We start from the raw sequence: 142,224 nt of genomic DNA, 5'->3' as shown, positions 1-142,224 counted from the left end.
TTTGGATGTAAATAATCAGTGTAAATCTTGCCGTGGTTGGATGAAGTGTGTCTTGGTGTATTACTGCTGTAAAACTCAAGTGAGAGCCTAATATAGTTGTAGGAAATTCATTCATTAAGGCGATTATAGATTGTTAAATAAAGAAAAAGCATTTTGCCTTTATATTAAAACAAGTATTGCCAAACAACTGAAAGGTAAACACAAACAAATATGTTGCCATTAGTTGAACCTGTTTTGTTTGGAAAGCTATGGAAAAAGCCATGGACAGACAAAAAGAAAAGGATGTAGATCAGCCACTCACCTAACAGGAGTAAAGATGCTAACGGATTAGCTAAAGACCCCAAGTGGGTACATTTTTAAGTAGGGAAAATGTTGTTTGCGTGTGACATTTCACCGGAAATCGGGAATCGATGCTGTAAATCAGGGGCGATATACTTATGAAGTCAAATCTAGGCCAAAAGTTATCATCATTTGAAAAAGATCATTGAAAGTCAAAGTTTCAGTCTTGAGAATTGAAAAATACCAAACATTAAGAATTTTTTTTTAAAAAGAATAAAAAGTATTTTTTGGAATGAAATATCAATTTTAATTCTTTGCATATGTATTTTTTTTTATATTTGAGGTCTTGAATTTGTTCAGTTGTAGATTATATATTTTCAGATTGAAATCTTATTTTTTTCCCTTTTAAATTTCACTTTCAGATTGTAAGGTTTTAGTTTACTCAGTTTTCTTTTTCAATGAATCAAAACCTTTGGCCTGGATTTGACTCTTTACGATACACTATTCCAGTGACCTCATGGTCAAAGATCTTCCTATAATGGTATTAAGTACTCCTGTCTGTCAGCAATTATTCAAATGAAAGTACCTGTACTTTATATGATGTTGGAACCCGACCCTATTGTGTAGGTTGCCTGTATACCTGCTGGCAGGATCTAGTTATCCAAAATGGTCCTTTGTGTTCTCATTTTGTTCTGAAAATCAAATTTGGTTCACTGCAAAACCCCATGCTAATGTGTATACTCCTACAAAAAGTAAATGCATTGTAAACACAACAGGTGTGATGGAAGATAAAACGAGGCATGATGATGTGTTCTGAAAAAGGAGGATGAGAGAGATAACAGACAAACCGTATTATCTGTTTGTTACAGGTGTAATAGAAATTCTGCTTTGGCTCAGACTATGAGAGACAGAGAGGGATGGAGGGGGAGCAATGGAGAGAGAGAGAGAGAGAGAAAATAAATGTCCTCAGGGTGATAGTGGTCTCTGTTCAGTGTCTGAACAAAATGCCTGGTCTGAGTGAGCAAGGCCACTAACCAGCATGGAACCCCACGGCATCAAGCCGGCCCTCATAACACTTACGTATACGCTGCAATTTGTTTAAATACATACTTCACGTCAAACACAAGCAACCACTCTGGTGAAGCAGAAGGCTTTATTATGAATATAAATGTAGACTTTTGTCTTTATTATAATTATTTATTTATTTATTTATAAATTGTCTTTATCGCAGGTTAGAAAATAGGTTAAAAATTCCCCAGCAAATCTTTTCATTGTGTTTCCTCGCAAACGAATGGTATAAAAGGTGCGATATAATTTGGAATGAAGTCCCGTGGAATTTACAGCAGGTCAATAAGGTTTAAAGGGATAGTCAAACGTTTTTGGAAAGTAAACTTCTTCGGTATCTGGCGAAGGGTTTGATGGGAAGATTGATACAACCTCAATTTTTTGTGTTCCAAACATGAAGCTTGAGTCAGTAGCAGGTTAGCAAGAGGGAAAGGAATCAATGCGAAGCCCAACAAAAAATGTAGTGGTGCTGAAATGTATTTATCGCGTCATGATAATTACATTTTTTACCTTTGACCAAACTAGTTTTTACTGAAGAGAGCCGGAAAGCACCACAATAAAAACGTTAATTGTTCGCTCCAAGCAGGACTGTGTGGTTTTCTGGCTATTAAAAACAAACAAAAAAAAAGTACTGTCACATTTTCCAAATTTTGACAGTTCTCATGAAATGTCTAAATGCAGTTCACTTTTGCTCAATGAACGATAAGCAGTTCTAAACCAAGCGATCAGCCCACAGTGAAACAGATAACAGCCATAATACAAAATAAAACATGATGGATGTTGATATTGCATTACATGTACATGTCCTTTAGCTTTTATCCAAAGTAACTTACAATAAGTGCATTTCCACCATGATATTGTGGCGAGCCGCTACGAATAAATTAAGGTATTGGAAACACTGGGAAAGAAAATATGCTCAAATCGGGCTTCTGAAAACCCTCCAGTTGTGTGTCTGTGAGTGAGTGTGTGTGAGGAAGGGACAAGGAGACAAAGGGGACACTGGTGTGGCCGATGGGCTGCTTGGTCTTGGCTTGGCTTTTCTTGATGCTTAACCAAGAGGACAGGAGGAGGCCCGACCATGACGCTCATCACTTCTGATGCCCCCATCTGTACTGGTGTCTCCCCACCAGTCAACTAGCCAACACACACACACACACACACACACACACACACACACACACACACACACACGGCTCTAATCTCTTCTGACAGTGCTCACATTCAGTTAGGCCCCACAGTGCTTTTGCATGTCACTGACCATAAACAAAACATACACTCCTCTACAGGAGACACACCACAGGACACAGGGCGCAGATACCCGAGAAACACCACAAGACAGAGGTGTGTGGGGGGAGTGTGTGCGTTGCAAAAATGTGTGTGTGCCGCCTTTGATGGCTGCGTGTATGAGAAGCTTCTAGGGAAGGAGAACAGATGCCTGCAGGTCATGTCCGATCTCGGACGATCGGGCAAATCGCAAGGCTCGGTGATTCCTGCGACGCGGAAAGAGGGAAGGGCGGTAAAAGGAGAAGCTACGTGGAATATTGTGGATTTTGCCAAGATGCATTTTATGGAAATCAACCAAGGCTGAATGAGCAGAAAAGAAATATGCTCCTCGGTTCAATTTGCAGACACAGAGGGACGGTTGTAGTTTGCAGGACTATTGCCCTGATAAAAGAAATGTTTGCGTAGCTTTTGGAACTTTTGGAAACCCCGGATCCGAGACGGCGAGGACGCGTTGGGCTCGTCAATGACATACAGCCAATGGGAGCGCAGGATGTATGTTGGGGGGGCGTTTTGTGGAGGTTGTGCCTGTTGAAATCACTTTCTTTGATTTAAAAAAACAAATAATCTAATAAAAGCCGGAATGGGTGCCGGATAAATCCAATTACCTTCACCTGCACTTCTGTTTTCTTTTCAGTGTTTGGTGGCAGCTTGTTTTCGAATACAAATGAGTTCACGGGAATGTCGTCCTAAACCTGTAAGGGTGGAGCAAAGGGCGGTTATATTCAATCAAGTAATGTCACCCAGAAGTCGGCACCATGTGAAACTAACTGCAATCACAAAAAAGGCCACACTGATGATTATTGGGGAATTATCCCCATGGGCTCCCTTAGCAGTCCATTACATCGCATGCTGGAAACGTCAAAGCCAGATTTAAGTGCCTTTTACTTTAACTTTTAATTTGTTGACGCATACTTACATTTCATGCGCCTTCTTTCAGAGTCCGAGAATTTTGTCCGTGGAAAGAAAATATGTCGTGGAATCAAAATCAGGAATCAGGAAACATTTATTGCCAAAATATGTCAAACATACAAGGAATTTGTCTTGGCGGTTGGTGCGTAACAGTAGACACAAAACGGACAATAGACAACAAGACAGCAGTGCACAAGTAATAAAATAAAATAAAATAAAATGAAATGCAATGCTAATGCAATGGGTAGTAGAATAAGGCTATAGGTTAGAATAAAATAAGAGAATAAAGTTAAAGTTAAAAATGTAAAATATTTTAAAAATATTAAAAATAAAGTGCACTATCGAACAAGTGAAAAAGTGACGAGTGACGGATCTAAATATACCATGAAACAGAAATGCACCTCTTGTCTTATTTTAACAGACCACTCGAATAAAGGTTCAAACATGAACTCGTATTCTTATAAATATGAAGCCATCGCTCATTTGAAACCACGTTCAAATTTGAATGTACCAAATATATCTGCACATCACTTCCATGGGAAGTGAAACAGGACAAAAAGCCACACATAGTTGTTTCCACATATTTATTCACCCGTGTTATATCCTGAAATCTTCATCAGATACCCGAGTTCATCGCTGTAATCATGCAGTGAGGTACAATTTCTTGTGCAGATTGTACGTCTCTTCTTTAGTTCAAAAGCTTTGCAAAAATGATTTTCCTCCACTTGAGAAACAAACTATTGACACTCACAGACTCCCCTGGGGTTGTTTCTAATATTTTTAGCTCCTGTCAAAAATTATTACTTTAGGTTTCGCTGTTGTGTTTTGTGTAGATGCGCTTCCAGTGTGGGTCCCTGGAGAAGAAGGTTGAATCCCAGTGAGCAAGCAGCTCTTTGGCTGCTGGCTGCTTAGGGAATGGAAACACAGACAGACGTTCCCACCAGAGAAACAGTGCTGTTTACAGACGGTTTTAAAGCCGTTTTACTTTTTTAACTGAGCGACACTCGTCGTCGTGTGACGGGAAAGACAAGAGTAGGCGGCATAAACAAAAAGATCCAAGTGGATGTGAACCAACAGCATCGTGTAGGTGACACGTACTCTAATTATTCAGTCCAACAAGTCCTCATACCTTAATGAATGAATACCACATGAATGTGTCGTTGTGCTGCAAGACACGGCTGTCGATAATTTACGGTAAAGTTTAGGCAACTAGGTTAAGGTTAACGACTTAGTTAAGGTTTCGGGGGGGATCGCCTTTGTTGTTCATAGAAGCAAACAGTGAATCTGGAGATGGGGGGACGCAAACCCCCACGCTGTGTGATAAACAACCTAAAAATAGCGCCGTGGTAGAGCACTCGCATGGGGGACTTCACGGGTTTGGTGAGAAGGTCGGATCCTGCATGTCCAGCTGGAAGGACGCACCATTAGCGTTCCAGGGTCACATGGCTGCCGAGACCGGTCGCCGTTATCAATGACGTTGGCGTTGAAAATGCATCGGCAACCTTGAAATCAACAACTTATGTTATAGTAAGTTTAAAGTTTGAAGGAGTTAATGATGATTATAATGATAATACTGATGGTTTTGACAAATGCAAAGCATGGAAATACGAATTAAACAGGCTTCAAATTCATAAAAGGCTTTCTGAAGAAGAACAGTTTTCTAACAAAGAAACGATTATACCTGCAAGGAGGACAAAAACTCTTCTGCTTTATAAGATCCCTCCCAAGTCAAATTGGCCTCGGATGACAAAGGACATTTTCTGACTCATCTACTCCCCACAAAGTGTGAGGAAAGTCCTGCAGCACCAATGGAGAAGACACCTTTAGAGTCTGGTTTTAGGTTACTTTATCACTGTGTGCACACACACACACACACAACGAACAGATTGGGCATGATTGGCAGTGCTGACCTGAATGTGCAGATGCCCCCCCAGCTACAAACGAGCAAGCGAGCATACAAAGAGGCACACACACACACACACACACACACACACACACACACACACACACACACACACACACACTGCTATACACAATGGTGCACATATTATCTTGCTTGTAAGCATTCATCTGCCCAAAAAGGAGCAACAGAAATAAGTCCTAAAACCAGAAAACGTGTTGGCATTATCACACTAGTTCTGCCTGAAATGATTTGTGTGGTTAATTCCAGAGTGAAATGAACTGTTAACAATTGTTAACAGTTCATCTCAATCTGGAATGCTCTAATTGTCTTTTAAAAAGGTGGTTGTCAGCGGGGGGGTTGGATGAGACTATGTCACTATGCCCTGTACCCCACCTTCAGCTCAGTGACGTGGTGCAGTGTGTTTATGTATGTATTTAGGTGTCAAAATTCATAGTCGTGGTGTAAATATTAACTTGCTGATTAAAATGTGCACGTATCATAAATTTGTTTTAGCCCGAGGGCTTTTTTCTGTAATAATCCAACGGAAGAATTTCCAATGGGATTTTTATCGAGGGAGCTGGAGGTTTACTCATTTCATGGTTGGCCGTCATGCAGATGCACCGATTCCAAATATTTTTGTGGATTACGATTTTTGAATAAGTTTCAAATGTTCATTCAGATTTTTACAAATTCCGATGGTCTTCCTAAGGATAATAGACAGCAAACCTCCAGACTAACTTCAATGTTGACAAGGTGATTGTCATCCATAACAGTAAAGTACAACTAAAATGATTTGCCAATTAATAATTGTATTTTGTAATTAGTAAATTGTCAGGTTTCGTTGTGTTTTTTATTACGTATAGGAGATTCTGCTCGGGGCCGTCGTGTTGAGCTAAACTGGTCATAATTCACTCGCAAACTGTCAGGGTTGGGTAGGAAGGCAGGACTCAAGATGCAGACTTAAACAAAAGAGACTTTAATAGTCAAAAACTCCAACAAAGTATAAGGCCATAAGACAGGAAGTGCACCACACCGTGACACAAACACCTATTTCACATTTCAACACATCATAGTAGCATTTTATTTTACTTAAAACTTCTTTTGACAAAGTAGAGGTTGCCACACAATCGAGCCAATAAATTGTTTCCTCTCAGCTCTTCCCCAAATGGCTCCGAGTGAGTGTTAACAGGAGGGATACCAGCCGCTTGCAGCCCTGAGCCTCGGCCCCCCCGCTGCAGACAACAGTGGGCGAATATTCATCCCTGCTCATGTAATCATTGTGACTTCAGTGTGGTGGATCTGAGGGGTTGTTCTTATGACCTGCAGGGCTTCAGAGGAACTCCAGTAGCTTGTTTGGATCATGTGAGCTGGAGGGATGAGGATGTTTCATTTATTTGTTTTTCCCAGTGGAGGGAATATATGCTCTGTCCTTGATGACTTTATGTCTTAAACTTCAGCTTTAAGTTTCAAGAATATTCTTAAATATCTTTTTTAATTGCCACTTTTATTACCGCATAAAAATGTAAGGGATTTGAAGGGGAACAGATACAAACATTCACACTGTGTAACTCTGTTATGTTTGGCAAAAACTGAGAAAATTATGGCCTCATTATCCTGAAATCACTTTTTAATTTGAATTAATTGACCTAGGCGTAAAGATATTACATAGCATGTTGCTACTGCGTCATGCAAAGCGGTGATAAAGTGTAATAAATCCAACGTCCCCTATTTCTAAGTTTTTAAAAACTGTTTAGCCCTGGCACTGTAAGCTCATGCACACACACACACTCACTCTCACACACACACACACACACACACACACACACACACTCTGATTGCAAAGGCGGAGCAGAGAGTAGCAAAGCAGAAAGCGAGAGGAGGGCTCACCATCTCCTCCGTTAAGCCTGGCTGACTAATTCTTGCTGCTAATTTGCGTTTGGTTAATTAACTAATTACTGAGGATGTCTGAGGGCGAGGCTGTCTGTCAGCCTGTATCAGTAATTATTTTCAGCGTTTTAATTAGACTCACACACTCCTAGTCTCAATTTCTCCCCTCCTACCACACACCCGCACACATTCTAGCGTAAGTAAACAGCCTAACAACAGCAAGGAGGCCCTGTAACGTCTCTATCTGGTTTTCTGATGTTTAAGGTTTCACGATAATTTACATTTACAACTTTATTTATATAAAGAGGAGGGTATTTTACTGACTTGCTGTTGGAACGTTATCAATATCATGAATACAGTGCAGGGACGTCCCACTAGAGAAAGACTGTTTAGATTTATCCCCCATTTCCTCCCTGTGTGCTGCAGAGTTTATTTTAAAGGAATAGTTTGGCATTTTGGACAATAGGTTTATTGGCTATAGAGTTTAATGAGAAGATTGACACCACCCTTAAACCGGGGAACAGCTACAGCCTGGCCTTTTCACAACTTTAAAAGATCACTAACCAACACTTGTGAATCTGCACAAAAATATCTAAGAATCACACCTGGTGCTGCTATGGGGAGCTATAGCTGGGACTATTTCTCATCTGGGTGGAGGGATTTCCTGAAGTCCTATCGTACTGGGAATGAATATGAGGATTGTATGAGTTTGTTTAATTCATTCTTTTTAAAAAGAACCATGTTACTGAAGCACAGTTTCTGAGAGGTATTGGAATAAAACACTGCAAGTCAAGTTAGAGGTGGGAGGTGAAATATGATCCGAGTCCAGTTTGAGGGTTACATTGTGTGCTTGTACATTGACTGCTCTATATGACTTCTCCTTCCGGACTTGTTGAGTCCAAACTCCTGGACGAAGCCCAAGGAGGACTATTAGGGTCTCAATCCCATTTCACTCGCTAACTCTGCAACCCAATGCGCTCGTAGGTCCTTCTCATGAGATCAAACAAACATTAAGTGCAACCACTTTTCTGGACAGTCTGTTTCAGAGGCCTTTCCCCCCCTGATAGGAATCCCCCGCTGGGGGAAATGGGGGCGCAGCGTTTCTTATCGTTTAAAAATCTGTGGAATAGAAATACAAGGTTTGCTGTTAAAGCGCATGTGCAGAAATACATCATAGCTGTCAAAAACCATTACAGAGAGATATCTTAACTGAGCAATGACTGAGATTCATGATGTAAAATTCTCAATGAAAAGAAGTCTTGGCAAAGATGAACTATTCTGTAAAGCTCTGAATTGTCTCATTGCTTTACTGTAGAAATTGAATTGATTCCCTTTTTTAATGTATTCTTGTTTTGAGGCTTCAATGCCAAAATAAGATGCCTCATCAGCTTTCTGCCGGGTCAGATCTTGGCACAGAGAGAAGGAGAGGAAGAGAGAGAGAGGGGGGGGGGTTAAATAGTGAACGGATCTCTGCAGATTTCATACCAAGAAGCCAACTTTAGTAAACAGGCAGAACTAATGAGGACACTGAACACACACACACACACACACATGCAGACACCCACACCCACATCCACACACACACACAACTTAGTGTCTGAGTATTCGGAGGCCCCCCAGGCCCCGGGGCCAGAGCAGCCCAGATACCTGATGGGAGCAGGGACATCAAAGCTGCAGGATTAGAGAGAGGGGAGAGCGCCGCGGGGAGGAAATGCTAACTTATTATCCGCTTCCCAGCTAATCCTGTTATCTACAGAATATAGCTGTGTTTAACCCCCCCTACACACCTCCCTCTGACAACACACACACGAGGTGTACACACACACAGAATTTGGTGTTCGGGGGGTTCGGCAGCCTCCCAGAGCGTCCCCTGGTTCTACAATGAACCCCCAAAAGCCATCTGGTTGTGTATCTTAGTTTAAGATGATGTACATGCAATTGACCCCCCACCACCACCACATGCTCAAGTCCCAGTCCTCTTCGTAGATCCTTCGTTAGTTGGGCCAATAAGGTCGTCCTTAAGTCCACTTCAGTGTTGGGGGCCACTCAGGTGATGTAACGCCCCCTCGGGCAGACCAATCGGAGGCCCATGAATCAGGGCCCCCCCCCCATAGGCTGAGTTTGGCACCCAAGCTGAATACGATTTAGTTCCCACAATTCACTTTCATTTGTGCTCCAATGTTCACAAACTGAATTCAATACGGAATTGTCCTTTTTGAAAATGTGTACAGTATTGTGCTACATTTTAATTCATAATGATTTAAAGATATTTGAATTGCGTAGCTGAAGAACATGTGAAACAAAGCTCATGTGGGTTCATGTTTGACAGATTTAAGTTCAGACTGAGCATATGTTCACATGAGATGCTCCCCAAACCCTTTTAGAAAGGTGTATTAATGTCCGATTTCATCACGTGAGAGATGCATTAATGCTCACACTATCTACTTTTCAACGGAAGAAGTCATCTGGCACACAAACAGTGAGATGTGAGAGCTTCCACAGAGGCAGAGTTATAGTCGGACGTTTCGTTAAAGCAGGATAAGATCTCAGCTCTTCTAACATGTACTTGTTCTTGTGCTGTGAATGTTAATCTGTACCAGTAAATAAACTTCATTTGAAGAATGCTGAAGCTGTTTCACCTGCACTGAACCAACAGAAATCACTCCTTTTTTAGGCTTTTTGTCTTACGACTGATGAAAGCGTTGAAATGAGACTTGTTTTGAACCTAATGGTGCTCATTAAATATAAGTCAAATATCTGTCAAATGTACTTTCAGATCCTTCAGGTGGCAGATGTTTGTCTTTTGGGGCTGAGTACAACTAGCTTTTATGTTTATGTTTATTTACTCCTTACAGAACTTAGTTTATTTAAGTATAAATGCTGTAGAGACAAATGTTAAAGGACCAATATCAATGCTATACCTTCAAGTGCTGTTCATTAGCACCTTCATTAGAGTTCAGCTGTACAAATGACTTGTTGCACATCATCTGTCTCTGCTTAATTATGGTAATGATGTTAATAATTTATAGATAAAACATCCTAAGAGGTTATTATCAGAAATGAAGATACGCATTACTACAATCTATTAAATTATCAAAGAGGAGGAATATAAATTGGTTTATTGTTTGATATGTAATTGATACTTTGAATGATTTATCAGACAATTTATTAATTCATTGACAATTTGTTCTCTTTCCAAAGAACACAGAATAAACTTGACTAGCCGTTTCAAACATCACACATCTGCACACAGAGACCGTTTTCACAGACTATTGGACGATGCGAGGGAATTCATTATATTTATGACAGCATGTAGGCAGCATATGGACCGCTAATCCTCCCCGATTAAGCTCCAATAAATTGAGCTACCACAAGATGATAAGCTGGCAAACAAACAAACTCTTGATTGTGGATCTTAACCGGCGTCAATGTTACACCACGATGAAATACAAACGCCACAAAGGACTTATATTACCACCATAACGTGGCTGCATGACCACAAACTTATAATGCAAACGGGTCCTGTACATTCATTTACTGGTAGGCATAATTAGCTAAAATAAGCTAAAATTAAAAGGGTAAAAAAGGGGAGTGGGGGGCATTTCATTGCAGGTAATGTTTATCTGAACAGAAGTGGTAAAAGAATATGATGCGCTAATACATGTAGATGAAGTAAAATTGTCATTAGGCTAATCAGCACTAAACTAATTGGGAGTCATGGACCCTTCATATCTGCTAATTCTAACCCTAAACCCCAGCTCATATCTGCAAGCAAATACAGGAGGAGAGAGAGAGCAAGAAACGTGGAGGGAAAGCGCTGAAAATGAGAGTGAGGTAAGAAGAGGAAGAGAGAGATGAAGCCTAATTAAGAGTGCTGGGATTTATGCAAATGAGACGGTGCTGATATGGTAATCAGAGCCTTCAGGGCCGTAACAGGCTGTGTGTGTGTGTGTGTGTGTGTGTGTGTGTGTATCTAAGAGGCTGACAGCTGGCTGTGAGGAAGGTCAGAGCCAATCAGGCTCTTACTCTAATGCACGCTGCCCTGTGGCCACTCCAGCATCTCACTGCGCTCGCTCGCTCTCTTTTCTTGGTATCTCTCTGCCCCTCGCTGTTATCCTAACCCTCTACAATCATTCCGTCTCTGCCTCTCTTTCCTTTACATTTCGCCGGTTGTCCGTCTCGGTGCGTCTCGATGCCGCGCACGAACTCATGGACAACCATTGTTTTCACACATTCACTGACGATTGGACGTCAACGCACGTTTGTCACTTCCATCTCGCCTTATTCTATATCATGAATATTTATCTATGTGGACGTTGCTAGACTTTTTGGTACATTATTCAATATTCCCTTAGTGTCTCTCTGATTATAGGTGGAAGAAACCTGAAATAAAACACGCAATTATCTGAAAAGAGTTTGTAAGTATCACAGGCCACATTGTTGCCTGTACTTATTGTCATTACTTACATCAAATACATTGTTTATTAAATAAGCCTCCTATGACTTCTGTGACTTGTCAATAAGTTAATGTAACCAATTGATGGGTACAATTGAGTTTCACTACAAAACAATAAATCATGCAAAAGCACCACTTTTAATCATGTTAACCAAAGATGTGCTTATGAATCTTTTAAGTCATTCAGCATGAAAGAAAGCATGAAAAACGAGTTATCAAGTTGAGTTGTCTGATTAGTTTTTAATCAGCATGATATTTATACTCCAACCACTGAAAGCATCCATGTGAGCTGTAGATCCAAGGCTCCGTGCGTCCACTGTGTTACAATGCGTCATGCTCGGCCCAATACAATAATATGAAAGCTTCTAAAGAAAGAAAGAAAGAAACTACAATACATTCAGAACTCAGCTGCCGGTCTACTCCTGCACCAGAGATCACGCCCCCCCAGCCCCCCAGAACTGTTCAAGATCATTCTCATACCATATAAAGCCCTTCACACCCTCGCCCCCTCATACCATTCCTACCCCTAAATTTACACTACTTCTTACCCCACCTACTCTGTCAACGCATCGGACCTGTGGGGGGCAGGGCCTTCTCTATCGATGCCCCCTCCCTCTGGAACTCCCTCCCCCAACACCTCAGATGTTCTCCGTCACTCGCCCTAAAAACTCACCTGTTTAAATCCGCCTTTACCACGTAAAGTGTTTGAGTGCCTTTTAAAGCGCCATATAAATAAAGTGTGTTAATATTCAAATGCAACAAAAGGATTGAATTAGTGCAATAAAAATAGACAGGTATTATTATTTGTTAACATACGATACAGTGTTTGTCAACAGCGCAGTCTCTGCCTGACGTTACACACTTACAACGACACGTTGAGTGGATGGACGGGTGAGTGGGTGAGTGACTGAGTAGATGGGTGAGTGGGTGGATGAGTAAATGGGTCAGTGAGTGAGTGAGTGAGGGAGTAGACGGGTGAGTGTGAGGGACTGAGTGGGTGGGTGAGTGAGAGACAGTAGATGGGTGAGTGGGTGAGTGAGAGACAGTAGATGGGTGAGTGGGTGACTGAGTACATGGGTGAGTGAGTGACTGAGTAGATGGGTGAGTGGGTGAGTAGATGGGTGAGTGAGTGACTGAGTGGATGGGTGAGTGAGTGATTGAGTGGATGGGTGAGTGGGTGGATGAGTAAATGGGTGAGTGGGTGAGTGAGGGAGTAGATGGGGGAGTGGGTGGATGAGTAAATGGGTGAGTGGGTGAGTGAGGGAGGGAGTAGACGGGTGAGTGGGTGAGTGAGTAAATGGGTGAGTGGGTGACTGAGAAGATGGGTGAGTGGGTGAGTAGATGGGTGAGTGGGTGAGTGAGTGACTGAGTAGATGGGTGAGTCGGTGAGTGAGTGGCTGAGTGGATGAGTAGCCGGGTGAGTGGGTGGATGAGTAAATGGGTCAGTGGGTGAGTGAGTGACTGAGTGGACGGGTGAGTGGGTGAGTGAGTGACTGAGTAGATGGGTGAGTGAGTGACTGAGTGGACGGGTGAGTGAGTGACTGAGTGGATGGGTGAGTGAGTGACTGAGTAGATGGGTGAGTGGGTGAGTAGATGGGTGAGTCGGTGAGTGAGTGGCTGAGTGGATGAGTAGCCGGGTGAGTGGGTGGATGAGTAAATGGGTCAGTGGGTGAGTGAGTGACTGAGTGGACGGGTGAGTGGGTGAGTGAGTGACTGAGTAGATGGGTGAGTGGGTGAGTGAGTGACTGAGTAGATGGGTGAGTGAGTGACTGAGTGGACGGGTGAGTGGGTGAGTGGGTGACTGAGTAGATGGGTGAGTGGGTGAGTAGATGTGTGAGTTGGTGAGTGAGTGGCTGAGTGGATGAGTAGCCGGGTGAGTGGGTGGATGAGTAAATGGGTGAGTGAGGGAGGGAGTAGACGGGTGAGTGGGTGAGTAAGTAAATGGGTGAGTGGGTGACTGAGTAGATGGGTGAGTGGGTGAGTAGATGGGTGAGTGGGTGAGTGACTGACTGAGTGGATGGGTGACTGAGTAGATGGGTGAGTCGGTGAGTTAGTGGCTGAGTGGATGAGTAGCCGGGTGAGTGGGTGGATGAGTAAATGGGTCAGTGGGTGAGTGAGTGACTGAGTGGATGAGTGAGTGAGTGACTGAGTGGACGGGTGAGTGGGTGAGTGAGTGACTGAGTAGATGGGTGAGTGGGTGAGTGACTGAGTAGATGGGTGAGTGAGTGACTGAGTAGATGGGTGACTGAGTCAGTAGATGGGTGAGTGGGTGAGTGAGTGACTGAGTGGATGGGTGACTGAGTAGATGGGTGAGTCGGTGAGTTAGTGGCTGAGTGGATGAGTAGCCGGGTGAGTGGGTGGATGAGTAAATGGGTCAGTGGGTGAGTGAGTGACTGAGTGGATGAGTGAGTGAGTGACTGAGTGGACGGGTGAGTGGGTGAGTGAGTGACTGAGTAGATGGGTGAGTGGGTGAGTGACTGAGTAGATGGGTGAGTGAGTGACTGAGTAGATGGGTGACTGAGTCAGTAGATGGGTGAGTTGGTGAGTGAGCGGGTCACAAATCAAAGTTTCATTCAGCGTAAAGCACAAAGCTCGGGTGTCATTATTATTTTAATTGACGATTGACAACCGGACATTTTAGTTTCCACTGATATTCTCAATTGATATTAACGAATAAAATAACCCTCTCAACAAGAAAGAGGATTAATTACATGAACTCTATGAAAAGGCCAATTTGTTCAGTTCATCGTCACCGGGGAGCACGGATGACTTTAAAAGTCTCACTGAACAGGTGGGTCTTTAATAGAAGAACCTCTTCAGCACTGTGACCTTAAGCAGAACCCCCCCCCCCCCTCCCATCAGGCTCTTCATGCGTCAGTGTGCTGCAGGATTTCCGTACCTCATAAGTGGAATGAAACGCGGGGCGGCTTGATAATTGTTAAAGTCTCACCCCGTGTGCGTGCGCGCACACACACACACTCACAACCCAGGGCCATGTGGCCATATCAACACATCTGAGTGTAATCCAGTTAACTGAGTGTCCCAAATGACTAAATTAATCAGAGGAATAGTATCAGGCCCATCTCTCTGTACGGCTTTGATGTGTGTACACACACAGAAACTCAAACAGACTTGTGTACATACACACAGACACACACACACACAGACACACAAAGACAGATACAAGACACATATAGAGTAGAAATTAGTGTGGAACATTGGTCGAACTGAGGAACGACTTTACCTGCTCTGATAATAAGGCCTCAAACCCACGGAGGGGCCTGTGAGATACTATCATTAAACTGGCGCCCCCAGGGGTACGGAACACACACACACACACACACACACAGACGTCGGTTGTATGCATGGGAGTGAGAGAGATCAAAAAGATGCATTGATTCACGGCTCCACAGTACAATAGAACAAAAAAGATCATAACTGTGGTTCTGTTGCACCTGCGAAGTACACGTGTTCAACGACGACATCACTCCTAATTGACGATCGTGTTTGTGAGATACAGTTGAGGGGTAAAGTGCTTCCAACACAGCTCTGACTTCCTTATCATCTTTCCTCCAGATGCTACAGCTGCCAACAGCAGAACAAAGGTGCCTTGATTCTGCCGTGTAGTTTTCTAATGTTGGAAAGACTTTCACGCGAATTTCACGCATTTAACTAATAACAATATGACATTTCATCACGTGCTACACTCTCTAGCAGGAATCAACATGGTTCAAGGATTTGGTCGATTTCACCTCTTTTGATCTTATTCCAGTTATAGTGATTTTCATAATAATTTTGCAACACAAATGAGCTGACAAGAGGTTGTTTGGTTTGCGTTGTCGTGGTGATTATCGGGTGCAGGCAGGCAGGAAAGAGGCACAATTGTCTGTTGTCTTCTTCCCGTAGACACAACAGAAACTCGTCCAACAACTGATTTTAGGGTTGTTGTTTTTTACAAGGGCATCACTTAGTATTAGTATCTCGGGAGACTTTTGTAAACTTCTGTTGGTTAGTTAGTTAGTTCTGAAACCGTGGGTGACACACAATCAGGAACAACAATAGTGCATTTTATGACACATATTTATTTGGTGGTTTAGGGAGTCATATCAACAGCTACAGCTACTTGCCTTAGTTTGCACCAGTTGAAACTACACACGTTCTATTAGGCTCACTTAATCCGCAGTGCAAAAACTTTTTCCCGTGAAAAGGGGTGTAGCTTTTCAAAGACATGGATGAATATTAATTCATATTAATGATCTTATAATAATAATAATAATAATAATAATAAAACACATTAAGTGAATCCGCTTTAAATCCCCAAATAAAATCAGTCAATATAACAAGCAAAGAGTTAATTATCCTTCATACAAAATATGTTTTTTTTTTTGTCACTAAGCAACGCAATCAACTTTTTAATTACAGAAAATATTTCACTGTCACATCAGTGTCCTGGTGGTGAAAAGGAGAATCTCAGTTTCACATGCTTTTAATGTTGCTTCAGAGGTGTTTCCCATCTTGCCAGTAGACATTTGTGGTACCTACAGTATCACTGTGTAGCATTTTGGGGGTTTTGTTGCATTGATTAAAAAGGAGCGTGTTAGTGGAGCCAGGCAGCTTTGAGCTAAACCAATGCTCACAAGCAGAACCCTCCATTAAAATAATGAAAGCAATAAAAGCAACAACAACAACAACAACAACAATAATAAAACCTTTGGAAAACATTTCATAAACCATCAGCAGCCAATTAGAGGAGCCGGTGCAGGCTGTGCTTTGTGTGTGAGTGTGTGTCTGTGTGTGTGTTGGGTATTAGAGCGTTACAGCGCCCAGCCCGGCTGTGCCCTGCAGGCCCGACCTTCTAATCATTATCTGTCTGTCTTATTACGCTCCAAACCGGGCCACTCTTAAATAAAATATGCAAAGGTTTCTTAAATGATGACCCGAGGCTGCGCGCGCCGCCGCTGCTCTACATGCTGTTAATCTGAGAAATGCAAATTCCCTTCATCTCGCACTCGCCTTTATTAACTTTTTTGAATTTAAAATTCCACGAACAATGAGTTCTGTCAGCTTCTGAAATGATATTTTCTCTCCTCTTTTTATGTGCGCACGGAAGCGAGTTTAGAGCATGAAATTACCAGGGGAAATATGAGCGGTTTCATCTCTCCCGCACAATTTAATTGGCTGCTTTGCAATTATTAGTTTTTGCTGCTAAAGTTTTTCTGTTTTTTTTTTTCCTTTACTGTTTCCTTAAAGTGGCAGCTCACAACAGCGTTTTATTTTTCAACGTATACATACACATAAGTGTGTGTGTGTGTGTGTGTGTGTGTGTGCGTGTGTGTGTGTGTGTGTGTGTGTGTGTGTGTGTGTGCGTGCGTGTGTGTGTGCCTGCAATTCCAAAGGCAACCCTTAGTTGGCTGCTCTGATTGGCCGCTCTGATTTGCTGGGTGATTCCATGTTAGTTACACAGCGATTTAATATTCACATTTTAAATTCAGTTTTATTGTGAGGAAAAAGTCTCTTAAGCTGGTGATAATAGACAAATGGATGCGTAAAAAGATCCCTTTATTATGCACAATAGGTTTTTTAGAGTATCTGCCTTTTCTTGAATTTGATTTTTGACATTTTGTTATTTTTTTAACTGCAGATTTCACACACAGAACAAGGTTTATTCCTCACCTTTTCTCATGCACCTCTTTTCTTCTATCTGTTCTATGTCCACATGTTCTCCCTAACATCATTCTCCATGCTTCTGTCCCTCCGTCATTCACCTCGTTCTCGTTCTTCCTCTCAGAGGTCCAAACGGCTCCAGGTGATTATGAACTTCTGACTCAACTTCTTCAGACTATCAGAGAAATGTTTTTAAGTGTTCATGCATTGTGTTCACCTGCCGTCAACTTTGCCTACAGTTTATTGCTGAGCAGGCAGCGTACAGGGGGGTCAACTAAATGACTGAGTACGACCAGATAGACAAAATCAATGAAAAAGAATTAAAACAATACTACAATTATGGTCAAAAAACAAAACAATCGCAAAGAGTTGCGAGTAACGTGGAGCCATGGTGATTATTCAGTGTTGAAGGTACTTCCTTTGAGATCTTACACATCAGGTCGTGTACTATGATCATTTGCTGCGTTTCGATGTGAAAAATATTTATTTCTAATCTCAAAGTGTGTAACCATGTTCCCCAGAGATGGATTTAAATGTTTACAACAACTGAAAATTTAAAATCTGTATCCTCCACCTCACACTGTGTTTTCCTCTCCATCTCCTCCTCTGGTCTCTTCCCCCCTGCTTGGCAGCCGAGAGTAATGGACGAGGTAATAAGTGTGTGGAGGCTTCAATTGCTTTATAGGAATAATGACTCTGAACTAATGTTGATTAGAAAGAAATAAGACGCAAACATAACGAGGGCTCGCGCCTCATTCCCTTTAATCGCCGTCCTTATTTACCTCTCTGCCAGAGTGCTGTTGCTCAGCTTCCACAAAGGAGCAGCAATAGGATGTTATCAGGAACAGGGAAAAACACGGAAATAGGAAATATATGAAATATTGTATCAGGAAAAAACAACAGTTAAATTGATTTTAGCCAGACACAATAAAGAATAGTTCATCCGGCGTTTGTGTAAAATGAGCATCCTCAATAAGACCATAGGTAAGACCTTGTTGTTAGACCCTCCTTAAACAACCTCATCTCATTTCCCCGTCTGTAGAGCAGGCTCTCTACAGATGTGAGAAATGTGTGAGGTGTGGAGCCAGAGCCAGGAGGCCACTAGTTTAGCTTAGTTTAGCTTAGCTTAGCTTAGCTTAGCTTAGTTTAGCATGGCGTAGATTAGCTTAGCCTAAAGACTGGAAGCAGGAGGAAAAGGAGGGCCTGGCTCTGAAGTGACACATGTCTACTCTTGAAGAGACAGCAAATGAGTGTTAGATGGGTTTCATATCCCACAAGGAAGGAAAATATACATACAAAGAACATCTGTCTCAGGAAAGGTTGCCTTCCTAATCATTCACCCAGAAATAATACATTATATTAAAAAGAGTAACATTGTTTGTTTATTCATGTGTTTGCTATTCGCTGTACTGCACCACATACAGATAGGCGACAATATGTTTAATAGCTTTCGGCCTATTCGTCAGTGCCTTGTACATAATACTACACTATACATGTTTTTACTATCTTGAAATATTGGCTAATAAGTGGAGTGAATTAGATTTATTTTTTAAGTGACATTCTTCTGCTCTCGCCACCTGTGATTATTTTTTACCCGTTAAACACAAAGCAAATTCCATGTAAGTAAAAGTGTCAAATGTGTTCAAATTTAAAACAGCAGCAGTTTTATTAACTACACCTGACAGGTAAAAAGAAGATTTTAAAGCAGCCTGGAACTTTAACTCAGAGAACTCTATCGTTCAGTCCGTGTTCCCAAAAGACGTTTGCACAAAGCGCCCTCCTCCTCTGTGCCGAGTTGTAGTTTCAGTCTGAGAACATTCTCCATGTAACACCCCCACAATCCCTGCATTTCTCCGCTCTCATCAAGCTCTTGCTCTTGTCCTTGCCGCTCAACTGCTGTACTTCAAAGTACTTTCACCAGCACCTTTCTCCTCCTCCTCCTCCTCCTCCTCCTTCTCCCCCACAAACCATTTAGTTTTGCCCTCAGTGTTAAAAAAAATAACTTCCACGCTGCCTCCCGACATGCAGAAGATGATGATGCTGTTTTTGCTGCAGCGGCACAAAGAAATGCTTTGTTTTGAAATACGGTAAAGACGGGATAAATGTGATACAAGCATCAGAATGCTACATTTCATGAATCTTAAAATCATCTACGAATAATCAACACTGTCATAACATCTGCAATGTTGCAGATGACGCAATGGAAAGCAATTAACTGGTGTGCGTCTGTGATGCATGGTTGTGATGCCGTTTGGAGGAGCAATTGATTAGGCCCGCCGGATCTCAGCCAGGAGCTCAGTGCATTGTGGGTGACGGGGGGGGGTTTGGGGTCCGTGGTGACGACGGCACATCCACGCAAACGCACCGATTTATCCACCCTGTGATATTGTTGGTATTGAATAATTCAATGATTTTATCAGCCCCAACCACAACAAATGACTTAATTATGCTAATCGAAGCCACAAACTCTGAGAGATGTTAGTGTGAGTGTGTGTGTGTGTGTCTGCTGGATTGACAGAAGCCTACGGGCCTCAGCACCGAAACGCTGATCTGGAATTTCACATCCTTATCCCAAAAGCCTTAGGACACACACACACGCACACACACACACAAGTGAGCGCACACACAGACACACATACACACACACACACACACACACACACACTGCCCAAAGAGCCACCGGGCGATTAGCACTACTCTACCTAGAGTCTTTTGATTTGCATAGCAAGTCAGATGGAATTCATATCAGTGTGCAGCAAGTGTGACACACACACGCACACACACACACAAACACACACACACACACACATACCTACATAAGAGTATGCACAAGCAAAAAAACACACACGCGCACAGAGCGTGTGTAAAGTGAACACGAAGCAGTTGTGATTTCTTTTCTGGCGTCTCAGTGAGGTTATAATTCACAATGATGGACTGTCTGTGTCTGCAGTGCATCACCCAGGGCAACACACACACACACACACACACACACACACACACACACACACACACCTGTGGTCTGCACACACTGACAACATGAAGATGAACAGCAGCCCGCTCAACGTTGACGAAAGAGAGGTAACAGCATCGCTTCTTTCTTAGACGGTACACATGACAGAGAGCTGAGGTCGGCTCGTTGTGAGCAGACTTCCGTTGTTTCTTACAACTCAACACAAATACCAATGACTTCAATCAGATGTTTTCAATAGCTGCTATTTTCTCCCTTAAGTTTAGATTTGATTTTGATTCAAGCCAGAAGTCGCTGGGTAAGAAGGCCTTCAGATCACCGGAGCTCTTAAACACCCCAAGCTGGTTTGCATTTATAGATTTACAGAGAAAAATGGGGATTTGGGACAGTTTAGCAAAGCTGCACAGTCAGGCAGCAAGCAACAAGTAAGTTGTTTCAAATCCAAACGACGGATATTGGATGGAATCGTGGAAATGGGATTTTCTTTTTAACTTGTGAGGGGGCCCAAAAGGACTTTTCCCCTCAGACTTACTTTCTGAAATAGTCATCTTCAATTTAGCACATCATTGTTTTTGTAAATCAACAGCCCTGGTTGAGAAGCTTTTTAGGTTATCATTAGATCCCAAAAGTTGCCAAATGTAAACTTATTTTCCTTCATCCCTCATGAAGCTGAGCGACTGGGAGGCGGGGTTAAAGGGAGCGCCGGAGTTTAAGCGCTGTAGAATAGATCCATTGATGATCTGGGAAATTTTATAGCTGGCAGTCGATCTGTATCCACATGTTTCTACGGACCCACATTGACAGCAGCAGGGTCATTCATGGGAGACATTCTATTTTTCTCATGAACCACTGTAGTTAACTGGTCTAAGGTATCTTCCAACGCTACATGTGTGCTAAAAAACTCAAATATATTCTGTATGCAAATCAAACATTTCCCCCGTTTGACATTCCATTGATGTAAATTAACAGCTTTCCTTTTCAACAAAAGCAGATTCTTGTTCGTATTACATTTCTCTTTTGAGAATTTTCCATCAACTATTGTAACAGGACAAAGCACACTAGCACACCCAGTGTGTTGGGGGCCACAAAGTCAACACAAAAATGTTTGGAGACTTAGCGATTTGCAGTCAGAACATTTGGCTTTTTCTCAACAAATGAGGTTCTCTTTTAACAATGAAAAACAAACTAGTAAACTCGGCCCGTTTCCATTGTTCTCCTGTCAAACTCAGTGTTCGGTCCACATTGTGGAGCAGAACAGCCTGACCACGAACACTGCAATTGAACGGTTTTATGGAAAACAGCTGTGTTGAATCTGTTCCAGCCCCCTTTTTTTTCACCTCATGAATGAAATTTCCCATGCTGCACTGCTCCAGGCTCTGGCACCGAGGAGGTAGAACGCTCTCCCTCTCTCCCTCTCCCTCTTTCTCTCTTTGTTTAATGCCTTCAAACACCGTATTGCCGTTTGTCAATTACTGACACACGTTTTGGCAACAAACACGGCATTAATTGAAACATTTAATTAGCATTAAAACCAGTAGTAATTAACACCTTTTTTCTCCGGCGCACTCTGAGCCAGGCTCAAATTCTATTAAGGCTCTAAGCAGCTCACCGTTTCCCTGCTCTGCACTGACTTTTTGTAGCATCGACAAATGTGTGTGTGTGTGTGTGTGTGTGTGTGTGTGGGCGTGTGTTTATGTGTGTGCACGCACGCAGGGCCCCAGGTAAGGAGCTTCCGTGAGGAGTGGAGCACCAAGGCCGGGCCCGCTGGGTGCCCAGGGGAGGAGGAGAAGAAAGGCTGTTGAGGAGGGAGGCGAAGGCGAAGTGAGGAAAAATAAATAATAAAAAGCAGGGAGCAGGTCAAGATGGGAGGGAGGGGGGTGAGAAAGAAATAAGGTGGGAGGCGAAGGAAAGGCATGAATGAGGGAGGTGGGCGAGAGGGAGCGACAGAAGGATTAAAAGCAGAAGGGGGGGTGAAGAAGAAGATGAAGAAGAAAGGGAGGGGCTTGTGAAAAGTGAGAAAGAGAAGAAGCAGAGCGACTGTTTGAACACACACACACACACCGTGAGGATTAACCAATACTTTTGCGTGTGTGTGTTTTACATACAGTTCATGTTTGCACATACTTGTGTGTGTGTGTGTGTGTGTGTGTGTGTGTGTTGTGGTGTGTGTGAGGCCTACTTGGAGCCAAAGCAGGGGCCTGGATTAGTTGCGTTTGCCAGAGCTGGGGGGCAGGATTAGCAGGCCCGGGCTGCTGTCTGACGCCGCTCTGCCACCACTAATGGCATTATTAATAGGCAGCTAAAAAATTCATTAAAAAATCTATTAAAAATAAATGTGTTTTACATAAGACTTTGCCCCAGGTAGAAGGGAGGCAGGGGGAGAGGGAGGGGGGGAGACAGAATGGGCGATTGTTAGCTTTGAGGTCAGCTGAATATCACAGTTCAGCCTCAGCAGAGAGAAGTAAACACAACAACGCTCGTGTGACCGGAAACGTGCCGCTTGTGGGGTAACGAGGACAAAGCGACGCGGCCGACGTCCACGAGCCTCAGAGTGCACGTTAAAACACACGTCCGCTGTTCCTGTCCTACACTCGGCCGGTAGATTGTGAACGAAAAAGTGAGAAAATGCACCATGAGCCGATGACTCCCCCTATGTGAACGTGTGTGGCCGGGTCGCATAACAGGGTAAGAAAACTGGGTCATTTTCCTTTTCTTTCATATGTTAGTTTGAAGCCAAAAATATATCATTGCCGTGCAAATAAATGTCACACCGAGCTCACATTCACACACTGTGTTGGTCCAAAGCATTGTCTGCATCAAAGTATTTAAAAGTGATTAGCGTCGTCCTGTGAGTGAAACGGTCAGGAGTTATAATCTGAGAGGCGGAGGCGAGGGGGGGAGGCTGAAGGTGAGACGGTTCTGCTTTGTGTGCGCCCTGCGGACATTTTAACCAAATCAGATAAACAACAATAGCTGTGTCTAAACGCACACACACACACAGATCTGAAGGGGGAGCACGGGGGGCAGTTACACGTGGCAGCTGCCGGCTGAAAGACGTTATCTTTTGAATTTATGTGTGTTTATTTCATGTTACATGCGATCAGACCAAGACAGCAACTGATTTTGGAGTCCGCCTACCACCCCCCACCCCCCCCCCCCCCCCCCACACACACACACATTTTCTATTTATCTGAAAGGAGCATAGTTGTATTCCTGTTACAAAATACGGGACTCAAAATTGTGAGATCAGTAGCTTTCACCGAATAACCTGAGCTGGTGTTTAATTAATAAGCTGCCTCACAGCGACGGGGATCCTTCTCTTATGAGTGATGCATCACGATTCAATCAATATTAGTGAACATCGGCTTAATAAACATGACATAGAAGAAGGTAGAGGCACAAATACCTGAATACATTTTGACCGATGCATTATCAGAGAGTCAGAAAAATAACCTAAAACCACAAAAACCTGATTATTAGTCTAAAATCATTTTAATACAGCGATGCAGCATAACACGGAAAAGGGGTTTTAGAAGTACTTTTAAAACCCCCTCAGCAAAGAAACAATGATAAATATAAACAAAACAAAAACCCACTGACGCACTGATCATGGGATTGTGCACCAGTGAGTCCAGCCTCATCCCTCATGCTTCATGGTCATCGGTTGACACGCGGACTATGGAACCATTTACATAACAAAGCACCAGAAACAACGGATACACACAAAAGCGTTGGGGAACTCTTTACAACATCTTCCCCCTCCGTAAGGGAGGGGCACACGAGCACACGTGTTACATCATCATGGCGAAAGGACAACGCACCAAGAATGATAACAAATACAGCACAAGTTATGTGTTTCCTGTTTGCTATGAGTGGGAGGAGCTTGCAGGCCTCTGAACCGTAAATCACACATCGAATCTCTCAGATACTTCACTGATCACATTGCCGGTCAGTTAGACAGTTGAAACAAACAACCCAATCGATATCGAATCAGAGATTTGTAGGCAAGAGCAAGAAAATCACCTACCTGATTGAATGGCGGCAGACATGGTGAGAAAAGCAGCAGCTCGCAGAAACACATTGAGATTTTACAACTTGTTGAATTCAATATTTCAGTATGATGAACATCAGCTGAACTGTAACAAGCACCGCTGCAGCTTGAAACTGAAAAAGACTGTGCAGATAAACAGAACCGTTAAATATAATCACAACCCACGTTTCTGTAATCTGAACCTGGATTTTTCACTTGATGCTTGAAACTAAATCTCATTTTACTTTGGCTCTTTGGGCTAAACTCGCACTTGGCATCACATTATCCATCAAACACTTGTTGGGGAGATATTTAAGGTCTTTAAGAATATGTCAGCAGAGGGATTCTCAATCAGAGCCGGAAAAAAAAGGCAACTTGAGTCAAACGAGGGAGGGCAGAAAGTAAAAGGCAGGAAGGAGAAAAAGACAGCAGAAAGTCAGCAACATTCACACTCAAAGCAAACATCAAACATCATCAAACACTCTGAATGAGACACTTTGATCTGCCTGGCTCCACAGGAAGCCAGCATCTTTAGAAAATCCTCCAAATGTAAATTCATTTACTACAGAAAGAAATCCCGAGGCACTTGTGCGTGCATCCCAACGCCAGACATCAGAGGGTTAAAACCCAAACTCTGCAACTCAGCCCACAGAGACGGTTCAGCCCTGCTGACGGGATGTTAAACCAAGCCCCCCCCCTGTACCCACCCCCCCAACCAACATTCAAACTGACACACGTGACAGAAATTCACATTCCAGTCCGTCCCCAAACAAGATGGGGGAATCTGTGTGATAACGATAATCGTGTGTGAGTCTACAGCCGGCCCTCGTTGTTCCGCTGCCTTTCAGGCCGCACCCGCCTCCTGGTGACCTGATATGGGACAAAGGAATTTTCATAACCGTAAACGACGAGACGTACGCATTGAGCGTGGAAGAGAAAGGACCAGTTGGGCCGAGGGGCTCGCATGCTGTTATTGTTATTGATATGGGGGGGGGGGGGTGGTAACCAGTAACCAGTGGTACGTATATTCATCCACACAAACATTCCTTACCTTACCTCCCTCCCCTCCCTTGTTATTGACGACACATTACGTTTAACATGGGATTTTCTCACCCTTTTACTCGCCTGCAGCGGATCCCAATGGGTTTAAAACAGCACCATGCTGAACAATGTTGGACTCTTAACGTCCCGTGAAGTCTTATTCACGTTTATGTCAAAATGGGATTCTCGAAAATTCAGGGTTGTCTAACCCATTTTTAAATGTTTCTTAAATGATTATTATTATTATTTTTTACTTGAGCCATTAAAAAAATGTACTTAATATGACAAATGTAAACAAAATGGCCTACGGTATCATTACACTCGTACATACTGTATTTGTCAACCTGCAGTTTCACATGACCCTTCTATCCACATCCTGATATTTTTCTAATTTAATTTAAAAATCCTATTTTTATTTCACAACATGTATAAATAAATCCAGATAAAGCATCCTGAGTAAACTGGACAAGCCACACATCTCGCTGGGGGTCACCTCACACCAGCAGCTCATTGCTAAGTGCATTTCCTTATTTGTCCCTGTGTGCAGGAAGTCACGCGGGTTTACCGCTGCAGCTCCGCTCTTACCGGTGGCAACAACAAACCACCAGCTCTGAGCTCCTTTGGGGGGGATTACATTCAGTAACTTAGATTGAATGAATGCAGTGGCATCGTCCAACGCAATATCCAGTTGTCTTCTCACGTCAACGTCCAATCATACCAGGTGAGCATGTGTGTGATAACAGGAGCGCCTGTTGCCAAACAAAGTAGTTTTACCTAATGTGCTGGTCTTCATTGTGCCTTTTGAAGAACATTTTGCAAGCCGTCAGAGAAGAAGCAACATAGCAGGGCATTTCTTTTCATTTAATATTTACTTTGGGTGCGTCACAATATGGCTTTGAACATTTCTTAGATGTTACACAACAGGATTCTGCATTATGTTTTTACGCTTTCAGGTAAAATTAAAATTGCGTGACTTTTTAAAAATGTATTTTGATTTCGTATTTTTTACAGCACATTTACAAAAATACATTATAAGTTTTGTTTGCCTTAACCTCCATTTGGGTGATGTGACATGTGATGTTTTGTTAAACAAGAAGAGGCAACAGATCAGTGCAGTTAGAGCCAAAACAGCATCGCTTCACGTCGCCTCACCTCCAGCGGGACCCCATCTGAGCGGCGCTCGCCGTGTCGTCTCACCATCCTTCAGGTCACGGCCAGCTGTGAGCTTATCCTCTGCTGACTGACATGCTTGTCTTTGCCCTGTCACTGTAGAATAGCTGGTAAATGTGAGAGCGGGACTCTCTGTCTCCGGCTCCCACGACCGCTCCGGCTGACCGAGCGCCGCGGCCCCTCGGTCCCTCCAACCTGCCTCGAGGTCCTATAATCTTTTTACAATGTGTTGAAACAGAGCAATAAATCTGTTAGCTTACAATCTAATTTCCCTGGCCTTTTCCAGAAATCCTCATAAACTTTTGGCGCCCCCATTAACGGCCCTATTGAATCAGAGTGCTTAATCTGCTTCCAGGTGAGGGGTCAGAAAATGAATGCTTTGAGATCCATCACGCTGACGGGAGCAGAGAAAACTGGGCGAGGGAGAGCGCCGGGGAAAAGGGCAGCATCTCTTCCTCATAGGTCAATAGCAGCCGAGAGAGTCAGTCACTCACTTTTTCCCTGAGCGCCGCTCTCATTTTCCATTTAATATGGACATCCAATTAATGTGAGCACGTCTGGGGCGGCTCGGATCCCTGTGAGTTATAGCCCATCATCCCCCCCAGTTATGGCGGGAGGAGAGGAAGAGGGGAGACGAGACGAGAGGAGAGGTATGGAGGCGGGGAAAGGAAGGGAAGCAAAGGTAGGAGGAGTGGAAAAGAATAACATAGAAGGAGTGAAGGGAAGGAAAGGAAAGAAGGGTTTTGAGAATATGAGAAAACAGAAGTTGAATGAAGTTAAAAAGACAAAAGAGGAGAGGAAATGATGAGTGAAGTGACTGAGTAAAACAGAGTCGGGAAAGGAAACAAGGAGACGAGAGCGGAGCCGTTTGCAGAATTAGAGATAATCGATTGGCGGTTGGGGCAACATCGAAGGCCTCTGATTGGCTGCTGGGAGGAAGGGCCAGATTAGATTTAAAGTGGAGCGACAGACACCTGGGCTGCGTGTGAGTGCGCTTGTGTGCGTTCATGTGTGTGTCCAAACAGCATTACAGCAGGGCCAGCGATATTAAACCTGGACAGCAGCACCTTATTGTCGCAGCAACACGGATTTATCATTGTAACTCATTATCCAATTAACACCATGAGAACCCGCGGCTAAACTCGGACACACACACACACACACACACACACTGGACCTTCCACTGTGACTGAGTGCAGGTTTTAATATGTGGGTTTCAACAAAAGTTTGAGCTCTGCTGCCTGCTGCTAATACATTCATACATTCAACTCTAAAGCCTCGACACCTTGGGATTCCAAAGGCGGCCGACACGGTGAGAAGATGCAGAATTGCCACCGAATGGCCTTGCAGTCCTGTGAATCGAACCCAGGCCCCTCCTGCTGTGTGGTCACTGTGCCCGACAATAGGTATTCATCCATCTTAAAGGCTTCGAATCAGATGAGACTTCATTAGAATTCAACAATAATTTATTCAACTTTCATAAAGAACAATCTCGCGAAGTCTCCATCCCGAGGAGGACAGTTTCTAAAGTTTGACAGCAGCGATGCGATTGGCTCACGGAAACGACGGCGCCCTCGCTGAGAACAACCACGGACGCATTCAGCTTCACGTTACAGCAAAATGTGTCTGCCACTGGACTAAGGACACAAATATAAAATGTCGAACAAAAACAAAATAATCTGTCAGTGTCTGTCCCGGTGTTTAATGTGATCTACGCATCCGGTGACCATAAATCTCTCCTGTAAATATCGGGTAACTTGCTGATGTATTTAACATACACACTTATAGAAACTGGGAAAGGACCGTGAAGCTGCCATGGCTGAAAATAGTCCCTGATAGTCCCTAAACGCAGCATCCACACGACATCCCAGGAGAGCTGATGGGGTCATGATGAGGCCACTTAAACAGTTAATATGACGCAGTGTTCCGCCGTCCATCTTCAACAGATAATTATTTTCCTACTAACTACAGTGTTCATGTTGATGAATATGAGTAGACAGTCAAAGCCATTTCCCTTCATTGTCTTTTTATATTCATTTATTTCAAACATGAATGAAATAGGTACAAAAAATAAACAACAATAAAAGTAATAACGGCAGACTAATAAGATAATGATTATGAACAACATAAATTAACAAATATTACATCACTCCAAAACGGAGTAGGGAGGAAAAAATAAGGAACTCCTGGAATTTATTAAATTTCAATTCCACCCTTGGTAGTGAAGTAATAGGAGCTGCAGTATCTCCGTTACACAGCGCAGGTGAAGCCGCCTGAAGGAGTCTTTATATAACTTGTGTCATCAGAAATGATTTTCTATAATCAGTGTTTTCCATTGAGGAAAAGTGTTTAGGGGGCTCATTTTAGTAAGAGTTGTATCAACCAACTGCACTATAGACATTCAAGGAACAACAAGAATGTGTAAGATATGATTTCATTCTGGTCTCTTATTAATTTGTCACCAAATGTTATGTGACCAAATGCTGGCCAGCTATGAGCCATGTCCATACGTTTAATTCATTTAAAAGTGAATATTCTGGCCTTAGAGAAAGCTGGTTGGGTCTGCAGTTGAGACTGTTGAGTGTGTGTGTGTGTGTGTGTGTGTGTGTGTGTGTGTGTGTGTGTGTGTGTGTGTGTGTGTGTGTGTGTGTGTGTGTGTGTGTGTGTTGACGGTGTGTGTCTGCTGGGCATCGTAGCATTGTTTTAAAGGCCTAATGTTTCCTGACATCTCACAGTTTAAGTATCATAGAGGCAGAATGATCGCCCCTGGCTAGCGGGAAAGAGACTGCCTGGGGCCTTTTGCTCTGGGCAATAGTGTGTGTGAGTATGTAAGTGAGTGTGTGTGTGTGTGTGTGTGTGTGTGTGTGTGTGTGTGTGTGTGTGTGTGTGTGTGTGTGTGGTGAAACAGCATTTCAACGTGCAATATTCTCTCTGTCATCAGCTTGAACAGCTAAAAATGGTGTTCAAGGGAGAATGAATACAGGAGGAGGGAGGGTAGAGAAAAGAGAGATGCAGAAGAGACGAAGATAGAAGCAGAAAGCTCAGACGGCCAACAAGCAGCTTCACAGCGCCGGATTCCTCTTCTAATGAAGGAGGAAATGAAGAGGAGGGATGAAGGCAAGAAGAAGAAAGCGGAGGGAGATCTTTGTCTTAAGTCGACTCTTATTGTCTCATTACACTTGCCTCTCTTTTCCCCTCACACTGTCTTTCTTCCAGTGTGCGTGTGTGTGTGTGTGTGTGTGTGTGTGTTCCTGCAAAGTGTGCCGACATCTACATTAGAGGCGACGCCAACAGAGAGGGAGAGAGAGAGAGAGAGAGCTGCAGTGTGAAAATCTAGTTTTGTTGTCGTTCCTGAAATAATCAGGGGGATTTATAATACTCCGTGCTAAATTATTCAAGCGTTTAAGGCTCAGAAGTTTGAGCAAATTGCTACTTATTTCTTCCTGTTTTGAGTGCAGGAAGCAGAGTGGTAACGATGTTCACCGCCGGGCTTGAAGCGAGCTACTGAAGGCCTGGTCCTGAGGTCCAATCTGCTCTCCTTCTGTTTTAACCCTCTTGCAGGCTTCACATCTCCAGCTCCTGTAAACTGGCAATTAGCATGAGCCCTGAGAAGTGTTACAATACAGGTTATTACGATGCAATTAGTGCCAAGAAAGAGAGGGCTCTTTGGTATCTAAATGTCAATGTAGGTAAAAGCTGACAGTGTGGCTAATAGAAACACCTCACAGGTGTGTTATTAGGACTCGGCTGCAGCGGTTTGTGGCCTGTAGCTGCCAGCATGCGGCCGGCAGAAAGTGAGAGGGGGTAAAAAGAGGGCCGGGGTACACTGGTGTATAACGGCGTCTAGTGTGAGTCCACACAACAGATGAAGTCATTTCACACTCGTCTGTGAATGAAATGAGCGCCTGGCGATAACATCTCCCCCCTCGCGAGCAGAGCTTTTGATCTTCCGGAGCGGCGCTGAAATGATCTTCTGTCCGAGTTTTTTTTTTCTTTTTTTCTTTTTTTTTTTTACAGCAAATCAGTGCCGGACGATTCTCTTCTCTCTGTCTCCATTTTCTGTCTCGTTCTGAAAAGCAGCCGAGCCAATAAGTTCAAAGCTGGAGCCCAGATGAGATGAGCACCACTCGCGTGGAATTACATTAGTGCCCGGCTGGGCCCGTGTGCCGGCCGGGCTGCAGAGAGAGAAGTGAATATTTTCTCGTCCTGATGACGACCTGAGAGTGTTACTGCAACACTTAAACTACTGAGGCTTTAACTGCACATCCAGGTCGACTGGAAACAATCAGCTGAAAGTGACCAGTCAACATCTCCTTCCAAAGCCCCGTCCTTTCGTTCTTACAGCCAGTTCATGGATTTGAGTCATAAAGCGTCAGACTGGATCAGATATGTATTTTTTACATTGTTAACTCAAACTGGTGGCTGTTCATATTGACTTGTATCTTTGCTTTGACGTCAGGTCGTAGCTCCTCTTAGCATGCAGTCTGAGTCCAGTATTCAATCTGCTTTTTGTCTCCACTCACTCCTGTGGAATAAATCTGTCACTTCTGCTCTCGCTAGTCAATAACTGCGTCCATCTGAGGTGGGGTTTAAAAATCTGCTTTTAGGACAATTAGGGGTCTAGCTGTCGTTGTGCGGCAACATTTCTATTGGTCATGACAAGATGAAGCCGAATGTCAGCAGCTTACTGCTGGAGGAAAGTGAGTGAGCTGTAACTTATGCATCCACTCTTGTTTCCTGTTGTCACAGAACGGCTCGCTCAAAATCATCATACGCTTTGTGTTTGTTTGGACTTTTTATGGCGATGTTTTCCATTCTGAGATCTGTGATTGTAATGAAGACCAAATCTAAAACCTAATAAAACCCAAGAACACAAACCGCAATCAACAATATTCTCATTAAATTTAGAGGTTAGTGAGTCAATGTAAAGTTCCAACGAGGAGGAAGAGAATTACCCAACGCACACGCAGAGACACACACACACACACGCGTATAACAGACACGTCCTACGGTCACGTGGAGTGAAAGCAACACGCAGGGAGGGAGAGTTGGGCCATGAATCATGACTATTATCATTAGGTTAAGCACCAACCAACCCCAAAGGCAGTGAAAGCCTCTGTGGAGAAACGGCACTCTAAATGAGGCTGATTATTATTATTGTCCTCCAAATGAGAGTGATTAGTATTGATGTCTAAATGAGGGCTGAGGTTATTATCTCCCCGATTATTATTGTTACTATTATTATTGTTGTTGTGGCGGCGGCGTTATGAGAAGCGGTGCAGCCTCGCTCATCTCTGCTTCATTCACTTTTAATTCCACAGGCTGCCTCTTCCACCCGGAGCACGTCGCGTGAATGTAATGAAAACCTACACAACCTGTGCGCAATGTCCAGGCGCACGTCCTCGCGCAGGCCGACCTGAGACTCTTCTCTTGAGGCCGGAATGGCCGCTCTGACCCCGAGGAGGGCGGCGCGCGGGGAAGCAGCAACGTCTGATGGAGCAGATGGAGGCAACAGGATGAATAAATCATCATTACATCTGGATGGGAACGAGCTGAGGGGAACGTCGCGTGTGTTAATTGAGTTAACGGGATTGACGCGAGAGGCCCGAGCTGATCGCTGTGGTGAAGATGGCTGCTTCGCTGCTTGTTTGAGTTTAGTGAGTCAAATCCTCTAATGCTGAAAATGTTTTGCCTCTTGATTTTGTTCTTAATTTCTGAATTTGGAGTAAGGAATTTGGTTTGAATCCCAATTTGGCCACAAAGAAGTGTGTTTGTGTGTGTGAGTGAGTGTGTGTGGGGGGGGGGGCACGCACGTGTACGCGTGCGTCGGGGCGGCTGTCAGATCACTTTGCTGATTGGCCAATGTGACAGGCATCAAAAAGCGCCGTGGGAAGAGAAGGAGGGAGGCGGGCTGCCCAGCTGTCAATCACTGCCAGTCACAAGTGCAGCTCAGCCAACAAAGCATCACCTGGGCCCCCAAACACACACACACACACACACACACACACACACAGACACACATACACGCAACCTTTTAAAGCCCACATGTACAAACATAATCCATAAATCTCCATGCATACATCCCGACATCAACTTCACGTTAAAAAAAAGCCACCGACTCCATCGTCACACGTCCACACCAGTCGTCAGTCTTCACACAGACAGGCGTTCAGCTTGACAGAGTAATTATGACGTCCCACTCTGAAGGAGCCCTGGGCTGAAAGGTGAGAGTTATCGATCCCGCACAGGAGGAAATTTATCAATGTCCAAACGCTCTGCTCTGACAGGAACCCAATCCACTTAGAGCGCAATGTTCAAACTGTTCAAAACACACACCTCCGCTCGGCGCAGAGGACGAGCCGCCAGCTGGCGTGAAGGCCCGGCTGGCGTCAGAGGGATCAGAGGGTAAAGACTTATTATGTGGTTGTTTTGATCCTCTAAATGAAATGACAAAAAAAATAACATTGTTTGTCCCTGTCGGATCTGACATCAGGTTGTATTTGATTTGGAAAAGAAGCTTTATCATTAATGTTTGACACCGGATTGCGGAATAGAGTTGACACCATTATCTGGTAAAATAACATTTTAGAAAAGTTCTTATTCTCTTTTTCCGTCAAATTTGAAATTTACCAAAACTTCTGCCTCTCGCTATTGCGATGGACCACTAGTTAGTGAAGCTCCCACGACGGTACCTGTAAACTATTATCTCTACTTGATTAAAGTGTCAATTCCATTTCTGTTTATACTATTAAGTGTATATGGATGTGATCTTTGGACCTTATGGTTGTGTGATTCACGACAAAGTAAATCTGCAAAATAAACCAATAAATGAAACTATTGGACTGGTATGGGTGAAAAAGCTTTATTGGGGACTAGAATGACCGTGCAGGGAGAGCTCACATGTTGCAGGTCCTCCAGTCAATGGGGCTACAGATGCAGAAACAAGGACACAATATTTATACAATATTAACTGTTCGTCCCAATTAAAAACACAAGAAGCATCCCAAACAGCGGCAAGATATCGGTACATTCCAGGTCCTATTAAACAATTACACTATGAAACACAAACACAAATATATTCACAGGGCTGTATTTTGTGATGGATTTGTATTTGAATAGTCCATGTGAACCACCAAAAGAGGGATGTTAACTTGAATTTTCATTGCGTTCAGAAAGTCACAGCGCTCGTGTCGGTCGGAGTCGGTAGCATTTATCTTTGACTGACAGATCAACTCGTTGGAGTGTGACTCACCGCGGCTCGACAAGCAGTGATTTTGATATCAAGCTCGTAGCAGACTGTAATTCTCACCAGAGGAAACCTCCCTCTGGTTCAGCTGCAGTAACTTCAAAAAGTAAAGTAATCAACACTATTAAATCAATGCCAACGTGCATCAGTAGTTGCTTGAATGCGTATTCTGCGTCTTCTTTACACGGTGCTGATGATCAGGTTGTCACAGGGACAATACTCCTTGGAAGCCTTTGGTCAAAGGGGTGTAAATATTTCCCATGATGTAGGCTTTCATTTGACTCGGGTGTTTTGTTATTTTGTCTACGTATTTGATTCCAGATGGGAATTGACAGATTTACACTCCACGGTGTTTTTTTTTTTACTTTGTTGAATCCATTTTTGCAATTTTCTGGATCATAAAGAAACAGATTGTTCTATCCATTTATACGACTTTGGTCAATATTTCTGTCAAAAGACTGCGTTCAAAATGAGATGAGAAAGGCCCCTCGACTCAGCAAAAAAGTATGGTGAGGAATGCATCCATCAGGGACGTGTGTGCATGTGTGTGTCTGTTAGTGTGTGAGGGCTCTCGTTATAAAGTTTTGATCCCAGGCCCCACGAAGCTGCACACATAGTGCCGTTTGTATGTGTGTCTGTGTGCGTTATTTGTCTTGCCGCTCATCAACTCCACCATCATACTATCCAAACACCTGTGGACATCTGCCTGCAGCCCGAGGCTGATGTCCGCGCCTTCATTTTTTCTCAGACAATGAGTGGAATCATTTCGCCCTCGCGCAGAGCCCTCCATCATTATTGACGCGGAAATTATTGATCAGGACCCCGGCCGGTAAATTACAACCTATTAGTCAAACTCTTTCCCCCGGTTTTAAAAAAGAGACCAAAGAGCGAGAGGTTTGATGGAGTGAGATTACGGAGAAGCTCTGTGAACTGCGGGGCAGTTTATGTTGCTGACGGCTGTTGTGTATTACGGAAAACTTTCCTGTTCTTTCTCCCGTTGAGGAGATTTAATAGGTGGATGCAGATTAAACAGCAGACAGACGGGCACCATTCCTCAAGGTGCTGCTGCCGCCGAGTCAACATCCGTTCTTGGAAGCCGAGGTTTCAGGTGAAATCTACAACATTGAAGTTAGAGAACACACAAGCTTCCTCACTTAATTTTTTTTCCCCTTTTTATTTTTTTGATGTTTTGCCCGAGGCCTATCCTACTAAAGAGAAGTAATTTGGCTTATCTTATCCCAGAGACCTAGCAGCTGCTTTTTATTCTTTTTTGTGAGGTCTTTTTTTCTCATTTAGTCCAACAAAGATTGTCCTCATAGATTGACCTTCTCTGTGCCTGCAGGCCGTTGCCCTCATGCCAGTAACTAGATAACACACTCTATCAGAGATTTGAGAAAATCATTGGGAAAGCAGTGGGGCTGATAGTGGCATCAATCCTAACCTGACACCAGGCTGGGTCAACCATTTATCTCCCCACACCGCCTCTGGTCACGGGAGCGGCCATCTTGCTCTGCTACATCCTTCTTTAATAACCTTGGCCGCGTCTCTTTGCAGACTGAGAGGATAAGGCACTCGTAGCGCCTCGCCTGATCGCCGGCGTGTTTTTTTGTTTGGAATCCCTCCCCACCCCTCCCAAAAAAATCCCATTCAAACACCACGTGTGGTGCTTCAGATCAACAGGATTCACGGATCACGCAAACAGAACCGCACGCACGAGAAGTGTTTAACAAGAGGGCCAAAGCGCACAAACTCGTTAGCGTGGGAGTTAATGGTGACTCCACCGTCATTAATTCCCCGTGGTGTTTGACTTAAATGCTTCTATATTGGTGGAGTGAGAGATTCCCAGAGGCCTCCTAGCGCTGAGATCATTGTTTTTCACTTACTAACAATGAACTTATGATCAGAGCGCTGCAAGGCTTTTAAAAATACCCCGCAGGATCATTACAGGCCCTCTGTGTGTGTGTGTGTGTGTGTGTGTGTGTGTGTGATGCCAATGAGGCCGGTAGAGCAGCAGTGTGTCCAGGGCTCATCTCGGTGCTCTGTGGCGCAGCCTGTATGAGAGGGGAGGTTAAATGGGGCGTCATCAATCTCAATGAAGTGCAATTATTTTCTCACTTATTAATCATTGCGGGCTAATAGCTAGTGGCAAAGCCGGGCGCGCCATTTGTCAAACTTAGCAGATTTCTGTAATTTTGTTTCCCCCGTTTCCCTCTAATGTTTGTGTAGACTTTGGCAGATATCTATGGAGGGCTGCAATAAGTCTGTGCCTCCAAGTATCTATCTCCTACCTGCACGGCAGAACTAACCGAACTTCTTGCTGTTCCTCCGTGTGAGTGATTCTCTCCATTTCAGAGCTGAGTGACTATTTCATGGTCTGTGGCAGAACAGAATGGAAAGCTTTATTTGCTGGCTGCAGCATGGAGGGCCTATTGATGGTTAAAGACACTGAATCCCCTAAAAAACTTTACCCATTACGCAAGACTGTTGGGTGTTTGTATCTAATTCTGGTGTAAGGCGTTCATGCAAATACATTTGATTAAATACTGTCTGCATCAAGAGGGAAGAACCAAAACCTCTTCCGGATTGAGAAACAGCCCTACTGTTTGGCACGTGAGATTTATCAAACAAGAGCCAGTTGGAATCAGGTCGTAGTGATGTCACCGTGTCCTGCCCGCGTCCTGCAGGACACATCTGCATCATGCTGTAAAGTCGCTCTTTAAAGCAACGCTAAGGAAGATTTTTATATTTACAGTGATTGTGTGGGATGTCCTGGGTTCAAATGTACTGTACATGTAACCCAAGTAAAGTGTACTACACACTTTACATTTCATGCTTATTCACCTTCTTCACTACACTTCACAGGAAAGTGTTGTACTTTAAATAGTACCACAGTACATTTGATGGGAGGTTAGGTAAGTAGTTTCTTGTCAATCCAACGAGACGTAAAATTATGACTTAAAATCAAATTAAATCTAAAACAGTGCCTAAGAAATCAGATTAGTGATTGATTATTGACTTATTTTTTACGTTGCTGGTTTCAGCTAGTTATAGATTCATATTTTACATACTAGCTTTATCATGATCAGCTTCCAAACTGCCACACATTGTTAAAGAATAAAATCCCAACAGCATGTAAAAATGGTTTAAAAATACACAATGCATGTGTAAAAAATAAATGGAATAATACATTAAAATACTACACTGACGGTGGGTATTCGGTATAATAAGTACATGTTGCTTTTAAGACTTCTTTGGAAACTGGACTTGCATAATTCTAATCACTACATGATTAGGACATGACTTCCACCAGTCAAACAAACTCTAAAGAATTACTATATAATTTAACTATGGGTCACTGCAAATACTTTGTCAGTAGTTTGTACATTTTAATATGAAAGAGCTCCAGGAGATTCTCTTCCATGCCTGCAGCCAGAAACGTCCTGGGGCTGGGCTGCAGGATGCGGAGGCTCAGCAGCTCACAGGCTCTGAGGCTCTGTTTGCCAGATGTGTCACGCAGGGTCGGCTGCAAGAGGCGATGTCACTCGTAGTGTCTACGGGCGTCATGTTTTCTGTCCCACTGTTTGCTTTTCTCCGTGTTTTTAATCTCCTCGCTGTTTCTCATTAATGCAGTCGAGTCAGAAATGGTCATTAGCGACATTTTTCCGTCAGTATATATGCACATGTCAGACAGATGTGTTCTCTGTGTGAATGACAAAGACTGCATGATGTGAATACAATTTAGATTTTCATATAAAAATGTAAATATTAATTGTATCCAGTGATGTGTAATTTGACTCGCAATAATGTACCCTCCACGTTCACAGCACTTGATTTGAGTGCCAATGAGAAGAAGGCAAACTGATGCACAAACAGTTTGGGTGGGATCATCGGTAATTTGCCCACAGCTAAACGGTGAGGAGCAGACAGATGTGTAGGCAGAGAAATGACACAGCCCTGTGGAGGGGTCTGGTTTGGCAGCCATCCAGAGCTATCAGGCCATGAGAGGACTCATGGATGAATGCGTGTTCCATGAGAGACATCTAGTGGCAGAAAGGAGAGGAATTCTGTATTTAATGTATTGGACGGTCTGAGTATTTCTATGATTCTTGTTGAGCTTTTCTAAAGAATGATCATTGCTTTAAAAGACTACTTATATTTACAGTATTATCTGACCCCAAATCATGGATATTTCTGTTAATAAAGAGCAAAATGATTAATAATGGACTTACAGTGTCCCATCACAAGTCAATGTCACAAACACATTTGCAGATTTCAGTGTAGCATAGTAATGATGAAGACCTGATTTAGAACTGAATATTGTCCTTTGTACACACGTGCAGTATTATGTGGCAGCTGTATCCAATATAATGGAATTTACCATTAACTTCGGACTGCCAATGTGTTACTAACTGTAGCGCCACATCAGTTCACACAAGCAGCGACAAATAGGTGAGGAGAATGAAGACTTCTTTCAAATATTCTCTGTAATGTTGCAAAACTCATGACTTATTTGTTGTCAAATCATTTTAAACAATTGTGTAGATTCTGGTTTGCACAGAGGAGCCCATGAATGGTGACAATTGTCACTTTTGCCCTGAAATATGATAGCTGATTTTTTATAGATCATCTTCTAGTAAATATTGTGCAGACAAACAGAATTGAATTATTATTATAAAAACTTATTCTTGCCAAAGCAAAAATAAAAGAATGACATTTTTTATGAAATTAGTTACCTTAAAACGATATATATCAGCCATATTTTTTTAAAGAATGTATGTCTTAATCAAACGATTTTCTCTTCCTGGCACAAGACACAGAAACACAAACTGCAGTGATCCACATAACAGGTCATACCTTGGAGAAGTCGGGTAAAGGACCATTACTTAAACTCTGACTGGCTGCTCATAAAGTTTGCACTAAAAATTATAAAAACAGTTTGGGATTTTAAATCCAATAATTCCTGCAGGAGCCCTAAATGCTCTATCAGTGTGACAGGGGACGACTCTTTTCATCCACACCCGTCTGTACATATCTGCTGTATATTTGTCATGGGATGTTTGTTACTAAACAATAACTGAGTTCTCTACACGCTGACCTGTAATGTGGGGTCGCCGCCACAAGAGGGCGCCATTGTGTCAGGAGAGAACGCGCGAGGTCGCAACAGGTGACATAAAATTGATATAGAAGACCGCTCCTGTAACAATTTATGTCACTAAACGCGACTTTAATATTTGTCAACGCCGCGTTGCTTTTGTCGGGTGGACAGACGATGCAAGTTGTTGCCGGAAACCTTTTCTCAGCTGACTGGTGATCACGGGATCAAATGACGAAACAGAGCGATTCGTTGGCAACACAATGAAATGCTTACAGCCCCAAACCCCAAAGCAATAATTCAAAAGATTCATGTCAGACATTGTCTCCTGTTTTGCATAATTCATCTTGCATTATGTTTATTTATTTCAGTATTTATTTATAGCAGTTGAAAAAATTGGCGCCTCCAACAATTGGTAATTCGGAGGAATCAGCAGCCCCCCCACCCCACCCCACCCCACGCCCTGAGAGCGGGCAGCTCCACATATGGTCTCCGTGTGGCCGCCCTGCTCCACCGCGCTCCCGCTGCTCTCGTCTCTCCGCCCAGTGCGTGAGTCTGGAAGATAACAGTGGAAACTGGGCAGAGTCCGAGACACGACACGCCGCCGCGATCCTTTCAACTGCGCCGTCACTGGGCGTCGCCGTGCGCCGAGGTGTTGCACAACTTTGGGAAGTATGCGGGTGGCGTTGTTGTTGTTGTTGTTGTGGTGAGGAGCCGAGGAGGACGGCGCGACGTTTGGCCACTGCCTGTTCCGAGTGGGTTTCCTCTCCACGGAGTTTAGTGTCGTGACCACGGGCGAAACTGCGGCGGGTAACGGCAGCGGTGCCGCGTGTTTGGCGTGTTCGCGTCCCCAGCGGCGCGCTCCACAGTCCACATGCAGGGTTGACGTGTAAAGCCCGATGCCTCCCACACACACCGCTCGCCCTCGTTGAAGCGCAGGAAGGCTTTGCGCGTCTCGCCTGTGCGGAGGCGCTCCACGGGTCACCGCCGTGCGTAAGGCTGGCTCTCCATGGGGGGACTGGCGGAGAAACCCGCTCATTGAGACATCCATGATGAGTCAAGACCACGACGGGATATCCCTACCGGTGCCCTGCTTCGGGGTTTGTCCCAGCAGGGACAGCCAGGGCGGGGAAAGCCACAGCGGTAGCGGCGGAGGAGGCGGCGGCGGACTCTTCGCTGTCCCCGCAGCCGGGACTTTCTGGCAGGACTCGGTGGTCTGCAGCGGGGGGCTCAGCCCGACCCCGCTGGGCGATCCGGTGGATACCGGGGGCTTGCTGTCCGTCGGCAAGTCGTGCAAAAACAGGCCGGTGACGGTGGCCTACGTGGTGAACGGAGAGGCGAGCCAGCAGAACAACGCCGAGAGCATGGCCCTGCAGTGCCTGAAGGACGCGTGCGACGCGGCGGGCAGCAAGCTGGAGACGGCCAACTTTGGCAAACTGGACTTTGGGGAGACCACGGTGCTGGACAGCTTCTACAATGCAGGTGAGTGAAGAAGCCGAATGCGGCTCTCTCCCAAGAAGTTGCAGAAACAAAAAAGCGATTTTTATCAATCCGTCCAAATGCATTGTATACAGGACTCTATGTAATATTTGCTCTTAACTATAAGCATCAGTCTTGGTGAAAGTCTGCCACCTCCCAAGCGCCATTACTTGACAGTGACGCTGGTTCTGTGTTTAACTAGTTTCAGGGGGCAAAGGTCACGCCTCAGCTGGATCCCCTCTTAATGGGGGGAACCGTTTGCCTGCAGGACAGGTTACTCTGCACTGAAGCAAGCCACAGCTCTGCATGTCGCGGCTTGAGGCTGCAGAGTTATTTTCACATTGCGCTGAACGAAGCTGGAGCCCATCAAGCGAAAAGAACCTTATTGGGGTTGTTTGATTTACTCCACATATGTGTGGAGAGGGGGGGGGGGTGATTGTTATATTTTCCCTGCACGCCAAGTTTCCTCCTCCGGTACTGTGTCATAGGCGATGAGGCCGGACTTTCCACTGGAATCTACGAGCAGAGAAACCAATTTGAACCTTGCGACTGAAGGCACTTTCCCCCCTTTCTCCTGTTCCTATCGTATGTGCAGTTCGTTGGCTCCTGATTGCTTTTGGAAACAATCAGTTGTTTAAATACACTGAACTGAACTTGTGCCCAATGAGACACAGCTGGATGCACATCACAGCTGTTTGTGTTAGGAGCACAATGTTATTTACTGTGTTCCAGCCCTTCTTGACATTTAAATGTCATCTGTTGAAAGAAAGGTTATGTTTGTCACACTTTGCAAAGGCTTTACAAGCTGTTATTAAGCGCTCCTTTCTGCAGGATGACAGCCAGCAGCCACGACCTGGCAGCCCAGTTAGTTCTCAAAAGGGGATGAAAATGGTCTTTAATCTGGAATCATCAAGTGAAGTAGAGATGTTTCATAAAATTAACCAAATGTACCATAAACAATTAGTCAATTAATCCATTCATTGGCATTTAATAACTTTTGAAAATCAATTAATGATTTCAGTCCTTTTTGTCAGACGAAACATGTCAAACATTGTCTACTCTGACAATGTTTCAGCTTGTTTCAGGCATTAAAATCTAAAATCTCGTTTTCTCATATTGAACATATTTGGTTTAAAGAATGTTTACTTCTCAGAACAAGCAGCATGAAGATGTCATGTTGAGCTCATAGAAATTGTATTGAAACGCAACCACAACACAGAGAAGTTGCTGAAGACCACAACTCCCATGATGCAACACTTATACAGCACCGTCACAAAAAGCTTTTTTTATTGCTCCATGCTTTTATTTCACGACTCTTCACGACAACAAATTCAAAACAATTTCAAAATGACCTAAAATATATTGATATTGTACAGGCAAATTTATACAAAGCAAAAGTTCAGTGGCACGGTTGTCGCTTTTTATTTCATTCAACCCAAATCAGCACATCAGATCCCTTTAAATTATTCACACCAGACAACTCTATGGCTTCTGTTCAACAGGCTTGTTTCCGGCCATAACATCACGTTATTAGTTGTACACACAACTCGCTCTTCTTTTTGTTTTTTATGTGGTTGTCTCCCTCTGAACTTCTGTGGAACTTCCCCATAAATTCACTTGGGACGGCAGACGCATTTCCCCAGAAACACTCTCCTCTATCCTTTGAAACACACGCTGCTCCACCCTCTTCCTGCACGAGTGTGTACGTACACTGACGAAGGCTAGGCCACTAAAACCTTTAAACAATGAGCTCCGGGCCACGCGGACAGTACGTCCATTTGGAAAAATGATTTGCAAGATTCAAATACCAGCTATTCGCAACTGTCCTTAAATGTCCTCCCCACACGATGCCGCGGACAAAGAGGACATTTGGTTGAGAGTTGGCAGAGGTCGATTGTCGAGCCTGAAAACCGCGATAATCAGGAATTGTGAGGAAATAATGCAGACGCAAAACGTATGCAAACACCAGTGAATGGCCGTGTGTGGCCATCATTGATCGCTGATTCTGCTGCTGAGGTCATTAATCAGTTGAGGAGTGTGAACTTTTGTCTCAGTGTGTTTTACTCACGTTATTGACGGGCCAATCAGCAGTGATGTGGTTTCAAAAATAACGTGGATGTCACTTGATGCTCTGGTTTTGACCATGAAAAGAAGATAATCATCAGCAACGTGGACATTTTGTTAACAGAAGGCCTTCAAATTAAGATTTGTTTGAATTAATCCCTTTTTAAAAACATTTCTTTCAAATTGCCTCGTCCATTTATTGTCTCTATGTGTCTAAGAAGTACTGTGTGAGACTCACATCATCTGTCTGCACCGCTTTGAATATGCAAAAAGATACTTTACAATGTCACATCATTGAGCTTCTGCTGCACTACTTCATGATGTTGTCAGACCTGGAGACTCAGGAGCAGAAGGATGAACAGAATAGGCTCAAAAATGATCAAAGACTCCAAAAATCACTCCATTAGCAGGAAAACCAAAAACTATAAACAGGCTGGAGGATATAATTCAGAAAACTAATACTAGAATTTCCTAGAAAGGGAACGAGGCGAGGCAAGACCAGACAGGGCGAGGCCCACCGCGTCTGTGGCGGCGGGCTCGGAGAATGGTCGGTACACTCGGCACCAGAAAAAGGGAGACGCAGACTATAAGAGACACGAGGGTAATGGGAAACAAGGGGACACAATCGAATGTTCTGTGCAGTTGCTGTTCTCTAAATTAAGGAACCATCAAAGTTTTTCTCTGTGTAGAATCTAAAGGAACACCATTTCGTATTGAAGACTAAAACACACACATGCAATGTCCCTTGATAGGCCTGTTTCTACGTAGTTACACAGTTATATGAATGAACACTTGTTTTTGGGTTGAGTTAAATGAATTGGCCGGCCGGCGTGCTACCCGACACAAAGAGTCGTGAGCATCCAGAGCTCAAAGGAGAACGTCCTCCTTTAATCACGCTGATGGAGGAGCATGGAAGACGAGCTGAGAGGTTTTGATTTGATTGCAGACTGTGTGACTCGTACTTTGAAGTGCTAAACCATTAAGGGGCCTGGCTCAATATGTGCTCGTCACTTTGATCGACATGGTGACACAATGAGTGCTCTCACCGATGCTCGTTGCAGCACGTTTCGTTTTTAGGACAAAAAAATGTTTTAAAAAAAATCAGAGATGAGACGTTAGCTGATGTTGTGGATTTCCCTTTAAACAAGGTGAAAGATGCAGCAGCTGATGTTCATCGTCGGCTGTGCAGACTTGTTCTCCATCGTCATTAGAGGGTCGGGTGTTCGGTCACAGCCGTGCCATGCGGCGCTTTATCTCTCTTCTGATGGTTACAGAGATGCGCGGATAACGCGGCGTGTTCTTGAGCTCTTTGGAGGCCACTTCAAAGCGCATGTTGGCCGCTGCCGGTTTGTGCTCTTCTCATGTTGACCCAAACAGGGAACTCCTTCACTCCCGCTGATGAAGTCCCGCGGTTGACCCCCCCCAAAAAGAGCAGCCTGGCCGGTCGGTTCCTCCCGTTCCTCCAGCGGCGAGTCGGCTGGCAGCTTCTTGTTACAACTTAGCAGGATTCGTCTGCACACTGAGCTCTGAAATCCCCATCAGCTGAGCTGGCGCTCTGCCGGGTCGTTTATCCTCCCTCCTGTTTGCTCCGTGTGCTCGGCAGAGGTTAGAGAGCACGAGGTCAGAGGGAATCGGCCCGCAGGCCACCGACTGGCGTCTGTGTGGGGGGGGGAGGAAGCGACTCCACCTCGGTGGGAGAGGTAGTTGTTCTCATGCGGATATTTCTCAACGGGAAGTGTCGTCAGTCTATTGTTCACGCGTTGCCCTTTTGAAAGCCACATTACAATAGAAGCCCGACAGCGCCGTCACATTACCGTATTTTATTTTTGCAGTATTTCAACATTAAACACTCTAAACATACTTAAAGTGCAGCATAGATCCCAGAGTAAATCTCCTCAGACAGGAGGCGGAGAGGCGGCGCACTAAAGCCGCCTTTCAGGTCTTATCCGGGGTTGATTTCAGGTGAGAGCCAGCAGGAGCGTGTAGAAAGAGTGGCTCCTGTATCAGCACCCGCGATAAGCAGCCGGGACGCAGTCAGCGCCTCTATCTACTCCAGAGGATCAGAGGTGCTGGTCTGCTGCATGGGAAGCGTATCTGGAGCAGCGGTATGTGCAGAGATGAGGAACAGTACAGTTGCTTTGATGTAAAGGGGGAAACGTTGGATAATAGAGGCGAAAAAAACAATCCCCCGTGCCTCAGGCCAGAAGTGTTTGTGTGAAGGAGCCGTCGGCCCGGACGAGTGATTTAGAAGGACTTTACGCAATCACCAGCTTTGTCTGCATTAGTGGGCCGTTAATTACGCTGACTTGTGATTCTCGCGAGCGCGCACTCACCGGCACAGAGGCGGCATTCGTTCATTTGCACTTTTTATCTGAGGTCAGCGGGGTCATGCCCAATCTGACCTGAACATTCTGCATGTGGTGGATCAACTGTCGCAAGTTGTTCTCCTCCTACATGCATTCGATCCATGGTTCTCAGCCCCTCACAGAGTGCAGCATCCAATAATGTGATTACATCCGGGCTCCGGTTGGCCGAGGTGGTGTTACTCATCGCACGTACGGCGCTTTGGGCTGCTTCGTTCCGCTGATTCTGCACATGCACCGCAAAGGTCACACAACGAAGCTGATGCCAAACTGTGTGTTTGATGAAAGTAAAACGCGGGTGGTTGTGGGAAGGAAGAAAATTCTTCTTGAGTCAGCAACAGAAGAAGAAATGTTCAGAGCTTTAGTCGAAGGCGTTTTGTTGTTACATTCCTTGTTTGGCTTTTCTCTTCGTGCCCACTTGTGTAACTGTAGAACAATTTGCCCCCATTCATCTCATGGAGCGATTTCACTGGACGGGTAAAAACGTGATGGTAACGCTAGACAAAAAGCCAGCGGCTTCACCCTCTGGGAACTTGAATGCAGGATCAAAATGTCGTGTAGTAGTTGCTGAGGTATTCCAGTGTGGACCAAAGAAGTGAACCGACCGACATGGTTACCAACGCCAGATCAAAAGGTCAAGTAATCCCTTTGGCAACAGTTCTTAAAAATACTCAGAAATCCTGGAAGGAGATTTTGATCAAGGTTCAAGATGTTCTTTATTATCCCAGAGGGGCCATTTGTATTACAGCCAGCAGCAAGCACATACATGGACACAAAATAACAACCAACATAACCCCACTCAACGCAGATCATTTCAAACAGCAGCGGCCCTAACAACATCATCTTCAGCTTTTCATTTCTGCATTTATTATTTGTACGTGGAACTCCACTGGCCAGAATCGCTAAGAATTGCCCGGCCTTTCTTTAACCATTTGACCTGTGGAGTTCAACATTCAAATCTACAGTTTGTGGAAGATGTTCACTGGTCAGCCGTGCTGGTGTGGGATGTTCCTGCACTTATGATGCAAAATGCTCCTACTGCATGTTTCCTTCAATGCAGCATGTTACAAACAAGCGCAGCAGTACCTTCATCTGGTAAAGTGAGGTGATTGAGATAAGGAAACATTGTTTACTCGGCGTAGTTACAAATCCCTCTTGTTTCAGCGAATTCTGTAAATGAAGGCGGCAGGTCGGGGGCCAACATCAGCACGAGTTTCTCACAGCGGATGAATTCACATTCTGTTCTCAGCTTTTCCCCCCTCGGGGCCGTGGCTCTGCAGTTTGTGAAATCCGTGTGTGTGTGTGTGTGTGTGTGTGAAAAGGCAACAAAGTAAAGCAGAGGTAAAAAAAAATGTTTTTAAAAGTCTGCCAGGAGAGCGCTGCTACTGGAAGGTCTTATTTCCTGCATCGAGGTGTTTTCAGGGTTGTTTCTTTCAAGCAAGCTTGTGTCTAGAATTAAAGGGTGCATTAATCGCTCTAAACTACAGAGTACCACTGTAGTATTTCCATCATTATCCTCTGGGAGTAGAGCTGCTCTTGTAAACAGAAGGGCTCACTTAAAGGACCTGCACTGTGCTTTTCTTCCATTCCCAGCGTTGTATTTTTGGGGGAATTTCTCCACTGGCTGTTTACACCTACTGTGGCTTTTTGGCTTCCCGGGTTCCCCGCTCTCAAATTATCATATTTATCACATAAATCAAACTCAAACGGAGCGTGGTTATTTTTGCACAATGTAGCTGTGTTTTGACTGTCGAGGCCCTGTTGAGTTTATATCTCATGTTGCACAGGGAGGGGAGGTATACTGATCTACTGTGGCACCAGTGGCCCAAAAAACAGCTGTATTCCAGCAAAAAGGAATTCAAATATTTACCGAGGAGAATCAAACACATTGGTTGAAACTTGAAGGATACACACAACACTTTTTGATGAGAAGTGCTGAACCGTTGTGCTTACGCAGGGTACCTTTCGTACAGCCGTGAGACTTCATCTGTGGCCCGAGTACGAGAACCTGGTGGCACGAAACAACCATCTTCTGGCGTTTCTGGAAAATTGGCAGAGAATTTGGACATTGTTCTGCAAAAGTTTCCCTTTTTAGTTTTTTCAAAGGAGAGGAAAAAGAGTTTTCGAATGGTGGAAATGATTGCTAGTGGAGCTTGCAGACAGTAATTCCACCGTCGGTTTGGGTCCTCCGTGTAGGCCGAGCTACGAGGGAAAACCACCCGCTGCACTCGGCTTTCCCTTCGTACAATAAGGAGGAAAAAACACTGCGTCTGTTACAGTTGTGTCCTTGCTGAGTTTCCTTGGTTACAACATCTTTTGTGTAGTTGTTAGAATATTTAAGTGAGTCTTTAATTTACTCACTGTTCTCTACATTCTCCGAGTCAAACACAGTTAAACGTCACTGGCAAACAGTGCTGTCGGTTTCATTTTTTAAGTAATTAAGCCTTTTAGGGTTGCAGCGCAAAGATATTGTCACAAGTGTTAATAATTAAACTTGCAAACACTTTCTGGTACCCTGCTTTGTTAATAGATTGTATGGAACATGCTATGGTGGGTGGGGTGGACTATTGCTACAATGGAAAATACAAAAAATGTATATAAACAATGCCGCCCATGATTCAACTGCTGAGTCATTACATCTGGAACTTGTTGTTAGTTAAACTTTGTTTTAGTGTTCAGTGTGTTCGGTACATTTTGCAGGCAATAAACCTAAACGCTTACATTGTTTTTAGGAGGTTAGAGGGTTGTCACGAGGCGAAGATAATGCACACAAGCGAGTCATGGATACGTTTGAAATGAAAACAAGGTTTGCATATATGATCAAAGATACGTTTTGTTTACATCCTTCAAACAGCCCACACTCACTCAAATAGATTTTCTTGCGTCTAAATGTTTGCTCTCCGCTTGGCTCCCGCCGGAGGAGGGGAGAGAGACTGTAGCTGAGGTAATCCATATCCACTTGAACAGTCTACCCCGCCATTCGGATCCTGATGCGATCACAATATTGAGAAGACAACCCCCCCGTGCCTCGTCTTACTCCAACTCCCCCCCCCCCCAAAAAAAGGATGTTTTTGGAGGCACTCGGCTGAGAAGGATCTATAACGACGAGCCCATAGACCCCACAGCGCTTCATGCACTGCTCTCCAGTCAGTGTTTGCATCCCTCCCTCCCCAACCGCCTGGTCCTGAGGAGAGAGCTGCTCGGAGCCCGATAGTGTGCAGGAGTATTGAATTATTCTCCTCCTCTGCTTTGAGAGGTGTGTACGGCGATCCATTTGCTTTTGGTCAACAGTAGCAGCTCCAGCCGTAGGAGGTGTAGCAGATTGTCTGGACATCACTGCACGTTATTGTCTTTTTTTGGTCACAATTTGTCTACCCTTCCCTGGTAAAGTTTTATTTGTTACTAATACTGATCAGGCGATCAGTGAGCACAGCGGACAGCCTTTTTTTGAAAGTTTCTGTGCTCAATTGAATCACAGGCAGTGTCCATATGGCGATTCTCATTTCTCTGCTGTTTTTTTTTATCTCCGTGAATTCAAGATTATTGTTCGTTAAAAGGAAAAATGCCAATTGTGACACTGTTGGCAGAACAGAAAACCCATTTTGATAACACCGTGTCATTGCCAGACAGATTTGGGTGTGTTCCATTACGACTACTCGGAGTGTGAGGCCGTTGGCTTGGTTGGTTTGGTTTGCTTAGTCAGATGTCCGTTAGCATCAGGCGCTCAGCATTAACAAATGTTGGCGCAGCAGTAAAAGACAAAGCACACAAGCCCAAGTACAAGCTGCGGCTGATGGGATTCTCTTAAGTATTCCAAGCATTTCGCCAATTCAGATTTGACCGGGCGATGGCGCTTGGTCGAGGTCGAGGTCTTCTACATGCACAAATCTATTAAAACCGTTTACAGTCTGAAAGGGTTGCAAATCTCTGACTTTATAAATAGTTTTGACACAAAGAATCCCCAGGCTATTATTGCACATTTTTGTCTTGTTCATTCTCCACGTCCTGGGTTCATAACGGCTTTATTTTTTAAAACCTTTTTCTAATTACCATCTAATCTCTACGTTTGCGCTCTGATAAGAAGCAGTAAGAAGTAGCTGCTCGCTCTTCTGCCGCTACCAGGATTCAAAGTTAAAAAGCATGTCTTTGTAGTGAAAGCCAAACATGAAATGAAGGATGAAAGTGCTTCTGTATAACGACAACTTTACTCAGCTTCCCGTTAACGCCAGGCATGCGTTCCTCCTTTCACGCTTTCCTTACTATGAAGCGTCAGTGCGCTTGCATCTGGAATGGAACGCGCTCGGCGCTGATGTTATCCTACGCCTCTCGCCAGCTCTCGGGGGCTTTGCTGTGAGAACAAAGCACTGTTGAGCGCCGATTGCTCCTTCCGAGTCTCCCGGTAGAACAAGGCTCACTTGTGTCATGCCCTTTTTTTTTTTGTATTCACCACTAGCATCAGCCGTGCCCCTACGACAGCAAACATCAGCTCAGACGCATTCCTGTCAAGAGTATTCCAAGAAGAACCAGGGAGAGTGAATCCACCCAAGTCATCGCTGCCTTTCTAAAAACACAACCGCTACCCTTTTTTTCCCCTCTAGCTGTGTGTGTTGCACTGCTGCCTTTTTTAAATGGCGTGTTTGCATTGAAATATCGCTGAGATGTAATATTGATGGTGTCTCCCGCCTGCAGAGAATTGAGACAAGCTTATCTTTTATTCATCAGCCTGCCCGCACTGTCTGGAAGTTGACATTCAGCTGCTTGGGTGCATAAAGTAAGAGCGCTGTGGGAGCTAAACAGCCTTTATATTCCGTGTACACTCAGATTTATTCATGGTGTGGAGAGTAATTCTATACTTTATGTCCCCTCAACTCCAATGAAATAACCCAAGTAACAGGGGAAGCGTGAGCATTCAATGAACGCCGTGCGTGACTGCGGAGATGCCATTAATAGGGATTCATTAAATGCGTCATAGGTATGGAAGTAACAAGTGCTTGTTAAGCAGAGATAAGCGAGTGAGGATTAAGGTGTACTTTCCCTCAGCGCCTTATACGTCAGAAAATGGTAACTGGTCGTGCACGCAATCACAGAGCGAGCCTCCCGATGTGAAGATGCTGGCTGCTCATCCGGAGAGACAGCGAGAACCCTCTCGATATTCTGCATCACCGCACGGAGCTGCAGAGCTTGAAATCCCTGGTTTCCCGTGCTGTGCCTGCTTGGCTGTAACCCAAAACCTAAAAAGAAGGCTGACGTCTAAAGCCTGTGTGGAGGACGGGCCTGTTGATGAGATCCTTTGGGGGCCAGAGACGAGTACCTGCTTCCCGGAGGCATTTGCATGCACTGATGATGAGTGCGTGGCCCCTGATCACTGAGGAAGGCCCTCCATGGGCTCTCGTGGGCTTCTCTCTGCACCGTTGCGTTGGCATGCAGACACAGAGACGTCTTGACAGTAGGGTTGTCACGATACCAAAATGATGACTTTGATACTATACCTGCCAAAATATTACGGTACCCGATACTTACGATACGATACCACAAATAGGATAATGGAATATATTTATCTATGATAGTAATAAATAAAACATCTGTAAGGTTCCTTTTTTTACCTGATATCTGTTTCACTGTCTGTGGGATGAACAATGCTTTATTTACTTGCATAGTTTGATATTCTCACATTCATATTTCCTTAACAAAAAATTATTAAAATAAGATTAAGTGAAGATCCACCCTCAGGCTCCACAAGCATGTAGCCTATTGCATCAAGTGTATATTATTTGGTTCATAGGCCCACATGAGTGAAATTGTAGGTTATTTTGCATGTATATATTTCTGCTGGACTATTTAGGAACTTATTTGGGGTCTTGCTTTGTCTTGTGTTGCTTGATGTTTGACTGTGTTAGGAAAGTTGTTCTCAAGCAAGCCAACAAAGCTACAGGGCTGCCAACTCTCACGGTTTCCCCGTGTGACACGCGTGTTTCCATGTTTTCACACGCACTCACGCCACACATCCAATTTATTACGCTGGTTCATCTAAACGGCGCATCTATAACCCGATTTGCTGCACGTAGCGTAACTTACACCCCCCGTCAGCCGTAGCTTCACCCCCAATGTTTTTAAAACAGTCATTATTAATGAAGTAGTTTTCCATGTTGTTAGATTGTAAATTTGGGATTTTGGGCATTGTGGAAACGATCTGATGTGAGTCCAAACATGAAATACGATGTAAAAATACACCACTAATCCATCCAGTGTCAGTTGTATTTCTAAACCAAGCAACCAAAAAAAAAGCTTTCAGTGTTTATTTTCCACTTCTCAGGCTTCTTTGTTGTTGTAACGTTACCTGGTCATAATTCTACTGCCGAAAGTAATGAGCTGCACATTTTTCTTCTCTCCAGCAGTCATCCTCTGCAGCCCAACTTTCAACCACACACCAGGGGTGAAAGATTAAGTCGTTCAGAGATTCTCTGCTCTTTAGCTCCATGTCATTTGTTGACACAAGGCGTGTCGAAGTGGAAACAGATGAAAACCCCGGGTGCGGCGTTATCTCTGTCATTGCTGGAGTGCAGCCACCGGGTGTTCCAGTTTGTTATCAGGCCTCGGGGGACGGCGTGCGCCTTCCCGCCTCATGCGTGGGCCTCCGTTGCAGTTACAGTTGTGCTTATGCGTGTTTAAATGCAACAATTGAAAGAATTGAGTCCCGGTGCGTTTTCTATGTCACGGTTCAGTTTGTCGGCACACCTGTGCGTGAGCTCTTTGGTAACGCGGCTCTTTGTTATGCCAGCGCTGTTGGTCCGAGGCTGGGAACTCCCCGCCCCTCCGCCAGAAGCCATTGTCCCCGCTGGCTTGAGTGACGCGGGGCAATATTTACTCCTATCGACCCACTGATCCACATCACATGCCTGAGTCCAGCTGGTCTCCGCGAGGGATTGAGTGTATTTACATTCGTAGACGGGTCGGACTGACTGACTGTTTTTCAAAAGCAGGCCTCTGGATTGGCTCTGCTGGCTCCTCTTGCAACAGAATGCACAGCTGATCAGGTCTAGAGTGTGAGAAAGGCTGTGATGTGGCCTTATATCTGCTCATTAACCTTTGACCTCAGAGCTAAATCTCTCTCTCTCAGTTGAGTGCACACCTATTTGAAGCATGATTAACATGTATTTAGGTGATTGGTTGATGTCAAATTGTTGATTTTTTTTTAACCAATTTCTGTATTATTTAGTCAGTTCATTCCAATTGTCTGTATGAACTGCATTTTCTCTGCCTGTTTACTAACTAACAAATTGAAAAAAAGCGTTCTACAATATGACACTGGTCGTGGCTACAGCAGCAGATAAGTCTCAGTGGTTTAAGAGTCTCACGTGTAAATACTTCTGTGGATACAGTTACACCAATCTGCTACACCAAGTTTAAACCTGCCACCCGTCCCCGTCTCCTACCACCAGACATTGCTGTCGTGGAGATGACGGATGCGTTCCGCCAGCCCTCGCTCTTCTACCACCTGGGCGTCAGAGAGAGCTTCAGCATGGCCAACAACATCATCCTGTACTGCGACACCAACTCCGACTCCCTCCAGTCTCTGCAGGTACAGTGAGCCGACGCCACGGAGCGAGCACGGGACCGAGTCACTGCTGCACACAAGCCACACAGTCACCCTGGTTCACAGAGGTGCTGATTAAAGGCTATATTTAGGAGGAGGCAGGGGGTTGACAGCAGTATGATGTGGTGGCAGCAGCAGCAGCAGCTCATGAATGTGTCAGCAATGTGATGGAAGGAAATGCTTGAGGATTCATTTGAAAACCAGCGATGGCCTCATTCAGTCTTGGACAGACATATATATATTTCTCATTTGTTTTAAATCCATTTTAGTACCACGCCTGCAGATGGAATTTATAAACATATCATTTTTTTTTTAATTTACAAATTCAGGGCATTGTGGAGTCTTGGCGGAGGTGATGAGCCGTGGTTGTGATCATTACTCGTATTTTCGAGTTCTTTCAGGAGAGGCGGGCAGCGTCCTTCTGTAACAAAAACCAACTCTGCTAACCTCATAAAAGATGACACACTGTTGTGAAATAAACCTTCAGAGCCACCGCTTTGTTATGGCATCTCCAATGGAGAGTAACGCGTCTTTAGTCGTATGAAAATGTCATATTTTTAGCTAATAAATCTTACCCAGATACATTGTGTCAACATATAGAGTCTTTCCTCTCCTGCAGACACAGTGTGGATCTACAGTGCTCTCTGACTATGGAGCCTTTAGTGGAGATAAACACAACATTGTAGACCAAAGGCACAAGCTCTAAATGTATTTTTCTCTTCTTCTTTTAGGAGATCATTTGCCAGAAGAACACTGTAAGTACACAAAGTAATCTTTGTCCCCTCCCCTTTGCCTTTCACACATTGCTCACGCGTGGCTCACACATCACACCTCTTATTTTTTTGCAAAGACTGCTTGCATGAGCACAGTTTTTAGCCCCTTATGTTTATCTCCTTGGTGTGATGAAGGTGTTCTCTTTTGGAACCTACTGTCGACGTATCAACGCGCTTCACTTATTGCAGCTGCTGCATGAGCTACAGTGACGAGCGCTTAGAAAATTCACCTTGCAGCATTCAAATGAGGTGCCACATTAAAGCTCAGGAAATCCTGTTCGTGTTTGACTAACATGAGGTTGTTTGTAATACAATCTGAATTTGATTTTGATATACATAATAAAAGACGTCCGGTGATACAGGTATCAAATGTATGCATGTATAAAGAAGAGAAGACAACGACATGCTAGCAAATCACATTATAAGCATGCACGGCTCAAAATGTAAGTTGGTTCCCCGGATCAGATTTCAGTTTTAATCTCAGAACAATTTAATTTGCAGAATAACGCCTGCAAATCCTCTCATTTGAAATGCACAAACCAACAGGTAATTTATATGTCTGAGCAAACGACTAATTCAGCTGTAGAGCGAACTATGGTACAGAAGCCGGAGTCCGCGTTCAGGGCCAAGATAAAAGGCTTAGCTCTCCTAAGTGGCTTTTTAGAGAGGAAGGAGGTGCACAGTGCTGCATGCCACGCACTGATCCCTGACTGGTACTGTGTGAGGAGAGCTGATTATCACTCACAGTGTGAACTCGCTGAGCTCCCCTATGTGCACCCACTGCCTCTGTTCTCTCTCCGTCTTGCACCCATTAGGTCACTTCATTTCCCTTTATGATGGTGCATGTGCACTCTGTGCTGGTAAGAGTGCACTTTAATAGCCTTGCAATTGCAATAACGGCTCATCTTACTGTTTACATTTTACATTCCTTATGAAGATATTAGCTATTTTGTAGCTATTTTCTTTTCTAAAATGGTCCATTATTAATAATAGAAGTGACTCAGTTTTAATGAACTTTCATTCGCATCGAAGCGCTCTACCCTTTTAGTTGAAAATACCTTTTGACATTGTATAAATCACATGAATATGCATGCACCTCCTCTGTGGGGAAAACCCCTTCCTTCATCAAAATCAATGAAAGCCAAAGCGTGACATTTCAGCCCACTGGAGTTTTTGAGAATCAACATTTCATTTAACTTCCTGTTTAAACCTCGTTTTTTCTGTGGGAAACTTGTTATGTACACTTTTTTGTACGTATTTTTCTAAAAGAAAATAGAGAGTTGTCAGTACAGGCACAGGAAACACTAACTCCTGCTGCACTTTGTTACATGCAGACACATTCACTTGTGTCTGCATGGATGATATAACGCTAAAAGACCTCTTCTGTTGCATGGTTAAGGTAGTCAGCCAAACTATTACTAACTAGAGGTTATGCTATTCTGTTTGCATTTTAACTTTTGCAAAAGAAAAAGACTCGTTTGGAGAGAGAACACTTTATTACAAGTTTGGCTTCATTACACTTTTTCATGCATTCCTCAATATTTTTCTCTTCTGTTTTTGCTTCTGGTAGAGCGTAAAAAAAAGACACAATGGTCCAAAGCCTACGGCTTGAACTACGATGCGTTCAAGCCGTAGGCCTCTGTGGAAGCGACCATGAGTGGTAACTTCCTCAATTGTTAAATGTCTGCCGTCATATAAGCCCACTAGTTGCTGTGACTGAGTGAGTAAGCACGCAGCTCCAATCCTCCTGTATAGCTGCAAGATGGACCATTGGCAAGGCTAACACACCAGATGACTCACTCGCTGGATCACTGACTCAATCTCAGATTCCCCATGAGCTGTGTGCTGTGATATGTGTTCCACTCTGCAGATGAGAGACTACCCGTAATTGACTGGCGACATTTGGCATCGATTGAGGTGGCGGCCCTGATAGACGTGGGGGCTCGGCCCCGTGAGAACAGACCTGGCTTGTGATCGGAAAACAAAGAGCAGCTGGGGTGGGGGGTGGGTGGGGGTCTTGCAATCTGTCCGGCGACACCTAACAGAAACGGGGTCGCTGCCCGTGTCATGAACCGCTGCTCGACGGCAGGAAGCGTACCACTCTGATTTGCCTCACCGGCGCGCCTCCCTTTGAGTCTCTTTTCTCTCGGTTGGCAGCGAGGGCAGAAGCGGTGCGTTTTGTCAAAGAAGCTGAAAAGCTAAAAAGCACGAGAGAATATGAAAGCCGTCAGGATGCAGCTGGGTAGCAGCCCGAACGCCTTCTCATGTTGTGTTCCGCCACATGTCTCACATTCTGGGAATAACTCTCCTTGAAAATACCTCGGCTGTTTCTTGAAGATGTCAAAAAGTGGATTCCCTGCCTTTCTACTCTCTCTCTCCCTCTCTTTCTCTGTCGTTCCCTGCGCTGCAAACACCACCTCCACGTGTTTCCTGGTTGTTTATTCAGCAGTGGAAGGCCACCGCAACAGAAGCGACGCGACCGCGGCTGGAGAATGGTGTTAAAACAAACGCAGACACAGGATACCAAAACTCTTCCTCCAGACAAAACACAGATGTCGAGAATTAGAGCCAAGTAAATAAAGAGGAACATGTTTAGTGCTACTGTGCAACTGCGACTGAAGAGGACATGAAACTAAATAGCTGCAGCAGCAGAGACAAAGAAGGCATTTGTTCAAGCGGAACACCGAGGGGCTTCTGTTTCTGCCCGATTTGAGCATAAAGTTGAATTTGTGAGTGCGAGGCTGTTATCGTCTGTGGTTGCAGGAAAGCAGCTGTAGGTGGGAGGGTCAGCACTGATGCAGACCTCCTGACGGCCGCCTGTGCAGACCAACTCACCACGCAACACAAACACTATTGTCTGCGCAGACACATCAGAGCCCAACGCTCACGTTGTTACCTGAAACTGCCTCGAACAAGGGAAACGGTGCAGACTTCCTCCAGGCAATCTGCTTCCTCCCTGTGAAATATAATGTTTTACCGCACAGGTTACAACAAGCCTTTGTTACATATGTTTTTATTTACTTTGTAGTGTGAGGAGACTTTTTTAAACTCCTTACAATGCATTGCATTTTAAATGTAATCATTAATACACGGACTGAATTAGACGACACAATCGAGAAAGACAAGAAGGGACTTTTGAATCTGTCCAATAAGTGCTTGAAATATTGTGTTATAAGTACAAGGTTCATGTCTACGGGGACCAATCCAGTTGCATAGAGTCAACATACTGCCTGTGCAATATTCAAATACAAATGTTCTCATCAAATCGTATTATTAAATCTTTAGATTATCCAAATCAGTGGTTCTCAGATGGGGGTATGTGAGATTTTTTTTAAAAATAAATTTAAAATTGGCCATAAATGTAGCAGCAGTGCTGCTGAAACCACGTCCACAAGCTGCTACCCACCCAACGCGTTGTGTTGTTTCAGTGTTATATCAGACACCGATGGCACAGCGTTTTTTCCATCAAAAAGGGCTTTGCGGTGCTCAGGGGGATTAAATATTTCTACATCAAAAGGTTGAGAAAAAATATTGCTGATGCCACGTTCACACCAAACCCACAAACGTATTACAAAAAGATCCCTCTGATGCTTCAACATACCAACAGCTATTTCCCAAAACGTTGTCTCTTCAGACGTGCTCGGCCAACTACACCTTCATCCCTTACATGGTGACGCCCCACAACAAGCTGTACTGCTGCGAGGGCAGCCTGATGAAGGGCCTGACGGAGCTGATGCAGCCCAGCTTCGAGATGCTGCTGGGGCCCATCTGCATGCCGCTGCTGGACCGCTTCATCCAGGTGCTCAAAGTGTCGCAGGCAAACTCCCAGTAAGTATTTGATATTATATAACGTGGCATTTACAGCAAATCAATGTGATTGAGGATGAGGAGGCAAAATATATATGTTTTTACAATTTTACTATAGGAAATAGGTGATGCACTGTGATGAAGGCCACATGTGGTTTGGGTTTCATTGTATTGTATAAATGCAAACTGAGGTGCCTGTAGATGACGGATGAGGCAGAAGCCATTATGGTGATTAATACCAAATTCAGCCTGTGTTCGTGTTCGAGTAGCACTGTGACTGTTTCTCTTTTGTTTTATTATCCCACTCTTACTATTTTTACTTGCGGTAATTATTTTTCATGTAGTGCGTCCCTCAACCTTGACTTGCGTGGTGGTGATCTCCTGTTTAAAACGTTTTACGCCGCCTCAGTTGCTGCGGTAATATTTTAGGCTTTGCTGGCATCAGTGGATCCAGCAGCCAGTTTGCTCAGGTTTTTACAGCCACAAGAGGAAAAAACGTGATCAAGTTTCTGTGTCCTGGAAGAAAACAAAAAGCCTTTTCAGCTCAGCGCTCTCAGGTATCAGATTAGAGAGCATCCTTTACATTGTGGGAAAGAGCATTACCACAAACGAGCAGGTTTTATTTAATGAGCTTCTTGGCACTGAGTACCTTTACATTTGCCTGCTGTTTGCTCAGAACAAACACACTTTGAATTTGAATGACATTGACCATTTACAGGTCTGTGTTGCCTTGCTTGCCGGCGTACTCACGTGGAAGAAATGTGTTATGTGAGTAAAGTGAGTCATTATTTGGCTTGAACCTCATCGCTCCCCTCTAGGATACACATGACAGAAAAGAGTGAATAGAGAAATGAATCTCCGGCAGATGATCATCATTACATGGATCTTTGGAAATGTCTTATTGGTGCTTATTGGAGTTTTACCACCAATACCAAAACTGCACACGAAGAGAGGCACGCCTACTGACTGGGACGTTCAGCTGCAATCCAACAGAAATTACATTTGTCAAACCACGAAAACAGTCATTTGTATTTTGCACATTTCGCTATGGTCTTAAATATGATGACAGGATTTCTGGTTTATTTAAAAGCCTGCTGTGATGAAAGCCATGTGGAGTCATGAATGAAGATCTAAAAAATGGCTCTTTGAAAAGCTCAATATAATCAATATAATGTCAATAAATGCTTTCCTCCACAAAGTGAGTGAAACTAATATCAGGAGCTTTGGCCGGGTTCATAATAGTAATAATCAATGAAGAACGAATTGAAAACGAGCGTAACGTAAAGCCTCTCACTCGACAGCGACCTGATGTCACGTAAAGCAGAAAATTAAATAAGACTGTAAGCATGTGAGAATTGCCCCTTAAGGAGATATAAAAAACCTAAAGCCATTTGATTCTTATGGTTTACACATAAAATATAAAATGATTAGTCCCACAACAGGGGGGGATCACAATGCGACTATAATTACTCATTGAGCTAACTTAAAATAATGGAAACTGCAGTGTTTTTTCTCTAAACCTCTAAGCTTCTCCCCTGCGTGTCTTCTTGTCTCGCAGCCAGTATTTCCGAGAGACGATCCTGAATGAGATCCGCAAGGCTCGGGAGCTGTACACCGGCGTGGAGCTGGCCGCCGAGCTGAGCCGCATCCAACAGCGGCTGGACAACGTGGAGTGCCTTTCGGTCGACATCGTCATCAACCTGCTGCTGACATACAGGGACATCCAGGTACGCCTGCTGTGTGCGCCCCCCCCCCCCGCGGTGTAGGATATCTCAGCCAATTGCATCGTTAGTGGAGGCAACTCAAAGGACAGAGCAGAAAAGAATAGGCACGTTGCAAAAAGGATGCTACTGATGTGCTATTTCTCCGATTCAATTTAAAAAACAAGCAAACAAGCGTTGCTCCAAAGTGGCAGATACGTCTTCACATCCCTGCAGAGAGCTCTGGGCGAAGCTTTTGGTCTGCTTGGTCTGCTCGTTTTAAATCTGCCGCTCTTTCCTCCCTTTTCGTCTACGTAATGCGATGGCACTCGCCGCCCGGATCCTCCCACTCACCATAGGCAGCGCTCAGCCCCATGAATCATTCACTAGATCAACCGGCATTGAAGACGTGCTGAATTATTCAACGTGCTTTTGGGTACAGTGACTACGTAGGCAAGGAGCAGCAGCAAACATATGATGAAGGGGCCTTTCAATTATTCAAGTGCTTTTTGGTGTTGAGCAGCCAGTTGAGAATCGGACAGACGGAATAGAAAGACATCAGAAGCCCCCCACCCCCCTCTCTGTCCCCCCTCTGGCCTTAAATCAGGGAAATAGCTGCAGAGTTTCTTAGACAAACGTCCCACAATGCTTAGCAATCATTAGAGATTGTAACAGGAAGCTCACTAGCGTCCTCCTCGCTTATCGTGCAGGATTACGAGTCCATCGTGAAGCTGGTGGAGACTCTGGAGAAGCTGCCGACCTTTGACCCCATGGCCCATCCACACGTGAAGTTCCACTACGCCTTTGCACTGAATCGGTAAGACGCACCTGGTGACACTTAACAAGCCGCCAGCCGATGTATTTGTATTTTAGTCATTAAATCGTAATGGGTAAAGCAAAATCTTGAGGAAAGACTTTCTCTCTCATTTCCAAGTAAAAAGACACACAGTCAACGGTGTGAGAATTTTCCTCAAGACTCCAGTTAAAAAAAAGTCACAAGCAGCAACAAATTCACAAGTAACAAGTAAAAAGGTTCCGCCCGGCAGTGGGATTATGGGTAGCATGTGTGCAGCCACTTTGCTGAGGAAAAAGACAGATGCACGACGCAGAGGGGTTTGGACCGCCTGTTTCTCGCCAGCTGCCTTCCTTGTAAACGTCCTGCGGTTTTCGTGGTGCAACGGCATCAAACGGCGATAGAGCATGCTGTTCTTTAATTTGGCAGAAATTGGAAAAGGTTTCTGCAGGGTGCCGAGAAGGCCGGGTGTTTTTTTTCCCACTGTTATCGTCTGGCATATTACCACCATGTGATTTTGAGTTTACGAGCGCCGTGCTGCAGCAGGGAGACGTTTTTGTCCGACAGATTCATACTATAAGTGTTGACGAGAGACGGCGCTCCCTCCGTTTATTGGAGAACAGGACGCCATGTGCAGGGACGAACAGCTGGGGGAGGTCTGCACTGTGTCAGCATGGGATTTATGCAATGTGCTCCGATGATGATTTTCTTATTGGTGGCACAAGAGGATTTAGACAATGACTTTGTGTTAATTCTGTTCACCTCGGAGTTCAGCGCTTTTTTGATGCACGTTCACAATTTCTTTTCAAATAATTGACTCCTGAAGCATTTCAAGTGCTTTATATTATCAAAACTCCTTTGAGTTCCTAACTGGAATACATTTTACGCTTCAAGTGGACTTGGATGAATCATTAGTCCTCAGCTCTGTGCCCTGAGATGAATCAATATTCCACCTTAACAAATTCCCGTTGAGCGGTGTGAAGTTGGTGCTCTGCCTCCACATGAGTGTGTCTCAGGTTGAAGTGCGTGAGGACTAATTGGCTCAGGCGTCTTGTCCGCAGCAGGGCGGCGTCGGGCATGTGAGCGCTCAGCAGCGAGGGAAGAACCCCCCCGTCCAAATACCAGTCGGCACTCTGGAGAGGAGGAAGAGAGAAATAGCTCAATGCATTAGGAGAGAGCGGCCCTCGTCTCCAGCGAGAGCTCTTCCCTCTGGACCGTCTCCATGGTGATAGCTGTCAGCTCATATGTTTTATTTAACTTTTGCGCTCGGGAGAGGAGCCGCGTTTTGTTTGGATCACACTTTTTGTGTGTGTGTGTGTGTGTGTGTGCGAGACTTAACCCCGCAACACCACGCATTTTCTTTTCTGAGGACTGTGTTTTGACACGTTCATTAACTCGAGAACAAAGCCCCGGCGAAATGTCCTCCCTCGAGAAAAGAAATCGCCCTCACAGGGTCGAGATTGTGAAGCACTTTGCTGCTTAAATCAAAATAATAATGAGGACATTGCTGAAGATATAAGGGACCTGTTGTTAGTAAGACTGAATCTGTTGTGTACAGACAAGCCTATGCACATATATGATTCTAATCTCAAGTAGCAGAAGTAATGGAGGTTTAGTGGCGATTGACGAGGAACATTATGCAGCTCTTGTTTGATTCTCGTCCATTAATGTGACATGTTTTGTTGATTTCAGTCGATTAACACAAGGTTGGTCATTCTGACTCCTCCCCTCACGATCGTCCCTGTCTTGTATCTGCTCACTTGTGGTTTCTGTGGTGTCTGCGGGCCATTTTGTAGACCAAACATGGGGTTAGAAGTCGTTGATTGGACCTTCGTTGATAGAAATGTGGAAGCACCAGAAACACCTCTGAGTTTGGCGCAGCGCTAGTCAAAGAAACGTAACGCAGCGTTTTATTAACGCCATTTTGAGACAGCTTCAATAAAATGGAATTACATTTAGATTTACATTTAGATTTACATTTAGTTCAGGTTAATGCACAACTTCTGTAATTCACTTAGTTAGGTGTACGTAATAAAACTGACAACTGGTGTTATAATGAATCACATGCATGGTCACATTTCAATGTGTTTGTTGTCCAACCCTGTTGCCAAAGCCAGACTCCAGGCTCAGTGATCACCGTCCCACAAGAGATGTGCAACTGCTCTCTAGCTACAAAGAGTCTGGCACACCGATGCAAACACACATAATTATGTGCTCACACGTACTCCGCACACGCACATGCTCATTTCGATTGATGTGATTGTTCACACTGGTAATTATATTGTGCAGCCAAAACATACAGGGTCTTGTGCAATATATACTGTGTACTAAATCATGAGTAAGATCGCTTGACCTTTGTTTTCTCCATTGATTGACGACATGTGGAAGCTGCTTTTGTGTCCTCACCCACAAATAGAAAGCAATGCCAAGGAATGTTAAATGGACTGTAACGCTCATTAGAAAAGTAGCTATTGTATTTTTATTAATATGTTTTATGTCACGTCTAAAAACCGAGAGTAATCCAGGAATAACCAGAGAACTTGAATCTACAGGACTTTAATGAGACAAATACAATTTTAATTTGCTTGGATAGATGTTCTCTCAAAGTGTTTACCCTTCGCTGACTTTGACCGCTTGGTGTTTGTGGGCGTAGGAGGAACCTGCCGGGTGACAGACAGAAGGCTCTGGACATAATGCTGCCGCTGGTGGAGGACGAGGAGCAAGTGGCCTCGGACATCTACTGCCTGGTGGGACGGATCTACAAGGACAAGTTCCTGGAGTCTCACTTCACTGACACGGCGAGCAGAGACAGCGGCACGCGCTGGTGAGAGAGCGGCCCAGATGGAGTCACGTACAAACGTTTCCAGGGGCGAGATGCATTGTAGATGTCTTCAAGGTGACTCTGGAATGTGGCGTGATAGAAGACTTTAATAGCCGTTATCAGGGGGGGGGGCGTAAAACCAGGAGGGTTTAAGATTGATGGTGTCAAAGATTCTTCAGGTCGTTTACTGATGTTATAAGATCGGCCTTGTGTCCGCAGCACGGGCTCTTAGTGGTGAGAGGAAATGGTGATATTTCCGCTGCCAATTGAGCCTCCTTTGGAAGATCTTGTGTCTCGAATCAATAGTACAGGTGCAACGTTTCCCTTTTGTAATTGCCTTAATCCCTTTTCACTAAAGGCGATGCCCTTTTTTGAAAGTCAGAGATTTTTCTCGCTTTACAATAGTGACGACGGAGCGGCTCCGATTAATTTCTTAAAACGTAAGAACATCGTCAGGTACAAGAAGAAACCAATACACAACCTAGTAGAATAATTTAATGGTCTGCCATATTTTCATGCTATAAATGAATGGACTATATCTAATGACATGATTTAACCCCTTAAGCAAATAAAAGATCAATTAAATCCATTTAAAGTTCAAGTCTTTTAAATTCAGTCGACATCTAAACCTTGCTCAGACCTTCGGATTCGGTTCACAGCATGAGCGCTCTGCCAAAAAACCCCTTCAGGATGTCCTTGTTGCTATGAGTCAGAGATGCATGTGGAAATTTTCCAGCACCTTGTTGAACACATGAAAGCTGTTCTGGTGAAATCAAGGTGTTACTTGGTACTATCTTGTTTACTCCTGTTATCTCCTGAGAGTATGCAGCTCATTTGTCAGTAACTTGAGGATATGATGTACGACAGAAGTCGACTTAATTGCAGGCCAATAATAATAACTGGATGCTACTGGTTGCCTTTATGTCGATTGAATAAGCTCCCTCTGTTATCGAGCTCCCATCTGGCTCAACGTGACAAGTTGGCAGAGGATCCTAATAACATTCGCACCCCTCAGCACAACAGATTGCTCATTAAAGAAATGAGAACTTGGAGGGTGCTCGCAGCGGCGCTTTGCTGTTCTGCGGTCCCAACTCAATATGTTTGTAATTGTTTTTGCAACTTGAAGTGTCTCAGGAAGCCGCGGAGCCCGATGAAGGCATTCGTTACCTCAGACGCGCCGGGTTGTGGAGTGACGCGTCGTTTTGTTGTGCTTTCAGGTTCAAGAAAGGCTTCGAGTCAGAGCCGACACTACACTCTGGGATCAACTACGCCGTTCTGCTCCTGGCAGCCGGGCACCAGTTTGACACATCGTTTGAACTCCGCAAAGTGGGTGAGTGGATCCGACATCGGATATCGGTCTTTGCTCTGCAAACAGCCCGCCAGTCAGATACATCCATGGTAGGAATTTGAAAAAAAGGTGGAACATTAGCAAAGGAATGCATGCACTTATCTATTTTCTATAATCCAAAAATGTTATGGTTCAGTCTGGGCCCATCAGCTGAAATGAGCTGCTGCTGCCGCACATTTGGCAGAAAGCAGCCTGAAATTTCCAATATTCACTCTCCTTTTTGCCTATGATTTTGCCTCCAACAACAAAGAGGGGAAACGTGTGACTCTTAAGTAACTTCTAGCTTAACTATTTTCCCTAGCTAGTCCTTTCCTGGGAAAGGTATCGTATAGTAAATGTAGCAGGGCTCTGTCAGCAGACCGTGAACTGAAAGAAGCTCCACAGAAATGAGGCTGCATGAGTCTGATGATAATGACAATAGTATGTTTTCATCAGTATTTGCAACATCTGTCCCATTGCAATTTAGTCATTTGATCCAGTGCATCAGAGAAAACAGTATTGCTGATTTGATTTAGAAAGACGGATCAATGAGTAAAGTGACTTTCTTGCTGTTCAGCTCTTGTTCCCAATCCTTTGGGTCTGCTCTGGAATCTGAGGCTCAGGAATGTGGGAAACGGAGCAATGTTGCCCTGGGAATCCCGCAGCTCCCTAAATAAGCTCCTCGGGGTGGACTTCCCCCTTTCTTCTAATCCCTGTTACCTCCACCTGATAACGGCAGCAGTCTTATCGGATCGGATGCTCCTCCCTGTTTTCCAGGAGTGAAGCTGAGCAGCCTTCTGGGGAAAAAGGGCAGCCTGGACAAGCTGCAGAGCTACTGGGACGTGGGCTTCTTCCTGGGCGCCAGCATCCTGGCCTGCGACAACACCCGGGTCATCCAGGCCTCGGAGAAGCTCTTCAAACTCAGAGCGCCCATCTGGTGAGAACGCGGACAAGCCGCTCACAGATTAGCGTGCCAAAAAAAAAAAAGAAAACTGCAGGCATCCACATGCAGCCAGTGTGGTGGTGATCTGAAGCGTAGCTGGGATGTCTCTTCAAACCACACTGGCATCCATCTATTTGAGTTGATCTGTGGAATGAAATGCCAGAAAACAGAGCTTTGAACTTTAACGTTTCGTGCCAGTGAGATTTGTTCTTAGTTGGCCGGTTCCTTTTATCAACCCCAAACAAATAAAACTTAATTCACCTAATCTGCCCGCGTGGAGGCGTTTGTGTGCAATCACGGTGAGTTCCTAAATGATCCTTTAATCCTTCAACATTAACTAAGTCTCTATCAGTTACACAGCATGTGCAGTAACAGGAGCCTGCTGTGCTTTGTTTGTGTTTGTGCTGTGAAAACGATTTAAGTTTCCATTAATGTCGCAAAGAAAGATGAGTCCCGGCATGAAAACGTAATCACATGCTATTGTTTGTTTCTCTTTATCTACGCTCACGGGTTTAAAAACAATATAATACACATGCCAATGATCTACCACTGAGGGATTTTCTTTGCAGATATTTTCCTGATGCCAGTTAAGTGTTGTGTGGCTCTGACATTTACTTACATCTTTTTCTGGGCTCAGTTATTGACTGTTTTTGTCGGTTTCAGGTATCTGTGCTCACTGGTGGAGACCATCCTCATCTACCAACAGTTTAAGAAACCCGGCGTGGAGCAGCCGGCCCCCAAGCAGGAACTGGTGGACTTCTGGATGGACTTTCTGGTGGAGGCCACCAAGAAAGACGTCTCCTCTGTCAGATTTCCTGTAGGTGACTTCAGCTCAAATGCACCAAAAACAAGTAGACAAATGCTCGGCAAACGTAAGGGAATCATACAACACGCGTGTCTCTTTTCCAGGTGTTGATATTAGAGCCCACTAAAGTGTACCAGCCTTCGTATTTGTCCATAAACAAAGACGTGGATGACAATACGGTGTCTATCTGGCATGTCGCTCCTGATGACAAGGTAGGCGTCCAACCTGTACATCACACAGCAACACCTTGAAACTTGAATGATTGACATTACACTAACAGGAAGTCCTTGCTTCTGATGGGCTGGCATGCATCGCTTCACCAAATCCCTGCTCTGTATCATGCTGAAAGTAACTATAGATTAAAAAAAATATGCATGATGCAAGTGCTTTGACCAACTAATGGGTTAATCTAAGATACTCACAGCAGATGGATGTTGGTGTCAGTTCGCCTGTGTTGTTATCGCTGCGCTAATGGCCTCCTGTTTCTTGTCATGGAGACCTTTGCGTCTGCCTGTTGATGGATTTTCTCATATTGTAGTACATTATTGCTCACCTAGACGGCAGCGTATGAATAAAAGCAGTTATTTACCAGAAATTGATCCTGTGCAACCTGCTCCATCAAATACACTGACTTGATGTTTTCATTGTATGTGCTGTAGCCAATGTAATATTAAAAAACTACTGTCTATTATTATTACTGTAAGATCTATACAACATATTTTAGATAAGGATACTACTCTGATACTAAAATCAATCTGTAACTAACTGCTTGAAGCTGACGTTATTTGTTTCGATCTCTCCTAAAGCAAAAGGGGATTCACGAATGGAACTTCAGTGCCGCTTCAGTACGAGGAGTCAGGTGAGTGTCTGCAGTCTTTCAATGACACACTGATACTATGGATTAGATTCATCATCAGATGAGGAGTTTTACGGAACGTGTGGCTCCGCTACGCAGCCAAAAGTCACCTGGCAAATTTATTGAGTCCTGTCTGCTGTTTCAAAGGATTTCATGATTGTCGCGGGGGGGGCTGAAGTCCATCCCAGCCAACTTCGGGCGATAGACAGGGTGATTTAATGATTGTTTTAAATATAAATATATGTTTATATTTATATAATGTCATTGATTTTGTAAGGATTTGGTCTTAAAACAAAGTAACAATTTGAACTGATGTTGACGGTAGATGAAAATTGAGGGATCAGCAATGAATCCCCTTAGAACCACGGATCTCTGGGAAAAATGTGCCAATATTATGACAATACAGCAAGTAGTTACTAAAATATGTTAGTATGGTGTTGTTTTGGTTGTTTCATGTATACGATCGGGGGGCTTCTAGTTGTGCGCTAACGGGTGCTCCGTGGTAGAAGCAGCAATACTTAAGCTGAGAGCTGCAGGTTAGATGGTAACCCTAAAGGTTCTCAACAGTCTTTAGTTTGTCCCTTCTGGGCTCCTGTACAAACGTGGAGGTGCAACACGGCCAATTTTGTGAAGAACTGCTCCCCATCTACAGTAACTATGAAGGTTTCTTCCAAAACACAATGGAATTTGTGTTGAATGAAAAACCTTGTGATGAATGCTGAATGTAACAATAGAAAAAATCAAAATATCTGGATAAAATCTGGATAAATATCTACTGAGGTCACATGTCGTATGTGCAGAGTTACATACCCACTAATAGTTGCATCACATGCGTGCAGTGTGCAGATATGAGAGAGCAAACCTCTCCAGACTGAGTGCTCCATTAAACACACAGTAGACACACAGTCTACCGCGGACGGTTTTCATGATTTCTGTCTCTGCGTCTCTTTTTTCCTCGGCCCTCAGAGGAATTCGGTGTCAGATCGGCGGAGGGCTGTGCTCACATGTTGCTAGGGAACGACTCATTCTCTGTGCCCACTCAGCCTGCAGTCAGTCAGCAGGACACAGTGGCTCTGTGCGCAACAATACAACCACACACACGCTGTCTCTTCGTCGTCCAAATAGGCAGCGCTACCTTGGAATTGGATAAGGGCTCGTAAACACGGACACACAGCTCCATTTAGCTGTGACACTGAAGCTCAGAATCATATGACAGGATAATTTACAAAACGGGTTTTGTGTTCGTTCCAGATGTTGCCCAGAAACAAACGTGTACATAATACTGCATGTTTACTTTGTCTATCATACCGGGCTTTATGTTTTGATGTAGTGACGTCCACATGTAGTAACACAACATCTTTTATTTCATAAAAAAGCCGTTCAAAGGCTGATGTCATAAGCCTGGTGGATGTCTTCATTCATCCTCCAAGTTACATGTGCATTGAAGGAATGGTCATCTCACTAACTGATCCGTCTCTCTTCAGCATCTCCAAGTTTGACGAGCGCAGCGCCTTCCTCTACGTGCTGCACAATGCAGAGGACTTCCAGATCTATTTCTGTACAGAAATGCACTGTAAAAGGTCTGTTTGCTGACCCTCTGTTTGTTTTAAATGATACAAGTTGTGTTAACACCATACATCTTTATTCGTTATGATGAAATTGATTTAGTAACCATGTCCACAATGTTTTAATTATGGCACTGAATTGAATGAAAAGAGGGAATTGAATGGACAGAAGAACAACAATACATAAGAGACTGCAGCCATTAGCTAACATAAAACAAATAACTTTTGAGTTCCCAGGTTGTGAACAATCTCTATGGCTGCTTATCTTGGGGAAAATAACTGCAGAGCATCCGGAACACAATACATTTGTAAAAAAGAAGAAGTATTTAGCATTTATTACAAACAATGCTTGCAATCATTAAAAAATAACTGATAGAAATTCTATCAAATTTTTTTTTAGGGGTTCACAATTTCAGATGTGCCAAGATCAATGCAGGTGTAAAACACAACCACTCCCGCATGAGATACAATTAAAAAACAAAGCCTTCTTAGATCCAACATTGGATTTTTCTGATGTATTTTTGATCACTAAGATTTCCCTGCATTGAGTTCGCCTCATCTCTCCTTGTACTCCGGGCAGCTCTACGCTCAGTTGGGAAGTTTTGCTCCCCTGCGTTACCTTGATTCATTTCGACACCATCGTGTTCCTCACTCGTGTTCAGACTTGCGACTCTCACATCAGAGGCTCTCGAGCACTTCTAGTACCATCACGTGCAGCGTGACAGTCAGTGAGTCATGCCGGCTGTTGTTGTGAAGCGATACCCCTTTAACTCCAGGAGGGGAAAGGCAGTGGCAGTGGAAAGGGAGGGGAAATAGGTGGTAAAGATGCCGAGAGTTGTTCACAGAACACCTGCAGGTCTGCCGTGTGTGACAGCGTGCTCAAATAACAGCTTGCGTTCAGTGAGAGCGGTGGAGGGTCTTAACATGCATGCATCTGTGTGGGAGGCGTGCATGCAAACATACTGTAACTCCTTGCAGGTAAGACCACCATTAACAGTAAATACTCAACCACAATATGGGCGGATTGGATGTGAGACAACATGTGCAAAGTGTACATTAAAGAGATAAATGTTATGCTGACAGGGAGGTGTTCATAGTTAGGGTGGTACGGCACTAGGACCAGGTGCATAATAATGTGCATAGTAATAACAGAGCAGGCGTTGTGGCCCCTTCATTGTGTGTTGCTCAAAAACGTGACATTTTTCACTTCAACGCATCAGTAAACGCACACGGCCAAACGCACTTGGAGCTTAATATCAGCGCTCATTCACTAGTTTATTGGTGATCGAGTGTCTCGATGCTCTCAGACCGCTGTTGATCTCTATGTTGTGTATGACCTCTACTTTGGATTGACCAGGCTTTTCTTTGGCAGATTCTGCGATCTGGTCAACAGCATAGCAGAGGAGGCCTGGAAAGGTCCGGAGGAGGGAGACTGTGACAGTGACGCCTTAGAGGTGAGAGGACTAAAGGCTGTGATTATATTTGTTTAGATATAAATAAATATGCATTTGTATAGAGTCCTCCCTATAGTGTATGTACTAGTGCACCTGCACCAAAACCAGTACATAAAAAATATAGGATCTGTGGTGCAAAGTTCCTTCTTTATGTTTGTATTTTTATAAAGCCTTAAATGAAGAGGCGGTAGAACCTCATACACACCAAAGCTTCAGCAACATGCATAAACTCTACCAACTCTACAGTAATACAAGCTTTCCACTGACTGGAAGTACTTTTACATCCTGTTGTGCGTCTGCAGAGCACTTTGCCTGCTTTCTAATTGCCATTCAGAGGAAACATTCAGAAAATATTTGAATAGCTGACCACAAAACCATCTTTGGTAGCTAATTAGCTTTGGGCAACTGATTGGCTTTTCTTCATGTTTTATCAAAAGACCAGGAAACAAACGACTTTCAATAATATGTTTCCCTCGCTCTTCACAAGATCCTTTTTTAACATTCCTATCATCATTTCTGTTTTAAGCTCGTATGAACTCAGATTTTGAAATCTAGCTTTTTGAATTAGTCCATCACAATTTGCACAATAATAACTGGATCCCGGCAGCTGCAAAGCGAGGGAACACGTAACCTGCTGGGATGAGTCGTCACTGGTGTTGCTTTGTGTGCTTTGACGCACCTCCCTCTGAAAAAGCACAGCTAAAGACCTCCAAACGCTGCCGCTCCCTTTTTATACAAAGTGGCTCGGCACGGATCAAATGTCTAACAGGTTTCACTCAAGAACTGGTTTTACATCTGTGCAACAAAAGCACCGCTGAGCTGCAATTAATGCTGATTTGTCTGTCACTTAACAGCATCGGCCTGTTTAACACATCCTGGAGGTTTTAAGGAATCTGATGACAAAGAAACAGTTTTTTTAGTAAATTTTTAACAGATAATTATTATTTTTATTTGTTTGGGTACAAATGCGGTTTGTTGGATTATGAATCCCAACGCAAAAATAAATGAACAGGAGCACAATGCAGTGACTGACATTCTGTAACAAGTGCACAAAAGTATTTTACTATTACTATGATCATATTTGCATGATTTTAGTACAGACTTCAACGTGTAAACAATGAAATAACAATGCTATTGCTTCTTTTGTATACAGAGAACGTATATATGTTTAAATGGATCAGTGGTTTTTATTGGGTCAAAAAATGGCATCCAGCTGGATTTCTGTATAATCCTTTGTGAATATATTCAACAAATTACAACACGTTCACACTCATTAATCTGTCCAACACCAATGCATTACCTGAAACCTGAGAAGATGGGCGTACTCACTTTCTGAGGAGTTCCATGCGGAGGACGAGCTCATCTGCAAATTAAAAAAGACTTTCCGGCATTACATGGGTCATTTCCTCCGCATCATTAATTATGTCATCGCTGCTGCTCAGTCGAAATATATACCGGTCTTTATAGTGACGTTTTTTTGCCCCGATGTCTCCACAGTACGACTACGAGTACGACGAGCACGGAGACAGGGTGGTTCTGGGAAAAGGCACATTCGGTGTGGTTTACGCGGGCCGAGACCTCAGCAACCAGGTCCGACTGGCCATCAAAGAGATACCGGAGAGAGACAGCAGGTGAGGGTCGAGCCAAAGGTTCTCTCATCTTTTCTTCTGTTTGGCGCTCTAAAGGTTTTACAATGTTCTTTGTAATAATTCCAGTGACATAATGACCCCCCCCCCCCCCATGTACAGTGAGTATAGTCATGTGCTTCCACAGGCACAACGATGAAATTGCAGCGTTTAAGTAGACGTGTGTCAGAGCAATTAATGCTTCCTTCCAGCTCTGCTGTTGAGCATCATAAAGCGCTGCTTTTCTTCGGATGAGAGTGTGTCGCTGGCGGCTTCCAGCTTTCAGCGTTCTTGTGTCCACTTGAGTGACTGGTTAATGCAGAGCGACGGGGGCAAAGCCTCTGCTTTGAGTGCCCCTCTGCTCGAGTTCCACACAGAAAGATTTTAGTCACTACGTTTTTATTTTTCTGGTGTGCCTGTTTCCTCCTTTATATTAAAATACTTGGTAATTGTGGTTTTATTGAATGGTTACGCAAAGGCCAATTTCAAATGTAATAATAAAACTGTTCATTAAACTCTGCAGTATTGAACCATCATTAATGTGAATCCATTACTTCTCAAACCACAAACCCATTACTGAAACATAATGGGGTTTTTTAATACAGGTACTCTCAGCCGCTCCACGAAGAGATCGCTCTTCACAAGCACTTAAAGCACAAGAACATCGTCCAGTACCTCGGTTCCATCAGCGAGAACGGCTTCATAAAGATCTTCATGGAGCAGGTGCCCGGAGGTGAGACCCGCTGTGGTTTCATTCTTATTAAGAGGGAATGAAATGACGGAATGGTTTCAGGGAAGAGATGAACACTATTTGAAATATGTGTAAAAGAAAATAACTGAGAGCTTAAAATGAAATGAAAGGACAGGCTCAAGTTAAAGTTTTTCTTCAAGGGCCTGTTGTTACTTATCTTCATTCTTCACCCTAACCCTGAATAATCATAGATTCAACCAAAGCCCTTAATCCCCCAAATCATCACTAAAACTGCTTCATAAATAAATGCATTGGGTCTGTATGTGATCCAACGGAAGAAAAGAAAAATACACAACGTTCTGTGCCGATCGCAGGTCGGATCGGGTGACTGATGGGTGTTGTTCTCCTTCCATGACTTCCAGGGAGTCTTTCCGCACTGCTGAGGTCCAAGTGGGGCCCTCTGAAAAACAACGAGCACACCATCGGCTTCTACACACGGCAGATCTTGGAAGGTCTCAAATACCTTCACGAGAACCAGATAGCGCACAGAGACATCAAGGTGACCTAACCAGAGAAGACGGTGTTGCGCAATAACATAATAGTTGGTTTTTCATCTTTGTTGTATGTTTGTCTCCCGGCAGGCTGATTCCCATAAAGGATTCATTTGGAACATTAAGAAAAACATAGTTACACTTCAGCAACATTCAAATGTTATTATTATTGGTGAAAATATATTCCACCGCCTACAGAAAGCTAAACTTTAAAAAACAGGAAATCCAGAGGGAAAGATGTCAGTGGTCTCCAGATGCCACACTGTTTGATTGACAGCTTTTGGCTCTGCAAAAACATCAGGCAGTTCGACAAAAACAGATGATGAACGGCGATGAGCGTTTCTGGGAAGGAGGAACCCACATTCTCAGTGGGTCGTTCCTCTCGGGGGGGAAAACCCAGAACTCTTAAATGACAGACTAAGAGTTTGTGACATTTCACATTTTCAAACTGGTATTTTAAATGCATGCAAGAACCCAACAAGAATTCTTCCCTCGTTCGTCAAGTGACAACGTTAAATTTGAGTTAGTGCGATTGCATTACAGGAACTTCTTCTCATCCGAGCTTCGCCTTTTTTCTCACGTTAAACCCCTCCTCCCTGCTTCACCTCGTTTATGACAAACCAACACTGATAACACTTCCATCCCATACAGTCGTTAAGGTCGGCGTCCTCTCCCCCCAAACCCGTCCGCCTGATTCAACAACACGGTCATATAAGCGTCATCAGCGTCCCGTGAATGTTAATCACTTTGTTTTGGCGGCGATTTGGCTCTCCCCTGATCGTTGCAACCTGCTCTTTGTCAAGGCGGCACCTCGCATAATCCCATATAGCATCGTGGAATTCCAGGAATGCGTGGGCGTATCTGTTCTCACGGATGTCTTTGTCAATATGCAGGGCGACAATGTTCTCATCAACACTTACAGCGGCGTGCTGAAGATCTCAGATTTCGGCACATCCAAGAGGCTGGCTGGGATAAATCCCTGCACTGAGACCTTCACAGGTACGCTCCGGCCCGTTTCTTCTACAGAATGCCTGACATATCGCTTCTAAAGTCCCATTTTCTTGAGCCGACAAGGAAAATCAACAGTAACGGCCATGAATAAAAGTGAGCAGTGAGGTAAGCCGATAGTCTGACATGTCTTCAGGGCACTAATCCAGCCTCGGCTCTTTGGCCAGTAAGTGATATCACTGAGAATAAACGCCCGTGGCTGTTCCCTTTGGAGTAAAGCGTGCAGTCAGGTCGGGTCGGGTTTGTCCCTTTGTGATGTCGGCACCTCGGGGGGCCAATTGCAGTTGAGTTTGACCTCTTAGATAAGACCATCTGGCCGCTGATTGGAGCAGAGCGGAACTTAACCTGGATGGTGGAGCTCTTTCAGGAAACTGGGCTACTCCTTTTTATAACCCGCGTTGGCTATAAATGTGTCCCCGGCTGTTTTTAGCTCAGAACACAAGCTTCTAAAAGCAGCAAACTTTTCGCCCTGCAGGCTATTATTAGAACAAAAGAGTCCTTTCAGCGGGGAGGTGCAAATGCTACTTTGGACTGTGACTAACCGACGACACACACAGTCTCTTTGCTGTTGCTCATTGACCGCACACCCTGGTTAAGGCTCATGTCATTTGACTTGTAGGCTTTTATGCATGAACATTAGTTTGCTTTTAATGCAAACCAGTCAATGATTTATACATTCACGTAATCGTTTTGTTGGTCGGTTATTTCTTTAAAAGAAGTGTGGTCGGGCAGCAGATAAGAAATGTAAACAAACCCGTAAATCAGTAGTTCAAGGAGGCAAAACTTCTTCTTGGGAGTTAAATAAGATGATTATTTCAAATATGTTACATTTATTTGGTCTTGCCCAAAATAGAAGTTTTCCTTTACAATCCAGGAAAGAAAGGTTTTTTTCTTTCTTGAGTTTCTTGAGTTGAATGAAAATACCGACACCCTTTTCTTTTGTGTCCGGCTGGTGAAACCCGATGATGAATCCTGATCCAAATCCAATATTTACCAAATGTATTTCAGCGATCCCTGCCCCACTAAGCATATACGCCAAGCCTGAAAATGATGGCATCCTAACATCTGCCTGTGTATTTCTGTTTGTTTGTCTAGGCACATTGCAGTACATGGCGCCGGAAATCATTGACAAGGGTCCTCGAGGATACGGCAAGCCAGCGGACATCTGGTCCCTCGGCTGCACCATCATAGAGATGGCAACTGGGAAACCACCCTTCTATGAACTGGGAGAGCCGCAAGCCGCGATGTTCAAGGTGAGAGACGCCGAGGTGCCGAGACAAACCCCACCGACCCCGGCGGGTAATGTTTTCATTTTAACAAACGCCTCAAGGAAGGCAGGTGAACATCTGTGTGTGTGATGACGTCTTCCATGAGGAAGAATTCCTAAACCGACACGTGTTAAGGTAATCCCATACATAACCCAGCCAACATTATCCTCAGAAAGCTATGCTTATATATATATATATGGAGATATATTTACGTTAATATCCCACGAATAGATTAGACTGCTAAACAGATTTCATACTTGCAGAGCCAGACAATCCTTATTCAAGGTCGCCGTTTGAACCTTTTCCCCAGCATGCAACTGCATCTCACCGTCTTAAGCGCTGAATTGAGGGGGTCGTGGTCATAACAGAAACAGGTTAGATAGGTTAAAGGTCAAATATGATTTAATGGAGAGACGACAAGACAAAGTGTTTACTTGTTGGCAAAACTCTATGTCATATCAATTAATAGTGTAAAGCAATTAGCTTTTATCAGCCCTCAAACTGACTGACTGACACATTCAAGTTATGAAAACCTAGTTTGCACATGCAAACTATTAGCAGATGAACGATTGCAGCTCTTCTTGTAACAGCCTGGTTTAGTCATAAATTCCTTAACGCTCATAAAGAAGTCATATTCTATAGTATTTATTGCTTTGTTATTTGCATAATTATATTTATCTTTCACACTTGTGTGTGTGAATTTTTCTGACATAACTTGCTATGTAACTTTCTGTAATCTTTACTGCATTCAATATATGCCCTGCAGGTTACTTTGCGCGGTTAAAATATTTGGAAATAATGGGGAGAACTGAAAAACCCGATCTAAAGAAGTATTCAGTGGGTCAGGGTTCTGCTATTCTCAGTTCCTTTTGTTAGGGAAACAAAACCAGTGAGTCAGCTGTGCACCTGCATTGTGTTAACACCTGCGTGCTGTCAGGTGATCCAGCTCAGTAGAAACTACAAACATTGTTCATCTACAAACATTTGTTTGAACACAAGCGGACATTGAGAGGAACAATATAAGGCATGTTTTGGTTTTTCCAGTTTTTGTGTTCACTTGTTTGTGTCTGAAACCTTTCACTCACTCAATTGACAATGTGCATTAACTCTGAGCGGAATTGTAAAGCGCTCCAGACCAATGAAATATTGTTCCCAGACACTGTGGAGGCTAATAAAGACGTTAAGGATCTTTAAGGGCTGTCTGGGAAGCATTATAGCGCTCCTGTCAAAGCTGTGAATCAGGGAATTTTCCATCAGATGTGATTTAATTAAAGGGCCGTGAAGTCAAACAGAGGGTGTGTATGTAACTCTGCTGGATACTCCTCATAGTACGACTACACAACATGAAAGCAGTAGCTGAGGTCACGTCACATTTTCTGAACAAAGATCAGAGAATTCATGCACCTGCAACTACAATCACGCCTTCTTTAGCGTTTTAAAGATCGCATGCTGTGTGTGGACTTTGCACGGTGTGTCGAGTTTTCCCAAATAGCTAAACGGTCCTTAGATATTCTTCACTCATCCTTGTGGAATGTCTCAAGGGAGGGGCATCCTCCCTGCTTGTCTTAAGTCAACATTCCTCAACAGCAACACCAGGAATTTCTCGGCGTCTTGTGTGAAGCTTTGAGCTCTGTTGCCGTGCAGCACAGTCCCACAGCTCACCGGCTAAACACTCGCTGCACAAATCAAATAATTCACCACGAGAACTTCCAATCGGTTCTTTTTTAAATGATTCTGAATTTCTCTACACCCGCCTGTAATGAGCAAGTGACCTTTGTCTGCAGGTGGGCATGTTTAAGATCCACCCGGAGATCCCAGATTCCATGTCGCTGGAGGCCAAAGCCTTCATCCTGCGCTGCTTTGAGCCGGACCCGGACCACCGCGCCACCGCCCTGGACCTGCTTACCGACGAGTTCCTCACCGTCACCAGCCGCAAGAAGAAGGGCAAGAACAGCTTCACGGGTGGGCTCAGCGGCCTTCAGCTCCAAGTTGATTAGAAAACCCCCCACAAATAACTGTTCCCGCTGGTTCCAGTCTTCATGCTGAGCTAAGCTAACCATGCACTGGTGTTTCCTTTCATAAGCACTGCAACTGACTTATTTGTGGTAAATCAGACTGCATCTCGAGGTTGAGAAGACATCTTTTAGACTAACCATCCTCAGCGGTGAGTCCTCTGCTTCACCTGCTTATTATGAAGCCAGAGAACATCTTCATCTTCATTATGTGGACTTCAAAAGTCCCCTGAGCAGTGAAGCTATAATGTGCCGTGGCACCAGAGCAAAAAAAGGTCAAAAGCTCTCTGTGTACTTGGAAATGATAATATTTGGTTCTGACGCATATTTTATGTTTGTCTTTTCCCCCCCATCACAGCTCTGTCACCGGGGACGGGTGAGTTACTTTGCTCTCCACACTCCTTCTTTCAGACATATTTACCGCTAAGGGACGACTTCATGACCAGCGCATCAGTTAGGGCGAGTCATCGGCCTGCTTTACCAAAGACTGTCGAGGTTACAGTTTTTTTATTTTTTCTGCTACCGGCCGAGCACGACTTCCAAGAACTTAAAACAGACATTGCACAACAAGACTTCTTTTCTAATGCCTGAATGTCGTCCATTGTTTCACGATCATTTGAAGTCAGATACATCCGATATATCATCAGAGTTTTCTTTGTGTCTTTCTTTAAAAGGAAGCCAATTTTCCATTAGCACTTATAATAATAATAATAATAATAATTCCTCCCTGTTGAATACTGTCTTTGTTACGGAAGAACAGCTTGAACCTGCTGAGAGGTTCAGTCCCTTTCTGCAAAGCAAAAACATCAGGTCATTAGTGTTGCAAATGGTGCAACGGGGACTTTTTAAGGTTCCTCGTGTTTGTCGTGTGCCTCCTCCAGAGTACCTGCGCAGCATCTCCCTGCCGGTGCCGGTGGTGGTGGAGGACACCAGCAGCAGCAGTGAGTACGGCTCCGTCTCCCCCGACAACGACCTCAACACCAACCCCTTCATATTCAAACCCAGCGTGAAGTGCTACAGCGAGAGGGACGTGAAGGGGCCCAGGTCCCTCTTCCTCAGGTAGGATGTGGGTTGCTTCAAAGTAAATGGGGTCATGATGGTGTTTTTTTTTCATTTTGCCTCACTAGAGACTCTCGTAATGTTTTCTTATAGACTGCAGCGTTGCTCAATGCTAATCTCTCCTTCGGGCCCAACAAAGTTATGTATGTAATCTTATTCTAATCTGATTTGGGGCATTTTTTCCTATGAAAAAGAACAAGTTTGAACATGAATAATTATAATATAAAAGTTGGTATCCGCTGTCGAAACAACAACGTCGGATGAAGCTTATACCTTTGTAGTACAGAACTACAGGAAGACCACATCACATGAACACGATGAGTTATGTTCACGCCATAAATCATATGTTCATAGTTCCAAAATGAGAAATTGATTGCTCAGCTTTGAAACAGAAACAAAAAACACATAAATACTTAGTAGAAATGAGTACACAATGGAAACAATGTAATTATTGTATAACAACATGAAATCATTTCCGCACAAGGTCTGATTTCAAGACGGCACAGTCAGATATAACTTTTCATTCTTTTCTTAAACAAATACATTAATATCAAAGCAATGGTGGACAGAAAATTCCATTCTATGTCACAAAAAGCCCCAATACTTATTTTTTACTTTCCAACAGCATTCCAGTAGAGAATTTCGAGGACCACAGCGCGCCTCCGTCCCCCGATGAGAAGGATTCAGGCTTCTTCATGCTTCGGAAGGACAGCGAGAGACGGGCTACGCTGCACCACATCCTGACGGAGGACCGGGACAAGGTGGTGTCCAACCTGATGGAGGCCCTCAATCAGGTTGGTGATGAAAGGCACCATTAGTCAGCGGACAAACAGGCCAGACTACGGATACTATCTAAAGCTCACTTCAAATATTCCTATAATGGCCCCTATGCCCCTCTTTCTATTTTCCCCTGCAGGGCTCTGAAGTATTGAAGCTGAAGCCTCAGCACATCTCCACCCTCGTGGTCAGCCTGGCCGACTTTGTACGCATGGCGGACAGAAAAATCATCGCCAACACGTTGTCTCAACTCAAGCTGGAGCTGGACTTTGAAAGCACCGCCATCAGTCAGCTGCAGGTCGTTCTGTTCGGCTTCCAGGACGCTGTGAGTATCATCCAGATAGATGGTTGTATGAAGTCGAGAAGGAAGTCAGTGCAGAAAATCTGGCATTGAATATAATAAATCGTCTGTAAATTACCCGATATGTCTGTGCTGAAAATGTATTCGGTTTTTCACTCCTTATCTTCGGTTAAGTCACAGCAGGAAAAACTGTTACTTTGAGGCATCATCTCTGCCATAATCTCTTCTTTTGCACCTACAACACGTGATTTCCTGTCTTATTATCCACCCCCCTATTTGTAGACAGAGCTGCTACCAGTCTCTTCAGAAACCATGTGCTCTGAACACTTTAGTATAATTGCTGTCATTTTACATGAGCTGCAGGCAGCAGCAGGCCGCCATGTGGCTGCTCGCCCTTCACAGCGAGCAGACAGATAACTTGTAACCTTTTAGCGAGGCGATAAAAGGGGAATATGACAGGAATAATTGCACGTTCCGTCAAAAAACGGGCCGCTCTGTTTTTCCCATTCAAAGCGCAGTAATGCAGATGAAATGGAACAAGAGGAAGTGGTTGTTTTCATATCTGTATGGGGTGTGTTGCATAACGCTGCATTAAGATGAAGCTCTGACGCCTCCTGTTGGTCATCAATGCAAAGAATCAGCAGTCGAGCACTTGGGAAGATGAATGGTTTGGTTTGCAGTGCATTGATTTAGAAGTGCAATAATTAAGACTTATCTTAAAATACATACATAAAATGATTCTTTGAAAGACGAGTTGCAGAGATTTGGTCATTAGGCAGAAGACACTAAGGTGAAGAAAGACATTGGAATTTATTTTAAACAGGGACTTGTATGTAGAAATAATTTTATTTTAGATATTTTATATCGCCACAACACAAGATCCAATCAATATTATATATCTTTTTGGCATATAACAACAGGTAAATAAACAGTGGACACAGGTACTGATGATTAAAACTGGGAAAACGTAAATAGACCAACAAAATTTTACACCCTTCTAACTACAAAACTGTACGTGTTCAGGTAAACAAAGTGCTACGAAACCACAACATCAAGCCCCACTGGATGTTCGCTCTGGACAACATCGCTCGCAAAGCCGTGCAGACTGCCATCACCATCCTGGTGCCAGGTAACGTAATTAGGGTCCCGAGCAGAGACCTCTAAAGACATTATCACTGGTCTGTCAGGGGATGACTGTGGGAGTTCCCCCTGGACTCCACAGTAATCACAGCTCTCTGCTGAACGGCAGACATGCGGGAGCCGGAGACCTTCTGTGGTGACAGCCGAAGACATTGATGTCCTCTACGTGGACACAGCAGAGTAGTTTACGTTTTTTATAGAAGCCGAGTTAACATATTAGCACGACTGCATGCTTTTTGCAGCAGCTTGCCCAATGAGACCTGATCACCACAAGGAAACCAAGCAACAAATCTCAGCACCATGAATCAATGTGACTTAGCAAAAGCTCTAAAGGACACAGCAATGACTTTGAACATGTGAACATTTTTTGCAAATCTAATCGACTTGGCAAAGGCCTGCACTCACACTAGTTCATTTCTGTTTAAAAGTTGAAATATATTGGAATCACTATCATTGAACATTATTATAACAAACAGATGAAAGTAGTCATTGTTGGCACCGGATGAAAATACTAATTAAATGTGTAAACTATGGATAAAAACGACTCACTAACGCAAACAATATAAATAATATTAATTAAGATTCAACCTATTATGCATTGTTACTTTTTCTGTAATAATTCTATATATCTTCTGTCTGTAAAATAATATATAATATTTTTTACAGTATTCCTTACAGAATTTTTAATCCAACAATCTATAACCACACAAAGTATAATTTACAAAGACATTAAACAGAGAAAATCCTCACATTTGACGAGCTGAAACCCAGAAATGACTGAATGACCAAAACGTGTGGATTTTGATTGATGAGTTGATCAACAACATTTTTGAAGTTTTACCTCTCGGACTCAATCGAAATTACACATACGTACAGTACATGACCCTTTCAGTTTCCACCACACGATACATAATCACCAAAGTAAATCATTAAAGCAGCGCCTTGCGTCCGTGTGCAGAGCTGCGGCCTCACTTCAGCCTGGCCTCCGAGAGCGACCCGGCCGAGCAGGAGGACGCTGACGACGACGGCGAGCCGGAGAGAAGCTCCGCCCACCCAAGCCGGGCGCCCACCGTCGCGGCTCACGACGACACCGTGGCCACCTCCGGAGTAAGCACGCTCAGCTCCAGCGTCTCGCGCGAGTCCCACAATGCACAGCGCTCCGTGAGCATGGAGCTGGGCCGGATGAAGCTTGAGACCAGCAGGTAGTCAAGACAACACACGCTGTGATCGGACTCGTTTAGAGCTGTCATTCTTGTTAGCTTTCATACGCTTTATTGATTCATTTACGTGTGCCGCCCCCAACTCGTTTGACTCCAGGCTGATGGAGCAGCTGCTGGAGAAGGAGAGAGAGTATCAGGCCATCCTGCAACAGGTGCTGGCGGAGAGAGAGCAGGAGATCAGACTACTGAGGCTGCGATCTGAGCCCGCAGGTGTGGACTTCAATCTGACTGTTTGCAACACTTTGGCCTTTACTTCCAGTCTGTGCACTTATGCGTGCACAGCCAGCTGCTCCTCATTGAGGCGACTCCTCTTTACGTTGATCTGTTGTAAAAACATCATCACAGAAAAGTGCAGAGAAAGAGCCAATGTATTGCTGCAATTTCATTCATTTCCGTAATTTGGGATATATTTGCAGCACTATCGTTAATTGCATTGCACACCTAGAAATGAAGCTGTGTTAGTTACAGTATAAGCGAATGACAATAACGTACCGTTTGCTGTTATATGGACTGACTTGTGTTGCTACATGAGATGGATTTGAAGTTGAACCATATAATGAGAAAGATGTCCCCTGAAATTACAATAGTCAATGTTGCAGAGCTACAAAGCTGCAGAAGGATTTTATTTTGGACAAAAGGGTCCGGTGTGTCTAAAGAAATCTGTTCTCTGTATCCTCCCACAGACGTCCCCCCATCGCCAGGTCTCCCCGAGGGACAGAGGAGTCCACCCGCAGAGAGACGTGAGGACACGGAGATGACCAGCTGGCTCAGGCTGTACGGCGCTGACCAGGACTCCGTAGACCGAGTGAGTCGCTGATTTCACTCTGGAGCCCGACCAGAGTAACCTTTGTTGGTTAAGGTCACACAGTGGCCGAAAAATACAGAACAATCCTTGAGAGACTACAGCTGTAGTTGTGATGTCAGTACTTCCGTGAGTAAGAGGAAGTTTTCAATGAAGCCCTTTTGAAACTGTGTTACTGAGAGGTGTGAAACTAGATTAAACAATCAGATAAAAGTTGGTACGGCATTGTACAGCCAACGCTTGACTTGTTGAATCTCGTGTGACCCTTTTCACCCTCATTTCATGCATTTTGTTTCTGCAGATACTGAACGAGGAATACACGTTGAACAACATTCTCCACGATGTAACAAGAGATGATCTGAAAGGTTTAAGACTGAGGTATTTATTTTTCGTTTTTTTTTTGTCAGTTCAACGTTTCACTTCACTTGAAACTGGCATTTGAAAAGCTTTGTGGATATCCAAAGAGTGGTGAGGCCCAGACAACTCTTTGTCAACCTCACCTTAGGTTTGCTCCGGGTAACTCGGCAGTGAAGGGATCCACAGTGGAAGCTTCATATCTCATAAATCATATAAGGTTTCCATAGTTTAGACATGTGTATTAACAGGCTACTTGTACTACTGTTTTCATCTCCTTTTTTAATCTCCTTTTTATTTATTTTATACTATCTCATAGAATATCATGTTCACGCAAGAGTTAAACATGTTGAAAACAATTACTGATGAAGCCAACATTGTCACTGCTGTTGGCTTCAGCAGGTAGCAACTTGTTTTAAATGAATCAAATTATTTTTCTGCAACTTATCAGAACCATGTTGCATTAATTTAATTGGTCATATAATTAAAGAGAAGTCATTGTTTTCTTTCTTACTGCTTTCATACCCTGGCTAATTTTGTGAAACCGGTTTAGATTACATTATTTGCGGTATTAAAAGTGTCTTAAAAATACTCTGCATTGTGTAAAAACCTTGCTTCATTGATTGACAGATCAGGGTGTTGTGCATCTAGTAGTACAGACAGGAAAGTGCTTTCTGGAGAAGAGAAGTGTCTTAAAATGCATGCATGTTTATGTCCGAGTAGCAGCATACTGCTCCTTGTATGTCGTAATGTCTTTTCTCTTTCTCTTGTCAGAGGCGGGATCCTTTGTAAACTATGGAAGGCCATCACAGATTACAGACAGAAGCACATCTGAGGCCTTAAGTGACGACAACCACTCAGAAAAGCCCAAACCTTCGTTCCAACAGCTCAGTATTCTCCTCTTTACCTCAGTATTTATAAGAGCAAGACTTTTAGGAGAAGAAGCTGTGATTGCTGTGCGTGCAGTGCAGCTCACCACACATGACACTCTGGTCTCATCAGAGTGTTTTGAGCATTTGGGCGGGGGTGGCGGGGCCCTTTTGAGGGCCTCAATTACTGAGAAGTGCCACTGGGTTTGCCATGTCTGATGGACATTACTCAGCTTTTTGTTACAGGTGCGTTAAAAAAATGACAATTGGTAAGAAAATCTATTGTTAAAATATTAAAAACTGTCAGAACATGTTTCTCCTGTCTTTACAAGATGTAATGTTTACAAAATTGGAGACTAACCGTTTTCTAATACAAGCCTGAGATACAAAATACTACATTCAAAATCATGTTATAATGTTTTTATCAAAGGTATCTTATCACTACTTTATTTAAGTGTCTTTTAATTTAATTGCCATGATAATCTGAAAGGCATCCTTGTTTTTTTTTGTTTTTTATCCATACTGAGACTTATTTAAATAGTTTTTCTCTCATTTCCTTTTATAATACAAACCTGCATTTTTATTTTTCATAAACGTGTAAATATCGTGTTATAGAATTATATGTGAATGACATTTCTGTTCTTTTAAAATCACATACTTAAACATAGTAAATCGCCATGAGAATCGGGCCGCGTCTATAATGAACACGGGACAAATTAACTGTATAGTATTGTATTTTCTAGTGTCAGAAATCATAGGATATATAGATAGTATTCAGTAAGTAATTTATATTACATTAAATAGTTTGCTCTGTTTTCTTTTTTTTTGTACACTGACAAAATTGTGCTTATCTTCCTGTAGATGTGACAGCAATCAGGTGTATGTTGTAATGCAAAAATCTCCCAAAGAGCCTTGACCTTTTGATGTCCAAAATGGGGAACAAATTCCTAAGCAGTGTGTCTGTTTTGTTTCATATCCAAAATTATTCACGATTTTTGTGTCATAATAAAAGAATATCTTGAAACTGTGAAAGAAATTTGTTATAAATATTCGTTTTTTATTGAAAGAAGAGCCTGGGAAGTGCAATGGTTTATCTTTACTCATAGTTGCAGTTTTATATTTCCATTTTAATGCCATGAATTAGCACAATCGTTTTATTTTATTTATTTTTACATAAAATGCAAAGTTGCATTACCTTTAGTAAATACAAAACATGGCTATGCACAAATACTGTATGAGGCAAGAAGACAACATTTCAAAATAAATGATGTAGCTTTCATACTTGACTAATCTCATGGGCAATACAATGTGCAACAGAACTATAAAAATCACGTTTTAAAATAGAAGTCAGACAAGGGTCTCACTTATTACTACAAAAACAAATCATTTAGAGCAATAAAAACTGGTTGTTACTGTTCAAATGAAAGTACAGTACGCACATTTATCTCAGAGCAAACGCCATTATAAGGTAGAGAGAAGGGAGGTAAACACAGCTGCAGGTGTGTCCCCTCGCCATGTGCACCCATCATTGTGACGTCAGCCCTCCGGTCTCGCGGCCGCCTCCCCCCTTCACCATGACAACGACAGATTTCTAGCATCGTCAGAGGACAAACGGCCCGCAGTACGAATACTCCCCGTCAAAGTACTGCGTTGTACATGAGCACTACATGCACCTCGGGTGCATGTAGGAAGCCGTGTCCCTCCCCCCTCCCTCCCTCCCTCCCTCCCTCGCGTCGGAGACCAGCCGGAGGCCGCAGAGGAAGGACTGCGCGAACAACATGGCTCTCTCTCAGCATCCCCGGCTGCTGCTGCTGCTGCTCGCTTGCGTCGCTCAGTCGTCGGCGCTCCGACGCACCGACGCCCGATCTTTGCCCATATCGGATTTAAAATCCAAGCTCTCCGGCGTGGAGGAGCTCCTGGAGGAGTTCCGCCAGCAGCTCACGCAGGACCCGACGCGCCGGGCAGGCGACGCGCTCGACTCTTGCGCGGGCGACTTCGACGCCGTCGGGGAGCGCATCATCCGCACCAAGGCCTCCATCGAGCGGGGGGCCACCTTCCTGTTGGTCCCGGACAGGGTGTACACCTGGAAGGACTGTGTGCGCGCCTGCTGCTCCCAGCCGCACTGCACCGTGGCGGTGGTTCAGCAGGACCGGAGGCAGCTCGGGGACACTCTCAGCTGCTACCTGTTCAACTGCACCTACCGGGGCGCGAGCGTGTGCAGCTTCGCCCCGCAGCAGGGCTTCACCACCTACAGCCGGAGCCCCAACGCCACCGCGCAGGGGCCGCTGCTCCCCGGGTCCCCCGGCGGTGCAGCCAGGGGCCCGGGGGAGGAAAAGGCACAAGGTGGGGGAATCAAAACAACAACAACAACAACAACAACAACAACCACAACAGCAGGAGGGAGGAGGGGGGTATCGGTCTGTGTGGTTGGTAGTGATGGGGATGTTCATGCAGCATCATGGGGTTCATCTCTGTGGTTAAAATCCTGCACGGCTCTTTGTTACAATGTGGTTCATTAAAGCTGCGTGGCAAAGTGTATATTTGATGAGTTATGGACAAGAGGTCCGTCTTTACCCTTATAGGTTATATTTTACCCAACATAGTGGGAGCACAACATAAAGGTTAACATTTTTTTTTACTAATTATGCAGATAGAAACATGACTTATGATGTAGAAAGCAGTGTTATACGATGATTTGTAATATGGCACTTTGTTATATATGTATCATATAGCATTAGGCATAGTGTGGGAGGCTTATGCAATAATTACTCATATCTAAAGAACAGAAATCAGCCTTCCAAAGACATTATTCCATACTTTTCTTTGAGGGCCGGATTTGGTTTGTAAAACTTTATTGGGCTAAAGAAACCGTGACTCCAGTCTTCTCCAGTTTATTCTTTCTGGTATGTGGCAACTGCTTCTAATCTCGAGAAAGCATCCAGACTCAGTTAATGATTTGCCGAATTACATCATGTGACTGGGACCTGCAGCAGGTGTTTGTATGGCAATATGACTTCTATCTTTAGTGGATTCAACTAACGCAAGACAAGGGTAGCTGAGTTATAGAAATAGTGAAACAATACTATGTAACGTCCTTTCACCTGATTGGTTATTGTTGAAGTAAAGTAAAAAATAGCAACTATTATCCTGTTTCAGCTTTTTCCAAATGAGGATTTGGTGATAATTTAAGTTATTATTCGCAACTGAATAACTGGATTTTGAACTATTACTTATCAAACAAAGGCATCTCTTTTTAGCGTAGCAATCTTATATTCAAATGCACTATTTAAGCATAGTAAAGACATCTCTATTTGTAATCATCATTCTGCAATACAGTGATGAGGTAATATTATACAACAACTAAATAAAGTATCCATGTAGTACACATCCTTTATAGCATTGTGGTTTTTCCTGTGCGATGCTGCAGATGCGGATGAGCCTCCTCGCAGTGACGCCGGACAGGACGTGGTGATCCAGCTGCCCACAGACTGGGCCGTCCTGGATGGACGGGACAGCGTGGACGACCGTGGGATTAACCGATATGATTGGACTCTCGTCAAGGGGGACACCGCCATCAATATGAAGGTCAGTGTCAGTTCACGCCGATGGTCAAGTTATCTTGTAAGGAAATGTTTAAATTCTGGCGCTTCATTTGAGATTGAAAGCCTGAAAAAACTCACCGGAGGAAACAGAGTCAATTGACAAAAGATACATGGAATGCTTTTCTCTCAATTGATTCCAATATTTTAGTGTACACCGCGAGCAAACTCTCTAAATCTGGTGCACATGTGATTCATTGACGTCTGTATATTCCTATGTGCGTTGAAGGCGACCCATCCGGGGCTGCTGAAGGTCAGCGGGCTCCAGGAGGGCGTCTACTCCTTCCAAATGACTGTCACCGACACATCGGGCCAGAGAAGCTCCGACAACGTCTCTGTTACTGTGCTGGCACCGAAACACCAAGCAGAAGGTGAAGCGCTCCGCAAAACATTTATCTGCGTTGTGAGTTCCTTTCAAGGTTATAGTTATTTCCCAACAGTGTGAAATGTGTGAAAAATTGCTGCTCAACCAGTGAAAATGGTAGCAGCAATGATACTACAACATTAAAGACCCTTACCCTTTTCAAATCATCAAAAGCTGCGTTTATATGGTCCCAGTGCCAGACTATTACAAGATGTATGACTGTAACGTATTTGTGGCCACAGTTTGCACAGGTTTCTGTTCAAAGTACCAGTTCAAGTGTGATGACGGCTGCTGTATTGACATCACCTTTGCCTGTGATGGGAAGCAACACTGCACAGACCGCTCTGATGAAATCTTCTGCCCAATCTGTAAGAAACGCCTTGTTGTTTTTTAACCGTTCAGTTAATAGTTTGCATGAATTATAGACACACACACACACACGCACACACACCCTTTCATTTATTTGTTTTTCTGTGATTTCTCCAGTTGACAGCAACAGGAGGTCGTCGACCGACCCTGCGGATCTGTCAAACCGCCACGGTCTCGTATCCCAGCCAGAGGAGGCGGAGGACGGCTCCGTGCTCCAGACTGGACCCAGAAAAAACATAGAGAACCTTGTGCCACCTCAGGACAGGAGCGAGGCCGCTTTCCCTCTAAATCCTGGTCAAGGGGGCCCTTCAGACAGTCACGGTAAAGTTGTGCACATGTCGGTGATAACGCCGGAAAAAGATTGAAATATTGTGTCACACAAAACCGAGTGCCAATTCCAAATAGCTGGTTGGATGGCGATCCACAAGCATTTCTTTCACTTTATCCGCTCAAATGTTTCCTTCACAATATCATCCTATATCGCTGTGTTGCTAGTGCGGTACCCTGTTTGTAAAGAGGCAGAGACACGTCTGCACAGAGCAGCAGATGGAGGCCCTGTAGGCGGCCATTGAGTCATTGGGCTGAGCTCAAAAGGCTGGCAAAGCCACGGGGCCACTCAGCAATCGCTGGGAAAGCAGCTCTTTGCCCGCGTCTTCTCTGAGGACCGGAACAAAGCCCCTCTGTCCGCTCCGCCATCTGATCCCTGGATCAGGCTCAGACCGACCAAAAGGGTTTCGCCCCCTTCATCTGTATTTTTTCCAGCAGGTATTACCTTCTCAGGAGTCTTTTCGTCAGTTCACGAATGCTGGTCTCATATCGAAATGCTTGTCTAGCTGAGAGGATCCCTCATTGTTCAGGGCGACAGAAATGGCTCTTGGCTGGTTGTGCATATTGGTGTTGATGGGAATACATTAACTCTCCTTAGGCTGCAACTTTACTTCCTATGATCCACACAGGTCATCTTACACAAAACTGCATTGATTCACTGCCTTTTGTTCTGTCATGTGAGATATTTAGGTTTATTTTGTATTCATGCAATCCTTTACAAAAAATACCATTATTTTTCATCTTCAGTGGGATGAAGAAAGGTTTATTGTGCCGACCTTCTCTCTGCTGCTGCAGGTCCGTGTGCTGCGGCTCCGGTTGTCGGACCTTGTAAAGGCACCTTCCCACGCTGGTACTATGACCAAAATGCGGGAGAGTGCAAACACTTCCTATATGGCGGTTGCCAGGGCAACCATAACAACTTCCTCCAGGAAACTGACTGTGTCAGTGAATGTATCCAAAAGAGTGAGAATCTGCTTCTTGTCCCTCTATTTTTGACGTTCATTTTATAATTAAATTCAAATGATTAAATAATTCTTCTTTTTATTTCATGGGTCCAGCTTTCAAACCAGCGACTGTGGCTCCTCCAATCACCAAACAGACTGAGATTGGTAAATCCTAAGCGTATTTCAACTGAAGTTTATTCAAATACAAGCGTTTCAAAATTGAATCATCTTTACGTACCTTCCTTCAAAGCTGCCCCAAAGGTGTCCCTGAGCCGGGCCGAGAGCAACGCGCCCGTATCCAAACCGTTTCCAGGGATGGGAGGGCATCCAGTACCAGAGTCAGGTATGGTTTAGGTCTGTATGTACCTTCTGTTCTTTTGTACGTGTCATTTTCTCCCTTATTTTCCATTTGGCCTTTGTTACGCCCCGAAGGTGCGATCCTTCCTCTGACTCTCGGCCTCATCATCACTGCTGTGCTGCTGCTCATGATTGGCTGTCGCCTCAGACTTGTTGGACACAGGCTGAAGAAGGCACGACCCCTCACCACGGAGGAGTCTGATTACCTCATCAACGGCATGTACCTGTAGCCCATCGGCCGTGGGTAGACATCTGAGAAAAGAGAAACAACACCGCAGCCAGAGCCGGAACCTCTTTGAATTTGCACGCTGTGTTTCTTGCAGCCCAGCGTCTGTCATTTTTGCCGTCAAATGGGAAACACCCCCAACTCTTTGCTGTCATGAACGTCTGTGCACATAGCCACACTGAACTCCTCTGACTGGTAAATCCGCTGCAGACGCTGCCTTTAAAGCCATTGGCATACATTTAGACGCTTGTTAATCCATATTTACCATACGGTACAAGAGAGCATTCATCCTTATTAAAATTCCTCTAAGGCAGGTTAATTTGACATCAAACATTATTATTTGCACAAAAATATGCTGTGATTTTTGCCACTGGGTGGCACTAATGTGGCACGGTTGCACTGTACATTTCACCTGAGTTAACATTTTTCTGTAAATTTGACCAAACCTATCTGGAGTATCAACTATATTTGCACTCATGTATACCCTCAAAGTGCTGTGTGATATTAAAGCGTGTTATATATCAAAAAAGAACTGGTACGACCTGTTGACTGAGTTATTTACAAAAATGCAACAATTTATCTTTTCCCACAGCACATAAGGAAGTTACCATTGATTTAAACTGAGAGCTTTAATTCATCTTTATTAGTTGTTTGCTTAATTTAAAGATTCAAGGGTTTCCACTCCACAATTACACACAAATTATATGTAACATTTGTTTCAAAGTCTATATTACTTATATCTATATTCCCGTTAAGATTATGCAGTTAAGCAGTCATATTAGGGGAAAGGATTACAAAAATAAATTGAAGCTTAGCAAAGCATCCATTATCCTAAAAGAAGAGTTTTTTGTTGGGTAGTCATTAGGGCTGCAACAACGAACCAATGAAATTGATAAAATTCGATTATTAAAAGTGTTGGCAACGGATTTTATTATCGATTCGTTGTGTGATTATTACGTCATCCAATGGGTTGCGGAGAAACACCACCGGGTTAAAAGACGTAAGACATAAGTGGCGCGCTTAATTATTTCATTAAACATGTTTGGCTTCCACTTAAGTATATATTTACTTAACTTGCACTACAATGATGGTAATATTTTAATGAATAGGCTTCAAATGAACATGGGGGTGTGTTTGTGAGTGAGAGTTGGTGAGTGTAGTATAGAGAACAAGTTCTGACTTTAACCTCCTAAGACCCAAGCTCTTATTTGGTGTGCATTTTTAATTTCTCTTTGCTATTTGGGCTTATTGGGACCTGATTAGTATACAAACTAAGAATCATCATTTGACATTATGTGGTTTTTGAGAAAAATGATGTCCACATACGTGTACACTCGGTCCAAATTCCCATAGAACACAAAAGTCATCATTCTGAAATAAAGTGTTCTACTCTTTATTTACCAACCTGAACACAGCACACAGCTTTTCCTTTCCTTCAAAACACATATGGACATGTTTTTGAACATGTTTTGAACAAACAGTGCAAAGACAAAACTAGAAAAAACATTTTGCACCCTTCAGCACAGTCACATCGACACTACGGCTCATTTGAAGTGCTGCAAACAGTTGCAGGAAGAGCTCATTTCTGTGACAAGGTATAAATATATAGTATACATGTCACTGTTCCATCTAAAACTGTCTATTTCCATTTCTGAACATGGCTATGTAAAAACAAAATTTGCAAGAAATATTTTATATTTCCAAAACCAATAATCAACAATAACAATACAGTCCAAAACTATCACTATTTCAAACTAGGAATGCCCTTTTTTCTCTATGAACATGTTCACACCTATGTGTGAAAAGCGGTGTAACAGTTGCGATCCCTTTGCAAGCACAGAAACACCTTGCATGTCCCACACTGCACTCGTGATTTCCCAGAGCAGCCTGTCGCTCTGCAGCGGGCCGCATTCTTCAGGTTGACCACCTCTGGAAGATGTGCATTGGCCCTTCTGCGGATTGAGATATGGGGCACTTCCTTCACTTGACCTTTTTTCCCTTGTTCTGAAAGGTCTGCATCGTCTTCTGGTACACCATTGTCACGCTGGGCCAAGAAGGCCTTAGCCACTTCCATGCGGAACTCAAGGAACTGCATGATTGCCTTCTTTGGTGTACCACATACAACAAGATCTTTGCGGTACAGTAGCCAGCTGTTGGCCAATGCCAGATCCATGAAGTGCATTAGCATCCGCAGTGTCCACTTTTTAGTGCGAATGTTCATGCGATAATAGCTCATCATTCTGTCGACCAAGTCAACCCCACCCATCTTGGAGTTGTATTCACGGATAATACTTGGTCGTGAGATAGTCACATATCGCTTCAGTTTCTTGTCCCATCGCTTGCAGGTGTCTTCTGGTTGAATAGCATGAACAACAGACATCATCAGTACTGGTTTATTGTCATACCACTTCACAACGCCAATGTTTCCATCTCCAGTGGTAACTTCTGCTGAGGTGCCTCTTCCAGCCTTTTTCATTGCTTTGTCAGTTGGTAGCTTCTGCACTGGTGCAGCAACCCGATTCTTCATAACTGTACCAGTCACGTAGACGTGTTTCTTCATCATTCGTTCCACACCGGCAATGGTTGTGAAGAACCGATCACAATACAACTTTGTACCAGGATGCAGAGTTTGACAGAGACGATCGATGACTAAGCTTCCAAGACCCAGATCTTCTGGTTCTTCAACCTGCTCACGCAGTGCATCTGCACCTTGATATATGTCAAAGTCCAGCACAATGCCATCTGCTGTAGCGCAAACAAAGTTTTTCATGCCAACTGGGTTTGGCTTCATTGGCAGATACTGGCGACACGGACAGGCTCCTGTAAATGGAATCATCTGCTCATCAATAGATACGCATTCTGGCCGAGCCTGAGACCTGCAACCTTTTAGAATGCGATCAAGAAAAGGTCTCACCTTCCAGAATTTGTCACATTTCTTCAGGTCTTCTGGAACGTCATCATCAATGAGCACTTTGAGGGATTGCCTCAGTCTGAAAAATCTGTCGCGTGTGAATCTTTCAGTGATGGCAGGGAAATGTAAGGCTTTGGACCAGTACATCCTTATTTGCGGGTATGGGACACAGGACATCAAAATACAGGCACCAAAAAAATGATACACCTCGTCAACAGTTGTTTTGAGTAGTTTCCCACTTTTAGCCAGTGATGTTGCATTAGAGCAATCTGCAATCATTTTGATCAAATCTTTATCAATATACTGCTCCACATAGTTCAGTGGGGTCCAGCCTTCTCTGTCATGCTCGGTTTCCTCGTCATGCTCAAACTGAACTAGGTTTGGTGTCAACGGAGTAGCAGTCCAGCGCATTCCACGTCCATTCTTGGACTGTCCTTGACGTCTTGGTCCTGGTGTTGGCTCTTCAGGGCCATCATTTGAGCCATCAACCTCCACCTGCTGAGTCTGACGCCGACGTTTGCGAGTCGCTGAACACTCTGCTTCTTCATTTTCACCACAGTAACGTTTACGTCCCCTGCTGGGCTCACTGGGCTGTGGAATGGGGTCCTCATCCCCACTATCGTCCTCCTCACTGCTGTTCAGCTCCTTTGGTGGAGGTTGATAATCAGCATCCTCCACAGGATCATCAATGTCAGACAAATCTTCCACCTCTGAGTCGTCTCCAACAATTGTCCCCAGTATCCGCTCTGCTCTTGACAGAGGAATATTCTCTGGGAATCCAATCATGAGAAAAATCATTATAATAAATGAATATTTGAACTATCTTAGAGCCATCATGCAACACAATTTGTTCAGATATGCACTTTTATATATTTTTGAATGACAATAAAAGTCTAACTAGCTAGCTAGCTAGCTAGCTAACTACTATCTAGCTTACTATCTATCTTTCCATCTTATCAAATACAAACCATGTAGATTTATTAATAAATCATGCTTTATCTGTCTGTACTGTTGTAAACTATTATTTTCTACCAAAATCTTCCCAAACTACGTTTTTACACTCACATTGTGTTGTTAGCATTTTAGCTAACATTTTAGCATTTTCATCAACACTAAATTCCTCTGTCCCTGTATGTGGACATCATGTTTAGCGGCATAGTAGATTGTTACTGTCACTTACTTTTACCAAATTTACATGCCATGGCAAACATACAACACTTGTGTACATATCTGCACAAGAATCAGCCACAAAAATTATTTGGTATTTGTACCTGGTCGACGGTTGTGTCGGGAGTGGCCATCCGAAATTCCCAGGGTGTTCCATGACATCTTGAATTTGACCTGTAATGTGTATTACTCTTCTGACACCACTAGATGGCAGAGTAATTAGCCTCGTATGTGGACATCAGGCCCCCTTTAAGCAAAATTAAGTGGTATGGTAAAGACAACCTAAAATGTGATGTCCACGCATGTGGACGGCAGGTCCTAAGAGGTTAAAACAAATCCTGTTACATTTTGTGATTTTTCTTTTTCTTTATTTTTTTAAATAAATTATGTTCAAGGAGCAACCTGTACTTTCTGAAATATTGTTGCAATGTGGATTTGCAAGTCTGTTTTAGAATAAAGGGTTGGAAATTAAAGCTTTTTAATGCAGTTTTTTTTATCCGATTTATCGATTAATTGAAGGAACGATCGGCCGATTAATCGCTTATAAAAATAATCGTTAGTTGCAGCCCTAGTAGTCATAAATGTATTGGGTCTCCTGAAGTCAGCATCTCTAACATACTTGTTCCAGTCCGACCTCATGAGAAAATGTGAATCAAACACTCGTTGCTGCCCACTCACAAGAGATTGAACAACGAAAAAGGCAGACAAAAATATAAGCATCTCTTTATTTTCCTCATGTGCCATTCCATAAAGTCCGACAGCCATACATCATCTTCTCCCTAAATAAAAAGTGCTTTTTGATTTAGAGAAACAAAAACATTCATTTGCTTTATATCGTTGAAGTTTATTTTGGCAAAGCAGTGAAAAGAGCCTGCATTCATTCTCTGATGGAAAACCAGCGCCAGAAAGCAAAACACGGCCAGGTGGCCAGCACAGCCCCGGATGTGTGTGAATGTGTGTGTGTGTGTGTGTGTGTGCGCGTGTGCACGCTGTTGTTAGTGCATGACTCTTTTTGGAGGATATCCAGTGTGATCCAACGTGTGGCTTATTCCCTGTGTAGAATAACGTTAACAGTGCTGCTCATCAAACAGGTTGTGTGGGTCCGCCATAGTGCTGCCTGTGTGCATGTTCCCAATACTGCTGGCAGGGGGAGAGCTCAGGTTAGCAGAAAGGTCTATAGTTGGATGATCCAGTCACACACGCATGCACACGGAAGCTACTTGACTTATGTAAAGATTCAGGCTTTCCAGGTCGTTGTCCAGCGTTCCTCCCACGTTCAGCTTTGATGTTGCTGAATTGTAGTAATGTAGAAATTGCTGATTGCATTTCAAATGGTGACCCCAATGGTGACCCCAAAAAAAATCTAAACACAAAAGAACACAATCAAAACCTTAAATCCAGCAGTTAAAAATAATACACAGACCAAAAGATGCAAGCCTGAAAAAAAAGAAAAAAAAGAACTGTCTCTCAGTATTTTTCTGTGCCGAGCTTTAGCAGTCTTTCTTCACGGCCCGCCTGGGCTGTCGACAATGCAATACTCTAGTCCATCGTTAGACTTAAACAAAAAAAGAGCATGTTTTGTTACGCTTTCGACCCAATTGACCCCGTCCTGGTTCCCTCCGGGTTCAAAACGTTAAAGGTGGATCACCGACCGTCTTCTTCTTCAAAGTTCATCCCTGCGACAGAAATCAAAAAGGTTAGGAAAGGCAGAACGGGAAGAGCAGGAAACACCCAAGCAAAAACAGAATCACAATGACGTGCGTTAAATTCCTATGGTAATGGGTTTTTTTGTTCACGTCTCACAGAAGATCAAAGTTTGGTTTTAGTGTCTTTTAAGCAATCAAATTGGGAAAGTAGTCATGCTCTGGACAAACCAAGCATGAGCCTTCACAGGGCTGCTGTGTCAGCTTATCTCACGTTTGAGTAACCAAAACAACCATTGCAAGGCTGGTTTTATTGAACCAATTTGGAACAACGTGGTTAAAAAAAATAAAAAAAGAACCGGAGGAAATGTGCAGTGAGTTTGTATGGACGAAGCAAAAATAAAAAGCCAGAAAGAGCAGCAAAGCGCAGCCCTGTCGTGATCTGTTGCCGGCTCCAAGCCACACCAGTTCACCTTTTCCACTGTGAGAGGAGACCGTGAGAGGAGGCGGAGGGGTGAGGGGGGGAGGGAGAAGTCACTTCCACCTGGAACACTGCTTGTCTTTGTCTGTTAAAGGCACATAAATCACTCCCATCAGGGGCTTCATCTTGGTGCTGCCGTCCTCCAGCTTGTCGTACTGCTCCAGCATCTGGTTCCCCCCCGCCGGGCCGACGGGCAGAATGAGCCGGCCGCCGGGCTTCAGCTGGTCCAGGAGCTGAGGGAGGAACCGGGTGAGTCAACGGCATGATGACACATAAAGGACTGAAGCATCAGGCGACGTTGATTTCTTGCTGGGAGGTGAATTGTGGGCACTCAAACAGACTCACCGCTTGGGGGACATTGGGGGCCGCTGCACCAACGTGGATGGCATCGTAAGGCGCTTCCTCGGTGTGGCCCATTCGCCCGTCTCCCACTGAAACACACACACACACACACACACACACACACACACACACACACACACACACAGTGATTATAGTTTCAATTTGCTTGTTGATTATTTACTCAAAAAGGTCTCAAAGCCATAGTGTCCATTCACGTGTTAGTTACATTTGGTATCAGTAATGTGAGGATATGTTCGAGAAAGTAGACGAACACAGAAGACTTCTAAATATACAATTGATGTTTTAAAATAGTTTAAGATCATATCATAGCCAAAATACAATCTCTTCTGTTGTTACTTTGAGATTGTTTGCGTTTATTTAAAAGTGTAGATGCACTAAGTAGTCTCCGCTACAAAAGACTAGTTAGTGTAGTTCATTCAAACTGTTGGGAGTTTGGTTGCCTTCTAGACAGGCCAAGCTAAGAAGCATCACACTGTGCATTGTTGGGTAATAACAGCAGACACTTCCACAAGTCATAAGAACAAGATCAGACTCAACCTTACATCGAAGACGTCTTACCTAATAGCTTGACTCTGCCCGATGTTATCAAACTGGGGTCATCTTTCTTCACATTAGTTACAGAATCATCTACCAGCTCTTTGATATGATCAATTCCTATAACTTTCCCTTTCGCTCCGACCTGTAAAGCACAGAGGGAGCAACGGTGCTCAGCTCATACAAGGGCATCGCCACAACAGACAGCGTTCATCTCATTTCATGCCGACTGGTCGACGAGCTAATCAATTAGTTCAAATCCATCAGAATGCCACCGAAAGGAGATTGTATGTGTTTACCGGCGCGCGTGGCTCACCATTCGTGCAAAGCAGGCGGACAGGATTCCGCTGCCGGAGCCCACGTCCAGAGCTTTGGCTCCGTCATACAGCTGGTCGTGTAGAAGCTCCAGGGCGTAGGCGTGCTGGGTGGACGGAGGGAGGAAAGCTTTACAACCAAAAACAAAACTGCTGTGATTCACAGGATGCAGCGATGACCGGGAGTGTTTTGACGTCATACCATGTGTGGGGCGCTGATGGTTGCTTGATAGCCTTTTGGTCAGAGAGAGAGTTTTGTTAGTTCCTCCCACAGACGGCAGCGCAACGCATGAAGGTGGTGAGCAGACGTACCTATTGACTGAGGAGAGTCCATGTAGGGATTACACCTGGAGAAATGGGCTCGGTCTGTGGCCAGCATGACTTCATAGACCTTGTCGGACTTGATGATTCCATTTTCTGGGGATGGAAATATATCTTACATTGCAGCAGATGCAACAGAGAGAATTCAGACATTTTAGACATTTACACAACCAATTACTACAATTTGTGGTACCCTTGGAGTAATGCTCCAAAAAGAAGTGTTTGAGTCCTTGGGAAACAAGCCTGCAGCCGCTCGTGCCAACGGGAGGAACAGGCAATGACAGCCGGTGCTGCTCTCGTTACCCCCCGTCCTTCGTCACATGCTGTTTTAGGATGAGTCAATCACACGGGCTGCTAGATGGACACCTAATTGTGATTTTGGAAATCAAAACAAGCCGTACGGGAAGACTCCAAGGTGTTTCAAGTCCCTCTGTGATGCAGACAAACGTCATGTTGCGTCAAGGCTTTAACATGAAGGATTCATTTCAGAGGAACATTTATTTTCCCACTGACGGTGCTGAACTTTAAGAACTTATGAAGCAGTCAAGGTTTAAAAACAAATTGGACTGGGTGAACCATTACTGCTTTCAGGCATGTCCACTGGTCCGAAGGACTATTTTAGAAATGTGGTGAATTGGCATGCATCCTGGGACCTGCTTAAATCCACACCATGCCAACTTCGTGTCCAGCGAGCTGTTCGAAATAGAAAAGGAAATACATTCGCAAAACAGACAGACATCACAATGCTTTTCGCTATGCAGCATTTTATTCAAGCCTGCGTGACACAGCGTTTGCTTTTGTTGAGAAGCAAATGGCCCACGACTGTCCGCAAAATCTGCTGCAAAGCCTCCGCGGACTGCACAGAATATAAATAGCCCTGGCAGACACTTAATATGGAAACTGGACTTGCACACTTTGGTCTGAGTATGTCATCAAGTTGAATGCAGCGTATCTGTATGCAAGTTATCATGTCCGATCGGAGCTTGAACGCTGATGTCCATTCTTAACCAGCCAATGCACATCGCCTGACCGCAGAGTTAAACATGTGGCTCTGATGGCAAACGGGCCACAGTGGATCGAACGCACACAACTCAATCTCATCACAACAAAGAGGCAGAGTAGAAACGTAGCCTCGCAGTCGTCCACGTGAGGGAACGACTCAGGAGATAGTGGCCGTCAATGAACGTGGGCAGGGCAGATTGCGGCGGCGCTATCGCTAGCTGCAACGTCCCAAATGACGCACATAGGGCTAAAGGGCTAAGCTAGCCTCTCACTCACACACAACATTTAAGTTGCAAAACACGCTCTGTAACGGATGTGATTTGTCTTTTGCGGGGTTTTGTGCAGCGACGGGTTGCATGCATGGTGCAGACGTAGATTGTGAAAGGGTGGAGGATACTAGCGCGAGGTCAACAACAACATATCTTAGCAACCAGCTAGCTAGCTAGCGTCGCGCTCCGCCTGCGCGTGCTCGCCGCGGAACTAACGTTAAACCGATAACGGGCGACCCGCCTGTAAAAGACGTCGCTGCCGCCGCCTCCGCGAAGAGAACCAGTAGCACTTACTGCGGAGGTTGTTAACAAGCTCTGCGTGACTTGCTCCTCCGGATTTCCAGGCCATTATTAAACACACTTTGCGGAGTAAGTAGACAGCAGCTGTCAGTGCCGCGCCTGCGCCGACCGTTTTCCCGAGGAAACTGAGAACCTCCGCAGCGGACGGTGGAGCGGCGGAGACGTCACTCGGCATCCAAATACGTTTTACTAAACACCCACCCTAAAGCAGAACGGGGACATTTGTTTAACCTAATGAATATCCTTTGGTTTTAATATCAGCTAAGATTGATAAAGGAAAGATCACATCGATGATGTTTGGTCACAGCTGCCGCAGTAACGACGGTGGCCGGTAGGTGGAGTGCAACACTCCTTAAAGTCTTTTATTTGAAGGAATTAAGGGACATGTACAAACTTGACATTATAAAATATACACATTTATGTTTTAGCTGTTGATCAAATTTAATCAATTCATCATCAATTATATAATTGAAATGCGATAGTTAATAATAGTTACACATTCATGTTTTTCATAAAGAAGTGACAAAGGGGAGAAACATAGGAAACGAAAAAAAGCACGCACATTTAAGCTGGCTGTATAGCTTTTTAGCTTCAGGGAAGTAGTTTATGAACATTTCGTAAAATAAATGGTTCAGCTTCTGAAGAACAAAAAAAACGCTAGAATTCACTTTGAGTTCACTCATTTTGTGTAGAAAATGATGTTGTTTTATAATATGTTCCATCCGACTTGATGAGCAATCGGACGTGATCGAGGAATCAAAAGAAAAATGTAACCCCAAACGGAATGTGTGAATAATGTGCAAAAAGTCGCCTCATCTGATAGTTTGACCTTGCGCGGCCACCGTAGTTACGTACAAAGTAGCAGGCGGGCACATTTCGGTTTGCCTCATTCATGCTAAGCTAACAACAGCGATCTCTATTTAATGTACAGTGTTTGAAAACCGTTCCTATGGAGAATATAAATGCCAAGTACGTTTCCCAGAAAATCAGTAAAACCAGATGGAGGCTCGTGTCGCATGCGTCTCTGCAGCAGCCAGATGTTTTTGCGACTGGCTCGTGGGATAACGAGGTTGGCAAGTAGTCACTTTATTTCAACAATAATCAAACAATGTTACAGGATTTTGCTCATCGACTTTCTTTACACATACTGTAGCTGTTGTGAATAGTACGGTGTTGTTATGGCGTGCAATCTGTGCATTATGACATGTTGGATTCGCTTTAGGGAAGTCATATTTTGTTTTTTAACGTTACTACGGAAATATAAAGGCTGGCTATGTGTGCTAAATCCCTGCCATTTACAGACAAATGGCTGATTGGTGGCTTAAGGCCTTTTGGATATTCGTATTTTGCTATAAACTTGTCTCCTGTACTTCCACTTTGACAGTGAGGAAACAAATTCAAACTGGGCTTGAATAAATTAGTGAGGTGTATCTATTGCAGGTTAACAAGATTTCCTTTTGGTCCATTGGGAATCATGGAAGTTCTGACATTGACGATGGATTTGAAGGAGACCCACAGCTTTTATGTGAACACAAGCATGATGGAGATGTTCTGGACCTTCAAGTAAGACACCGGCGGGAATCTAACATTAAAGCTAATGTTTCAGCCTAAGACTGGTACTTGAGCTGAAACAAATGAAGTTGACTTTTTTCAGACGGAATACTGTACAAAATGATAAAGGGGATTTGTTCCTCTCATTGTATTTTTTTATTTTTAAAGAGAACATAATACCTCGAAAAAAAGGGAGATCACACTCTTGTAAAACCTCCAAACTTTATTCATTTTCTTTCAGTTTTTGGACCAAGACAGAATTGTCACAACATCGTCAACTGGAGCAGTCACAATTTTTCGCCTCCACCAAAACAGTCAGGTAATGGTTCTTTCTTTCTGATGCACTTCGGGACAGATTCTTGACATTCAAAGCAGACCTTGGGACTAATATTATTAATAATTATTATTATTATTAGTGCATGTAGGATGAAGCGTTGATTTATAAATCACGTAGATCATGTAATCAGATGTAGCCATGTCATCTCTCCCTTGACTGCAGACCATATCAGTTGCTCAGCGCTGGCCAAGAGCTCATGGTTTCCCCTGTGAAAACGCTCCATGTACTGGTGTCGTGTGCAGCAGTCCTGAGATTGTTACAGTGGGTGAAGATGGCAAAATCATCGTCTTCAGAGCCGACCAGGAGGGAGTGATTCGAGTCATAGGTGAGTTTGAGATTAAGCTGCCGAAGCCCCCTTGAATTACAATTCCAAGCAGATGGTGGCGTCTTCAGGCCATGTGAGGTACGGAGAATAATGTGTTGTTGTTTACTGTTTAATCGCGGACAGAGAATGCAGACAGCAGCACCATCCACGCTGTGACATACCTGAGGACGACAGAGATTTTGACGGTGAACTCCATTGGCCAACTCAAGCTGTGGGACTTCAGACAACAGAGCAACGCACCGTCCCAGATTCTGTCCCTGTACGATCTCCACAGTTGTCTCCAAAAAAAAAGACGGATCTGTAGTTTGGGAGTTTTATAAGCGGCTGTGATGCGTTGTTTTCCTTTCAGGTCAGGGGATAGAGTCCCTCTGCACTGCGTCGACAGACATCCGAACCAACAGCACATTGTGGCCACCGGGGGACAGGACGGCATGCTCTGTGTCTGGGACGTGAGACAATGCAGCACACCCTTCTCTCTCATGGAGGCCCACTCCGCTGAAAGTAAGATATTATCGGGGGAAATCTAAGAATGAATCCTGATGTGGTTGTATATAGTATTTCATGTTTGCCATAACTTGTTTTATTTACGCTTTTCTTTGGTTTTCTGTCCAGTGTGGGAAGTCCGCTTCCACCCAACCAACCCAGATCACTTGTTCACATGCTCAGAGGATGGTTCACTGCTGCACTGGGAGACGTCCACATCTTCAGACATGCCCTCCTTCTTACAAGGCAAAAACAACTATTCAGTCTACTTTTAACTTATGTGAAAATATTATCACTCTCACAGTGAAGGCTGGTGGGGGGAGGGAGGTCAAAGACAACTTTTCTGGTCCATTTTTCAAAGAGGATATTCATAGCATGCAGCGTTTTTTAAAGTTTGCACGAACCATTCAAATCCAAAATACTACTGATAATAATCCAGATGACCTTTCCACAATAGAAACATTCTTCTCTTTATTTTTAAGGTGGCAGGAACAACAGCATGATATCTCGCAGTGCAATGGCCCCGGCTGGAGGGAACCAGTCGCTCATCAACGCCTGGCTCAGTGGAGACTCCAGTAAAGGCCGTCTGGAGACAACTCACATGCTGCCCAGCCAGACACTGTCAGTCAACAGTTTGGATGTACTTGGACAATGTCTTGTCTGTGGGACTGACGGAGAAGCCATTTTTGTTAATAGACAGGTCCCAGTTTGAAAGAGTTGTGTGGGACTTGTGGGTAGAGATCTGTTTATTTGTCAAGACTGGTTCAAGGGTTTTGTCGATAACTCCAAGCAGTGCATTTCAATGATAAAACTTTTGTATGGATTTCATCTAAAACTGTTTTGAATAAGTAAATAAAAGCAAATGTCTCATGAGGCTTTTTACTGTCTTGTTGTAAAAGTATACATTTCCCAGTAGATCATGCTTAATTTTGGTAAGTTTTACCCTTTACTCCAAGTAAAGTGAAGGATGAACTAACGACGGTCAATTTATTAAAGCTCTGGGTGACATGGGTGAATTTTCACGAATGTTGATGGTTTTAAAAGGCCAGTTTTGTGTGTGTTTTGTTGATAATTATCGCTTAGTTCTTACATCTATACTTACGAGTTACTCTGCTCGTTTTATTGTGAAATCTACCGGAAGTGTGGGCTGTTTTTCTGTAACCTCTTCCTGTTGTACTTGTCATTCAGACATCCCAGGAATTCAACAATACCAGGGCCAACCAGCTCGGCATAACAGGGACATTTTAAGTTAAAATCACGCCATTGACGCCGTGAAAGGTCAAGGAAATCTAGTTTGCTGTCAAAATAAAAAAGCCGGCCCTTCCCGACGCGGGTAAGTTGTTGGACAAGCTAACAAGCGAACTGTTGCCAGTTGAGTTCCGAGCTAGCAGCTAACGTTAGCTAGCGCAACCTGTTGTTGAACTAGCCTAGCAGAAATGGATGCCTTAAACACACAGGCCGCGAAGGGACTGTTTCGTCGCTTGGTGTAACGTTAACTTAAGGGGAAAACACCATTTTGCCATTCGTTTTAGGGGTGTCTATGTGATGTTGGTATTTTGGTGAATGTGACAAACGACAATAATATTATTTATTACAACACGAGAGAGGAAAGTTCTAGCTTGAAAGTAACGTTCTGTTAGCCTGAGCTGCTAACTACGATAGCAAGTGTACGTGACCTCTTTGTGAAATAATAACGTTAGTACTTTTTCTTCTGATGCGCGCTGTTTTTCTCAAAGCTTTGAACACAAACCTCATTTCACAGTGGAACGTCAAAACACTAACCAAAACGTTTTTGGCTCATATGATCCACTGAATTTAGCAGTCTGCCTCATAAGAATCATCACATAAGAATGTGCATCACATCCTGTTTGCTTATGTTGTGTTTGATACACATAACATGTGTCTCGCATTGTAACTTCCATCTCTGTCGGCAGCATGCAGATGTGAAGTCAGATGTTAGAGACCTCTGCTGCCCTGGACCGAGCAACATCCTCTTCCTCCCTCACATCGTCATCATACATGCTCTTACATGAAGAGAGGGGAGAAACCCGAAGGATACAGACAGATGAGACCCAAGACGTTTCCCACCAGCAACTACAGCGGCAACAGCCAACACATGCTGCAGGAAATAAGGAATAGTCTGCGCAACTTGTCCAAACCCTCGGACCCACCTAAAGTGGACGTCGGAGGTGCTGGGAAAATGGTTTCTGAGGACCCAAGGCAACAAGGGCGCTCCGTCAACGGTAAAAACCATCACCACAAGGCCTTGCAAGAGATCCGCAAATCCCTGGAGCCTTTTGCCAACGAGACCAGTACCTCGGGCCCCGAGGTGAACCAACACATGTCTGGGTTTGAAGAGGTGAGATGAGATCGGTCCCTCTTTTTTTTTTCAGGATAGTGGAGGAATTTCATTCTCACCATGACTGTAGAGAATTATCATTGAGAACAATCCCTTACTGCGCCTGAGAATTATTTAAAGAAATGCAAAGTATGCAACCAGTTTGTGAAGGTGACAATAGGAGCAGTTCCTCCAGGAGGCCGTTGCAGCATATTTAGACACGCTGTGTGCAAGTCAGACACGACATGTCACGATATGTTGTGAGGTATTTACAGTTGGAACTAACAATGAGTTAAATGTTGGGGTGGGAGGGGGGGGGGGGTAAATGTTTTTCCACCACCATCAATTTGAGAAAGAATGTGCTAGTAGATTTATATTTATATAATTATGTCCACCTTTAGTCCATTTACGAGAATCTTGAAGAGATGCAGAGCTGACGCAAAAAGAAAAACAGTTCCGTACAATGCTTGTTATTAATTGTTTCTTTAAATTCCTTTTTAAGCCAAGTCGCAATATGGGGGCAGTTATAGACTACATGGGTAAGGTGAGCTACCACGACGCAGCGTGGGAACAGATGGTTGTTGCCAACCCCAACACTACAGTTCTGAAAGCCGCAGGTACGTTACTGTCCACAGGGACCAAATGCCTGGTTTCCCCTTTCATTTTTCATCCAGGTGCGTTCATCCAATCTTGATGTCCAATCTTGAATCTCGATTTGTTAAATGAATGACAATACATGCTGACAGAAAGAGAATGAGTCATTGCATGACACAATGGAAGAAATCGGGTTTATGTTGTGATTCATAGTGACTATAATGGCACACGCAAGAAAAGACATGCATTACATTTTGTAGGTATCAACGAGGTTCAAGGTTTAGTTTTAGATCAACTTAGTGTAAGTATTTGGCTACATTAGGCTGTGGTTTATTTCCATCCCTTCACCTCCATTGTTTTTCTTTTATGTCTGTAGGCTCTTCTCATATCCAGCAGGCTGTGCTGAGGAGGCCGAGCTGGAAAGGTTCGAAGGAGTCGCTGGTGCCTCGACACGGTCCTCTCATGATGGATGGAATGATGTACCGCTCAGACAGCCCCGGACCTCCGCCCGCCTTCCCACAGGGTCACCCTGGCAACAACCAGAGAGTCAATCCTCCGCTGCCGCCGCAGGTGCGCAGTGTCACGCCTCCACCAAACCGCGGTGCCATGCCTACGGCGCCATCCTGGGACAGCAACCCGTCAACCAAGCGCTACTCTGGCAACATAGATTACCTTTTACCGCGCAGCTCTCCGGTACCCCAGGGGGCCCGGGCTGATGGGTACCAGTCGTCAGCCCCTCAGAATCAACGGGGGATCAGCCCAGTGCCTGTGGGCCACCAGCCCATCATAATGCAAAGCTCTGGGGTGAGTAAGTTCACCTTCCCCTCCAGCTGGTCTCAGAATGGCTCCCCTCAGCCCGATTACATGGCGGGGGGCAGTAGACAGCCTCCTCCGCCTTACCCACTCAACCAGAGCAGCCGGCACAGTCCCACTGACCAGCAGATGCAGTCCGGAGGACCTGCATCCTCCCCCTCGTACCTCAATGGTGGGAACATCCCTCAGTCCATGATGGTTCCCAGCCGGAACAGTCACAACCTGGAAATGTATAACATAGGTCCTCCTCAGTCCTGGTCCCAGGCGCCTCTGAACCCCAACCAGCCTCAGTCTTCCTCCGGGAACCAGGATCTGTCCCCATCGTGGCAGCACAACATGCCGGTGCGCTCAAATTCCTTCAACAACCACCAGCTGAACAGCAGACCGGCCCACCCGTCGGGCTCCCAGCCTTCTGCCACCACAGTCACGGCCATCATGCAGGCCCCCATCCTGCAGCCGGTCAAAAGCATGCGTGTCCAGAAGCCCGAGTTGCACACCGCCGTCGCTCCCACGCACCCTCCGTGGATGCAGCATCCTCCGCCATCTCCCGCCGCGCCCGCTTACCAAGAGCCCCCAGCTCCGGCACCCCAGATTCCTGTCGTTGCAGAAGCCCCCAGTTACCAGGGCCCCCCTCCGCCCTATCCCAAGCATCTCCTCCAACAGCAGGCTGCGCCGGGACCCCCGGCCTACGATCCCGGGGCCAATAAGCTCAGCCCGGGCCGAGAGGAAGCGGCCGAGGAGGAGAGCGTCGACGCCCCCCGGGACAAGGCGGTGGAGAGCGTCGCCGCAACAGAGAAAGAGAATAAGCAAATCACCACGTCGCCCGTTCCCGTCCGCCGCAACAAGAAAGACGAAGAGCCGAGAGGGGAGTCCGGGAGAGTCGCACTCTACTCCCCCCAGGCCTTCAAGTTCTTCATGGAGCAACACGTGGAGAATATCCTGAAGAACCATCAGATGAGGATTCGGAGGAGGAAGCAGCTGGAAAGTGAAATGCAAAGGGTGAGAACGTCGTCCTGAGTGGCTCCATTTCACAAGTAATGGCTTTCCCTCTACAAACGTTACCTGCTGTCTTCCGCCTCTGAGGTGATGTCTTCTCATGCCGTTGTAAATGTTTCTTAGCAGTTCTTCCTCTTCTTTTTCTCTCCTTGCCGTCGCTAACAGCTGATCTAAAAAGGTAAAGTTTTCTCTGCTGCTCTGTGACGCAGAATAATCCGCACACGCCGGTCACCAAAGTAAGCCGTCCTCGACAGACGGGTCTGTGTATTTTAAGTGTGCGGCATGTCGGCCTTAGCGGTTTAAGAAAAACGCATGTCACTCCATCTCACTCATCCTGTGGCCGCTCATGCACCCTTGATGTGGACTAAAGTGATTAATTACTCACGAGAGAAGTTTGTATAATGATATGTCGTTTGCACTGGTTTCCCTCTTTGTCAGTAAATTACCGCAATGCCAGTTTAATTTTAACCAATACTACAGTATGTGTTTATGCATCATTTTGTGATTTTTTTCATGACGTGAGGCCACTAAATTCCCTCTTTCTGTCCGGCGCTCAGGTTGGATTGTCTTCAGAAGCTCAAGAGCAGATGCGCATGATGCTCTGCCAGAAGGAGTCTAACTACATCCGGCTAAAGCGAGCCAAGATGGATAAATCCATGTTTAAAAGAATCAAGACGCTGGGCATCGGAGCCTTCGGCGAGGTATGCTTGGCCAGAAAGGAGGACACGGGAGCGCTGTACGCCATGAAGACGCTCCGCAAGAAGGACGTGCTGCTGAGGAACCAGGTGGCCCACGTCAAGGCGGAGAGGGACATCCTGGCCGAGGCGGACAATGAGTGGGTGGTGCGTCTCTACTACTCGTTCCAGGACCGGGACAACCTGTACTTTGTCATGGAGTACATTCCCGGAGGGGACATGATGAGCCTCCTCATCCGGCTCGGCATCTTCAAAGAAGAGCTGGCTCAGTTCTACATCGCCGAGCTCACGTGCGCGGTGGAAAGCGTCCACAAGATGGGCTTCATCCACCGAGACATCAAGCCCGACAACATCCTCATAGACCGAGATGGACACATCAAGCTGACGGACTTCGGCCTCTGCACCGGCTTCCGCTGGACGCACGACTCAAAGTATTACCAGAGTGGTGGGTGTCACTTTTCAAATATCCGCTCGCCGCAAAGGTTAAATGTGTCCCCTAATCCACAGAAAATAAATGATGGTCTACTTCATTATATTGATTAGAGCAAATGTAATTACCGCATTGTTATCGCTAACAATTATTGACATCAATTTTCAAATCGAGTAACGTGTTTTGGTCGAAGACGACCTAGAGAGTCACGTCTTTGTGTGTGGAAGTTGTTGGTTTGTTTATTTATTTATCATAGACTTTATTGCGCCGTTATTGCCAATGACGGGTTGATTCTTCGTTTTAATAATGGCGGTATCGGGCTATGAATACGGAAATGTGAGACTCCGCAAAGGATACAGTTAACAGACCAATCCTTTTGACGCAAACATAGAAAAATGGGTCGACGCACGCAGGGAGGTGTGAAAAAGCACACAAGTGACACGCAAGAGGCTCTTGCGTCTGCGTGTCCTTGCGTCTCAGAAAACGCACAAGCATAAACTAGGCTTTAGTGGTTGGGTGTCTTGCTCAGGGAGCTGCCAGGGTTCAAAGCGCCAACCCTGCGTTTCCCGCTGCGCCCCCTCTACTCCGTGCGCCATGTTGGTTGTGTCATTTATCAGACATCACAATTTCCCAGAGCCTGAGTGGAATTCTTCACATTACTTGTCCCAACAGTTATTCCATAGATGGATGGACCAGAAACCAGTCCTGGATGCACTCTGTAGTTAAATAGTGTTTATAGATTCTTAAGTGTGTATTAGCCATTCAACAAGGGACAATCAAATGACAAATGTCATCTGTAATAAAATTCTTATAAACCGTTAACAAATACCTGATGATGTAGTTAAAATGTGTTCTCCACCAATTAGTACTGTTTATTATGAATTATTTACCTGTACATTCGTCAGGGGACCACGTGAGGCAGGACAGCATGGACTTCAGTAAGGAATGGGAAGACGCCACCAACTGCCGCTGCACGGACCGCCTGAAGCCTCTGGAGAGGAGGAAGGCCCGGCAGCACCAGCGCTGCCTGGCCCACTCGCTGGTCGGCACGCCAAACTACATAGCGCCAGAGGTGCTGCTCCGGACGGGTACAGTGGGATTTCCTTTCATCTTTCCTCATTCCAGAAGTAGTCCCGTCTTGATTCACTAAAATACGGAGAAGCACTTCTTAGGAAAAGACGCTTTGAGACCCAACTGTGAGACGTCAAGCATTCGCACAAATATCTGTGCAGATAAATGCTGCGGTAGTGAAACAAATGCCGTGACTTTATGTCTCCTCCCAGGATACACGCAGCTGTGTGATTGGTGGAGCGTCGGCGTCATCTTGTATGAAATGGTGGTGGGACAGCCTCCCTTCTTGGCGACCACGCCCCTGGAGACGCAGATGAAGGTACGTGAGGCACCCGCCATTTGAAAGGCGCTGCGTCGCCGCCTCGTCTCTCACTGTCGCCTCTGCCTCCCGTCGCCAGGTGATAAACTGGAAGAACATGCTGCACATTCCGCCGCCGGCCAAGCTCAGCCCCGAGGCGTCCGACCTCATCGCCAACCTGTGCCGCAGCCCCGAGGAGCGCCTCGGCAAAGACGGCGTCGACGAGATCAAGGCCCACCCGTTCTTCAAGGACACCGACTTCTCCAGCGACCTGCGGCAGCAGGCGGCGCCGTACGTGCCCACCATCGCCCACTCCACAGACACCTCCAACTTTGACCCCGTGGACCCGGAGAAGCTGCGCAGCGGCGACGGCGACGGCAACCTCAACGACACGCTCAACGGCTGGTTCCGCAACGGCAAGCACCCCGAGCACGCCTTCTACGAGTTCACCTTCCGCCGCTTCTTCGACGACAACGGCCACCCCTACAGCTGCCCCAAGCCCATCGAGTACGGGGGCTACGACGGGGACGAGGCGGCCCCCGAGGGCCCGGGGGAGGCCAGCAGGGACCTGGTCTACGTGTAGCGGTCGCAGGAGAGACGTTATCAGAGCTGTTGGTTCACACTACAAACGAAAGGAATAGTCGGGGGGGGATTCGGGGAACATTGCTCTTCTTTACTGTGGTGTATAGATAGAAGTAGCTGCAGTGAGCGCATTGGGCCCTGGGGGGTGTTTGGGGGGGCTTTGTTGCTCGGCCCTGCTTCCAGTCTTTAGGTTATGCTAACCTACCCAGCTCTGATATTTACCACAAAGGTACATTAACCCTCGGCAAGAAGGAAAGGGGTTTTTCTTAAACTGTGGCTATTAATTTATGTTTGCTGCCTGAGGAAAAATAAATCAGGGTGCTCTTTTGAGGACTTCCCCTTTTTAAGCCTTAATTTATTTAAGAGAATTGTACCTGGTGATGCTAGTCTAGATGCTGTTTGAATGTGGGCTTTTTTTGTCTGTTGAAATTCCATTTAGTGTCTTAATTTATACTTAAATGTCTGTTGCAATGGGGATTTAGTTTTGTTTACTAGAAATGTGCAGGGATAAATTGCTCTACATTTTCATTGCTGTGCCTTTTATTGATTTGTGATTATCTTTCACCAAATATAAAGAGGGGTAATAATCAGTTGCATTTTTAAAATTAGAGTAGCATCACCTGATTGAACTACAGTAGGACTTGTTTTTCTAATTTATACTTAAAATGTATTTATAAATGAAGTTGCGTACAGTCGATGTAAATATTTCTCGTGCCCTGTCAGCTGATTTTTATTTTATTTCTAATCTTAGGGCGGGCCCTCTTCAGTGTCCACTGCTGCTGCGTTCTGTTAATGTTGTCTGCTTTTCTTTCTCATTCACAAAGTACTTTCAGCACAAACACTAAATCACAGCACTCTGAATAGGTACAAGTCTAACGGAACCTCTTTCACCACCATTAAGACTTCATTCTCGTCTTTCAACCAAAGCACTAAATCGTTGTTTTTTTTTGACTATTTTCAAATTCCCACGTTTCAAAAAGATCTGAAGCCTTTTGAAATCTTTATTTGTGGCAGTTTTACACCACCGGCAAGAAGTGCCTTGCTTCTCGGCTCCTAACCACATGATCCCGTAGTACTCGTGTACAGAGGCTCAAAAGTCATGGTTTTATTTTCTTTTTTTTAGAATCCCTACAGCAAAGTGTCATGATTTTCAACTGGACTGACGTACATATTGACTTTTTTAACCCGCTGTACTTGTGCTTTAGGAAAAGCTCTTTGAATGTAGTTTAAGGACTTAATGGTGACCACTGGCTTTATGTGAGAGAATTTTATTTTGTGTACATTGTTGCTCTTGGAGGTTTGGTACAATGACGAAGGGGATAAATAAAGAATGTAAAGAACAAAAGCGGTTTTACACAACGACCATGTTGTGTTGTTCATTACTTTACAGGCTACTGGACCATGGTTTGGATTAATCTGCCACAATGATTCAGCCAAATGTCTTTAGTTGGACCAGAAGTTCAAATCACTCACGTTCAGCTGGGTTTCATGTGAAACAAGAAAAACTGCAAACCCGAATAATTAAATGCTACATTTTCACTTTGTTTTAGTACAATATTAGAACTACATGACATGCTAGGACAATAGCATTTTTTAAATTACTTTTTTGACATGAAAACAATATTAAAGTAATTGTATAGCAACAAGTGATCCTTTTAAAATGTGGACTTTCTCCGACATGCTATACGCGTTTTGATTTTGTTGTATTTGTGGACATGTTACATTATGACAAAGAGTTCAAACTTCATGAATATGAATTTGTTTTAACATTTTACACGATGGTATATTCTTTTGCAGGACAGTTCCATGCCTCTAGCTTACTGGGATACATAAATCGAACAGACCAATCAGTCGTTATTAAATACAACTGTTTGGGGGGTTTTTTAAACATGAAATGACATCATTGAGGACAAACAAGTTAACTTAAACAAGCTTATTTTTAATGGATCTGCAAAACTGTTTGAATTTCCAAAGAACTTCTGTACCTCCCGCCCACAGTTACCCAGTGGACGTTACACAACGTTACAGAACGCTTCCAACCCAAAAAAATCTGCATGCAGGAAAAAAAAACTAGGCCCAAATAGGGAAAAAAAGTAAAAATAATCATACAGATAAAAATAAAACATCAAAAAACAGGACAAACTGTATAATGCCGTTCTCTTGGCTGGAGGAGAAATTCAAACCTTCTGCTTCAGTTTTAGCGTTCAGCTTGAAAACAGTAATTTTCATCGGGTGGATGTGGCTCCACCCACCACACGGCCCCGCCCCTGTCTTCCATATAAGGCACAGGACAAAATAAACCCCACATACAAAAAGGAGCTAGCCACGCCTCTGTCACTTGGTAACAAATTGTAAATGACCCAATACTGTTAGACAACAGAAACCCCACTAAGTGTACAAAATGTTAATCCTACATTTGTCCTTTTTTTTTGTTTGATTTTCTTCTTCTATTTAGATTTCCTCTGACTGAGTGCGAGTTCCGTGGGTGGGGTGGGGTTAAGGGTGGGTGACCTCAGGCAAAGGAAATATTAAAAGTATGAGCTTGTCTTTTCACGCTTTTTTAATTTTTTAATTTTTTTTTAACAACTTTTAAAATAAATGACAAAAAACGTGACTGAATATCTCTTTTTATCAGAAATAAAAATGATCATCAGACGGAGAGTAGAGAATTATGGTGTAGGAGGGGGATAAGATGAGTGTTTATTGTTTTATTGTGATAAAGAGTGTCAGTGTGCAAGAAAACTCATGAGACATATTAGAGAGCGAGAGTTAGCCGTTAGAGAGAGAAAAGAGAAATATGTGTCTGTGTGCGTATGTGTGTCTGTGTGTGTGTCGGCGTTCGTTTTGTGTGCGTTCATATGAGTGAAACCGAAGAGTTGTTCAACTGCAGCACTTGCTCTTCCAGCCTGTGACTCCACTTCCGCTGCTGATGTCGACGTTTTCACTGTTGGGCTCTTTTACAGGTGTCTGGCAAATAAAATACACAGATGTACAACTTGTCAAATACTTTCTCCTGTTTTAAGTGTATACTGAATACACAGTGTGTCATCTAAGCATTGCAGTGTCCTCAACGAGCCACAAGTGACTAAAATGTACAATTTGTTTACAGCTCGATATATATAGAGACCAAGGGCACGATTGTTTATTTATGTAAAGCTGCCTTGGTTCAGCCGCGTTGTCCCTGGTTGTAGCTGAATGTTTACTTCCATCTTACCATAAATTGCTCTGCGTGTAATTAGACCGAGTACCTTAAACAGCGTTCTGTAAATAAGACTATTTGGTTTGAAATCCTTTGACTGCTCCACACAGTGTTCGTCAAGTAGGGGATGAAGGACGAGTAACTCAGAAACATGGAAACCAGAACATCTACTGTCGTCCAGTGTAACAGACACTAAACTATGACCAGGACACGCACACAGACTCACACTTTTATGTGTTTGACTGTGTGGACAGTCTTATCGGTCATAGATGAACCTTTACACAACGTCTGGGACGAGGCTCCACATTCTAATGAAACTGGGCCGAAGTTGTGAATAAAACGTCTCCCAGCACTCCAAAGTCAAACATTTCACTCACGGCTCAGATTTCAACTTGATTTTTCATATTTTCTGTACAAACTGTTTGCAATAGAGACGTGTGGGAGTTAGACACACAAATAAATGTAATCATTTATTATACTAATACCATTATAACCTCCAATGACTAATGCTATGAAATCTTTACTCATCTTAGACTTTTATATTTGCATCGTCCACTTTGTATTTGGTTTGTCCCTTGGGATGAACAAACTTATCTTAGGTTAACACTTGCAGAAATGACTGAACACACACGCACCTTTCTGAGGATGTCTTCTGCTAACGTGAGGAAAGCCTTCTCGATGTTGATGTTGGCTTTAGCACTCGTCTCAAAAAACCTAATGCCATGCTCCTTCGCAATCTGTGGAGAGGAGAGCAGAGCGGGTCAGAGCGAGGGTCGAAGTTCAGCACACACACACACTTCCATGGGGGGTGTGTGTGTGAGTAAACAGATCTATAACTGTACTCTTCACTGCCACTTTGCCGTGGTAGAAAGAGCCCAAGCGCACACTTCACCATCACTGCTTCTCCTCTTCTGCCCCCCACCAGCTATAAAAAGGAAATACGGCAACATTTCCCACAAGCTATTAGTGCTTTCACATAAGTGGAAAATGCCGATCTGCCTTGAATGCCTATAAAGAAACACTGTTCATTCAAATGCACACATTCATTCACATTTAAACATCCTTCAGGAAGAGAAGCCAGTGATCACCTTAACACAAGAGAATATGAATCCTATTTGTGTGTCTAGACACGGTGGAATTGCAGGTAAATTAGTATTCTAGTCATTGAGCTGCTAGGTGACTCTTTGGATTTCGTATGACTGAAGTCTTGGTGATTTAGATACAAATGACCAAAACGTTTTTTGACGTCTACCACCAGACTTGAATAAGGTACAAATGTGTCATTTGTCCCCATATTTGACCATCGTCAGCGTTTCCTAAAAATAAATCCATCCCATTCAGCTATCGCCACAGCAACACGTCATCCGTGTCATCAGTTTCACCAACTATCAGGACTTTTGCATTCCGATAATCAACGCAGAATTTTGTTGAGGTATGAATGCAGCAACTTTAGACCCTGAAGAGAACCGCGGATTCTGAGGCAGGTTCAATGCAGGTGTGGAATTTTTCTGGAGACTCAAAAATAAATCAGTCTCATATTCATTTAAAATGACATTCAGAGTAAAAAACCTTTCTACAGGAGTTACTACAAAAAGATATTTCTTTGGATGAATGGGATCAACTGTCAGTGTTATGCGTCCCACTGGTGTGGTTGTCCTGCTCAAGGGCCCAGAGTCCAGTTCTCTGCTTTTTAGAGAAAAAAAAATTCTAATTCAATATACAAGTCTTCTCTGCGTCCCTCTAATATGAGAGGGTACAAACACATTTTCTAATAGTAAGCATACGTATTCCCCTTTTCTTTTCTATTCCTTTTAGAAAAGAAACTGTTGTTTGAGTCGTCGTCACAAGCCGGGCTGTTAACCGCAGTGGGGAAGACAAAGACACGTTCTACGAGGACGCCGTGCTTCAGTCGTCATTTAGCTGGCTCTCAATAAAACTGACACGTTTCTGTCTCAGCCATCCTGCTCCTTCAGCTACTTTAGATTGCTGTTGTTTTTTTTTTAAATTAAGAGATGGATCTGGAATGTAATTAACTACTTTTACTAGATTCATGTACGTGAAGTGAAAATGTATCGGCAAAGTGACGGCAACAAGTCCAAGTCCAATGCAGAATGAGGACGACTGGCTGCTAGTGGCTGCAGAGGGCTGCATTGTCTCACCTGCTCCCCCTTGGCCTTTGGTACGACCCGCTTGTCCTCCATGTCACACTTGTTGCCTAGCAGCATCCTCTCAACGTCCTCATTTGCATGCTGAAAAAGTCAAAGAAAAAGCAGTTTTCTTATTATACATATATATTTAATTATACATTAAACAATTTAACATCAAATAAAGGTCAGGCGTGAAAACGGGTCAAGGGTGAAAAAGGTGAGAAGGATATTACCCCTCTAGGGCAGGGGTTTTCAACTGGTTTTGTCCCAGAGATTTTATCCAGTCATTCGTTGACGGGGGGGGTGGTAAGATATAAGACATTTTACCGACTCAGTTCTTTGAATCTCGTTCAGCAAAATGAACGAATCTTTCTTTATGTCATGACGGATCCATTGGTATGAAAAATGTCAAACAATAAGGAAAATGGCCCCATTACACAACTGTACTCACTGTTGGTAGCAGAAAACATACTGAACAAGAAAGGTTCAAACAAGGGCCAGGCCGAGTACCCAGTAAGCAGGGAATGCATTGTGTTTCCTTCCCCTGACCGGACGCAAAGCTCTTTAACCTTTCGTTTTTCAGGCCTCTGCTCAAAATTGCATTTACACACTAAAACTGGCCGATTTATGAAACCAAAAGGTTTATATTAAAATGTGCTGGGGTTTGTAAGTGGAGAGTTCACAGCAACAACAACAAATGGGTGAAACCATTTGTGTGCTTGGCTGTCTGAACCAGAGACACAACACCTTTATACTGATCATGTGTTATAACTTTGTAGCCTATTGCTGCACCCAGAGATAATGAAGATAGATCATATGATGTGTTTAATCTGGCACAGATACCCCATGATTACTCACACAATTGAATAATCAGTGTGAAGATATTAAAAAAAGAAGATAAGGACAAAGAAAAGAAATGTGTTGGCATGCTTTTGTATGCCGAGCTCCTCCCTCAAATGGGTGAACAGTAAGTAGAGAACTTGATTATAATTCTGAAGGACGTGCTTTCTATTTCAGCACTCAGTTTGTTGTAAAGCATTAAAATACTACAAAAGAGTAACACTAATAGGTCACAATCAGCTAAGAAAATAGCCCTGTTTCAACAACTCATCTTTCTATACCTTTAATTACTTCCGTCCCTTCTCTGTCCGATGTCAGATGGAAACTTACATTCTTGCTACACCACCCGGCTAGCTAGTTAGCAACGGTGGCTGCATTCCAAAGCATTCAAGTCCCTTACACTACGACAACAGGAGAAAGAGCGCTGACACACACCGTTCTGTCAACATCTGTGGGGGCGTTTCCCCCAGCAACACCGCGGCACGGACGCTGCACGGAGAGAGCGGCCGTGTTTTACCTCGTCAATGTTGCGCAGCCACTTGCTGATGTTTTCGAAGCTCTTGGCGGTGGTGATGTCGTAGACCAGCATGATGCCCATGGCGCCTCGGTAGTAGGAGGTGGTGATGGTGTGGAACCGTTCCTGGCCTGCTGTGTCCCTGCACACACAAAGACACACGGCGATTAATGAAATGTTGTTTTTCTTCTAAAGACTGAATCTTAAAAAGGTAATGGAGCAATCATTTTAGAAAGTGTGTATTTTAGACACTGTTGTTTAATTATTAATGTTATTTTAAACACAAACTACACACATTTGATCATCTTGGAGGCAGAATTCCACCGGGTGGAACATGTTGAACTAGCGACTCCTCCTGCGGTCCTCATGCTCTCAACTCGCCATCATTTCACGCTGCGTTTAAAGTGCAATCTCCCCACATTTAGCCAGAACGTTTTCAAACCACGGCCTTTTAGAGACACTGTGGTGGTCCTCTGCAGACTGACAGGGTAACGTTAGATGTTCAGCCGGAAGTAGCCTAGCAGCTTAGACTAGCTTCTTCTGTTTGACACATGGAGTAATTCCTCTGCACAATTCTCTGCTGTATGTCGCGCCTCTCTTTTATTTTACTTCCAATGCAAAGAGCTCTCCATTTTGATGTAACTGAGCTAGCGGCCATTTCCGGTTTACTTCCGGTCCCGGGAAGTAAACAAATGTACATTTTGTTGCTTTAATCACAGCCACATTAATGGCATTGATAATGCGATTTTGTTGACAGCCCTAGTTTTAATCTGTATGCACAAGGCGGCTCGCACAGAGAACGTTTCATATTAAACTGTTGCAGTTGGATTTTTGAAAGCAGAAAAGGGGGAGTTTAGCGAGCGCTTTATTCTTATAAAAGTAGACGTATGCAGTAAAATAGAACCATGTGTATGCAAGAGACAAATCGGATGAATACACGGACCCATTAGCTCCCAGTGTGCAGTCTCTACTTGGCCTGCTGGGCGCTTACTCCGCTCAATCATGATAAATCAATTTGATAAATAGTGAATATTTAATCCAGACTAAACGCGGCTGCACAGGAAGACAGAGGTCAGAAGTCATTATGTAAATAAATACTTTTACATATGGTATTATATACAAGCACAAGTCAGAGGTACAGAGCCTTTAATGGATGTAGTAATGCAATACCAAAGATGCACTTTAAGCAAAAGGGTGACCTTGTTTTAATCGAACCGGAGACCGGCTTCATCAGCAGAAGCTCTGCAGAGTGGCAGTTATTAGGCAGCCTGGGACGGGTAGCTGATGAACTAATCTATAGGTACTACTTTTAGGGAAGTGGTTTTATCATTTCTCATACCTAACGCAGCACTTCAATAACAAAGACATATTAAAAGGTCACGGTTTATGTGTCGGAGGAACCTTTTTTGCTACAGCATGGTATTAATGAGCGATGCAACTAAGCAAATGCACTCAAGTACAAATGTGATGCTACACAACAATAATAATTCATCTCCTAACTTATTTCATTGCTTAGTGAGTACTTTTACACATTAAGTACACTTTCTTGACTGTATTACCGAAATATACTTTTAAAATCAGGTACGATTTTGAACGCAGGAATTTAACTATACACAAAGTGTTGTTTGGTGATTTATTAATTAAACGATGTTAATACTTTTCCACTAGTGGTATTATGTCTTTCCGTCTCTCCCCCCTCTCGTCTGTGACGAGTGCTTCACCAGCACAATAGTTTGGTGAACAGAGCATGAACAGACCATAATGTAACTAAACGAAACCTCTGTACGTTAAAGCTGCTGAACTAGCTCTAATCCTCCTGCTGATTTATCATTGGAAAGGTTTTATCAGGAATCAGTGATTGCATTTAGCTCATCTCCAGATTGCATATTTATAGTGAATATTAAGCACATTATGATGGGCAGTACAACTTTTTCCACATTATGATTGTAAAACTGTCACTAATCTGCGATACAAACAAGTATTTTTTTCTACAACCGAAAAGCTGCCACGCTGCTAATTTAGTGAACTTTTTGGGCGAGTATCATTTTTTAGCCCAGAACTATTTATTCCTGGGACATTTGTCAAACAGACGTTTCACTATGAAACAAGGCACAAACGGGAGAGGCTGAAGCGAAAGAAGAGTCTCATTGTCAGTGCATTTTTCAGCCCAGTTGTCCTGAAAACAACATACCATGACGATATGAGCTGCAATGTTCACCATCGCACTGAGGATACCACTTTGCCACCAGTGTGCTTATTAGTTTTAGTTGTCTTGTTCTCATTCAATTCTGTATTGGATTAGAATTTAATATTTCAAATATAAAAGCTTAATGTTTGTCTCGTGAGCATCAATACCAGAGCAACGACAAACTCAATGTGGTACAAGAAATGGAGCTGAAATGTTGACAGAAGTGAATACGATTCCTGAGTAAAGTTCATCGGTCAGGCGAAACGCCGCCTGCAGGGACGCTGCCACAGGGAGGGGGAGCTGCTCCGTCTCAGCTTGCAGCCAAGTTTGCAAGAATTTGTTAAAACAGCGTTTTTGTTTTAGCTTGTACAACCAACAGTTAAAGAAGGAAATGAAATAACAAAGCAGATGCTCTGTGGTCTGCAGCAGGACGGCAACAACTCTCACAGCAGCGCGTCACCGCGTCGCCCCAAACAATAGATCTTGAACACACACATGAACACTGCTAAACTAGCACTAAATAACTTGTTCGTAACTATTCGCCGCTAGCCGAGCTAGCGAGCTGTGAAAAAAAGCAGCGGTGGATTAGAGGCTGTGGCTCCGCTACACGTTCACGTGTCTATAAGAAGTGATTGGTACTACACTAGCAACGCTTTTTGATTGCAGTTACTTTGTGAAGACGACGACAAATACGCTCATTATTCAATTTCCACAAAATATTTAGTGTTCATATCAGGAAGTATTTGGCTTCATGTTTGTCGTGCGTGCACGTGTCACAAGAACAAGATAATGTATTGACTTACCAGATCTGTAGTTTGATCTTCTTTCCTTGTAATTCAACAGTTTTGATCTTGAAGTCTATTCCTGGGGAAAAACAAAAAAAGAAAAACACATCAGTATACTGCCACCAAGAACATATAAAGAACTAGCACAGAGATGAATTACGTTGGAATGAATTAGGTTTTACAGACTTAGACAGCGATGCCAACAGAGTCAGAAATGGGAAATACGGAGAAAAATGTTTCTATCACAGAGAAGATAACATGATCTCTTCCCAATTCGGCAATGTCATGCCCAGACCATGAGCCCATCAACACACAGCTGTGGGATCAGCAGCTGGATAACAATGGTACACACACACACACACACACACACACACACACACACACACACACACACACACACACACACACACAAACAACCCTCCTCCTGTTACTGAGAGAAATCAGTTGAACACAGGGAAGCCCAGAATGTGTTTAGAACCTTGTGTAGTGTGAAACCTTTGCCTAAAAGCAGCGGTTTAGAGACATTACATCATGCACATCCACGGTTTCCCCTGGGTTTACAGCTTGGGGTTGTGTGGGGGGGCCGAGGAGGGTGCATACACGGAAATGAAAATGTTCGTTGGACACGGACCGGCCGACAGGGCGGAGAGAACAGGGGGTGGTGCACAGCTGTGCTCTAGGTGGAGCAGGGCCACAGAATAATGATGGAACTGGCTCTGCCAATGTGTGACTCACTAAATATAATGCACTCCCCAGGGAAAGGGAGGAGGGCCAGAAAAATGATTGTGGATTAGGACGAGAGAGACAAAGAGGAGAGGGACATTTCTGTAGATAAAACTAAACTCACTATGCCCCTCCATTGAAACATCCAACAGAAACACTTAAATATTAATAACTCTGTCGAAGGGTAAAAGACTGTTTTGTCTTGGATACTATTACTGAAAGGTGTGTCTCAGAAATTGAGCTTGGAGGGGATTTTTTCATTTTACTCCTAGCATTTTGAACAAAGATCCAGAGACGAGTTGCTTTTAACCTATACAGTGTTACATGGACGAAGTGAAATGATTCCCCTTGCACCTAAACCGGGAATACTTCCCGATGTCAGCAGGCTGAACCAAAACAAAAGGTCATGTTTTGATATTATTGTTGTAATTTGACACGGTGGAAAGCGTTTACCTATAAAGCTGCACAAGTGACATCAGCTTTCCCAGAGAGGCGCGGAGAGAAGCTAACGCCAGTGCACGCTAATAGCATACTGGCTAACCAAATATGCCAAAGCCTTTTTCCACTGCGGAGGACAACTTTCATGGAGTCAAGAAAAAATGTGCACTGTGCAATCAAACGTTAGCCCGATCTTTGGAAAATGGGCACATTCCAGCCTGAGAGAATGACACGTGAATTGGACATCTTTGACAGAAATGGTGTAGTTTATGGTCTGTTCTCTCGTATCGATCCCAGAGGACCCATTCCTTCCACAAGTATGAATTCCGCTGCGGTCATCACCAGCTCCCATGAAAAATGTATGAAACGTTGAAAGACATTTCAGATCGCAACATCATGCATATTCAGCACTCCTAATACACATAACCTCAAACATACAGGGAGGGAAGGAGGGATTAGGGAATGAGGACATGTGAGGGCGGGGGGGGGGTTCCCAGTTGGGGTATTTTGAGAAGCAGCTGTGCATCGGTGTCTTCAACGGTATGAGTACTGTGTCAGAAGACCAACAGACTCCTATTTCATAGGTCCTGGTTCTGCTGGTTCTTCACAAAGTCCTGTTCCGGCATCACGGGCTGTAACTGATTAATGTCTGAGGCCTTTTCTAAAAGCAAGGAGGGAGGCTTTTGTAGAAACTTTGGAGTGTACATTTTGTACTTTCGGCCCTAGTGCGCGATGATGCATTTGCTTAAGTAGTTTGGTGAATCGATTGGGCCAAAACATTAGCAATCATCGTTGCCCAAAAAATACTGGGGCAGAAAGATGAACAAAACTAATTTTATGGCAAGAAAAGCAAAAGTACATCATCATCGCTCACCAAGCAGCAGGAAAATGTATGATGAAAATGATCAAATTATACATCAAAACACAAGATGATCTGACTGCAGGGCAGAATATGAAGTACTGAAAAGAAGAATTAACAGGGGGAAAATAGCTATGATCACAATATACTCTCACATTACTGTATATTGTTTCAAAAATGAGCTTCATGGCACCTACAGGTCTGGATTGTGTGCCGACCATATTCTTAACTTCTCATCGTGTTGTAGGCTGCTTTGTTTTGAATACAGACGTAGAACAAAGACAAGGCGAGACAGAAGCTTACGACTGGGTTGTACTTTTTAAGGTTGCAGCTATCGAAAGGGAACCATCGAAAGCTTTTTACTTAACATCCCGTCACGAGATCAATGATGTTTCTTTTGTGATTGTTTTTGTCAGTATCGTGCCAGTAACTCACCATTTGTTAAGACAAACTGAGATGGGGGGGGGGGGGGGGGCACTTTGAGTGGCCCCCTTTTAAAACAAAACACTCAATACGTTAAAATGACTTGTAAACAAACATACAAGTTTGCCACAAGTTATTTCTCAACCAAACATTTGTGGAAACATTGGATAAGACAATGTGCATGTGCTATGGATACCCACTTGATCAATTCAACGGTCATACATTTTATCCTTGATGTTGAACGGGTTCTCTTTGAGCTTATTCAGTTTTGATTAATAGTATGTGTTGTTCGAACACTTTCAGGGGAAAAGGCACCTGCAGTTACTTCAACCACCTACAAGCGTCGGTATGATTGACTTCCTACTCAACCCGGCAGCGAAAGCACCACGGCACGGCGCAAAGGTCACGGTTGGTCCTTGACTGCAACTGACCGTCACACACGTTCTTGACCTGGCTGACATAGCAGAGGTCTGATATGGCAGCAGGCTGGGACTAAATCCTGAGTGTAATACAACAAAGCCCCTATTGGCGTATTGACAAAACAATAAAACCGCAAAAAAAAAGATGGGACAGCCAGCTTTGAAACAGAGTTATTGTACATTGCTGAACCTCATCATATTCAATCCGGACTGGATGCCACTGGGAACCCTGGAACACATTGTGGTTTTCTTTAGACATGCAGTGAAGACAAAGTTTTCAACTCTTAAAGAGTCGCAAAAAAGTTGGGCTTGAAATTAAAAGGTAAATAAAAGCTTCATGTGGTTACGCAAAGCACGTAATGTTAGACTATTACTCAGCTCTGATCTTGGGCAACAGGAGTAAACGGAGCCGTCATGGTGGCCACGCAGGGATTTGACATGGTTTGGCCCTTGACTCATGTGAGCGTGATGTTGGAAAGAAGGGGGAAACCAATGATCCCACCATGATGGATTGTTTATGATCGTCTCAGGAGCAGTTATGGAAGTTTAAAGTACATTTAATGAAATACTTAGGGATTTATATTTTTTCTTTTTAAGAGCAGATTCTGCAACTTGATTTTTCTATTATACATCAATTCTTAGGGAAATATTCTACTCCACTGCAACTACTCAGTAGTGGTTAGTAGGGGATATACATTTCATAAAACATGCTTCCACATTGATGTAACAGTGACAATAGAAAAGAAACCAAATAGATGACGAACTGAAACAGAGCCACGATCAGAGGCTAGTACTTTCCGTTAGACACAAGTAAATGTCCCCAATAATACCAGTGTACTTTACCAGAACTATTTGTAAAAAAAAAAAAAAAAACTATTACTTTATCTACGTCAGTAAAAATCAGTGACTAGTTAATAAGTGCTTATTAAAGGCTTCACTGGTGTGGCATTTAGCATTTTGAACAACGATCCAGAGATGAGTTACTTTTAACGTGTAATGTATTACGTGGAGGAAAATGAAATGTAAACCCATTTAAACCCTGGAGGAGATTTGGCTGAAGTGCTTTTTGTAATAGCAGCCCGGCCCTGTCCGGACACCCGGTGCTAGCCTCGTTAGCTCACTAGCCACTGGGTCAAGTGCCATGATTCCCCTTGCACCTAAACCGGGAATACTTTCCGATGCCAGCAGGCTGAACCGAAACAAAAGGTCATGTTTCGATATTATTGACATCGTCCTTTGAAACGGTGGAAACTTGCGTTGACCTATAAAGTTTCACAAGTAACGTTAGCTTTCCCGGAGAGGCCTCGAGAGAAGCTAACGTCAGTGCATGCTAATAGCATACTAGCTAACCAAATATGCCCTGCCTACCGTTTCCAGCTGCGGGAGAAAGTCAACCGCGTCCCACAGCTGTCAGACGGGGGTTCAGCCTGAAGATCAGAAACACCTGTAGCTAACAACACTTGATCCAGGACACGGTCCCCGGGTCTGCTTACCTATAGTGGAGATGAAGGTTGTGTTGAAGGCGTCGTCAGAGAAGCGGAACAGCACACAGGTCTTCCCCACGCCCGAGTCCCCGATCAGAAGCAGCTTGAACAGCAAGTCGTACGTCTTCTTCGCCATTGAATAATAGCTTGTGTTGACCCGGAAAAGATACAAAAAAGCGGAATACCTAGCACGCGTAAGTAGAGTCTAGAGCCGGCTCCTTTGTCAGCCTGACCAACTGCCCCGCTCCTCTTGACTGTGAAACAGTTAACGATCTGGGATGTGTTGATTAGCTTGGCAAGCTAGTTGGCTAAAAAAACCTCCAAAATAACGTGCCCGAGAAGTTGTTTTCCAAATGACTGCTTCTCCCCTTAGAGCATTAGAGCAGAAAGCGAAAAATAGAATCTCATCTCGTGTGATTCCTCTTTTCCACTCTTTCTTTTCTCCCACACAGTCGGGACAAAATGGCTCCTCGCTCTCTCTCTCTACCCAGACTCACTCTTTCTTCAAACTAACGGCGAGCTAATTGAAATTCCCAGCACACCCCGTCATTCCAGAGCCCTGCCACAAGCTGGACAAGGAAGAATTTGAAAAATATCTCAACGTGGAAGTCTGTTGAATTCACTGTCTATTCGGAGTTATTCCGCTTTTTTTCTGGCGAGATTACAACCGAAACACAGACGACCGCCGTCGCCTTCGTATGGGAGCCTCCGCGGCGACACCCTAGGCCCACAGTCCCGCCTTTGTCCCGCCCCCTCTGTCAAATTACACGCCTCCGATTGGCTGACCTCGCTGTCATGTTTTTAAATACTCAAATATCATTGGCTATTTTCTCACACATCTAGAGGTAAAAGGCGTTTTTTAGATTGACAGAAATGGCAAATGTTTCTGCGTAAAGTGGTCGGACATTTAGGCTCAGCGCCCGCATCACTTCACAGAACAAAAACGCTTCTAATGATCCAATATGGCGACCGGTTTCTTGCGGATCTTTGTTAACCGGGGTGTGTTTGAGTTTTCATGGCAAGCTGGCATTTGATACGGTGACTATCCCAGCTGTGAGTCACGCAAAGTGATGTCATATATACTTCTGTGCTTGTTACGGGCGTTTCCCACATCCTCTGCACTGTGAACTGTGGGGATATATATCCCCTAAAGTGTTTTAATAACTGAAAACACACCGAGAGAGTATGCATGTACACACAACCTTAGTGTGGGCTCTTTGTGTGCGTTTGTGTGGCTCTTTCCTTCTTCCGTTTGTCAGAGTAGTTTGACTCTCAAGACACTCCTTAGGAATGTTGCGCATGCCCTGCTTTCTACGGCCGAGTACAGACACGACACAAAGGGAAAAAAGAAAGACAAGGCATTGAGAAAGACAGATGTGAAGAAGGAAAGAACTGAAGCAATGCAGGAAGAACTTTATAAAGACATACCTCAAAGATTTAATGGAATGTTAAAAGAAATGGGAGTAAATCTGAGAAAAGACTGGGATGCAAAGCAGTGCACGTTATTACAAATAGTATATGTATGTATATACATGCAGATTTCATTTGTATTATTATTCAGCGGTTCACTATTAGAACTTTCAACAAATAGACTAAGTGGAAAATCACAACTGCATTCTGTACATGCAGGGGGAGAAATGAAGAACAGCTTCTTCAACCTCTCTGTACTTCATCAACCATCCAGTGTTTTCATTGAAAAGTTCCGAGCCACACATTACAGCACAACCAAAAAGAGAAGGAAGTGGCAGCTAGTAACATAAACCAGCCCATGGAAAGTCTTAAACAGATGTTACAGAGGTTAGACATGTGATACACAAAACAATTGTTGCATGTTAGCGCACAGTTTTTCACTGGGCTGAACCACGAACTGTCATTGTTTAAATGAGGAACATCAAAATGTTTCCCACAAAATGTTGTTGAATTCCTACTCTCAAAAAGTTACGTAATCCTTGTTTTTTCAAAAAATCATGCTGTGACACAAAAATCCTCCCAGGTCAGAATGCATTCCTGTATTTTGCTGCATGGGGCCCCAGGGTTCCTCTCACACTCCCACACACCTCCAGAGACTGCCACTCAAAGCGCTGTTTTCTCTGTAATAATTATGTGCCTGTTAGGAGGGATTCTGTTTCCACATGTGCTCTTTGACAGCTGAACCAGATGTCTTCCTGGTTTGATTTTTACGTAAGCATTTTGGCCTTCAATCAATAGTGAACAGTGAAGCGTGCCAGGAAAAGAGAGGGGAGGGCAGAGAGGGAGACTATCGCTGACTGTAGCTCATCTCATAGTCATGTTAATCGCTCGGCCACCAGGACTTCCCAATTGCATCGTAAGTTTAGCTTAAGCCTGTTAGATGAAAACAAATGAACGAGTGAATTAATCGGGGTAGTTGATTGAAGTGCTGCACAGACCGGGTATGGAGTGCGGCCTTATAGCTGCAGACAATGTCAATGGCCTGTTGTATTTGAAACAACCGGCAAATACCTACGCTGGTTACGCCCCTCAACTTCTGGCCCAGACCGACAGGATCTATGGGATTATTTTGAATTTTTTGAGAATATTTTGGCTGCCGCAAAGTCCCTGTTTGTCTTGTGTTTCCTGCCCTGCCATCGAAGTAAACGCCCCGTCTCTGTCACATGAAACGTTTTAATAAACAAGAAATGACATGGGGCCCATGCTAAGGCAAATCACAAAACAGACTTCCCCTACCCTCATGTTATAGAGGACTCCAGGGCGGTGGCTGTAGACAGAACAATTAATGTGGAGACGTAACCCAGAAAGTCCCTTTGGGCCGAAAGGTTGACATTTTTAAAGAGAGAACAGGAAAACAGCATCAGCACCTTGGACAGAGACACATCACTATTCCCATTTAGCTGAGCCTTTGCATTTTGTGTTCAGCCAAGTCTTCCCCCGGGCTCAATGCACAATTCCTGAAACCTAGTTTTATTAAAAGGGAAATACTGTGTGAGAAGTGGTTTCCGTTTTAATAGGAATAACAGAGAAACCCCTCTTAGGTTACACCTGGAAACAATCACGTTGGCTCACATGACTCTCCAGGCCTCCTTCAGTCAAAGGGCCTGCCCGCAGGTCTTAGTGTATTGCAAACTTATTTCACCTGGTGGTGCTATTGCGTCGTGAATAAACTGTTAAATACTTTAAGACTTTTATTAATCAAGTTTGTTTTTGGTCCCCGTGTTCTCAGTTTAGGAGTCAGGTTATATGACAACAGGAAACTAGCTTCAAAACCTTACTGGTGATACAACAAGCCTATGGCAGTTTAAATTTCTTGCAACATCTTTACTTACTTTATTTATAACGTAAACTCAAGGTACTGTATGTTTTTCAAGCGGGTTGTAATTTAGAGAGAGAAGATGCAGCGTTTTTCAAGCAATGCTCTTGAGAAAACTTTTACAATCATATACATCATGTAGAATAAACCATTACCCTAGTGGTTTTGGAGAGATTTGAGATTTTAAATGATTGTAGAGTCGTATAGTTTGCCAGCAACATCAAAGGGTTGTCAGAATGTTTTAAGAATCATTAAAAATCAGTAGACATAGTCAGAGGAACCTTTACACTTTGCTCAAGACGGCCGTAGAAAAAATATACGGTTTCATACAACTAAACTTCATTTCCCATGATCCTTTCTTTCACGCCGCAGTGATGTGGGGCGTGGTACGTGAACGTGTGTGTGTGTGTGTGTGTGTGTGTGTGTGTGTGTGTGTGTGTGTGTGTGTGTGTGTGTGTGTGTGTGTGTGTGCGGGTTTGCGTACAGTAGGGGAGCTCCTTTTCTCCGCACAGACGGAGAGCCGCAAGCGCACCTCGGAGCATCGGTGAGCGGCGGACAGCGGGATGCGGCACGGCGGCGTGTAGCGGATCTACCAACACCAAACCAGTGGACCTCAATATATATTTTTATCGTCGATATTGATGGATTTTTCTTTTTTTTTCCCCTCACCGAGTGAGTCAGACGTGGATCTGCAATGAAGCGTCGATCCAATGCGTGAGAGCTGCTGACTGTCTGTGCATCCGTGAGCTAATATCCCAGACAATAAGCACAGGGAATTATCCATTAGGCGCAGTGGCATGTTTTATGAATTATGTCGGTGGTTAGAGGAGTATGTGTTATTTAATGCTTCGTCTATTTTATTCATGATATGACCCAGAACCATCCTGCATTTGTCATTAATGATTTTGATATTGAAAAATCAATTGATTCACAATTCACAGGCAGACAGGCTAATTAAAGGCACCATTGCACCGCAGCGTGTCCTATTTTTTGTTTTTTTTGCAAACAGAAGCCAGACATGTCAAAAAATAAGAGCAGCGAGTCAGTCAAGGTGGTAGTTCGATGTCGTCCTTTGAACCGGAAGGAGGAGTCCCACGGGCCTGCGGGGGGCATCGTGCAAATGGACGTGCGGCTCGGACAGGTGATCCTCAGAAACCCTCGAGCGCCAGCCAGCGAGCCCCAGAAAACATTCACCTTCGACGCGGTTTACGATGGAAACTCCAAACAGGGAGACCTGTACGACGAGAGCGTGCGCCCGCTGATAGATTCGGTGCTTGCAGGGTTCAATGGCACCATATTTGCGTACGGACAAACAGGAACCGGGAAGACGTACACCATGCAGGGGGCGTGGATGGACCCGGAGAAACGAGGCGTGATCCCCAACGCTTTCGACCACATCTTCACACACATATCCCGCTCGCAGTCCGACAAGCAGTACCTGGTGCGGGCGTCCTACCTCGAGATCTACCTGGAGGAGGTTCTGGATCTCCTCGATCCCAACCACGGCACCGCCAGAGCCCTGGAGCTCCGGGAGAGCCCGGAGTCCGGGGTGTACGTGCGTGACCTCACATCGTGCGTCTGCAAGAGCATCAAGGAGATCGAGGAGGTGATGAACGTGGGCAACCAGGCGAGGGCGGTGGGGGCCACGGACATGAACGAGCACTCGTCTCGGTCCCACGCCTTGTTCCTGATCACAGTGGAGTGCAGCCAGCCCGGACCCGACGGGAGGAAACACATCCGGGTCGGCCGACTCAATCTGGTGGATCTGGCTGGCAGCGAGCGCCAAGCCAAGACGGGCGTCCAGGGAGAGCGCCTGAAGGAGGCCGCCAAGATCAACCTCTCCTTGTCGGCGCTGGGGAACGTGATCTCAGCTCTGGCGGACGGGCGCAGCGGCCACGTGCCGTACCGGGACTCCAAACTCACCCGGCTGCTGCAGGACTCTTTGGGCGGGAATGCAAAGACCGTCATGGTCGCCACCTTGGGCCCGGCCCCCCAGCACTACGACGAGACCCTCACCACCCTCCGCTACGCCAACCGGGCCAAGAACATCCAGAACCAACCCAGAGTCAACGAGGACCCCAAGGATGCTCTCCTGCGCGAGTTCCAGATGGAGATTGCTCGCCTCAGGGCCCAGCTCCACCACAGGAAGTGGAGGAGCAAACAGAAGAAGGAGCAGGTGGACGGCGACGGCTGGGAGAGAGACGGCGATGAAGAGTCTGAGGGTGAGGAGGATGAGGAGGAAGGGGTTGAGAAGGAGGCGGAGGAGTACGTGAAGATGGAGGAGCAGCGGTTGGAGAGGGAAAAACAGGACATCAGAGAAGATCAATTCATGTTGGCGGATGAGAAGCAGAGGCTCCTGGGAGAGAAGGAGAGGATGATGGGAGTTCTGCGGAAGGAGCAAGAAGCCACCGAGCAACTGACCGCCAAGTACAAGGTGAGAGAAATTTAAACATGCACAGGGGTACGTTTCCTAAAAACACAGAATATGGAAAAACAACAAACAAGACCCATAATGCTCTGCTCATGTTTTAAATGGGAGCCACTCATGGTTTCATATTTCTCCCGCATTCTCTCTTTTACACACACACACACACACACACACACACACACACACACACACACACACACACACACACACACACACACACACAATAACCAGGCCAAATCAGATTATGGACATCCTTGGGATTATCTATATAAGTGTGATAATCTGATGAGCTGTTATTAAGGGACATTACAACACAAACAGCTTCATTTCCGGTTACATCTCAGTGTGTGTGTGTGCAAGGAAATGAGGTTTTAGTAAAGAATAAACTTTGATTAGGTTTTGATTAAGCTTTGAGACTTGAAAACTACACAATTGTCTAAGTAAATACAGCAGACGCTGTAATATTCTAACTTTATTTCCTTAGTATGAATCCAGCACTTTCACGACTAATTACTTACATTGGTATGATTTTATATGGTTCACATTCCCTCTTGTTGAATATCTCTTTTCTCCATTTACATAACGCTCAGTAAAGCCAAATAATCCAAAAAGCCTCACTTGCCTCGCTCTGTGGCCATTGTCTGCAAAATATATATATTTTTAAACTAATCTCTACATAACAGTCTAGTCTGGTAAATCATTAACTCCATTTGTCTACAAAGAGATAATGCAACTGACTCCTGCACCAGTGGTTCAAATAACTGGCAATATGTATTTTGGAATCTGCTTCTCATTCCACACGGTCTGGTCGGATGTCTCGCACGTCCATACAGGAACTGGTGACCATTGTAGCTTGAAATGTCAATTCCCTCTTTTGCCATAAACACTAGTGCACACACATGACACACAGAGTGAGTCATGAATGACTCACTCTGATTCACGGGCCCATCCAGTCAATATGTCATCCACGGAGAATGACTGGGTGACGGCAGTCCATACTGATGTAGCTGCAGCCTGGGTCATCCGACACGAGGAACTAGATCAGCTCACCCAGCTGCAGAGGCACAATTGTGCCAAAATGAAAGGAGGAAAAATTGATCTTCAGCGGGGACAATGGAAGAGCAGGTTGAGGTTGTATCCCTGCTAGTCTCCTCCTTTTCCGTTGATTTGTTGATACTCTGTGCATGTGCTCTCACTTTGCTCTCACGGACCAGAATGCCGGGGTAATATACAGTTTGTATTTTACAGTGTAGAAAGGTTAAAAAGTAAAAGCTGACATTCATTTCTTAACACACTATAGAAAATAAGTTTCAATTGTGAAGTAACAGTAAACAATATAGTGCTTAACTGTGGAGTTTGACTGTTTTGAGGTTTTTGTGGACAGGATATTACGACCGTCTAAAATTCCTTAAATTGGCAAGAAATTTTGGGGTTGATGCAATATAGTAAGCTTAAGCTGTGTTAACACGCTCTAGTTTTTGCGTCATGTTTAATGTTACTCTTTTTCATTCTGAGTGAAGGTATTAGGGTCTGTGAAATCCCTGTGAGACACGGCTAATGTTTGTCCTGAAGCGATGCCCTTCACGCTGAGTGCTTCTGTGTACGTTGGTGCATCTCGTATTTCCTCCCATCACGCTGTCCTCTTTAAAGTGTCTCGGTGGCACATGTATTTTATGCTTAATCATGCGAAATCTTTTTGTGATCACGCTGCACAGTTTCGAGGGCCTTTGTCGCTGCGTTTTTGTTTACTTGCAACTGTTTCTGTCAGCGCTGAGATTCAGCAAAAGCACCACCCCCCACACACACACACACACCATCCCCCTCCCCTGCCCCCACCCTCCACGAGGAAGACGATAAACGACAACTGGCATTTCCTGCCTTTGATTCATCAGAAGGAAAACCAGCATATGGCCAAAGGAATATTTTTGTTTAGTCTAAGAGGCAAATTTAGTGATTTTATGTAGGTTTCTTATTGTCAACAAATCCCATAAATACACTCATCAATGTTGTCAAAAAGGAATACTATTGCATGGGACATTGTGGGCCTTCATTTCCACAAACACAGTATTTATTTTGAATTATCCCACACAGCTGAATTAGATGGAAACTATGGAAAATTTTAGAACCTAGTTAGCTAGTTACCTATAATTAAATATTAGAATATATATTTGTGAGTCGTTTTGTTCAAAGGTTGTTCACAGTAGGAACAAATGGGCTTGAAAGAAGATTATCCAGCTCAAATTACCGAGATGATTGACATCAGGCTATCTCGGTTCCTCGAAGGCGGATCGGCGCTCAAAAAGTCTTGTTAGTTTGAACCAGATGTCAATCATCAGGATAATTGCGCGTGCGCGTCCTACATTAGAAGGCGGGAGAGTCGATCACCGAAAAAAGGCTTTTTAACAGTTTAACGGCAAACAAACTTAAAGGAAGAGCGTCTTTTTTTCTCCGCTGACGAGAAGCAAATGATCATGAACACGTATGAGGAGACAATGTGTGAATTGAAATCATTTCTGTGGGATGAATTGAACGTATTATACATATTTTACGTTGTTCATTCTGTACGTCCATCGCAGTCTGTCCGTCCCAGAGAGGATCATCCTGTGTCTCTCTAAAGGTTTCTTCCCTTTATTCTCCCCATCGAATACTTTTTCATTGTTTGGGGAGTTTTTCCGTGCCGATGTGAGGGTTTCTGGACAGAGGATGTCACATGTGTACAGACTGTAAAGCCCTCTGAGGCAAATGTGGGATATTGTGCGATATAAAATAAAACAAAAAGAATTATATTATCATGGCAACAGCTGACACCGCCCCCCTGCGAGGCTACAAGCCCGACAAAGAATCGCACAAGTTAACGTTAAATGCGTGAGTGTTGTATGTATGTATGTATGTATGTATGTATGTATGTATGTATGTATGTATGTATGTATAGGCCCAGACCAAATCACGTGAAAACGTAAAAGTATTTAATGGACTAAAAAAGGTTGGAAAACAATGTCTGGAACGCTACCAAGCCAGGGACATAAAAAAACGACCTCAAAATAGCCAGAAAAAGTGCACCATGACTGAAACATGTAGTCGAGGATTAGATATATAACTCGAATATGTCTATCCTACGGTTTCAACAAGTGTTTTCTTTCTTTTGCCATTGGAGGAGGGGCTTCTGCATCCTGCAAGCTGAAATACAGCCAGAATGCATGGACAGCAACAATGAGAGTAATTCAGACAAACTCAACAGGCATGTCTGCACATACATACTGTCTGCGTACATATCAGCTTTCCACACTGCATAGCAGACGACCATTTCAGCCTGCTGAATGTCTTCTAAACACACACACGTACATGCATGACATCATGGCTAAAATGACTGTTTCCTGTTTATGAAGCTGACTTCCTGTGTAATTAGTGAAGGGAAAAGTCTGTACAGGGAGGAAGGCTGTGTGTGTGTGTGTGTGTGTGTGTGTGTGTGTGTTTGTGTGTGTATTTGCTAATGAACAAGAAGAGCTCATCATTGCATCTATCTTTCAGCATGGAAGTCACAATCACTGAATTATGGATGAATCAACTGTGTGCGTTTGCATGTGTGTGTGTTCATGAACTAAGTATCCAGTCATTTGATCAGTGGAGAAAGCAGAACCATATTATAAATAATATGAGGAGACAAACAGTAAACAGTGAAAATAAAATGTCCTAATATTCATCTTATGAGAAGATGACGGAGGAGGGATGTAATGTTGCTTATTTGCACTGTTGCGTTTTAGAAACACTGCCTCTTAAAATGAAGTCCTTTGAATCATCATCAGAAATATTGACCTAAAAATAGTACACCAGCCATAAATAACAATAATAAGTCATATGACAAAGGATATTTTTCATTCTGCATCTTCAGATGCATCTGGTCTTGTGGTTCATTAGGGCTTGAAGGAGATCGCTGACAGTGAGCTAATGGTAGAAAGATTCCAGGCTTTAAGTTGTGGCTCCTGAAGTGGTTTTTGCATTGACTAGTGATGATGAAACAGAATGAAACAGATTCTAAAAGATAACCTGACATTTGTCTGTCTTTCAGGCTCAGTAGTGTCTTCTTACACCCCCCCCCCTCTCCCCCTCCCCTCTCTCCTGCTTCCATGTCTCCGTCTCTGCAGCATGCTGCCCGTCTCTCTGCTGCACACACCGGAGCCGTCGTCACATTATATTTATAACCCGGTTGCTCCCTGCAGGCCCCTGGCCTCACTGTGATTGGCTGGCTGATGCGGTTGAGTCGGCTCAATGAGCAACACTTGCCATCACTTTTCCCACCACGAAATGGATTAGTCACCAACAAAAGAGGTTGAGCCCGTATTTTATACACAGAGCATCCATATGTCCACATGCTCACAAATACACACTCACAAGCTTCAGGAAAAGCAGTTACTATCACTTCTGTCTGCAGTCAACAGCCTAATGGCTCCTTTCACAAAACATAAAACCAGACGAATGTACTGCACACTGGAGTGAAAAACATTTTTTTCAATTTATTAAAATAGCTCTGAATTTACAGAGATTACTTCTGCGGTGGAGTCGACGATGGTCATCTCCTTATTGAAGATTGGCTCTCGGATAGAGAGAGATAAATAGACCCTGACCACCAATCACCCTTTTTAACTCCTTCAAAAACACATTGATGTTTTTGTAAAAACCAAAAAATCAAAGAAGCAACACAATGCTGTTCAATGGACGCAGTCAAAGTTAAACGAGGTGGACATTGTGTGTTTTGATAACTGGTTTTACCTCAAACTACGTGTTTTACACCAATCTACCTTCCTGCAATGCTGCTGTATATTGCAGACCTTATGGATCGATTTAGAATAAGTTCAGACTTTTACCACAGTAGTCTCAGCTGAAACAACTCTTTTATCCCAGGCATGTATTCTAGCATTACTAAAAGGAGCTCACACAGCCAAGCAATCAATTAATTAATATCAGGTGTTGTGAACTGCTGGTCAAACAACAAACCATAACGCAGAAATTCAGCCCAATCTAAAATCTACCGGGCATGATTCTGGTTAATGAAGCCCCCCGGTTCTACCATTGTTGTTGTCGGAGAGCTTCCTGCACAAGTCTGGTCACCCCCAGACTGTCAAAAAGTCACGCTAGGGCAGCGGCCTTCCAAAGGCCTCCTTTAACGTCGACGGGCTGCTGACTCCAATGCAAACTCCTCCGTGTAATAACCATGGCAACGGATGTAGGGTTGATGAATGGTCCAGTGTTTGTGTCCCATGTGAATCCAGAAGTTCTATCAGATCATGTTGCCTGCACAGAGGAGGAAATGATAGCGTTGCCACATGGTAGACCACGATGAGAGTTTAAATCTATAAATTGCACAGATAGACATTGTAAGATGTTTAATCTGCTTTATTGATCGAGCGAATGAGAAAGCAGGACTGAGTTGTGGAGACAGGAAGGTTTATAATGACATTAGAAAGAAACTGAATCTCTACTGTGACCTTAAGAGAGCATCAGACATCCTGACTGCTTCTCTTTGTGTGTGTGTGTGTGTGTGTGTGTGAGAGAGATACACAGAAACATCAATCGGCGTGGATGCCTGGCAACACAATAATGACTTGAATGAAAAGTGACTTGTCTCTCATTTGATGGAAGGTGATTTTTATCTTCATCTCAGTGACAGCTGCCTCACCTTAACGTTGAATACATGGTTCCTATTGCCTAATGTCTGTAGACAACATTTTAAGATCTAAATTGCCTCGTTGCATTGGTTGAAATTTAACAACTGGGTGTTTTTTTTGTAAAACTTAGCAGTTTAAATTCTACGTTATAGTTTGTATATTTATATGCATGGCATTCTTTAGAATATCGCTTTGTCATCCGATTTATAAATTGGGTGTAATGAGCAACGAGTTAATTGTATATTTTGCCAACTCCTCCATTTCAGAAAGGCCTGTTTGTAAAGGATTTGTATCCATCCAACCAAGGAGAAGGGACCCGGGATGCATGTGCAGGGAAAATCTGTGACATGAATATAAGCCCTTTAATGAAGCTGAAAGAGTATAACAAAACACAAAGAGCAGCAAACCAGGCAGCCTCACACACATGCACACAAAAGACAAAAGACAGCACAAAACAAAGATTCTTTCTGTAAAGACCTGCTGCAGATGCCTCCTCTCTGAAGGACTCCACTGTACTCTGTGCACGGGTCTGGGAGTGTGTTTTTGTGCGTGTATGTGCTAGTGATAAAGAATGTGTAGGCTGCACACAGTTGACACACACTGTCTTTTTGTATAAAGTCGTGAGACTGGAATGTGGCCGACACAAAATGGCAATGGCCCTGTTTGCCTTTCTTGGGTTCCTTTTTTCTCCCTTTCTTTAAAGTATATATATATTTTACATTTTCTTTCTCTTCGCTCCCTATTCTGTTTCTTGTCGCTGACATTTTAGATTTCTCTCATTCGCCACGCAGTGTGTGTGATCATGTGTTTGATTCATCTACAACATAGATTGCATCACTGTGACCTCAGGCTTTTAATCTCCCTCATAACCAAAATACATGAAATCCTAAGGATTCTTCGTCAGATAACACACACACATTTAATCAAATCTGCAGGTTAGTTTTTCACGTTAAAGGTAAAATTATAACTAGAAGTCAGGCAGAGCAAACATCACAAAGGCTACCCGATGTTTCAAACTTGTTGGTTTAATCTTAAGATCACACAACAATAATACCGGCCCACACGTGACTGATGATGGTGTTTTATGAAAGGTTCAAGGGATAAAAAATGTTATAATTCGTTAGTGCTAAATGTTGTGGCAATTGATCCCATATGTCAGAAAAAAACTGGTGGTGGTACTAGTTGAAAAGTCAAGAGATCCTCAAATTCCGTGTGAATCATCCTCTGAGGAACATGAATGTCTTCACAAAATCTTATGGCAATCCATCGTATGGCGGTCGTGATATCTCAGTCCGGACCAAAGTGTTAATCGGACACTTTTGAACGTGGCTCCTGTCTGATGTGCTACAAAGCATCGAGCCGAGCTCAGCTGGTTGTGGATGGTGTCATCGCGAATGTTAAGCTGCCCACTTCCAGCTCCGTCCGCCCCGTCAGCACAATATCCGCCCGACTGCAGCTCCTGCAGACATAAACCCTCGCACAGACTTAACTGTTATGAACTCAGCTTGACCTCAGGAGAGGCGCTCCGTCCATGTCTCTGGAAACTGTCGCCTAAATATAAGTTCAAGCTTTGTTTTTGGTCTTCTCAGGCGATGGAGAGCAAGCTGCTGGTCGGCGGGAAGAACATCATCGATCACACCAACGAGCAGCAGAAGATGCTGGAGGGGAAAAGGCACGAGATTGCTGAGCAGGTAAAACTGTGTGTTTGTACAAATGCATCATTCGTATTTTTCAAAATGGAGCTTTGATGTGGGGGTTTGCTTGTTTAACTCAATGATGCAACCGCAAACAGCAGAAAGGTGACATTGTGTTAAATGCTTTCAGACACGCAGCGAGAGGGAGATACAGCAGCAGATGTTGGTCCAGGACGAAGAGACAGTGGAGCTGAGGGAGACTTTCACTTCACTGCAACAGGAGGTGGAGGCCAAGACCAAGAAACTCAAGAAGGTTCCCAGATTCTTTATGTACATCTAAGAATGAAATTCTGAAGATGCTCATTTATACATGCAGCAAGTGCATACACATTTCTAAAATAAAAACAGACAGACACATTTCTCATGCACACACATATCCACCTTCTCTCTTGTTTTTCCCTAATGTCAGTATATCCCTCTTTACCCCTCTTTGACCCCTGCCCTGGATCCTAATGGCCCCCCCTGCCTTGGACACATGGTCCGTTCGGACACACACTTTATTCTCAGTACCTCAAGGTTTGTCCTGCCGTCCCCTCCTTCTTGCTGGACCCTTCGCCGTCGCTCCGTCACTCCCTATGGCCACTTTCTATCTCGGGCCTCCTCACGCTTCTCATGCTAACCTTCTCAATCTGTGTGCCGTCCCGTGTCAACCAGTATGGGAGCTGCTGGTAAATCCTTCAAATAACCCTCCCAACCGTATGAACCCGTCCCGCGGCTCAACTTGCTTCCCGATTCCAGAGCGACTAACCCCAAACAAACCGAAATGTGTGTGTGTATGTATCTGACAATGTGATAAATGATACGTCGATGATCTTTGCTGCCCTGGTTTCCCTAACATGTCCCATTTACCCTTCTGTCACTGCATGGGGCCGTTTCTTTAAAGAAAAGAAGGAGAATGAAGATTAGATTGACTCACATTCAGACTGAGGGGTTGCTTGATAAAATCATGGAGCTTTTCTAAAGCCCTCTTTGGACTTTAAAGGCCGTCTCCTGTTTGTTGACCATTAATAGCGCTGTGGATTTTAAGAACATCCACAAAACCTGCTGCTCTGAATAGATATCACAGTGAATCATAGAACATAAAAACAACTATTGCTCAGATATAATTTCCTTTGTAGTCATGAAGCAAGGTGACATTTACCATATTTTACAACTATACAAGCACACAACACCTTCCGCCCAGACAACAGGAACTGTGTAGTTCTGTGTGTTTGGACACACTCGAACCCGAGAAGACAGGAGTAACTCGGTCTCTTCTCGACACTCTTGTGTTATCCAGGAAAAGAAGACACCATCTCCTGCTTTAATCCAAACAAATTTGTCCAAATGGGTCTGTTTATGTGATGCAATCAAAAATGAAGACGGCCTCTTTTGGAACTAACATTTGCTGCTCTGGTTGGGTTTTGTGCCTCATTCACAGCAGAAAATTCTCTCGCACCCATCATTTGAGTTTGATGAAATGCGTCTTTTAATTTGAATTAAAATTGCTGGACATTGTAGTATTTTGAACTTCATCTGTCTCTTGGTGGCAATTGTTAGTCAAGCTACTTTAAAGATTTGAGAGACTTGTCGCTTTTGATGAATTCACATTTACGCCTTTCAATCTACCACCAAATATTGAGAGAAGTCTAAACCCAAAGAAAGCATCAGCCCAGACATCTTTTAATTCATCACAGATAACGTTCTGATCATGCCTTTGTGAACTGGATTCATTAGCATAGTCTACATTCCTGCTTTGTTTTAAAATATTCCAATTTTTATCATCAAATCCAATTTTTGAAATGCCAAAAAACAGGCTGCTAGCACACAAAGTGAGTGACGAGCTGCTTCTCGGGGGTTTCGATTCTTCCTCGAAGGTGAGTGTGAACGCTCATGAGCACAGCAGGAAAGAGGAGGAACGAGCCAGAGAGAGCGAGGGCTGCTGCTTCGCCGTGCTCCCATTGGATGCCATTTTCTCCAGACACCAGTGCCTCCAGTGCCGTTGCTACGGGCAACCGAGCCGCAGTTTGTCAGCGACTCTGCGCCGCACTCGGCGATGTCTCTCCTCCTCAGCCACTCCGTTTGTGTCTCTCCCTCCCTCCTTCTAGCTTTACGCCAAGCTCCAGTGCATCAAAGCGGAGATCCAGGACGTGAACGACGAGCACGTGAGGAGCCGACAGGAGCTGGAACAGACTCAGAACGAGCTCACCAGAGAGCTCAAGTTCAAGTGAGTCGAAAAAGAAAAGCGCAAAGGAGTCTGCAGAATCAGCAGATATTCCCGGATGGTTCAGCAAACACATCAGATAGAGATGTCATGGGTCCGTACACAGGCAGATGCTGACAGATGCTGAATTAAGGGATGAAAGTGCAAAACGTCAAATAGGATTTTGTGCAACATTCTGTTCAGTCAGTGCAAGAAACACATTTATGTCTCATTTATTAGCATTCTGTTTTTGCAGACATGACACAGTTTGCTTATACAAAGTACATTTTTAAAGTTAAAAAAAAACGTTCTAACCAGTTAAAACAAACCAAGGGAGAGAAAACTGGAAAGGAAAATATGTGTCTTCTTAGGCAATGCGCAATGATCCTTATCTACGTCTCACAAAAGTCTAAAAATTGACCTAGAAAAAGAAGAGTCATTAAATACAAGAAAAGAAAGCACATTATTAATTATTATTACAATTTAAATGCTGGGTCTTCTGCACATGCAGGTATCTGATCATAGAAAACTTCATCCCCCCAGAGGAGAAGAATAAGATCATGAACCGACTGACCTTTGACACCGAAGAGGATCAGTGGAAGTTTCAGCCCCTTGTTCCTGCTGAAAGGTCAGACGTTGAGATATTATTCCCATCGAATAATAAGTCCATCAGGTGGAAATGATGGACTCAAAAATGTGTTTAATTTCATTCTAGGTTCGAGACCTTTCGCTGTTCAGTGTGTCACAGTTTATCTCTTTTTCTCTGCTTTCTTTCCTGTTTTCCTTCACTACTAATAAAGCAAAATAACCCGTTCAAAAGTACTTTTGATGAGCTGTTGTGGCGTTATTCATGACTGGAAAGAAAGCTACGTCGTATTTATTTAATAGTAGATCACATTGATTTGGCATTGACCCCCCCGTCTTTTCCACTTCTCAGTAAATCCTTACAGATGAAGAAAAGGCCGGCGTCTGCAGTTGGTTACAAACGACCAATCAGCCAGTATGCCAGGGTTGCCATAGCGACGGGAGCTCACTCCAGATACAGGGTAGGCGTGTGTGTGTGTGTGTCTGTGCCTATCTATATTAATCTATCTATATTATTTACATTTATATGATGTGTATATATATATATATATATATATATATATATATATATATATATATATATATATATGATGACACGGTGAAGTCTGGCGAAAATAAAAGACAATCACTAGTACATAAGCAGCATGTTGGGAAGCAATAATCAATTATACAATATATTCATCATTGTAAATGTTGCAAGAAGAGGCGGCACAGAAACCGCTTGATCCCTCTTAATATTTAACCTGGACAGAAGGGATTAAAAAAAATTACTTTTGAACCCTGGCACTGAAGCTCGCAAAGCCCTGTGTACGATAGTGAGATTAGTCCTTAAAGAGATTTGCAGCCGGCTCACTTTGTGTATATACGTGTGTGTCCATGTGTGTGTCTGCAGGCTGAGAACATCATGTTTCTGGAGCTCGACATGACTCCTCCAAACTCCGCCTCACTGGATCGCTCGGCGGAGTCGGAGCAGAAACAAAGTCTCTCTCTGGACAACTCGCCCACAAAGGACCGAAGCGTCTGCAAGTCTCGCTCCTGGTGAGCCTGAATCCCGAACAACAACTATTTTATCTTCAACACTGCACTTTATTTATGTCATTTGAGAGATCTTTTTGTACAAACAATAGAACCAATATTATTCAATACTCATATATATGAATATTCACTATTCATCTTAATTCCACTGTTAATTATAATATCCCTTTATACAAATGAGGCCTCAGTGTGTGTTAAATTCTGCTTTTACTAGCCCGTATCTAACTAGTGTAAATGGTTTAGAGTCAATGCATCTCCAAATGGGATTATTCAGGATTAGCCACACCCTCTCTAGGCTGTCATAATCTGGTGGTTTATCTCTTATTTACTCAGAAGCCTGTGATATCAATACTGCTGAATAATCCTATTAACCTGTGTTCAAATTATACGCAAAGGCGGAAATTATACATTAACAATATTTAAAAATATCTAATTCCTGCTAATTTCTTTTTTTATGCAGGTGCCAGACTCCAAAATCCATCACATCCTCCTCTTCCAATGTCTCCCTGGCAGCACGTCACACTGCCACACCGATGACCGCGCAGTAAAGCTTTAACAGAGAGGGTTTCTTTTTTTAAATTCTTATTTATTCAATTTGTCCTTCTTTTTCTTCTTTCTGCTTTGGCCAGTGATCCTTTTAAACACCTCTTCAGCTGGGACACAAACGCAAACCTCCACCTCTTTCAGTCCAAAGAGGTGATAAACTAAAGTAGGAAGTGATCTACAGGAAGCTAAATGACCTGATGAACCTCAGAAACTCTATAAAACACAACTTCCTGCTGCTCTACGGATGTAAAATCGCTCCAGAACCCTTTCGTCCTTTGCATGAGCCTCGGATCATCCTTTTAAAGCAACTGGCTGCAGTGCTGTACTGCCTAGACTCTAGATGTGTGTATGTGTGTACAGGGTTGTATGATTTCCTCTTTGTGTGTGTAAATGTGATCGATGCAGATCTAAAAGCTCACAAACTGCTTGAATCCCCTGTAACATACCAGTGTACATATTTCATGTATGTGGTCTGTTTTTTGTGTAAAGGGGGAGTCAGCTGGATGAGAAATGATGGAACATATGATGTGAGCTGTTGTTGGTCAGACTGGGTGCCCTGAACCCTGAATGATGATCTTTATCAGTTGTGTCTCGTTATTCCTCATTGTGTCCTCCACTCCTTCTGATTGAAAAGCAAAGCCTTACAATAATCCCATTAAAATAAAAATGTTTCACTCACATCAGGTCAACAGGAAAAGGCCACCAAGACACTTCAACGACTGACGAAAATATCCGTCTTTTAGATATGAGCTTTATTCAACAATTGAATTACCTTAGTAACGACACTAGGTGGAAACAATAGTTTGATAACATCTCAAGGTCTGCCTACTTGCTTTTTCCTGAACTAGATTAGATCTATTCAATGAATGGATTTTTTGTTGTTGTTAAAACACGTCTAATTATATACCCTAAGTCACCAGATAACGCACAAGTTAAACAAACTCAAACCTACTTACCAAAAAAAGCAAACTAAAGCAGGACTGAGATTTAAATAAAGACAACCTCTGTCCTCCAGGTGTAAAAAAATCAGTGGAAAAGCAAACACCTTTTCCTCTGAATGCTAATAGAGACTCAGGTACGGCAGTTTTGCATAAAGCGTCACACCTTCTCTAAGATCGCCTGGTTTGCTGTTCAGTCAGCAGTCGGCTGTGTACAGTTTAGTGTCACTGGGTTCTTTACTTGCTGGAGGTCAAGCGCAGGCAGTCGGGGTCAGTCAGACTAATTATCACTGTATTATTAATGCCAGAGATCCTGTTGCTGCTGAAATCCCTGATAGATGTGAGGGAGCACAACGCATTCACTCACCAGTGTAAAGAAAGAAAGGTCAGATTTCTTTTTTAACCATTTTTTTCTACAGAACTTGATACGTGACATTTCTTGATTCCTAATTTGCGGAATGTTTGACGAACCAAATCTACAACCATATCCTCTGAGGGTGTATCAGAAACATGTGCTTGTGGAAATTCACAGAATTGTATTGAGATGTCTGTGACAGAGCATTTTAGAGGCCTGTGACATTTACTGCAAATAGCTGGTTCCGTGACAGAAAAGGGGATGAATACTAACTAATGATTGATTGAGAAAATTAAATATAATAATAATTAATTGGAAAAATGTCTCAAACATTTGCAGATGCACAGTGAGGATTTTATATGTTCAGGCATCGGACCCAGTCTGTGTCTGAGGCTTTATGAAAATGTGTCTAATGGAAGTTAAAACATTTGATGAAGAGTCACCACAAATGGAAGTGATTCCAGTGAGTTGGTG

The 142,224-nt window shown here is 44.0% G+C and overlaps 8 protein-coding genes across 12 annotated transcripts in view; 5 read left to right on the top strand and 3 right to left on the bottom strand.

Moving 5' to 3' along the window:
* The first annotated feature begins 39,327 nt into the window (after window positions 1-39,327).
* Window positions 39,328-84,051, top strand: map3k5 (mitogen-activated protein kinase kinase kinase 5). The gene is made up of 30 exons (XM_040160268.2): window positions 39,328-40,476; window positions 52,340-52,479; window positions 53,226-53,249; window positions 56,902-57,095; window positions 58,633-58,801; window positions 59,485-59,591; window positions 62,221-62,391; window positions 63,606-63,718; window positions 64,493-64,652; window positions 65,322-65,475; window positions 65,568-65,675; window positions 66,270-66,322; window positions 67,804-67,899; window positions 69,257-69,338; window positions 70,836-70,969; window positions 71,569-71,696; window positions 72,077-72,213; window positions 73,099-73,204; window positions 74,309-74,466; window positions 76,266-76,443; window positions 76,852-76,869; window positions 77,375-77,552; window positions 78,178-78,346; window positions 78,469-78,654; window positions 79,654-79,759; window positions 80,729-80,972; window positions 81,088-81,200; window positions 81,674-81,795; window positions 82,094-82,170; window positions 82,921-84,051. Exons 1-30 carry the CDS (start codon window positions 40,044-40,046, stop codon window positions 82,979-82,981), a joined length of 4,119 nt encoding a protein of 1,372 aa, XP_040016202.1. The 5' UTR covers window positions 39,328-40,043; the 3' UTR covers window positions 82,982-84,051.
* Window positions 84,052-84,057: 6 nt separating this feature from the next.
* lrp11 (low density lipoprotein receptor-related protein 11) lies at window positions 84,058-89,730 on the top strand. The gene is made up of 9 exons (XM_040160274.2): window positions 84,058-85,358; window positions 86,443-86,600; window positions 86,844-86,985; window positions 87,221-87,346; window positions 87,465-87,668; window positions 88,470-88,637; window positions 88,733-88,783; window positions 88,869-88,961; window positions 89,051-89,730. Exons 1-9 carry the CDS (start codon window positions 84,794-84,796, stop codon window positions 89,203-89,205), a joined length of 1,662 nt encoding a protein of 553 aa, XP_040016208.2. The 5' UTR covers window positions 84,058-84,793; the 3' UTR covers window positions 89,206-89,730.
* Window positions 89,731-90,380: 650 nt separating this feature from the next.
* On the bottom strand, window positions 90,381-93,611 carry LOC144389347 (piggyBac transposable element-derived protein 3). 2 transcript variants are annotated; one of them, XM_078093035.1, is made up of 3 exons: window positions 93,384-93,599; window positions 92,116-92,882; window positions 90,381-92,021 (listed from the first exon to the last, which is right to left on the bottom strand). In XM_078093035.1, exons 1-3 carry the CDS (start codon window positions 93,439-93,441, stop codon window positions 91,989-91,991), a joined length of 858 nt encoding a protein of 285 aa, XP_077949161.1. In that variant the 5' UTR covers window positions 93,442-93,599; the 3' UTR covers window positions 90,381-91,988. The 2 variants fall into 2 exon arrangements, with proteins under 2 accessions (XP_077949161.1, XP_077949160.1); XM_078093034.1 differs by having other exon boundaries at window positions 90,381-92,882; window positions 93,384-93,611.
* A 379-nt stretch (window positions 93,612-93,990) lies between these two features.
* On the bottom strand, window positions 93,991-98,823 carry pcmt (protein-L-isoaspartate (D-aspartate) O-methyltransferase). 2 transcript variants are annotated; one of them, XR_005709885.2, is made up of 8 exons: window positions 98,501-98,823; window positions 96,927-97,031; window positions 96,817-96,848; window positions 96,617-96,721; window positions 96,325-96,445; window positions 95,749-95,834; window positions 95,396-95,636; window positions 93,991-94,955 (listed from the first exon to the last, which is right to left on the bottom strand). XR_005709885.2 is itself a non-coding variant. In XM_040160277.2 (8 exons), exons 1-8 carry the CDS (start codon window positions 98,679-98,681, stop codon window positions 94,943-94,945), a joined length of 813 nt encoding a protein of 270 aa, XP_040016211.1. In that variant the 3' UTR covers window positions 93,991-94,942. The 2 variants fall into 2 exon arrangements, 1 of the variants encoding a protein (XP_040016211.1); XM_040160277.2 differs by having other exon boundaries at window positions 95,467-95,636; window positions 98,501-98,681.
* A 1-nt stretch (window position 98,824) lies between these two features.
* nup43 (nucleoporin 43) lies at window positions 98,825-102,075 on the top strand. Its single transcript, XM_040160275.2, has 8 exons — window positions 98,825-99,575; window positions 99,947-100,069; window positions 100,299-100,376; window positions 100,557-100,719; window positions 100,843-100,978; window positions 101,069-101,220; window positions 101,332-101,448; window positions 101,685-102,075. The coding sequence occupies exons 1-8, from the start codon at window positions 99,456-99,458 to the stop codon at window positions 101,912-101,914; spliced, it is 1,119 nt and encodes a 372-aa protein (XP_040016209.2). The 5' UTR covers window positions 98,825-99,455; the 3' UTR covers window positions 101,915-102,075.
* A 233-nt stretch (window positions 102,076-102,308) lies between these two features.
* On the top strand, window positions 102,309-110,364 carry lats1 (large tumor suppressor kinase 1). The gene is made up of 8 exons (XM_040160269.2): window positions 102,309-102,535; window positions 103,137-103,561; window positions 104,043-104,157; window positions 104,511-105,946; window positions 106,501-107,083; window positions 107,974-108,156; window positions 108,352-108,458; window positions 108,538-110,364. The coding sequence occupies exons 2-8, from the start codon at window positions 103,232-103,234 to the stop codon at window positions 109,018-109,020; spliced, it is 3,237 nt and encodes a 1,078-aa protein (XP_040016203.2). The 5' UTR covers window positions 102,309-102,535; window positions 103,137-103,231; the 3' UTR covers window positions 109,021-110,364.
* Window positions 110,365-110,937: 573 nt separating this feature from the next.
* Window positions 110,938-123,812, bottom strand: rab10 (RAB10, member RAS oncogene family). Its single transcript, XM_040160278.2, has 6 exons — window positions 123,048-123,812; window positions 118,711-118,771; window positions 115,723-115,861; window positions 114,378-114,467; window positions 112,854-112,955; window positions 110,938-111,986 (listed from the first exon to the last, which is right to left on the bottom strand). Exons 1-6 carry the CDS (start codon window positions 123,172-123,174, stop codon window positions 111,900-111,902), a joined length of 606 nt encoding a protein of 201 aa, XP_040016212.1. The 5' UTR covers window positions 123,175-123,812; the 3' UTR covers window positions 110,938-111,899.
* A 2,884-nt stretch (window positions 123,813-126,696) lies between these two features.
* Window positions 126,697-142,224, top strand: part of kif3ca (kinesin family member 3Ca) — a 15,649-nt gene continuing 121 nt past the window's right edge. Inside the window, exons 1-8 of one of the 3 annotated variants that reach the window (XM_040160273.2) lie at window positions 126,697-128,758; window positions 136,005-136,106; window positions 136,240-136,362; window positions 138,197-138,315; window positions 138,803-138,919; window positions 139,229-139,337; window positions 139,769-139,914; window positions 140,372-142,224. The exon at window positions 140,372-142,224 is cut by the window's right edge and continues 121 nt beyond it. In XM_040160273.2, the coding sequence (XP_040016207.1) occupies window positions 127,343-128,758; window positions 136,005-136,106; window positions 136,240-136,362; window positions 138,197-138,315; window positions 138,803-138,919; window positions 139,229-139,337; window positions 139,769-139,914; window positions 140,372-140,459 (2,220 nt within the window). In that variant the 5' untranslated portion in view covers window positions 126,697-127,342 and the 3' untranslated portion in view covers window positions 140,460-142,224. Of the gene's footprint in view, window positions 128,759-136,004; window positions 136,107-136,239; window positions 136,363-136,616; window positions 138,316-138,802; window positions 138,920-139,228; window positions 139,338-139,768; window positions 139,915-140,371 lie in introns of all 3 variants that reach the window. The other 2 variants (XR_013453336.1, XR_013453337.1) reach the window with 2 other exon arrangements.

The sequence above is a fragment of the Gasterosteus aculeatus genome, chromosome 18 (genome assembly GCF_964276395.1).
Source record: "Gasterosteus aculeatus chromosome 18, fGasAcu3.hap1.1, whole genome shotgun sequence".
NCBI lineage: Eukaryota > Metazoa > Chordata > Actinopteri > Perciformes > Gasterosteidae > Gasterosteus > Gasterosteus aculeatus.
This window is presented reverse-complemented; position numbering and strand designations above follow the sequence as displayed.

Excerpts from the sequence above, each read along its gene's own strand:
- lrp11 (XM_040160274.2), top strand. The coding sequence starts at position 84,794 with ATGGCTCTCTCTCAGCATCCCCGGCTGCTGCTGCTGCTGCTCGCTTGC. Across the intron at positions 88,784-88,868 it reads CACCAAACAGACTGAGATTG|CTGCCCCAAAGGTGTCCCTG; the intron begins GTAAATCCTAAG and ends CTTCCTTCAAAG. Across the intron at positions 88,962-89,050 it reads GCATCCAGTACCAGAGTCAG|GTGCGATCCTTCCTCTGACT; the intron begins GTATGGTTTAGG and ends TACGCCCCGAAG.
- LOC144389347 (XM_078093034.1), bottom strand. The coding sequence starts at position 93,441 with ATGTCATGGAACACCCTGGGAATTTCGGATGGCCACTCCCGACACAAC. Across the intron at positions 92,883-93,383 it reads CCGACACAACCGTCGACCAG|AGAATATTCCTCTGTCAAGA; the intron begins GTACAAATACCA and ends TTGGATTCCCAG.
- pcmt (XM_040160277.2), bottom strand. The coding sequence starts at position 98,681 with ATGCCGAGTGACGTCTCCGCCGCTCCACCGTCCGCTGCGGAGGTTCTC. Across the intron at positions 96,446-96,616 it reads CCGCCTGCTTTGCACGAATG|GTCGGAGCGAAAGGGAAAGT; the intron begins GTGAGCCACGCG and ends TGTGCTTTACAG. Across the intron at positions 95,637-95,748 it reads CCCCCAATGTCCCCCAAGCG|CTCCTGGACCAGCTGAAGCC; the intron begins GTGAGTCTGTTT and ends TTCCTCCCTCAG.
- nup43 (XM_040160275.2), top strand. The coding sequence starts at position 99,456 with ATGGAGAATATAAATGCCAAGTACGTTTCCCAGAAAATCAGTAAAACC. Across the intron at positions 100,979-101,068 it reads CCGTCCCAGATTCTGTCCCT|GTCAGGGGATAGAGTCCCTC; the intron begins GTACGATCTCCA and ends TTTTCCTTTCAG. Across the intron at positions 101,221-101,331 it reads GGAGGCCCACTCCGCTGAAA|TGTGGGAAGTCCGCTTCCAC; the intron begins GTAAGATATTAT and ends TTTTCTGTCCAG.
- lats1 (XM_040160269.2), top strand. The coding sequence starts at position 103,232 with ATGAAGAGAGGGGAGAAACCCGAAGGATACAGACAGATGAGACCCAAG. Across the intron at positions 104,158-104,510 it reads TACAGTTCTGAAAGCCGCAG|GCTCTTCTCATATCCAGCAG; the intron begins GTACGTTACTGT and ends TTATGTCTGTAG. Across the intron at positions 107,084-107,973 it reads CTCAAAGTATTACCAGAGTG|GGGACCACGTGAGGCAGGAC; the intron begins GTGGGTGTCACT and ends TACATTCGTCAG.
- map3k5 (XM_040160268.2), top strand. The coding sequence starts at position 40,044 with ATGATGAGTCAAGACCACGACGGGATATCCCTACCGGTGCCCTGCTTC. Across the intron at positions 52,480-53,225 it reads ACTCCCTCCAGTCTCTGCAG|GAGATCATTTGCCAGAAGAA; the intron begins GTACAGTGAGCC and ends TTCTTCTTTTAG. Across the intron at positions 63,719-64,492 it reads GTTTGAACTCCGCAAAGTGG|GAGTGAAGCTGAGCAGCCTT; the intron begins GTGAGTGGATCC and ends CCTGTTTTCCAG.
- rab10 (XM_040160278.2), bottom strand. The coding sequence starts at position 123,174 with ATGGCGAAGAAGACGTACGACTTGCTGTTCAAGCTGCTTCTGATCGGG. Across the intron at positions 118,772-123,047 it reads AACCTTCATCTCCACTATAG|GAATAGACTTCAAGATCAAA; the intron begins GTAAGCAGACCC and ends GTTTTTCCCCAG. Across the intron at positions 111,987-112,853 it reads CAGAAGACATCCTCAGAAAG|ACACCTGTAAAAGAGCCCAA; the intron begins GTGCGTGTGTGT and ends TTTATTTGCCAG.